This window comes from Mya arenaria, chromosome 17, assembly GCF_026914265.1.
Source record: "Mya arenaria isolate MELC-2E11 chromosome 17, ASM2691426v1".
NCBI lineage: Eukaryota > Metazoa > Mollusca > Bivalvia > Myida > Myidae > Mya > Mya arenaria.
The window spans coordinates 48,105,462-48,249,640 of NC_069138.1; the positions used below are offsets into that span (position 1 = coordinate 48,105,462).

At 34.8% G+C, this 144,179-nt stretch overlaps 6 protein-coding genes and 1 long non-coding RNA gene across 15 annotated transcripts; 5 read left to right on the forward strand and 2 right to left on the reverse strand.

Moving 5' to 3' along the window:
• The first annotated feature begins 13,284 nt into the window (after window positions 1-13,284).
• LOC128223563 (uncharacterized) lies at window positions 13,285-31,268 on the forward strand. The gene is made up of 19 exons (XM_052932840.1): window positions 13,285-13,381; window positions 13,742-13,924; window positions 14,410-14,533; window positions 15,069-16,233; window positions 19,959-20,187; window positions 20,316-21,296; window positions 21,404-22,173; window positions 23,286-23,796; window positions 23,974-24,090; window positions 24,461-24,768; window positions 24,895-25,002; window positions 25,269-25,425; window positions 25,530-25,713; window positions 25,839-27,340; window positions 27,379-27,477; window positions 27,630-28,567; window positions 28,866-29,208; window positions 29,378-29,923; window positions 30,662-31,268. Exons 1-19 carry the CDS (start codon window positions 13,285-13,287, stop codon window positions 30,943-30,945), a joined length of 8,646 nt encoding a protein of 2,881 aa, XP_052788800.1. The 3' UTR covers window positions 30,946-31,268.
• On the forward strand, window positions 17,070-18,849 carry LOC128224197 (uncharacterized). The gene is made up of 2 exons (XR_008259453.1): window positions 17,070-17,309; window positions 17,626-18,849. It is a non-coding gene; the product is annotated as an uncharacterized LOC128224197 (long non-coding RNA).
• A 7,791-nt stretch (window positions 31,269-39,059) lies between the features above and the next one.
• Window positions 39,060-96,660, reverse strand: LOC128224183 (uncharacterized protein C1orf112 homolog). 3 transcript variants are annotated; one of them, XM_052933935.1, is made up of 24 exons: window positions 96,494-96,660; window positions 90,209-90,324; window positions 89,722-89,761; window positions 89,408-89,496; window positions 88,277-88,366; window positions 87,502-87,639; window positions 62,386-62,472; window positions 61,265-61,340; window positions 60,068-60,174; window positions 57,693-57,809; window positions 57,327-57,478; window positions 53,706-53,854; window positions 52,761-52,835; window positions 49,833-49,922; window positions 49,456-49,580; window positions 49,048-49,130; window positions 47,983-48,133; window positions 47,357-47,539; window positions 46,663-46,869; window positions 46,180-46,290; window positions 45,440-45,628; window positions 43,727-43,909; window positions 43,375-43,419; window positions 39,060-39,756 (listed from the first exon to the last, which is right to left on the reverse strand). In XM_052933935.1, the coding sequence occupies exons 2-24, from the start codon at window positions 90,296-90,298 to the stop codon at window positions 39,595-39,597; spliced, it is 2,739 nt and encodes a 912-aa protein (XP_052789895.1). In that variant the 5' UTR covers window positions 90,299-90,324; window positions 96,494-96,660; the 3' UTR covers window positions 39,060-39,594. The 3 variants fall into 3 exon arrangements, 2 of the variants coding, with proteins under 2 accessions (XP_052789895.1, XP_052789894.1); XM_052933934.1 differs by having other exon boundaries at window positions 45,440-45,631; XR_008259451.1 differs by lacking the exons at window positions 39,060-39,756; window positions 43,375-43,419 and adding an exon at window positions 44,032-44,135 and having other exon boundaries at window positions 43,779-43,909; window positions 45,440-45,631.
• Window positions 58,884-76,227, forward strand: LOC128224190 (uncharacterized). Of its 3 annotated transcripts, none has more exons than XM_052933944.1 (6): window positions 58,884-58,939; window positions 73,098-73,240; window positions 73,630-73,722; window positions 74,223-74,418; window positions 74,639-74,757; window positions 75,189-76,227. In XM_052933944.1, exons 2-6 carry the CDS (start codon window positions 73,145-73,147, stop codon window positions 75,435-75,437), a joined length of 753 nt encoding a protein of 250 aa, XP_052789904.1. In that variant the 5' UTR covers window positions 58,884-58,939; window positions 73,098-73,144; the 3' UTR covers window positions 75,438-76,227. The 3 variants fall into 3 exon arrangements, with proteins under 3 accessions (XP_052789904.1, XP_052789901.1, XP_052789903.1); XM_052933941.1 differs by lacking the exon at window positions 58,884-58,939 and adding an exon at window positions 70,551-70,689; XM_052933943.1 differs by lacking the exon at window positions 58,884-58,939 and adding an exon at window positions 70,773-71,016.
• On the forward strand, window positions 80,347-88,510 carry LOC128224192 (uncharacterized). 2 transcript variants are annotated; one of them, XM_052933947.1, is made up of 5 exons: window positions 80,347-80,398; window positions 81,183-81,317; window positions 82,902-83,327; window positions 86,936-87,059; window positions 87,357-88,510. In XM_052933947.1, the coding sequence occupies exons 2-4, from the start codon at window positions 81,191-81,193 to the stop codon at window positions 87,049-87,051; spliced, it is 669 nt and encodes a 222-aa protein (XP_052789907.1). In that variant the 5' UTR covers window positions 80,347-80,398; window positions 81,183-81,190; the 3' UTR covers window positions 87,052-87,059; window positions 87,357-88,510. The 2 variants fall into 2 exon arrangements, with proteins under 2 accessions (XP_052789907.1, XP_052789906.1); XM_052933946.1 differs by lacking the exon at window positions 80,347-80,398 and adding an exon at window positions 80,772-80,826.
• On the reverse strand, window positions 83,347-84,682 carry LOC128224194 (VID27-like protein). Its single transcript, XM_052933949.1, has 2 exons — window positions 84,606-84,682; window positions 83,347-84,414 (listed from the first exon to the last, which is right to left on the reverse strand). Exons 1-2 carry the CDS (start codon window positions 84,672-84,674, stop codon window positions 84,064-84,066), a joined length of 420 nt encoding a protein of 139 aa, XP_052789909.1. The 5' UTR covers window positions 84,675-84,682; the 3' UTR covers window positions 83,347-84,063.
• A 4,073-nt stretch (window positions 96,661-100,733) lies between the features above and the next one.
• Window positions 100,734-136,281, forward strand: LOC128224181 (SUN domain-containing ossification factor-like). Of its 4 annotated transcripts, none has more exons than XM_052933928.1 (23): window positions 100,734-100,870; window positions 101,679-101,754; window positions 112,767-112,835; window positions 114,416-114,531; window positions 114,736-114,900; window positions 115,368-115,518; window positions 116,914-117,409; window positions 117,683-117,863; window positions 118,953-119,060; window positions 119,819-119,986; window positions 121,109-121,248; window positions 121,590-121,652; window positions 123,575-123,686; window positions 124,028-124,101; window positions 124,898-125,676; window positions 126,006-126,209; window positions 127,187-127,338; window positions 128,561-128,672; window positions 128,928-129,032; window positions 129,422-129,686; window positions 131,347-131,393; window positions 131,926-132,163; window positions 132,447-136,281. In XM_052933928.1, the coding sequence occupies exons 1-23, from the start codon at window positions 100,857-100,859 to the stop codon at window positions 133,190-133,192; spliced, it is 4,581 nt and encodes a 1,526-aa protein (XP_052789888.1). In that variant the 5' UTR covers window positions 100,734-100,856; the 3' UTR covers window positions 133,193-136,281. The 4 variants fall into 4 exon arrangements, with proteins under 4 accessions (XP_052789888.1, XP_052789892.1, XP_052789890.1 ...); XM_052933932.1 differs by having other exon boundaries at window positions 129,422-129,650; XM_052933930.1 differs by having other exon boundaries at window positions 117,686-117,863.
• The last annotated feature ends 7,898 nt before the right edge of the window (window positions 136,282-144,179 follow it).

A 144,179-nucleotide genomic window follows, 5' to 3' on the forward strand; every position in this document is an offset into this window, starting at 1 on the left:
ACGTGATAATACCAAGTTAGGTATATAGCTTAAATATTACAACTCTTCAAAGAAGCCTTCGTAGCACAGTGGATACAACAATGGACTGCAATTTAGGCGACACCGGTTCGAACCCGGTCTCCGACTCGATTTTTTGTATATTTTTGGTATATTTTTTACAATTATGATATCAAACAGTAAAACATTTTATTAAATAATTGTCCTGAGATTCAAGTCTCTGTAGGGAGTTTGATCACACATATTTGGTTTTACAATATCACACCATCCATCAAATACAAAATCCTTCTGCGTTCTAAACTTTTGTTCAATATTTTAAGTTAACCTGTCAACTTGCTCTAATGTTGCATGGTCAAGCATAAAGCCTGCTGGTATGGATTTTCTGATTACTTGTTTAAGCAGAAATTAAAACATTGAAGCTGATAAAACCTTTTCTTTTTCTCATTTTTATCTAACGTATATTTTATTTGCGAGTGTAAAAAGTACATTCATTCCCTTGTTTAAATTTTAACTATTTATTGTTTTATTTAGAAGATTTTCTCAGTTACTGTTCTATGTTATTTCAGATATTGCTGGTAAAAATACCATTTAATGATATATCCAAAAACATTTACATGCAAACACAACTATCGAGCACTTCTGTAAATCTTCGAGTAAATCTGATATGCGGTCATATATAAATATGAATTAAATTGACCACAGGGAATTAAGTGTAATAGTATTAATTTGCATTTTCCCTACCTACGTTCAGTCGGGTTGTTCGGTGACGCGATGTGTTTCTATTTATACAAACAAACATACCTTAAAGTATCTCATATTACTTTTAAAGAACTTCTAATAATATATTGTAAAAAAGATATATATTGTTATGTAGGCTTTAATGCAATGTCATGCATTTCAACTTTTCAAATTATTAATATTTACTAGAAGTAAAATAGTTTACATTTTTGTCTATATACACTAGAAGTTAAATACTTTACATTTTTGTCTATATACAATGAATAACAAACTCTACTTATTATATTTTGTGTTTGTTTGTTTTTTCTTAAATAATTTGAAGCCTGCGTATTTAAACCAGATATTGACTATCCACACGTAATCAGCTTGCTATGCTAGGTGTTACAACTCCTCGGACGCTTGCTTTTTCCATTCCAAACAAGGCAGTTTATTATAAATTCCATTCATATTTGGCAGCAGTGTATTGGATTTGAATCTCGTCTCTGTCAAAAACGAAGAATCTTGGCTAACATGACATAAATAAAGAATGGTTTCGCATTGAAATTTTCAAAACTGTTTACTTTAAGCCTTTTCAAGCAGCGGAAGTAACACAATAAACACTGTTGTTAAATTTCACCGTCATTTCTTTAGGCAATTTTCATTTACCACATCCATTCGGATCTTTTTTTAGTCAAAGCTTAGCAATTATTTCACCAACTGAAATTTGTTCATTTAGTCAATGAATAATCGAAACAGAAATGATAATGATGTGTTGTTTGGATTTTAACTATTGATTTATTTATAATATTAATGAGTGACATTTTTCTAATCAATAGGTAAAAGATAAATACATTAATGTCCTATATTACGCACAATCAGGTACATTTTTTGTAGGTCCACGGTAAAAAATGCATAGTGATGAGAAGTTTACAGATAAGGTATGCGTATTCTTCATGGCAAGCCATATTTGCAGAAATACAACAAACAATTCAAAACACATAGAGTTCTTTGATGGATTACCAACCAATGGAGATCTAGAATCGCGGGCTATAAATGGGACTCATCGGATGCCAGTGTAAGTTGATATCTTGTTAGGAGAGCACAAACACATCAGATGCTTTTATCATGAAATCGCTGTTGCTACATCGCGAAAAGGGTATAGTGCGGCCACACCCAGACGAAACCATCCACCAGTTTTCAATTTTATGGTGCATTGTCTGTATTGATACATATTTGTGTTGTGTTAGTTTGCTTTTGCAAATGATCGAAAATATTATGCTCCCGAGATATATTTTCGTACGTAACGAATTACAATAAATTTGGCATGAACAGTGTTCTCTCCTCCTCCTCGTGCTGTTTCCTCCTCCTCCATCATTTTTAAATGTATGGATGATGTTGAACAGTAAAACAATAGGAAGTGTCTGTTTGCGAACAATGTGTTCGCTACATATGACAAATGACAGGCGGGATAATGAAACGTTATAGTGTTACTGTCCTCCAATTGTGTAAGTGTGTTTGGTTCTTTCTCTCAATCTTTATCTTATTGTGTTTGCTTTATTAGTTTTTCATCCTTTCTTTTGTCTAAGACAGGCACTTGCAGTGTGACCCTTTTTCTTGCAATGTTTGCAAATACTATCCATATAAAACACTCACTTGGTAAAGGCACCTGTTTCGTCACATCTAAATCACTTATTCTTCTGCTGTTATTTTTTTGTTTTCGAGCTTATTGCCTATGCAAGATATTACTAGGCTAACCCACTCACACAATGCACTTTATTCTTCAAAACTACGATTTTATACCGTGCAAATTTCATCGATACCTTGTTTTTGACAATGAAAGGTAATTTTATTGTTTTCCGACTACAGATCGCCAGTTTTGAAGATAAATCGGCACATTTAAGCAAATGCTTACCGGTTCATACTGGGCATTTTCAGAAACGATGTTCATCTCGAATCTAGTAAATATATGGCACACGTAAATAGCGATTGATAGGCGTCAATTGTTTTTCTAAATGCATGTATGTGTACTATAACACATACAAGAAGGTTCACTTTAATAAGTACCTCAACTCTCTCTGCTAAAAGTAGGACTGTCATTATATTCTGGTGTTTATATAGTAAGTCGATACACGGTTAAGTCTTTAATTGAAATAGCGTTTACTTAAGTCTGGAAGAACTACATTTAAGACGTTAAATTATTGACTGTTTCCTGAACGTTTTTCCAATTTTTATTTTTTGATAATCAATTTTTAACATATTGCTTAAAGACATCCGCATATTCTGGACAGTAAACTATTTGTTCTTTTTATTGTTTTTTTTCAAAACAGGCAATTTTAAATAGTCCACGATGATACCAGTAGTAGTTGGAATTTAGTCTACATTAACTTGATTGATGAACACGTAGAGCAATAGAATACAATATACTGTATTTTAACAGTCCCAAAACACATTTCTCTTATTAAGTCTGAACTTATGACGGTATAATCTGTTTTAACTTAAGACACAAATATCAGCAAAATCATTAACTTTTCTTCTTGAACTCCCTGTTTTGATGTGGTGTCCGCTAGTTTTAAAGTAAAAATGACAAACGAAAATATGTACAATGCATTGCCTTTCTTCTAAATTAGCTGTGTTTGTTATTCACATTTTTAGTCTAAATGATTTAACTGCATTTTTTTGAAGCGCAGCATTATTAACACAATGGAGTTAAAATCAATTATTTGTGAGTGATTACATTCAAATCCCAAATTTGTGGGAATGAAAATTGAAATTTAGCTCCACCGATTTAACTAATGTAACTCTTACGACAAGTAGTTTTCCTTGATAGTTCTAGTAAGATTTAGTGTTATTAGTAATATAATAACAATGTATATTTGTGCGTAAAATGACATATTTTGGCTTGCTCCGTAGGATCTCTTATATCCCTTTTCAATTAGCTATGTTTTCGTTATTATTGTGAATATTTTAACATGATAATGCTTCGTCATTTTATTGACACAAAATATGCATCAAACATGGAAAATATTAAAAATAAGAGCAATGCATTAACAATTTATTACGAAAGTATTTTGTTGATCACCTAATAATTGCTTTTTGTTGTTAAACTGTGTAAAATGCTGTGATTGTCATTTAAAACTAACTCATATTTTACAAAAATGCTATAATTAACACAGGTACAGAACGTTTTCCATGAGCTAGAAATTTGTATGACAGCCTTATGTCAATTTTGCGTTTTTTGTGTATCTGGCAATCAGCCATATGAGAAAGGAAATACCTTAATATTGAACTTCTGAGGAAGATGATATAAATATATATGCAAAGAGCTACTGAAACATGCTCAGTAGCAAAAAGTTAAAACATAAACCCGGTTTAGTGGCAATGGGCAAACGCCAAAGACATAGAACACAAAATCACAAACAAGAAACATAGAACAGCACAAAACTCTACTTTCACCAAACACTCAATGCCCTAAGCAGTCCGTACAAACTTCTTTTGAAATGGATGTATATATATGTGTAAGCATTAAACATTTTTCCCGACATGAATACATAGCTTAACAGTGTTGTAAGTATTGACTTGTGGTATAGAATATATTGTTGTATTGTTGACATAAGCTCAAAATTCAGACTATCTCGAAAAGCGTTACACATATACACACATATTTTCCTCATTATACTTTTTTATAGAAATTAATTTTATATAAATGCAATCAGCAATAAATGCGCATTCGCCAATGTATTTCAAATTTACTAATTTGATTTACCCTACTTACAAACCGTTAAAATGAATATGCCATAAAAAAACATGACGTGTAGCATAAACATGCGACAAAAAAAGAAGAACAAAAAACGCCGTAAAAATAGCAACATTTTACCTGGAAGTTTTAAGTCTATTTTCTTGACGTACGTCAAAAGCCATAGTTTCGGTGATGAACATACAAATTGGTATTATTAATAAATAGAAAAGTATAATTGATGACGTTGAGTTTGAGTTTAGTGTTTTATTTTCGTTTGTCAAACCATTGGACCTCATAATTCTAATTGCTTTAGTGTAATTCCATTGTTCTTTTGATAAAGAAAATATGTTTTTCTAATAGATAAGCGGGTATAGTTTTCATTTCGATGTATAAGATTAACAGTTTTTTTTTAAATACCACTGGCAATCGTTGTGTTATCATTAAAGCAACTTTGTATGGTCTAGATAACCAGAATTATGGGTATCACACGCAAATGAAAACTATATGTCTAAAAATATACGTTTTTTTTATAAAAGCCACACGGCAAACATTAGAGGTTTGAAAACAAAAACATGAGAAATATATTTTATTTCATATGTGTTAAAAAGTCCAATAACGGATTGTCTCAAGTAACTTCGTCAAACTGTAATGCTCTATGTTGCCTCTATATTAAAACTCACAATAATCCTTTAGAATTATAAAATGTATTGCAGGTTCAACATTTCGCAAAAAAATGAACGTTAGCTTTAAAATTAATGCGCAAATTCCTGAGTATTTTCTTTATTAGCAAACTGAAGTATAGATTCGAACAACTTTTCAAATTTGCCATATATATTCAATTATTTTACTAATGTAACTTGTAAGTAATGGACATAAAGTGTATAATATAATTATAATATAAATAAATATAGTAATAAACAAACATAACTTTAATATTCTTTAATCTGTGTTAACGTCATAAGAGCTGTCGTAGGACAACACGCTCGACTTTACGCCGCTTTGTCTTATAAATGAACATGATGTAATGATGTAATATATGCCAGTCAAAAATAATGAAAATGGTCAAATAATAATTTAAATATGAAACACTGCAATGCAACGAACACAAATTTTCAATAATTGACAACTTCAGCCCTCGTTTCAGTTCGTTATGAGATTCAGTTTCAACTGTAATGTTTTTGTTATTTTAAAACCAACATACCCAGTTTGATTACAATATGTCAACACTATCTTATTTTATTCAGTACAAATTGTTTTTTTGTTTTATAGTGACAGTGACCTTGACCGTAGGGGCCCCAAACGCAATCTCATGAAAGGTCTCTATAAACTCTTCCTATATACCAAGTTCGGTCAAAATATGTCAAACCTAACAATAGTAATTTAGAACTTTCCATTTTGTCCATTTGTAGTAACAGTGACATTGACAATGACTTACGACCCCAAACACAATCCAATGAAATATCTCCATAAACTCTTCCTATATACCAAATGAGATCGTAATATGTCAACCCTAGCTCAAGTTTTTTAGAATCAACCATTTTAATTTTTGGTAAAAGTGTACTATGCCTTGACCTTTGGGGCCCCAAACGTAATCTAATAAAATATCTCGATAACCTCTTCATTGATACCAAGATTAGTCACTATATGTCAAACTTCATTTTTATTATTTAATATTATAGGTAAGTTTAACGCCGCCCTCTCCCCTGTCCGAACAATGATGTACGTTATTTTACCAAACCAGGCTTCACTTTGTAAATACATGGTTAAAATATAAAAATGTGCCTTTCAATAGCAAAGAAATAAAATAGTAAATCAAGGACCATACATTGTATTTAGGGTTGATAGAGAGTTATGCAGTCTAATTGTGTGATGGCCTTTGTGTAAAGTATGAAGGCCATTGAATGACCAGTATTTGAGATATAGTTGTTTTTTTATATCGAATAAGGGCCATACTCAGTATTTAGGATAATATGGAGTAAAGTTACCTAATTCGGTGGTGGCCGTTTACAACTGTATGAAGTAATAAGTGAATTGTATGAAGGGTATAGAAGTAATTAGTGAAAATCCAAAATTGCCCTTTAACCTGGCACAATGTGACCTTAAACTTTAACGTAAGTGCTTAAGTCAATCAGGGGCAATTATTTGTATTTACGATGGTATGGATTTATGTAAATTCATTGTGTGATAATCTTGAACAACTGTGTTAAAGTATTAAGTGCATTGAATGAAGGTTATTGGAGTTATATGTGAAAATGGCAGTTTTTACATTATGTCTTGCATTAGCTTCATATCCTTCTATCATTACGAATTCGTTCAGGATGTTTTTGAAATGTATTGCCAGATCGAGAATGAATATAATATACATATATTTAGAATTGCACTAAGTTCACGAAGTGATTTACTAAATCGAATAAAACCGTTTATATATGCTTCAGAATATTCATTTCTGTTCGTAACAAGTCATTTATATTTGCACATCGAGTTAAATAGCAATTTCATTATGGTGCACTTATTTTTTTAAAGCGAACATGTGGTAAAAGACATGTAATAAAAAAGCAGAAAAAAGTGTTTACCCTACCATTTAAACAGTAACGTTCAATGAACACAAAACACAATTTTTAACCATGTTTTAAACATATCAAGTCAGTGACGGGCATGTCTATGCATGTTTTCTAAAACGTCTACGAAATAAATATGAACACTCAAAGAATACTTAAGTTTTGAAGAAGATAAAGTGTATTTTTATTTAAGGATTCCCCTTTCAGTAGTTTTTAAATGATTTGTTTTAAAAAGTAGTTTACTCGAGTGGGTTTCAAGAGGCTATAATGTTTGTTCTAATAGGAAATTTTTATTAACGAAAGTAAGCTAAACATTCTTGTCACATGACTTGACAAGTACTCACTTAGATTATGTGCAAATATACTGGAGCCTCTTAAATGTTTTCCATTTCTGGTGTTAAATGTTTTTAAAGTGTCGCTTTTATCAATGTTATTAATAAACAGTCTCAATGAAATTTATTGCTGGCGTAGCACTTTATGTTTACATTTGCTAGAATGCATATGCAATGTGCACTGATATCATTCTAATAATACCTCAGTTTAGTTAAGTATATTGGCATCAATGTAATTTGGAGTGACGAACCAGATTACATTCGGTATTCTTACATTTGGTACTTCAATAGTAGCGCATTTTTTATAATAGCATGTCATTTAAAATAATAATCTTACACTCAAACAAACAATTCTCCTTTTAATATGTAACTAAAATTGTAACAAAAACCAATAATTTACACATTTTTAGGAAAACCGCCAATTTGTATGCACACTTGACGTCAATTTTGTTAAAATTGTGCCGAAGCCATATGTGATCTGACGTTTGGTTTGGAACCGAGAAATTAAAATTCCAAAACTGTTAAAGCTTTTAAAGGGATATTTTGACTTTTTTAAACAGTGAAACATCAAGTGAATTTAATATCAATTGTATTTCACTGATAAATCTCTATAAACCACCGGAAAAATATAATAAATTGATAAACACAGTATGACGAAATGAACAATAATTTACGATGTGAAGACAACAATTATAAACTAGACTCTGGTTACCATGGTAACTGTTTAAATAATGACATATGTTGGCATTGAAACTACAAATTTAACTGCACACTAGTTTTACTGTTGAACTATCAAAACAGAACACGGAACAACAATAATATGTTGCAATTTTTGTTTCAGTTTTTAACCAATACAGTTCAATTTCACTTAGTAAATACTATTGCATTTGAAAAATAGAATCAAACTGATTAAGTAATTACACATTGCATGAGGAGCCTTTCAAATCGAAAGCCCATTCTTGTAGGTAGTGATACAAGATATGACTGACATACATCTACGTATAAAAATATTTTGACATGTGCTTTTACACCCTGGACAGCCATGGAAAACGAGGAATGTTAAGCTGTCTAATGCCCAAGTGGTTTACATTGTTTGCTTGTTCTATATATATATATCATTCCTGCAACTGGTATAGACCTCTTGTTAATAAAAGCCTCAACATTTGATTTGGATACGTTTATTGATTACTTGCCCTGACTGACATGTCTGTGCTACCGTAGTTACGGTTCTCTTTTGTGACGAGTAGTAGATTTGTGTACACTAAAAAACAAAATGTTGACAATACTCGTCCCTGCCGAGTGTTTAAATGTGAAGCGATTCTGTGCCCAGAGTGTCCAAAGTGGTCGGGTATTTTCGCTTTCTGTTTCTTAAACACATTAAAGGTCACATTTAAGGTAACATTGTATTGCATTTTAACAATGTCCGAACTGATCGCTAGAACACTCGTCCCACGCAATGCATCCTTTATGTTTCATTTTTGAGTTTAATATATATCATAAAATGAAATACTAAGTGAAAGATGGCCTGACTTTGTTATTGCTTTCCTTTTAACTATGTTTAATGAGTTTACATGTCTTTGAATGTTTGCTTGAGTAATATATACTACAATAGAGAACTAGTTGGCTCGCATGTATAAGCAGTTTCCAGATTGCAGTGCAATAAATTGTTTGCACGGATTAAATGTGTAAGATTCTGTGAAATACTACCGATATGAGGAAACTGGCCATGTAAGTCCCCTGCGGGCAATATCACTTACAACTTGGTCAAAATGACAAATGAATAATTCTAAATAAACTGATTGGTAAACATCTAACATTTGTTCTAATGGTTACACGCTGGTAGGTGAGTGTACAGAATATTTACCAAAGCGATGAGTTTAAACACTTAACTACAGGACGTATGATTCTTTCACTTGAAGTATTCTCAAACAACCCGATACAGTTATATGATGAATAGTTTTGTACATAATTACTACGTCCGATTTGTCGCATTCTTTCTGTCCATATTGGCCCAAACCGTTTCCAATAGTAAGAAATTAACAATAGTCTTGACGTATAAACTCGAAAAAGGTCGCAGATCGTTGTAACAACTTATGCTTATTAATTTAACAAATACCAATATTTTGATTGTCCACGATTTCAGAACGGATAAGACGACGACATGATGCCACAACAATTCCAACATACTAAACTAAGCGTCACAAAAACTAGTTGCGAAATATTGCGCATAATGATCATTGGCAACATAATAAGTGCACAAATGTATCAGATTACTATATTAAAAACAGTTTTATAGCTCAGTATCGTTTCTTCTCACTACCCAAGTTGCTCGTGTATTTTTCAATTAATCGTAACTAGGGTCGTATTCACGAAAAGGTCCGACTACGCCTTCCTGATCGTGGTTTCTATAGGGTTTATACACCTTTTTGAGGTAAAATAAAATACACACCGTGAGAAACGTTTGTGTTTAAAAAAAGCTGTTAAATGTCACGAAAGTGCAAAAATAGTTAGTTCAAAATAACCTGCATAACAGGTGCTTATGTGACGTCATGAGTGATGTCATTGATTTTTTTTTACATTAAGCTCGATTAGGGCCGCAACATAACTCGACAGTTTTTTTTATTTCGACGTTATTTTTTGCGGTGTTCATTCGTTTGGAAAGTGTTGTTTTTTTGGAAATTGACTGGATTACTGGGATAATTTACACACAATACCTATTGGTTAATCGATTAATTACCGATATAGTCCTATTTTAACCATATTTGTTTTGACAACTAATTTAAGCCTGAATAAATTGTTAACATGTTCTTGATAAAATGTACAGCATCTTCAACATCAGATAAAATATTTGAAATTCTTTGTTCATTGCATACGACGTAACGGAATCATGTCCATATAAGTCGTGTGTTCTGAATAAAATCGACAAAAATAACTAATGTTCGGAAGAGTTGAACGTTTTAGAATTAATTTAGTGCTTTTAAAGCAAACAAATAGTCAAAAAAACTGCAGAAAGTACTATCTAGTAAACACACATCAGCTTGCCAGGAAAAGACAACTCTAATAGGTTTCTATTGCATCGTGTCTTCAAGCATTTTTTTTTCGGAAATACACTTATTTTCACATGCAGACCATCTGGACGCGTATGCGCATCATAGTTTCATTCGTCAAGCGGTTGGAAAGCGTTTTTCAGTTGACAACATATTCCTGCTTGAAACCAGCTTTTCCATAGCCGAGCTACCGGAAGCATGTTTTTTCTCGAGCTGCTGAATGCTCTTTTGTTTCGGCCATTGTAACGTCAGCGTAGAATTCGACTCACCATCCGGTTTGATTTAAACATATTTCATTCAGGATATACAAACTTAGTACACAGAATATGCGCACACACACAAGATGTCTATAATATTGAAATGAATTAGAACGAAAGCAAAGCTTATAGAGTTTCTCTCCCTTATAGAACTCTTCATCCGGTTTAGTAAGTGCGATAGTTTCAGGCATCCAACACTTCAAACAGTTCCGTTAATAACTTGGTGGTTGACTGCTAACTGTGCCATTTCCGGCTGAATTGTAGATGAGCACCGAGTCATTTGCTTGTTGTGGAGATATATTGTCAGTAATTCTTAATGGAAAAAAGAGAGAAAATAAACCGGGCTTAGTTAATATAATAATCGTTTGTCGACAAACAGTCTTTTGCGCATTTATTATCCAAGGTAGCATGTCAAGTGTTTCGGCGGTTCACAAGGTTTGTGGGCGGGCAATCCGGAAGTGTGCGTGCTCGATTCTCCAGTCTTTGTCGATATTCGGCAAACCTAAATAAGTCTTTTCCACAGAGCTATAATTTTAGTTAAATAGAAAATTTGCCAAGTTCCTATAATTAACAGCTCAATGACGTTAAATGCCGCTTGCCTCATTAGCAAAAAACATCTTCAAAAGACAGGTGAATGATGATAGTTTTAATAACCATTGTTTTAGAATTTAAATAAACCTTAAATGAACTTCAAAAGCCATATTATTTAAATATTATATATATTCATCATTACAGTTTCATTTGTGTTTTGTGGCTTTGTTGAGCATTTTATATTAATTAAAATATTTGAATACATAGCAGTATCATCCTTTTTTAACATAAAATATTAAAGGTTTATTTCATGCATATGGGTTAAAGAGTGGGGAATATTGGTGAATTTAACCTCAAGCTCGAGTAAATCGTATTTTTAAACTTGTTTGAGATCATTTCTTAACAAAAGGTGGTTGCAGTTTAAACTGATCATAACGATGTTGTATCTGCGTAAATGTTTTAAGTCATTTAATGATATTATGATTAAAAGCATTCAAATTTTTATACAGCGTTATTATTAAAGCTTATAGCCCTCTTTCATTCAGACAAAGCTCATACAATAAAATATAAGTTCTAAAATAGTACTTTACTTAAGGCAATATATTCTGCTGTCTAATGTTGTGTTAGATACAAACAGTCAAGATCAGACTGGTTCGAATCTGGCACTGGCCTGAAACAGGGCTGGTCGAATTCAAGTTTATTATTTCTATTCTTCCTGAATGACGTCATGTCTAATATAAACAGTAAACGCTAGGTATTTCTCCTTATGTTTGCGGATGACGCAGCTTTATTTTCACATAACCCAAACTCTCTACAATGCATGTTTAATGATCTCCAAGAATATTGCAACAGCTGGGGGTGAAAATTAATGCTAACAAAACGAAAGGTATGATTATTGAAAAGGGCCGTCACACAACCTACCAATTTTATCTTTACGACGCCGAAATAGAAAAAGTTACTTCCTTTAAATATCTTGGGGCACATTTATATAAGAACAATAACTGGAACAGAACACAAATGCTTAAAAATAAAACTCCCTTTAATGCTTAAAAGGTATCATGGTTTTGAAGGGCACTAATAAGGAAGATTAAGAAATTACTCAAATAGTCTAAGAGATAAACACTTACGCTTAAAGAAAACCATTAAGATTTGAAGATGATAAAGTTTTTCTTTATTTAAAGATTCCCCTTAAAAAAGTGTTCTTACAAATTGCTTGTTTTCGTTATTTCCTCAAATAGCTTTAAATAAACTATGGTGTTCGATCAAATCAGGAATTTTCTTACTGCGCATATCAGGAAAGTAGGTTTAGCATTCTTTGTTACATGACATGTCATGTACTTTAGATGAGGTTCAAATTCTTAAGCGCTTGTTAAATGTGGACCATTTATGGTGTTAGATAGTTTTTACAGTGTCGTTTTTACTAATGTTATAAATAAACGGCCTTTATCAAATTTACCGCTGGCGTTAATGTGCACTTTATGTACATGCAGTTTAGTAAATATGTATGAAAATCATGCAGATTGATGAACCATATTACAGCGAATGCTTCCACGTTTATAGTGTTGGGGCAGCGTCAATTATTTGATACTAACATGTCATTTGGATAATTTAAAGACTTCATTTGATCGCGTGGATACTAATTCATGACACTTAAATTTGAACGATGCGATCTGTAGTTTTGTAGTATCACCCATAACATCTTTATTTCCATTTGGTTAGTATTCATATCAAAATCTAATGTACATCTGATATCAATCACTATAAAAGATCTGAGACATAATATATATTTGTAACAATCATTTCTATCATACATCATTACTTCTTTATCTACATAAAGTAAATTAATTAATTAACTGTTTAAATGGTGAATCTTCCGTGGCGACATACCTTACGGGATTAGCAATTCATGTATCGACACAATATGTTGACATATTTCTGCCATGTTTTTTCTGGCATATTCGCGCCGAAACACCAATACGTTTGTCATAATGGCGTTTAAGCGGAGTACCAGCGAATAAAACAAACACTTAATTTATGGCATACCAGAACGACACAGCAAACGTTTGTTACTTATAACGGGTTTATTTTTAAGTATGTCCAACAATCACCATGTGTGAACAGAGACACTGCACATCAGCCTCCAACGTCTACTGCAAGAAATGCTACGACTTCTTCAAGCGATACAACGGCGCCAAAGAATGTCAGCGTAAGGATTTATCAATTGAAGTCAACATATGATGACAAAATAATTACTTATGTTCAGATATATATATAATGACGGAGACTGGCACTAAAGAACCACTCTCCTGAATTCAAAACATCAAAACACACATATGTTTATATCTATATTCTATAAAACATGAGAAATATACGAACTTATAAATCGGTAATGAATATATAACAATATATGTGTAACAGAAACCGTTTTCTTTCACAGATTGTATCGTATAAACAGGTAATAACCAAATAACTTGAGTTAAGAATCGAATGAGTCATATCTGTATCAGTATAATTTCAACATGTCGTTTAGGGATGTGTTCTTGGAACAACCATTATTGTTGGCCAGGGAGCTGCAGAGATGGTCTCACCAAGTACTGCTCGTGCGAAGCGGAGTTTATCAGAGTTTCAAGTTCTAGTGAAACGTCGTGTCAACCAACTAAGAAACCATCTATCACAACATGTGACACTGTGGCTTTTGGACCAAATGGTGAAAAGAAAAGAGCAAATTCCTCGAGCAGTTCAACTGAGTGTCGGTATTTACAAGATATGTATGGAAATTATCAGCCGACGATGGTGCAGTTTGACTTGAGCACTGACTACACAATTAGCATTCCCAGCTATTCCCGCCCTTCATTTATTCTTGAGCATAACTTTGGAATAACGGACGCAACAGTATATATGCAACGCCAAAGAGTATCGGGTATGGATCAAATTTCCATGTATGAATTTTAATATTTCCGTTCGGAAAATCTAATCAATATAAGTTTATTGTAGTGTATATTTGAAATGTGCGTAAATGATGTTACAGTAATTTCAACTGACTTACATTTGATACCATCAGGAAAAATTTTTAATCCCGGTATGCGAGGCAGAACAAAGTCAGACTGGTTTTACATGTACCATAACGGCTGGTTAACACAGAAATTACGTTTACAAAAATGTTTCAAATACGTCGTTAGCGTATGTAAGGACATACTCGTAGTTTATTATCAAATATGACTGTGTTTGTGACAGGTTCGCTTACTACTTTATCAACAAACAGACGACTTACAGATATTAATTCGAGCCAGGATGTTAGGAGGGTTTTTCATAATTCACATAAGCTTACGACTACATACACACTCGCAAATGGACAGGCGTAAGCTAATTTATGTTTTAATACACATTGATCTTTATTCACATCGAAAACAATTATTTTAAAAATGTCACAGTACGGATATTTAAAAAAACATATTCCCTGGTTTGTTATATAAATACAATTCTGTATTTAACATGGTATTTTAAATGACAGTTATATTCATTTTCTTGGATAAGACTATTACCCAGACAATAATTGGCGCTTTGACGTCATTAGAGTTTCCAAACTGCATTTTTAGACGGCATATTTTAAATTTTTCTAAGGTTTTTAACACTTGATCAGGTAAAAACAGTTTTGTTTTTTTGTTTCGATACACTTTTATTCAAGTATTAAAACAGTTATTTTATAGCTATGGATGTAACAGTACAAACTGCTGTCCTTTGGTGTAAGCGATGAAATTCTGAACTGTTCACCCGGCCTATCGGCCTAGGACAACAGTTCAGATGGCATTCTCTCCACCTCTGGACAAACATTTGACTGTTACATCAATAACCTTGAAAATAACTGTATAATATTATTTGATATTTGTGAACAGGTTGTGTTTGAAATACGAAGTTAAAGGTGGTGGTTACTTGAAAGCAATCGATACGAGAAAAAAAACCCGCAAAGTTGTCAAGGCTAAGCCTTACCACAAAACTGTAGAACAACAAACAGTTTGCTATCGATTTGACAGCCACCCACCTGAACACTGTTCAAAATTATCGAGATGTGGCATTGAACCTCTCCATCTCGACAAACAAATAACGCGATCATATCTCCACAACGTCCAGTTTCACGGTTGGGTGGATCCTGTTCCTCCTTGGGGAGCCTCGCGCACAGCTTCATCCATAGAGAGCTACGAAATTCGGGTAAATGAGGTTTTGCCTTCGAAAGGGACATTAATGGTAGGTTACTTAAAAACCATAAAACATTCAAAGGTTAAACACACAGTTAAAAACATGGATCTAAATCTTATTTCGGACAAACCTAGGCTCTATTGTTTTACATTGGAGGTTAAGGATGTTGCGGACAATGTTCAACAGTGTCGACGCTTTGTTCTATTTGATAACACTTCGTCCATTCAAATTTGGAAAGGAAAGCCATTTAGATTTACATCTGCCTCACCTGAAACGGATTACACATGGCAAACCCATCACAACGATATCTGCATAAGCTGGAAAGATTACTTTTACAACGATTTCTACATACATAATGAACTTCTGAATCCTATTGAGACTGCCCCGCATGGTCTCATTGCCGGCTCATACGAGCATTTAAATGGAGAAATATCTGTCTTTGGGACATCGAATGTGTATGGTATTATTTCATACCATATATCGTGGAGCCTGAATCATGGTCCATTCTCAGCAGATAAACCTGTCCCTTCATTAAAAAATCAATCCTTTTGCAAGGATTTGAATGTTGAAGACGGCGATACATACACACTGAACATAAAGGCTATTGATATAGCTGGAAATACCCTTAGCGATTACCGAACTGTATATATTGATCGCTCAACGCCACATCTTAATAACATTTGGCTTGAGAAAGATGGATACGAAATGCTTTATGTACATAATAGCACGGACCTGTCCAAAATGAAGATGATGTTTGATGCTCTTGATCCACATAGTGGGTTATCTAAAATACACTGGACATTTGGAATATCCGACGCAATGACCGAGCTTATAAGTGAGCACCTAGCTATTAGGACCATAAATGTAAGTATATGTATGAGTATATTATACAGGGGTTGTTCGAAACGTTCGCGGAAAAGTGCTCTCATTTAATTGTATTTCAAATCTCATTTTCATGAATATTGCTGTTATAATACATGAAACATTTCTAACATAAAATTGATAAAAAAAAACAATTAAACAAAAGATCGAATAATTTAAATTGTATAATAATGTGATTTTTAAAGACCCTTCGTCATTGACACGTCATGAACACAACAACATAGATTTTCAGTTGTTTACTTCTGTCGTTTTCAAAATACTCTCCACTGACCACGAGGCATTTATACACCGTTCAACTTATCCATAGTAACTATTTGTGTACGAGTCAGGCGAAGGGAAGATATCGCGGACTGAACTGAACTCGTCAATGGCATTGAATTGCTGTCCTCTCAGGAATCTTTAAGCACAGGAAAAGGGACGAAATCGCATGGTCCTAAATCAGGGTTGTACGAAGGGTGTTCTTTGACTTCCACGGAAGGCGAACATTTCCTGAGATGCCCATATGAAATCCCAATTAGGCCACACCAAATTAATAACTTGTTCATCGGATTTCCTGCACCTATTTCTTCAGAAAAAATAAATATTTTTATTGTTTTTATCACTTGCGCCCGCACCATCTAAAAAAATAGTTATTTTTTACGAGCGCTAATTTATTTAGTAGAATGTAGCCTTTTCCCTTATCACCGCGTTTTTCGATCGTAACAATTATCAATGCACCGGCTCAATCATGCAGCCGCTCTAATTAGAGTCTATGAACGATATAGACCCAGATACAAGCGTCTAGATGACCGAGACTAAAACACTTCCTGATTCTTGAAAATTACGTCAACAAATGACAATTCTACCACCATTTTAAGTTTGATTAAATTTTGGACAAATGTGTTTGTTTTAATTTGGCTCCCGCTAAAAGTAAACGTATATATACTGGGCAAGAGTTGCTGAATTTTATCGTGAATGACAGTGAATTTGGTTCGGACATGTTTGACGGAAATTCGGATGACCGTTACAGTGAAAAGACAGTTTCCAATCGGTCATCTATACCTACTACACCTGTCCAGGTAAATCTTCATGTGTGTATTTTAACTTCTTTGTTGTTTTGCTGTTAATATTGCAAATATGATGTATTTTTTGTATTATTTATTTCCTTCAAAAATATACATTTTATGATCTATGCATGTTTGTTTTTATTTGCTTCAGATCAGAGTATATTGTTTATTTAACTCATATGCAATGCATGTACATTAATAGAAAAATAAAGTTTGGCCAAGAAACGAGCACCACCTTTCTTGTGTTATCATCAAACTGTTTCAGTAATGCATACTACATTATACTACAATAAACATTTATGTATAATATTGCCTATTAAAATTTCAGATTCCTCCGACGCAGCGGATCATAAATTCCTGTCCCCATGAGGCAACGAGGGCATGCTTGGGGTGGAGGCCTTGGTCGCCGATGAGTCAATGTTCGTGGACAGTAGGATGACGCTAAAAATTAACCTGACTGACATTCATGTGTGCTTCATGCAATCCCATGAGTTTTACCATTCACACAAAAACATCAAACAAGCCGGATTGTGTATATTTTGTTAAAATTAGTCAAAAAGGATAAAAAAAGGTGTCAGACTGTGTGATTGGAAAAGGTATTAATCACACTTTGTGTTGCGAATAAATGTTTGTAGATTTTTTAGATGTTCATGTGTATATTTAAACTATATATGGAAATCATTCAAGTGTTAAATATTGCTGATTGTTTTTGTCTATGAAAAAATATTGCATATTCTTGTATTTTCTTCAAATATTGTTTGCTATATATATGGAAATTGACACAATCAGTATTTGCAGTACAACATAAGTAAAAGTGTCTATTGTATACATGTTTATGTTTTCTATTTTTGTCTAAATTTGAACAAGATCTAAAAAATAAGGAAAATTTGCAAGTTTAAAAAAGATAGGCGTTAGATTCTGAGAAAGCCTAAAATCAATCTGGGGCTGGCTGGTATTTTCTGCGACATATATTCAGCTGAAATGGATTACAATACGGTGTAGGTTTTTTGTAAATTCTTTTCTTCGAACTTAGATGGCTACCAATGCCAATCATGTAGTCAAAGCAAGAGTGATAGCTGTAGTTTATATTTGATTGCAAATGACTATAATAATTTTGTGAGTTATTTTTCAAGTCACCTTGTCTAGACTCATGGCATGAGATACGACAATGTATTTTAATTATTTTTAACCAAGTTTTCCTAAGGAAAAGTGGAAACCTAGTTTATAGATTTAGATATGCCATTGGGCAGGCAGGTGGCTGTGACCACTGACGCTTGTGTCCAGGCTTTAACTTAGCCATGCATAGGGTATTTTGAAAAAAAAAATCAAAAAGGTTTAAAAAACTGGAAAACTGTGGTTTGAGTTCTCTCATTTATGAAATAGTTTAAAGAAATACATTTGCTTGATCTCAAATAGCATTTGTTTGATCTCAAAACTAATATTTGTATATAATTATCTTTAAGTGTTATCATTCTTTCACTGGATGTTATCCTTGTACTGTTTGCAATATCTTTGTTTAGTTAATAAGTGAATAAAATGTGAGCAAAAGTGAGTTTAATGACTATATATATTTGTTCGCTCTTCGCTCGCTCCTCTTTTTTGCTAAATGCAAAACAAATATTTTTATTATTATTTCACTCGCTCGCCCCATTATTTTTTGGAAAAAATCCGATGAACAAGTTATCAATTTGGTGTGGCCTTAAGGACCAGTGAATAATTATTGTTTGTTTATTCTATATGTTTGTTTCTGACTCGTTAAGACTGAATCCCGTCAACGGCAACTATACGCCCGAAAAGCGCCTCTCATTCCCGCTTAAAATACTCGACTTTCGGTTCTTTTTCAATCTCCGAAAAACATGGGATCAGACTGAGCTTATTCTGTAGTTTTTCGCATAAATATTGCACTTAATCTTCTTATATTAAGTTCATCATGAATGATATTTAAAACAGTCCTAACACTACCGTTAACTCTGTCGATAATTTCTTCAATTGTGATACAGCGGACCTTTTAAAGCAGCTCCTTGATCTTTTCAATAGCACGTGACGTTTTCGACTTCAGGCAAATGTTCAATGGATGGTCGGTAAAATTGTCCTATCTGTCTTGATACTGTGCAAACCACTTGAACATTTTCGTTTTCTTCTTAGCGTTATTTCCATTGACCTTAATCGGCATATCCTTAAATTATGTTTTGGATTTTCTATTCAGCACACAACATTTAATGGTCGATCTTTGTTCAAGGCTTTTTTACGCACTGTTTAAACGAGTATGGCCGCCATGCAGTAAAATGACGTCATGAAAATCACGTAGGGTTATGGCGCCACAATGCAGCAAATTTGACACGGATAGCTTAGCAAACAACGCAGTTTTTCAAACGAAATTGCAGATAACACTTTGAACGTTGGGATGACTTTATTGCGTTGTAATAAAGACTGCTATTTTCTTATTAATACATGTTTAGATATACATTTTGTAAAATAAATTAAATATATATCAATTTACAAAATGGATAAGTGCCATTTCGTTCAGATTAAAAAAATGAGATCAGTTTCCTTATATTGAACTTTTTACCAGTACGGTATTTAACCTGTCACTAGTGTCTGAATGTGCGTAAATAAATTTATTTTACGATTTGTTGTAACGCACTGTGTCTCACGTTTCAGGATTCATGCACAACCACACAGTGCTACTGTCCGGACATTGGTGAATGTGCATTTTTCAACTACACAATACCACTCAACAAACTAAACGTTAAGGACTTACACATTGGCAATCACAATAGAAACTATTATTTCACCATAAAAGTAACAAACATGGCCGGGCTTTCAACAACGGAACACATTGATGTGCTTGTTGATGAGTCGCCTCCTTCAAAGGGTGTTGTTAACGAAGGTAATTAAAACAAACTTTTACGTAATAAACACGGTGTTTGTTTTTCTCAAACTACTAAAACTAAATTGATGTCAATAATGAGCAGTTATCGTATTATTATGGTAATACTATTCGAATGTGTTCATCAGGTCCAGAAGATTCTCCTGATATTGACTATACAAGTGGCGATTCCATTCTCGTGCACTGGCATGGTTTTATTGACCACGAAAGCGGCATCAAACTGTACAGAGTTGGATTGTCCGACAGATGTCTGAGTACACAAGACTTGTACAACTTAACAGAAGTACAAAGTACTAAGATTTTCAAGGAGCTTCCTTTCACGGAAAAGTCAGTCCGAGTACCAACGACTTTTACCGGAAAGCGATTTGTGACTGTGATTGCCCTAAATAATGCGATGGAACCCTCAAAACCTGCGTGTTCCGATGGAATAACCCGTGACCTTTCGCCGCCAGAATTTAGAAATATGACCTTAAAGCATGGTTCATTGCAAGAAAGCCTACTATGTTTACACGGCAAAGTATATTTAATGCAGGAAAACATGCACAGCGAAATACTGCACAACACATCCAATTGCCGTAGTATTTGTGCTGCCAATGTGGAATCGCATAAGGTTGCCGAAATATATCCGATACATGAAACTAAAGGAAAGGATGAAGATATGTCTTCGTTTCTTTGTGGACAAAAACCCATGTACACAAACGAAACAGTCATCTATCTTCCCAATGATAATATATATACCACTTGGGATATTGAGGAATACGAAAGCCAAATTGATGATTTCTTCGTTGGATTAGGATTGAGTTCTACTGAAACTCAGAGCCCGTCCATTGTAGATTATCAGTCTACACAAAGGAAAACTTTTTTCAAACGTAGACATGAAGGCATAAGTTCCGACGAGTTATTCTACATTTTCGTGAAAGTAATCAATAAAGCTGGTTTGGAGAGAATCGCAACAATAGGTCCGCTACTCATTGATCAAACTCCGCCTTTGAATGGAACCCTTCCTCAAGTTATTGTTGAATCTGAGCACATTGTATTTGGATGGGATAGCAAAACTTTCTATGATGAAGAGCAGACTGCACAAATCGATCAAATATATTTCCAAGTTGGTAGGTATAAAAGATATTCTACTTAGTCATTGATGTGTACAAATCAGCATCGTATTAAGTCGCATTTTTAGCAGATAATTAATCTTAACCCTGTTTCTGCTTTACAGCACATGACGCTATTGCTGTTACACCGTATCTGGAATGGCGTCTAGACACATCACCCCCGTGCCCTTCGTACTCTGGTGGATGCTTTAGATATTCCCTACGCCGTTTACAGTTACAAGATACGGACAATAACCTCGAGTTTTACATTAACATGCATGTGTACAACAATGCCGGTCATTATCTTTCTCTAGAAAGTCAACCCTTTCAGCTCCCATCAAGATATCCTCCCGGACAAACTGTTATATCTGATATAGATCCCTCAGTAAATAACAGTGATATGGACGTTGATGCTCATTTTACGACGAAAGTGTTATGTGCAAGATGGAAAGATTTTTTACATCACGAGAATTTAACTTTAGAAGTAGGAGTAGGACTATCAAATGCTATTGATGACGTGATAAACTTTCAACTCATAAGCAACAGCAACTCGTTTTGCATACACTCAATTGATATCCGATCAAATATCAAATACGTTTTTTTGCTAAGGTCATCCAGCACCGGAGGAATCTCGGTTTCTTTTTCTGATGGCATAATGGTTTTAGATAAAGATGAAATAACGCATTCACTGTCCGTCAGAATTGGGTATGACTGTTCCATTGAAGTTGCAAATACATACGATGTTACCTTAGCAAACAACCCAGCGCGTTTGACAATTCTAAAACCGCTGCTTGTCGGACAACGTTATATCATCAACATTCCAAACAAAGCAGTTGTAACTTCAGAAGATGGAATTGTTTCAACAGAGGGCAAGGACACTTTCATTAGACCATTTGTAAACAGACCGACTTTGTTTATAGAAGTTGAACATTCATTAATTGTGGGTGACATTTTAGGTTTCAAATTAACATTATGCCCAGTTAATCACGTTCTACTTCCAACTAAACAACTTGTCGTAAGCTGGAAGTTTGCCGATCAACATCTTGCTTCTCTCTACAAAAACGCTAAACTAGCATTCAGTGTTGGCGTCAGTGAAAACGAAGGTCAAAACAGGACGTATGTTGTACCTTTCCAAACACGTATCGATTGCAACTATTCAATTTTAGAAGAATATTACTTTCTAGCAAACAAGAAGTATGTTGCTGAAGTACAGGTATGTTCAAAACTGGAATGCATAAAACCGGTACATTCGAATGAATTCTCTATTGAGCGGCTGAAACCAGTTTTGCAGATAAACGAAGCATCTTTATTGCTTGGGGATACGTGTATCCGTATCAAATTACATTGGTCAATTGAGGACAAAGATATTAGTATGGCATTCTATCAATGGACTTTAGCTCAGGACGAAGAGGGTCGGAAAACACTTCTCACTTGGAGATCAATTGCTAATGACTCTATCGATTTAACGGTAATGAGGTGGTTTGGTTATATTCATAAACAGTTAAACCCTATCGTTGTATAATTCCTAAGCGCTGTTTTGGATGGTTATACATTTGGAGCACAACTTAAATAATCATTTCATTTATCCCGAACTTGTAAAAACTGGGTTTTAATTTTATATAATGTTTTTCTATCTTAGGTTGAGGACTGTGTTGTTCTGCCAGTCCATGGACTTATTTCTTCATATGCTTGTATAAAAGCATTCTCAGTCAGCGGACAATTATTGAGTAGATGCAAAAGGCTAGCAAAGTTGGACTTTGGAACTTACGATGCAAATGTTGTTTACGACTTTGATACAAGATCGGAATCCTGGACGAAAATTAAATCGGTAAAGCTGTTAATTTCTGAATGTTTAAAACACCCGTAATACTTAGGTGACGTTTCAACAATTTACAGTTAACTCAGTTATCTTCATATTTCTATTTTAAGAACATAGTGTCGTTTTAACAAGTTACATGAAACTCATTAATTTTCTTACTTGTATTTGGATTATTTTATCTTTATTAGATAATTCACAGTTCGGATGTTGGCGACATGTATACGTTCTTACATGACAACGAACTTGACTTTGGAACTCGTAAATTTAGGCCAGCCGCAGCAGTTATGCACGCGAATGAGCGTAACGTATCTTGGTATTTGATGACATCAAGACATGTACCCGATAGTTGCGACACAGATGTATCATGTTTAAAAGAAAAGGTCACATCGGATGGTTTTGCTATTTTCGAAGAAACCGATGTGTTTCTTGACGCAACATTCTATATGTGTGTTTCCTCGAACGCGACGGTTGTTGAAAGGGAGTGGTATACAGAATCACTTGACGAAATTAGGTCTTGCAGTGACGGATTTATTTTAGACAACACTGCCCCCATCCCTGGTAATATTGATATTCAAAACGTCAATAGGTATATAACTGACATTGAACATGCTGTTATCACATGGGATTCGTTTCATAAAGAAACAGGGGCCACTCTTCTAGGATATCCAGAGGACATACAACATTACTCCATCGGCGTCGGTACGTATACTTCTCGGATTTGTTGGACCCTCATATGAACAATCTTTCTACAGTTTGTTTTGAAATTGTATTTCTAAAATAAGTTTCATACACAAATTCTTTAACTATTTTTTTAACAAAATTACTTTTACTGTTAATGCAAACACTTCATAATACTCTCAATACTGTTTTGTACAGGCTCCAGTCCGAATCGAGACGATATTTTTTCGTTTCGTAACACAGGACGAGAAAGGGCTGTCATGTTATCTCTAACTGGCGTTGTTGATGGCACTGCTGTTTATTTTACTGTAAACGGTAATATTCAAGATTCAAGACAGTATAATAAAATAACGAAAACATTAAATTGTTTATCGATAAGTGATAAAACAGTCAAATATACATGTTCATACAATCAACAGTATTATCGAGTTTGCATGATACAGACTAAAATAATGATCCAAGCAAAGACGAATAAGTATTACTTTAAACTAATGTCATAAATTACAAATGACCATCATAATAGAAATTACGACTTTGTATTGAGCGGCGTTTCCTTAGAAAGTAAGAAATATGGTAACACACGGATCCCTTAAAAGCCATTTTAGCTAGTGTTTACATATTTCAAAATCATTTGGTAAGGTGAAGAATAAAAACAAAAGACAAGTTTATTTATTTTTTATTGCAGGATCTGACCATTTTGGACTTTCTTCAGTGGTTGTTTCCACAGAGTTGGTCACGGACACATCGCCACCAACGGAGGGAATTATTCACTTTGACCAACACCATGCATATTACACCAGTGACACAATAAGCATAAGACTTGTTGGGTTTCATGACGATCACAGCGGTATTAGTTATTACAACGTCGGAATCGGATCGAGCAGCATCATGGTCGATACCTTATCTATGACAAAGTATTATACAGATCATTTCAATATTGATCTTCATTATTCGAATATCCTAGAAGGCCATGAATACTTTATTTTGGTGCAGGTAAGCTGCTTTCAGCTTTTGGAAAGAAATGTAAAAGTATCAAATTGATCAAACGTGTAAATGATATATCGTAACAATGTATTCATGTGACAGTATAATTATTATAACTGAACTGAACTTTTACAGGCGATCAACAGGGCAGATATTCCGAGTGCAATCGTGTCAAAACGATTTGTCTTAGATAGAACACCACCTCATGGAGGACACGTTTTGGATGGAAACTGGGAAAGCAAGGTTGATGTTTTTCGATATTTAACTTCAACCAATGTTGATATGTTCACTCCTTAATTAGGTTGCAGTGAAAATCAAATCACGGTTGTTATTTCACTGATAAAACTCCTTATTTCATCGAAAAGCATGAAAAGAAGTGTAATAAACATGGACAGCATGTATATTTCCACATAATAACATTATAATAGCCAACGTATATAACTGTACACATACATAAGCACATACGATAAATTATACATAATGAAAAGTGTCCGCGCTTTGCATTTCAGATAGACCTTGACTATCAATCAGACATATACACGATCCATGCCAACTGGAAAGGTTTCTCAGACATTGTAAGCGACATAGACTATTTCAGTGCAGGACTTGGAACAACCCACTTCGCTACGGACGTGCGGTCGTTTACAAACGTTGGGTTGAAGCAAGGTATATTTAAATGTGTCTTTATAGTTTTATGCGTATTTTGTCAGCTGTTTGGGTTGTATATTGATAAGCATGCTTCGATTTGTATGTGTCTGTTTGGTTTTCAGATATTTTTTGGAATGGTCCGTTTATTCCGGGAGATAAATATTATACAACAGTAGAAAGCTGTAATAAAGCTGGCCTTTGTACACAAAGATCGTCAGATGGAATAATACTGGACAATTCCCCACCAATTATGGGCCGTGTACAAGCAGGGTCTGGTATCCATCACAGCAGATATGTGCCATTAAAGTCAGTATAAAACACAATGTTTACCACAGTTTGTATAACCGGTATCCATGCAATTCTACACACTATAAAAATTAAACAATACTTTTCAAAACGATCTTCTAATTATGATAGATTAATATTTACAGCACCTCACTGAGACTACAGTGGGCTGGATTTCAGGACCCTCAGTCAGATATCGATCATTTTGAAGTGTGTTTAGGACGACAGAAAAACATGTGTGACATTGTTCCGTCATCCAATGCCCTTCTACACTCTTATATGATAAAGTCTAGTATAGCTCTGCCCATAAATCAGCCATTTTTTGCAACTGTTTGGGCCTTCAATGGAGTCGGAATGAAGGTTTCAAGTGCATCCGATGCGATTTTCGTGGACATTACAGCTCCGTACAACAAAATAAAACCTTCGATATTGCTTGATTATAACACTGTAAAGGATAAAAGCGCTCAATGGGAAAAGTCAATTATTAGAGTTACTTGGGAATTTTTAGACGACGAAAGCCCGATACTTAACCACGAGTTATCACTCTTTACCCATCATGAAGGACACACACCAGTTGAAAAAATACATCTCGGGTCGGAAAAACACTTCACTATTAACTTAGATGGAAGGAAATGGCTGCATAATGGTGACACATATTTTGTTGTCATTACTAGTTGTAACGCAGCAGGGCTTTGCTCAACAGAGAGAACAAATGATATTCTTATCGACTCTACTCCACCTCACCAGGGTGGTCTGAAACCACAAATGCTTTGGGAAAATTATAGAGATACCAGTGGAATCCACTCCAAAATCTCATTGACTTGGTATGGTTTCTACGATCAGGAATCTGGTATTGATAGATATTTTATTACTGTTTCAAGATATTTCAGTAAGCAGGAACTCTCTGGTGGTGTCCTCATCCAAAAACATGATAAAACTTCTGATAAACAACATGGAAATTTCACACTTCAAGAAGCTTTAAAACCTGATAATCTTATAATTGTTTCTGTCTGGACTGCAAACGGTGTAGGATTAAACAGCTCGGTTGCACGTGTATCCCTATTTGCATTGTCAAGTGTGACATCGGCCGTTATTATTGAAAATCAGCGGGGAATACTCGAACTAGAGAAGCACTCTTGTGGCGTTCATTTTTGCAACAAGGACTGCACATGCGCTGTAGTTGGAAAGCCATGTATTGAAGTTGAAACAAATATGTCGTGCGTCGAGATTGATGCATTTAACACGACTGATAACGAAGTGGCACGGTTTGCAGTTTTTGGAGGCCTTCAGTTTCAGCCTTTGACTTTAACAGCATCATCAGCTTGTCTTGCCGGGCACTGGACTCAGATCGAACACTCGAGAAAGGATCCAGACATTCATAGATTTGAGTGGAGTATTGGAATTCACAATCAGCCGCATGGAGAAGGGATTTTCGATTTACAAAAGGAGTTTCCCTGGGTTGATATAGGTTTGCGACAAGAATTTGTTCACTGCTTGCCTATCAATAGATCTCTTATTCATGGCGAGCTCTATGACATATACGTTAAAACTTGGTATGGACCAAATAAATCCGCCATATTTACGTCGGAATCTATTAAAATTGATCAAACTCCCCCAAGTGTGCGTAGAGGACGATATATTATCGAAGGCATAGATGATTGTGCAACAGATCTTCAGACTTCATAGACTGGACGGATGAGATTTCGGCGTGTTGGTCCGGGGTCTTTAGTGAGCAACAGAGCCATATACAACATTACTCAGTTGCCTTAGGAACTTCACCAAACGGTACCTAAATAGAGAACCATGTTAAAAAGTTTTCGATTGAATTAATTAGTTATGGTAAACAATATAAGCTCCTGTTGTTATTTTTTGAATTTGATAGGTAACAAGATTTTGGTAATGATACTGTTATTGTTAAAAAGTTGTAATTGTTTCAGTTGATGATGTATTTGCATCAGCGAATATGGGATTGAAAACAAATATTTCCATCGGTAATCTGACTTTGGAGCACGCCGTTAGATACTATTTTACTGTCACTGCCGTGAATACTGCAGGGCTTCACACTTCGGTTTCGTCGGACGGATTTATAATCGATACGACCCCACCATCAGATGGCGTTGTTTATAATACAAATGCGTATAAAAACGTTGCATACCAATCATCCGTTACATCTCTAGGACTTTCGTGGCATGGGTTTCAGGACCATTGTTCAGGAATAAACAGTTACTATGTTGCTGTTGTGGAAAATCAAGTGCCTCCTTATTCTATTACGAATTTTACACAAGTTTATCTCATGACGAGTTTTACCATCAAGGATTTAGATATGATTCCTGGCAGCGTTTATTACGGTGTGGTCAAGGCCATTGATGCCGCGGAACATGAAAGTCATCTTATTGTATCACCAGGTGTCATCATCGATCCTTCTCCACCCAAAGGCTACTATTGTAACCAGTTTGAACTTACGGATGTCATTGAATTGTTGGACGATTCGAAGGTTAATGGGACGAAGACAATTGTTGCAAAATTAGACAAAGATACCGTATACAGAATTGAAGGGTCTATTAAAAATACTTTTGTAGACTCAGTTATTCTTCAAATCAATCGTTTCATGACCAGACTCCAAACTGCTCTGAATCATAAACAAATTGCTGAATTTTCATATACGTTTGAGTCAATGGAAAAGGGGGCCCAGAATATTACCATTAGTGTTGAAAAAAATAATAATAATTTCACTAACATCTTAGAAACAACTCATTTACAAAGATGTGCGTCTATTATTGAAAACAACGCAAAAGCTCTTCATGTTCGGCAAATAAGACATGATTCTGTAGCTGTTACTGCTATGATTCAGGATAAAGAAAGTGATCTGAAAATGGTATGCAATAGTTCTTATCTTATAGTTAGTTTGCATTACCTTTTCTGAAACACGTTTTACTTGATTTATAACACTAGTAAAAAAGGGTTAGTATTTAATGTTTCGTTTAGGTAGTATTGTATGTTTAAGTCGTATGTATGTATGTATACCTGTTTTGACTATATTGGAGGTTAATGCACAATGCATAGCTTTATATATGTGTAGTATAATTATGATATTTATCATTTAAAGTTCTTTTATATCTCATATACAAAAAAATAATGGTGATGATCTTCATGCCGTTATGGTTTAATTCCAGGTACAAATTGGTGCAGGTACCACACCTGGAGGGCTTCAAATTCAGCCATTAACACATATTCATGTTGATATAATGAGTGTGGTTATTAAAGGTCACCTTGTGCATGCGATGAAAGTATATACGACGATTATTGCTGAGAATCATGCAGGCCTGAGATCAGTTTTCCAGTCAACAGAACCAATTATTATTGACCATACTTCTCCGATTATCACTGATCTGGAGGCTTTAGCAACGGTAGTCTATGTCAATGAGTCGGGTGAAATAGATTCAAGAGTTCAGATCAATGCAACCTGGAATGCGCAAGACGATGAGAGCGATATTATACATTGTACTTGTTCTGTTGGTAAGTCTAAATCAAACGTTATACTTAGTATACATAGTTTTCAAGTTCGCTAGAGGGACTAGAATTCAGTTTATACTTCTACAAGAAAATCACTTACACAAAATATTACCAATTTGATTCATATAACACTACGTATGCTATTTATACTAGATGTTGCATTATGTTGCAGGAATGTTTCCAAACAAAGACGATGTACAAGACAAATGGTTTGCGGATACTCTGTCAGCGTGTGAGTCGAACCTTCTACAACTTAAACACGGCGATAAGGTGTACGTCAATATCAACTGTGTCAACAATGTTGAACTAGCAACGACGAAAACTGTAGCTTCTAATACCGTATCCATGGATTTCATTACTTCAAACCAAGTGACAGTTAACATATTACCAGTTAACGAAGGTCTGTTCAGCTCAATGCTGCTTACTGTAGGCCCGGTTAAATTACAATCAAACACATCCTTGGTGCAAATCAGTTGGTCAGGATTCGAAGATACATCCGGTATTGACTTTTACGAATATTGCATATCGGACGAAAGAAATGCCACTATTGTAGACTGGACAAATGTTCACTTGAAGACGGTGGCAAGTGCTCGCGGGCTAACATTACACAATACAGAAACATTGAACGTAAGCGTCAGGGCTACAAACACCGGACAGCATAGAAGTGAGGCCGTTCATGCTTCCATATCCATTATCAGTCAGCCTCCAGCTTTGTCAGGTAAGACCATATAGTACCCTACAACGACTTTAAAGATTATTTGGCGTGTAACTCACGTATTCATAGCGAAAAGAGTATTCTAAATTAACTTTAACATTGATAAAGCAATTTATAAGTTTTTAACACTGATAAAATTGAATTGTCATGCTCACAAAACGTAGCTTCGGAAATAGCATAAGTTTGTTCACACCGTTTGTCTGAAAGGTTCAAATTTTTGCGAAGAGATTTAAAATACAGCGAGTATTTTTCACAAACAATGTTCGTACACGATAAGTTCAAATACGACTGGTACACAGCGGTTCGGGCATATCAAGTGGTTAAATAGTGACACGGACAGAACAATATGTTTAAGTGACTGCGCTACATTTTATTGCACATTTAATCAACATAAATCCGATTTATCTACAGTGTGTCAATAACTACTTAGATAAACATATTAAGAAAAATTATACTGCTGAAACTCATGTCTGGTTAGTTTTAACTTTGGATATATCTATATAAAAATTGTGTCTATATGTTATTTTACACTTGTAAACATGTGAAATAGACATACATATAATTTTGAGGAAGCAGTTTTAAAGGCAGCATTCATCTTTAATGTAATTAATGTATCGATCTTTAAAATATAATATACAGATAAGAAATAGGATTTGTGTAAGATGTATTAGACTATATATCCATTGTTTGTCTAAATAATACTTTGACAACTTCAGAGGCAATCAATTACTATAATTTCAGGAAGCCCTATACTTGTAACTCGAAACGAGCATCTTATTCACATCGACTGGGAACAGGCCTTCGATACTCTTCCGGAAATTCCAGTTGTTTGCAGCCTCGTTGTGGGATCCGGAGAAGGATTCACCGACATTTTGGATATCAACTATTACACCGGACATACATATGATATTGTGGCTCCATCGTCTACGCTGATTTCCCCGAAGATAACAGAGTTGTTCTTTACTATAGCATGTACTTATCCAACAGGGATGTCCAGCGTGTACAGGACAATATTCACATTGTAATAATTTACTTGCTAGTTGCAACGCTTGGTTTTTGCAAAGCTAGTGTTTTTGTTATTACATTTCATAGTGTTGCTTTCAGTATATTTATATAAATGCCTTAATATTGTGTGGGGTCGTTACTCTTCTTCATTGTTATCTTAACCATTGTTGTTCGATGCAGGCGGAAAACCGTGGACTAGTTACTTTTACACTATTACGTCTAACTATATTGGTTTATAAAAATACGTTGTATTTGTACACGTTTGCCGTGATTTACTTTCAATCTTTACATGCTGTTCGGTATTTACATACTAAATTGAGTCGCGGTTTGTGTTGCTTCCGTTTCTATAGTTACAAATATATTTGAAAATATAAGCATTATGTCTGATGTATTCTGTTTTTCTACAATCTTAACCACAAACTCAATTTATTCGGTGTTTAAGTGTATTGACACAATACACTATGTTAATAAAATAAATTAAAACATAATACATTTGATCAAAATTCTGACCAAGTGCACACATATGGAGCAAAATTACATGCAGAAAAACATATCATTAGGCCATCTGCATAATGGTATTATTATGCTGGAGAAAATGAGATGTGATGAAAGCACTTGTTTACAAAATTATTTGCGAAGAGATTTAAAATAGAGCGAAATTTTCTCTCTACTTTGACGGTAAATATAGCGGTGGATGTATATTGGTTCATTAATGTAACATTTCTTGTCAAGTTGTATAGAGACCATCCCCTTTTCGATCGAATTTTGAAGACAAGAACGTCATTTTCTTAGCGTTGAAATTTACTTCTGTGTTTAGGAATCCATCGATGACAAACTGTTTGGAAAATACCTGAAACAAAATATTAAGTTTATTCGGGGAGTGGGGGGACTTCTTCAAATTTTAAATACTTTATAAATCCAACAGTTAGGTATTTCTATCTTATGAGATGATAGTAGATCACAGTAAATCTTTAAGCACTCACCAATCATTTAGATGTCGCGCAAGATCATGGCGTCAATTACGAAATACGTCGATCTTCACAGTTCCACCAACATTACAGATATATCGAGTGTGCACGAAATATTAATATACGATATCATAATAACGGTCTTGACATTTCCTGTCCGATGATACTATAAAGGTTTTCAAATAAATCAGCGTTTTTAAGTTTTTAATAGCAATATTTCATAGTGTCACCCTAAAAGAGGATGTCCCACGTTACACCTCATCTTCCATTCCTTCGGACTCCACACACTTTGACAAGCCCAATTGCGTTCATATTCCGATAATGACATCAATCCCGCAATTCATTCCTTAAATGTTTGACAGTGTTTGTGTAAACAATTCTGATAAAACAATCTTTCGCGAGAATATCATAAAGTTTCTGTCGCAGACGTCAAACGACGTCATATCCTGTTATTCATTAAAAATCATATTCAAAATGCATATGTAGAACTTTGCGTGTAGAATTTGCCCAGGTGCAGATTTGAGACTTAGTAGAAAGCAATACCTGTATTTGGCATATATTTGTGGGCCAATGACATTCGATGATTACCCATATACTGTAGTTCCATATCATGTAGAGCAGATATGACTGTGAATACAAACATGTATTTTCGTTGAGAGTATCGATCTACATGATTTGGTAAAGTCGTCTGTTTTTCATAGATCGCTCTGCCATCTGCGCATGCGCGAAGTAACAGATACATCTGCCGTTTTCTGGGGGCAGTTGAATACTACGTAATGATCCCGAATACCAATATGTCTACTAATCTTTTGTTGATCATTATGAATAAAACACTTAACGAGGTCATCCAAGTAAAGTTTTGTGCGTTGAAAAAATACCTATTTGGTAATTCTATGGCACTCATTTAATAAAACTATTACCTGGGCTGTTTAACGTTCGCTCCAAAACAACACGTGACTACACAAAGGGCGGAGCTAGTGGGTCAACTTTGTTCGAACACCAAATAAGTTAGAGTTGATTTTTGCCACTGGCACCGGATTTTCAAACTCAAACATTTTTTTAAAAAATCAAAAAAAAAATCTTTTTTTTCAAATATGCACTTTGTACTGTATAATATTATACAGTACAAAGTGCATATTTGAAAAAAAAAAAATTCAATATTTTTTTACATATTCGCTATTATAATTTTTAGTAAGCAATTATAAGATTTTTTTTTTATTTTTAAAAAAAATGTTTGAGTTTGAAAATCCGGTGCCAGTGATTTTGGCTATCTACAGAATATTTTACGAGCTTTCTCTGCCAGCGGTGTGGCTGCGTTCACTCAAGTTTCTGTAATTGCCAAAATGAACTCTAACATATACGTGAAATACAGTCAAACTATTCTAAATAAATTCGTGTGAGGATCTTAAGTTAAGAATATTTGCAAGGATCCTATTGAGATTAAAAAAAGCATATTGGCAAATTAAATTCAGCCTGATCGATCATAGTTCAATCGAGGTATAGTGGTTTCATGAATAAATGTATTGTAACCATTACCAACATGATATAATTATGTATCCACCGCATAATAGATTTCGTCCATGCCTTTTAAAACCCAGATCACGATATCACTTAGTTGTGTTGACTTACGCTCACCCATTACTTCTTATTTTTCAGAATAGTTAGGTGATTTAAGTGAGCTTTGTTTACCAACGGTCAATGGATACAATCATATGTTCACAGAAACGCCGCCAGCCGGTATAGCTCAGTGTACACCTGCAGTCTGTCTTCACACAAACATATTTGCAAAAGACGCATACATTTTCATGCAATGGTTATTATGGAATAATCATAGCATATACAGAAAGCGTAAAACATAGATTGGTGAAAGTTAACACACATGGATATGTTTGCTACATAAAAACTAGCACAAACAAATTCAATTTTCTCAAGCTACCACATTTGTTTACAACAGGGTTTAATTTACGAAACAATGTGATCAAATGTCTACTAAATACTGAAATATAGTGTAAAACCTCAATGAAATAGAGCTACAATGATAAATTGAGTAAACAAATCGTTAACATGAAAAAAGCTCAATTATGATTAAAACCCCACACTTGTTGTACTACTTCTATACGGTTCTAAATATACGGCAGGACATAAATACCAATTGTGTGGTGCGGAATCCGAAGACAACACAACACAATAGGGCCTAAATACTTCAACAAGTATAATACGCTTATATGCTTAGGATCACAACAAGTATAATACGCTTATATGCTTAGGATCACAACAAGTATAATACGCTTATATGCTTAGGATCACATGCGACTCTTTTCGGCTAGGGTTATTTTGTTTCTCTCGGTGGTTTTTATTTACCACAGCGCAGGTACTGGATATATTCACAAAATACCCTAATAGTAAATGTAATACCCAAGCAGATAAAACGATCGTTTGGTTTGGGTTACAGTATGCATTGTCTAAAATCTATGTAAACGTAACCTAATGCAATAACGAGCTAAATAATAATAATAAAAACGTCAGAAGATCGACATTTCTTTTCAACTCTAATAATCGAAACATTTAATACACACTTCGTCCGTGAGTCAGAAAACTATTGCGACTATGTGAATTAACACTAACATGTGAGAACTCGAGAGAAAACAAGAATTTAACACTTGTTGAACCTCCAGTCGTTAGGAATGCATCAAAGTAGAAGTATTTGATCGTCATCGACAATTTCCGGTTCTTCTTCAGGTAAATCCTGGTCCTGTAACGGAGAAGGTTGTTTCCCAGCCAATTCAAGTATTGATTTACAAAGAACGCTCCAGTCGGGTACCAACTTAGACTCGTCCCCATCCTTAATCAACGAAGCATGAACGAATGTCGCAAAGAACTGGTTGATAACTGGCGACATTTGATTCCTATCTACCTTTTCAAGCATGAGAAGTATGATCGGTTTGCCAGTGTTGAACGCGTGAAGTAATTCCCGTTCACACCAATGCCGTTGACAAAACGTCCTGGACACTGCTGCCACTACCACAGAACATTTGTTCAAGCACCTCTCTGTCTCCACCAATATCGGATATCCAGGGCGGAAATTAAAGTCTCCTTTGCAAGTGAACTCCTTATCAACACCAGTGATGTCCTCAAAATTCGAATTTAAGTGTGGATAAATATCTTGATCAATGAGTTCCATGTCATCACTAGCAAAACAAAGAAAAACCAAAAACTCGTTTCGAAACTCGCCTTTTCTTATTTGTTTAATAACTTTCAATATTGCCTCTCTTTTCATGCGGTGCCTACGAACCAATACCGCCGTAACCACGAATACAGCTACTAAGACAACCCCGGTTGGAATGGATACTGCAAGTGCAGTCTTTAACAGCCTTAAGGCACAGTCGTTTTCTATATCTTCTTTTGTGGAGTGTCGTACAATATCAAATCGCTTCCCGTCATAATCACAGTAGTAACCACTCTTTGCGTGCTGCTTTGCATGTATTCTTATCCAATCGACTAGTTTCGTATCTGTGTCTTTACAGCCACATTCCAATGGATTGTTACGAAGATCCACGAACAATGAACTTGAACTTTGAAACATAATAAATGTGTGAGCATCTATGCCGTGAAAGTCGTTGCCAGATAAGTTTAAAACTTTCAACATGTCCAAATTATTTATTTTAAAACTCACTACCCTTAATTTGTTGTAAGACAAATCTATACGCTTCAAATTCGGATTGCCAGAGAAAAAATCGGCAGGCAAGTCCTCTAATTGGTTCCTTGACATTCCTATCTCTTCCAAATGTTTAAGTGGTAGGAGTAATCGCTTAAATTGTCCTGGTAACCTATGATTCATTGTTTGTAGTTTGTTGTTAGAGATATTGAGTGAAAGTAAGTTCACAGATGGCGATAACAAGTCGGGAGAAAGGTACTCTATAACATTGTTTGACAAGTCCAGATAATGTATAGTCTTGGCAGTTGTAGGATGAAGAAGGACACTTACATTTAAGTACTTTAACTGATTGTAAGCGAAAACTATTCTTCTAAATTGAAAAGGGCATCCAGACAGGTTTGCCACAAACTGCAAATCTGTGTGACCAATGAGCATTTCAATCTTGAAAATATCGTTCAAGTTTAGCGTGTCTATAGTATAATAAAACACAAGATCGGTGCACTGAAATTCTGAAAGTAATGAAATATAGTTAAGAATTCCACTGGCAAATAACGATCCTTGCAACTCAAGCGTTTTGAGATTTGAGCACTGTTTACCAGGAATATAGCAATAACTGACGGATGAAATAACACTCGACTTCATAACGAGGCTCTCCAGTCCGTTGTCACAAAGTGGGTAAAAGTTCCGTATGTCTAACACGCCAAGATTTATATGTGATATATCGAGATGTTTCAACTGTCTACCATTTGCCAAGTCGGCGAAGAATTCCTCAGTCATGTCCACAGGTGTAAAGCTTTTCATTCCGATCCATGAAATATTTAGCGTCTTGAGGTTTTGAAGAACGCAGGTTCCATTAACTGTAAATGTAAGAGCCATACCAACTGACTCAAAGGACAAAGCGCCATTATTAGAAAGATCCAGAGTTTTTAATTCAACCAGGCCAGCGAAGGCAGACTTATGGATATATCTAAATTGATCTCCTTTGATTTTTAGATATGCTAGGTTATTTAAGTTCTCAAACATTCTCGAACGTATGTCCTTACTGGATGTTGATTCCAATGTCAAGCGATCTATGGCTGACCATTCCTGTGAGCGAGAATGTATGTGAAACGCCAAGTCCTCAAAATTCACATCCTGGAAGAAAATCTCTGTGATATTCCGCGGAATATGGCGTGGAATATTTGAGTCAGTGCACGTCATCGTATCACCATGACAAATGCAGTAATCTCCGCATGTGACATTTTGTGTTCCAGAAGTAAAACCAAGGTACACGTATAGGAAAAGTAACAAAATCATGACTTTCACGAAAACCGACAAGATTGCTTCTAAGTCGTCGTCGTTCACAGTATTAAAGGTTTTACGGGTAAAGCCCCTTTTATGTATACAGAAGTAATTTTAGATTTCAATTGCAACTACGGTGTAAGGATTAGAAATGAGGAAGTGCTAAAACACTTCGTATTTTTAAAGAGGAAGTAGCGTATCTAGTATAATAGGGAGGTTACTGCTCACTATTATCAATGTTAAGAGGTCTTTAAATTTAAATTCAATCGTTTTGATGTATTTATACACTGAAGTTTATTCAAGCACAAGGTCAAAGAAATAGGCATCATTTATTGTGAAGAAATATATATGGACAAAGCCCCATTATTAGAAAAATGAAGAGGTTTTTTTTATTTAACATGTTACAAGCCCAACTACACACAACTGTCTATTATGAACAAGTTTAAATTTGTGCTTAAATCACATGCAAAAACAACCTTTTGGGTCAGTGTTAATAAAAGTATTAAAGTATCTGACAATGAAATATAAATTATTCATTACCCCAAAAGTTTCGGAAGATTATTTAATAATTGTATCTAAAGGTCACCACGACCTTGACCTTCGACCTTATGACCTCGAAGACAATAGGGTTTAACCCGGATACAAACATGGATAAACTGTCACAAATATGGTTTCTAATAGAGTAGAGCTGATGAATAAATGATCCCCATTCTCGTTCACCAGGGTGATGATGCTATGCGTACCACGTTAGATTTATCACGATCGAACCTCTGATGAATGAGAATGATGACCTCAGGATTATTATCTGTTTCCATCTGCGCAATGGTTTAACTCAACTACATAACATTTTGCACTTTTTCATAAAACGCTACAGTTTTAGTTCATAGCGGTATATTTTCTTTTGTTAAAATAATTTCGGGTGATATAGTATTTTTAAAAGCTGCTATAGACAAGATTTGGATGAAGTTTATGTATTTTATTGTAAGTATGGTAGCATAAATGTTGTCCGGTTAGCGTAGTGGTTAAGCGCACTTGCTTCTCACCAAGGCGACCCGAGTTCGATTCCCGGCTTGAGCGCATGCATGTTGGTTAGTGGTCAACAAACCGGACAAGTGGGTTTTCTCCGGGTACTCATGTTTCCCCTACAACACAAGACCACACTCTCGCGCAACAACGAGAGTGACTTAGTATAAGCTATCATAGCTTTGTTCAAAATCGTTGTAAAATACATACTGGTTATTTCAAATTCGAGAATTTCAATTGCGGTTATGCATTACAAAATCTTCATTACATGTGCCGTTATGTAAATAATTTTGAGAGTTTAGTTTCTTTAAGTTGCACTCTCACAGATTGAACGTTTTGACTTTTTATTTTTTGTCTTGAAACAAGCCAGTTTTTGCGAAAATGCATTGGTTTGCAGATATTTACACAAAAAAGTTGTAAAACTGTGAGAGTGCAGCTTTAAAACACGTCGACAAACCTTTTCACAAAACTGCCACCTGATGGAGCACTGTCACAAAGTTATTTTGGAAACAGGTTTGTCGACGTGTTTGAGGACATTAATTACCAAATCAAACCCCGGTAATAAACCGAAGGCTGAGCGGTTTAAGCGGTATAGATTGCCCTTTATTTCGTTTCAAATGGTGAAGAAAAAGAAATGTTTGAAGTCTTCATTTGAGGCCAAATGTTGCCTTTCGTCGTAGCATTTATGACGTTATTTATCACGTGGTATACACACACTGATAAATTGGAACTGGGGTGGCAGGAGAGGCGGCCGCCACTTCCAATATTTCGAGTAGCGGCGATAAGATAGGTTTTTCATTTTATGTAAAACGTTACAATTTGACTGTTGCAGTCCTTGATAGAATAAATGTTCACCATTTACGGCCATATAACATAGTCTGGTGTAAGTCACCTTGGTAACAGAATACTGTACACCATCGATAATCCGTAACGCCGCCGGACAGTTCTCAAATTTATGACCAGACGTACAGACGTTCTTCATAACACATGCTCTTTAACACTTAACGATGCAATCTTACTCACAAATAAGATTTACCACATTAAATATTATTGTTTTATTATTCCAAAAAGGATGAATAAATGTCAAAAACGAATGTTCTTATGAAGGTTACCAATTTCAATTTGAAAGAAATAAGGATAAAACAAGGTATTTCTACCTCATGATACTATAGTAGACCACAGTAAATCTTTTAGCATTCACCAATCATTTAATATTGTTGCGCTTTCTGCTATTAAATACACGGTTACAATCTTGTTATCAGTAATTAATATTTTCCATCAATGTAATATTTAGTAAGTAGTTAAAGGTTTATCAGTCAAAATTGATGTTTGTTATACATGTGTATGTATTGATGTCACTTTAATATCTCCAAATACACATACAATACACCTAGAACTTGTTTGTGGGGTTGAAATACTAAGAATTTTAAACACAGAAAAACATACATGAAAAAAATTCAGTGATCATTTAAAAGTAAAATTGTGGGAGTCGGATATGTCGTCCATTTTCTAGTGCTGGGTGATAATGACACAGAATGACCCTGGACATAGTAATTTCCAAGTCTGCCATGCTTAGCATGCGACAAAACGCCCTTTTACATAGCAATCATTACTAAATGTTATAAATGAGCTTTTGACTCAAGGCCAAAATTTATTTTCATAATAACATGAAAATGCAAAATCACTGTATATGGAATAATGATACTTAAAAGTCAGTTATCCAATAAATATTACATTAATGACTATTCCCATTTTTCAATAACACCATTCAATCTACAATGAATATGTTTAAGTCTCTGTATGTATGTTTGTCTTGAATCACTGCTAGTAAATGTCTCATCCTGCACGAGTTTTTCAAGCACTTTAACTGCATTGTCAAGGCCATCAATAGCTGTAGTCGCTTCCTGTAATATATGGAACAATCCATTTTAGTTTTATGGAGAAACAAATTTATCTAAATGTTTATTTACAAAAGCAGCATATAAATGCCTTATATATATAGTTAAAGATATTATTGTAAAGTGTTCAACAAAATATGATATTATTCTCATCTTATATGATATTTCAAGAGCAACATTTAAGATGCACTCTTACTCCCACATAAGATTTACCACAATTAATACTATTGTTTTAATATTCCAAAAAGGATGAATAAATGTCGAAAGCAATGGTTGTTATGTAGGATACTGAGTTTAATTTGAAAGAAATGTGCATAAAACATGGCATTTCTACCTTATTAGACTATAGTAGATCACAGTAAATCTTTTAGCATTCACCAATCATTTAATATTTTTGTGTTTTCAGCTATTATATACACAGTTACAATCTTGTTATCAGTAATTAAGATTTTCCATAAATGCATTATTTAGTTAGTTTATCACTCAAAAATTATGTTTGTTATACATGTACATGTATGTATTGATTTTGAATAAGAGTGTGACTTTAACATTTCATATTGACTCTTGCAATATCCGTATATCGATCAGTTTCAATTGATAATTTATGTGCAAATACTCTTAAACAAGACATAATATTATATGTCTCATTAAAATATCCTCATGGATTTGCCATTTTAATTTTCAGTTTGTTTATAAGATAACAGTACAATGACAATTTAGGCATACTATAAATGGAACAAGGGGCAAGCGGAACTCGGCATTACGGCCTGATTTTTTATTTAAACATTTTATTTTTCAGTTTTTTGCAAGAATGTATGGTAAGCTGGCAGTTATTATACATTGCTTTTTTGTACCATTGATTGTTTGGTTGGGAGCCAAACTATAGGTAAAAAAATATGTCAGATTCAAATATTCCTACCAAGTTTTATAATAATTGGATTAAAGCTTTTGAATTTATGACAAGGAATTTGTTTTTGAACTATTACCACTAGTGATCTTGTTTTTGACCTGAGGTGACCCATATAAATAATAATTCCAAACAACATGCAGACAAGTATTCAGACCAAGTTTCATAACAATTGGATAAAAACTAATGAACTTCTGACAGGGATTTTTTCTCCCTCAGATCTCACCTAATTTTTCATCTGTGGTGACACATATTCATAATTATTTAATAAAACATACAGACAAGTATTCTGACTCAGTTTCATAACAATTGGATGAAAACTTTTAAATTCATGACATGAAATAAAATCTTTAACCCAGTCAATGACATACGCATGCAAAACAATGGTTCTTTTGAAGGATACTGAGTTTAATTTGAAAGAAAGGTGCAGAAAACACGGTATTGATAGTACATGTAGATCACAGTAAATCTTTTAGCATTCACCAATCATTTAGTATTTTTGCGTTTTCAGGTATTAAATACACGGTTACAATCTTGTTATCAGATATTAATATTTTCCATAAATGCAGTATTTAGTATGTAGTTAAAGGTTTATCACTCAAAATTTATGTTTGTTATACATGTGTATGTATTGATTTTGAATAAGAGTGTCACTTTAACATCGAAGTTTTGTCTTCTTATCATTACATCAAAATGATCATCAAAGAGATAACTGGATTTGCCCAATATGAGCTATTTATATTAACACATAGATCATGGTATAACATGCTCATTTGTGAATTCACATGATTTTTAACCTGCATTTGAGACACTCTTATAAAACAGATACTACGCTACCTGCCGTGTTCTCAATACACAGCACAGTCAGGGGTTTGGGTTTTAATCCTAAGATTATTATTGTAACCACGCCCCCCCCTCCCCCCAGCTCCAGGGAATAGTGAAGACTTTGACTTCAGGTACACCTTAGCCCGGCTAAAATCTCCGCCAAGCGGGGACAAACTGCTGGTAAAATCCCAGCCAAATGCCCCAGCACCCAAGGGACCCTAGGTAAGTCCCATTCCCCGCTATTTTTGGCGCGAAGACAAAACCACTGCATTCACCTGGCACTGGGGACCACCTGGAAGGTTACGTTTGACTGGTGCATAACCTTACATTTGAATAGATCCAAGATCTCATTCTCCATACACAGCCCAGTCAGGGGGTTATGGTTTTATTCCCAAGATATTAGTCAGAACCTAATATCAACTTCCTTGTTATTATAGACACTCAACACTTCATAACCTTACAATTGAAAAGGTAACAACCAAGATATCTAGCAAATATCATTTAGTTTTGACATTGAAATTAACATTGTCAAATAAAGATAACAATTGTACTTTGTAGTAACATGGGTTCTTATAGCCGAATACTGTCAATCCTCATTGTGGGAGGTCTGTTTGAGTTTGAGGATTCATGCCAAAAGCATGATAAAGGGGCTAAGACCCTTTTGAAATTGTTCCCAAAGTCATTTACATACATGCCATATTTCTGAGAGGCTTCCCAGGGGATTTTGGTCTGAATTCCAGGTGATTTTGATATTACACCAGGGGACTTTTACACGGCAAAATTTTGCGCAATATCAACATTTATAATAAAAGAATAAATATAGAAATACACACTAATTACAATAATTTTAGGTCTGTTTTTTAATTCCAGGGGATATGGATCCCCCGGCGGGGGACCAGGGGATTGGTCGGAATTCCGAGGGATTTCCCCCCCCCCCCCCCACCGGGGGATATGGCATGTATGCATTTATATTAACTTTAAGGTACTTCTATTGTTTTTGATGCAAATGTTCAAGCAAGCAAAAAGAACTATACAATAGTTGTTATATAAAATAGCGAGTTCTTAGCTTGCTTTCTTTTATAAAAGATGCAAATATTACTTTTATTTACCCGGTATATATATTGAAATTAACAAACCAATCTTCAGTGTTAGGTTATTTTGCTTATTTTTCAGTTAGAATAAACTTTTATTTCTATGGAAATGTGTATAATAGAAGACTTTTAAAATGATGGATGCATTTAATATTTTATTCAAAACATTTTTTTTGGTCACAAGAGTGACTAATACCCTAACACACCACCTGGACACAGGTATGATGTACTATTTCTTTGAAAAGTGGTCATAACTCCATGACACATTGGTTAATTGTCACCAAATCAGCCTTGATCTCTGTTTGATAGTGTTAAAGATTAGTACCAAAATTCATTTAAATCCATTTAACTGGTCATAAATTATTGCCCGGACACCAAATCTGAAAATTCTAAGTTATAACCGGATCATATAGTTCAATTAAAAGTTGGTAGTTTGCAAACAAAGTCTAACTTGACCTTTATTTCATGGTGTTAAACATGTGTACTAAAAGTCATATGAATCCCGTAAACCCTTCATGAGCTTTTGTCCACACACCATACTTTTTGGCAAATTCTAATTTGAAAAGGGGTCAATAACTCTGTCAAAAGTTAGTGGACTGTAACCAAAGTTGAACTAAAACTTTCAGCTATAGTTATTTAGAGAAACCCCCTTTACATAAGTTTTAATTTATTTAGTTTACATCTGTTTTAAACAAGGAATCAAAACATTATGTCAAGCAATCACAACTCAGGTTTATAATAAGTTTATAGTGAGAAGACGGTTAAAATATTTATATTAAGAAAAGGCAAAGGGCTTCTTACATCATCTACTGGTGTTTCCTCACACCGTTTCCGTTTAGAGGAAGGCTGCAAAACAAATACAGAATACGTAGTTGTGGTTTATATTAACAGGATATAATTAGATTGCTATATTTCTTTGTTTCTTTCATACAGCTTTTTTTTTCCCACTTGAAATTAATTAACGTTGTTTTTTAACCAAAAGAATCTTTTGATTCAAAGTCCATGTGCATTTTATCAGAGCACCTTGGTGGCGTTTCAATTACATGTGTATGTTGCAGTTATGGTTAAATTATACAGCAGGAATATTGCAAACTTATTGCATAATGCGTATTTATAGGTCACTTTAGTCATCTTATTTTCAAAGCCTTGTTACCTGTTCATTCAGAAGATTGCTTGAAATATCATCCAACATGTCACGGGTAGAACTTTGAACATTTTTCCTAGAAGCAACTTCGGTCTCCTCAATGGTGATAGATCTGTTACTTAGTTGGTCTAATGTATATTGTTGAAGTTGTAGAAAATCCCTTTCTGTGTATGATGATGGAATGTTGTTTGTCTGTAAAAGAAAAGGAGAATATTAGTGACATTCCAAATCAGTGGACATAATACTGTAAAATCATTTATATTCGTTGGCATGAAATTTCGTGGTTTGCCGAAAAAATACAATTTCGTTGGTACTTGAATTCGTGGTTTGAATATGCCATCGTCCCAGATCGTTTGCATAATCTCCACACGCTGGCCCGTGATTTCCGTCTTCTACGTCACACGGTGTATGACACTCGCTAAAGTGGTACGAGATGCCAATTAGTGCATATACCTCATTATCGATTTAATTGGGAATTAAGGTCATAAAAGAAGATGTATCCTGATAATAAATACAGATAGGGGAAGCCATTTAATACCAATTAAGAAATTTGCAAACTGTGAAAACACTGAAAAGGCGCATATATTTGAGTAAACAAGATCATTTAAATATTTATTCATATGTTTTTGTTTTATAAACATATTGAACTCATTGTTTTGTACTTTGTCACGTTGGGTGCTCAGTAACAAATGTAATCAATTAATTATTTCATTAAATAAAAAAAAATGAGTACCGATACTCATCACGCACAGGTAAACTTGGAGATTTTCATTAACAGCACACATTTAAACACGTGCTTCTGTCATTCGGTTCATAAAAACACATTAAATTGATTTGGTTTATTATTTGCTAAAGGCAGATAATATATTAACAAATTAATGATCATAGTAAAATATACAGTGAGACAGGTATAAACGCTGTATACTGCGACTTCTGTAACGAATAAATTAGTATGTACATAACATGGCAGTTAAAAAAGTGAATAAAGGGTCTATATTTTGTGGGATCTTAAATTCGTGGATCACCCTACCCACGAAAACCACGAACATTAATGCCCCACGAACATTAATGATTTCACAGTAATTAAGATCCAATCTCATAAAAATTCTATCCTCAGTAGAAATAGTCAAATAGAGGCCTACTTATGTAATTGAATCATTGAAAGTGAACCTAAATATTTATCCAATATTTAGCTGGGAAACATTTTGGAGATTAAGGATTAAATAGGTGGACCACTGAGCACAAGCTGAGCTCACAAGGACAACTAAAAATCTTACAAATATCATTGAAAAAAATATTTCGTCAGTCAGTGTTTGTACTTCTGTTAAATTGATAAAATGTGTAACATGGTTGCCAAATAGTTAATACAAGTTGTGAGTTTTATATAAATATCTTCAACATATTTTAAGTTATGGCCAATGCTGAAGTGTTTGCTTGCCAACAGCATAAAATTCTAAAGAAGTGTGCAGCAAATTACAGTGCGTGAAAATAAAGCTACATATTAATGAAATAAATGATATAAAACTGATAACTTAAACACACTCAAACCTGTTTTATTATCATGGAAGGATAGCAGAAAACAATGTCTCTTTCTTTACTGAATATTGTTCAGTAATAAATATTAATAAATAAAAAAATAATTAATAAATATATATATAAATATTGTTTCACTTCATAATAAGCAGAATATAAACACCACCAAGACCTAATTTAACCTCTCACCTTGCTAAGAAATGCCACAACGTTGTCCTGTAAGGCCTGTTCATCCGCCAAACATTCCGGTACCAGGCCTTCATGGGGAGTGGTCTCAGCAAACTGTGTAAAGGCTTGTAGGGCTAGATACTTGATGGCAGGGTCGTTATCAGTCAGCAGGGAGTGGAACAGGTTTGCCAGCAGGCTGAGTACTTGTGGCTGCTGAATAAATTTAACAAGAAGTTATTGAGTAAGACTTTTTATAAAGCGTATAAATAAATAACAATCATGGGAAATTAAAATAAGGCATGAGGAGCCAAGTGTCCGAGGGCAGAGAGTGAAACAGGGCTGGTAGGTGGCTGATAATCTGTGCCTTGAAGAATATTCAATAACCTTGTTGAGTATCTAAAAATGATTGCTGGCTTACCAATTTTGGCTGCTGAATATATACAAAATGTGTTGTTTAGTATTCATGCAGTTCATATACATTCAGAATTGATGACCCCTGACTGGAGGTAAAATAGAGCAAGGCACCCAGCAATCTGGATACAGTTTATGAATTGATAAGCTAATGGGTTGGGGTTGTTCAGTCTTCTTACACATTTTTTACACAGCAACACCAATCTTTTACACAGTAACACCAAACTGAACATATTCATATTTGCTGTAAATAAAGACTTTTGCATGTTTTGTTCATATGACTCACCAACATATTTTCAACAAGTTTTTGTCTATTGCAATAAATTCAAAACTTCACTTATAAATCTGACCTTAGAATCTGGTTCAAATGTTTTCTTCCTACATGACTGCAGAAATCTACATGTGTGGGCTTTCATTTTCACATGGCCTTCTTTGGTACATGCAGTCAGCAACTCTAGGATCTGAAGAAAAGAGAAAAATAGATAATGAACCAGGTAGGGCAGGTGTTATAACTTATATTAATAACTTTATAATAACTTAGTTTCAGGAATGAAGCATGAAATACATTCCTTTTCAGCATTTCTTTTAAAATGTTTTGTCTTTATGGTACTTAGATGTAATACTTTTAGAAGTTATCTGTTGAGTCTTTTTCACTTTTAAATATGTATACTGTTCAACTCTATGCCTTATAAATCACAAATTTGTTATAACTTATTCCATTCTATTGTTTTGCTAAAACAAGTCAAAGGGCGAAAATACCGTTGAGCAGACATTTAGAATGTATATATGAAGCGGGTAGTGCCTGATTCATATTCTTAAGAGACAAAACTCACCTTCAAAATAACACTGTTTTCTAGGATTACAACAACTGAAGCAGCTGACTCTGTCATCTTTATCAAACACTGAATGCAAACTGCCTCCTGTATCATTTCAGGTTCCCATGACAACCAGAGATGACTGACAGTTTCGATGGTGACTGGTAAATGCACCTTTTCATTGCAATGAGCAAGAAGTTTGGACAAGAGATTCAATTGAGTGTGCTGAAAAATAATTCACTTAAATTTGTTTTTGTTACATCTTGTGTAAAACTTATTTCAGATTTTTTTATTTTGAGTTTTGTATAAAACAATTTTAATGTTTACTATGTTAAGCTGACTTACCGATATTTTACTTATCTAATCATCTTGTTTTACATCAATCATTGATTGTTTAAACAAAAGGAACAATTAACTTGCTACACACAGTAGCCATGTTATAGTTACGGCCCAGGTGTATAATTTTAAACAAAAGGGTTGCGGGTGACAAAACTGTAATGTACCATGTTTCCATGGACAAAGTTCAGTAAAAAGCATGCGGTATAAGTGGATAGGGCTGTAAATTATATGCACGGCAGTTACAGAATGATTACGACCATTATAATTGTTACAATAGCGATATGGAAGTTAGATCTGAAACAAAACATGGTACAAACCTTTTAACAAACACCATTTTTGTGAAAGATGTGATAGGGCTTCATTGTTCACTTACCAGCAATAGAAGATCACTGTACGTGTTCTGGCCCTTGTCCAAAAAACCTGAGATCCCCTGGCAGGCTGAATGAATGGCAGAATCCAGCATATTTTTGTCAGCATGGTTGTGAAGAATGGGGATGAAAACATTGCACCACAATTGAGGAAATCCATCCATGGGAAATTGGCCAAGCAGCTTCGTCTGAAAGTATGAATATGCAATAAGAAACCTTTAACTATAATTTTGAGATTTGAACAATGTTGTTTCGTTGGAACAATTAACATTCAATAAACACAAGAATAAATACAAACATAAGTAAATTCAATACTAACCTGAATGGATAAAGGATAAATATACTCCAAAAATATATTTACTTAGACTGATATGAATGTAATGAAAATTGCAAGTGCAATGAATCATTGCATTAGCCTATGAAGAAAGGTTAGTTGATTTACATGCATATACTTATATTGTTAATAAGTAAAGAAATTTGACTAGTAGTCACAATAGGGTATTAAAAAGGAAGTTACCTGTTCAGGTAATAAGTTGTATAATTTAACATTTAATTCAAAATTAAGGATGTGTACAAAAATCCAAAAATTCAATCCTATGTCATACATTATAATAATAAAGTGATACTGTACCTGATGGTCTGGTGCGAGAAACTTAATAAGCCTCCTTGTAAGACTGACAACATTGCTCCAGTACTTTGAAAGATCTGCATGTTCTGGTACCGATGACAATAGATTCATCAAGAAAGTTGTGTGTTGATAGCATAGGTCTGCTGAGCCGTACCTGCAGTGGATATAATGAAGTGTGAGAAACTAACTCAATATACTGATATCATGAGTGTGGAACAAAACCACATTCCCCTCAAACAGTTTTTCAAAAGTTGGATTTTGAAATCATGCTGTTTCCTAGTAGTTTTTTTTAAATGTTGTAAAATGTACAAAAATGTGGTTTGTGGTAAATAACCTTTGAAAAGCACAGAACAGTTATACACATAAATATGAGATATGTCAGACTATGTGAAAATTGGAAAGAGTTTTGTCTTGTCTTGTCTCAAATTACCACATGACAAGCTAGAATACTAAGACAATAACAATTATTTACATGTAGCATATGGTATGTCTGTATATAAACAATGATTGTAAACCATAGGATACTAAGTCAAGTTCTCTAGAATAACTGCTTGTTTTTCACTAGATCCTTGTTCAATATAGAGTATAAAAACATTCTCTTTAACTCAATTACCGTAAATGACTGGGTATAAGACGATAGGGGGTATTAGACGCAGGCAAAAAATTCCGTGAAAAATCTGAGAAAAAACTTTTAATCTATGTTTTGGGCTAAAGGACAAATAGAAAATATGTCAAAATCATCTGCCAATCTTGGCCACCATGTTTGTTGACAGTGACGAAAAAAAATTACATGCTTTTAAGTGACCAATAACCAAAAACTATGAATAAAAAAATGAGGTTTAATTATTTTCAACAAGGAATTTAAAGGGGAAAAAGAAGGGATAGGAGCACTTTTTACTGTCCAAGAAGAAGTAGGAGCCATTATAAACTAGTAGGGAACCAAAGGCCCACTTGAAGGACTGCAATCTATAAAATAATTACATGTACAACTTTCAAGAATACCAACTTGGAACAAAGACAATATGAATATAAAGACAATATGAAGCTGAGAGGTCAAGTTTCACAGACCTAGCTAGGAAGCACCATACATCCACTGCAAGTCTTGCTATTTGAGGAAAGCCAGAAAATAGATGATCCAAAAGGCACTCCTCCTGAAAACGTATTGCTTCATGATAAAAGGGTTAGCATTCCCAATAACCTAGTTTCATATCCATATCCTACATCTTTAACATCTCAAGAGCTCAAACACTTAATAAAGCACACTAAAATATTGTTTTCTAGCATTGTCTACAACAAAGTTCACGATCAAATTCAATAAAGGGACAGAGCAGTTACATCTGTCAAACTACTCTTGCAAGTTCTCTACATAAGTCTGATAGGCTGAACGACTTTAAGTGACAAACATGCATAAGGCAGTTTATAAAATTGTCGGATATGTCCATTTTTTAAATTTGCATTAAAATGCATTAAGCTTACCAGAACTGGGAAAAACCTGGCAGGCAAACTTCCCACAAATCCACATACATGTGTACATATGAACTCGTACAGGGGCAAATCCCTATTGCCTGGTACGCTAAGCCCTGTACTCAGCTCAACATGGCCTGAAACACCAAACAAGCTTAGTTTAAACTTCAGTGGCAGAATGTAACGTCTAGCATGTCACTTTACATTCAAAATGAGATAAGCTATTCAAACACAAAACTAGGCTTCTTTGCCAATGTGATATATAGAAAATCACTTGTTTGTCTGGTGGGTGTGAAACCCACTTGAGGAATTGAGTCAGAAACACCTTGATGTACGCAATACACCGTGACACTCCCAAAGAACCATTTGTACTAATAATGTTTTCTCACATTTTTCCAATTCTGTGAATAAGACCTGGACAACATTGGTGGTCTCCTCCTTAACTGAATAAAGCTTCATCCAGCCACTGTATTCCCCATCTGAAAAAAAACAACACATCATTCCAACAGGTGAACAGATGACAAAAAACAATGGTCTGAAGTCATAATAATGAACAGACAAAGTCTGAGTTCAGACTCAGTGGCTTAATACAATGGTCTGGAGCCATGATTATGAACAGTCTGAAGTCTGAGTTCAGACTCAGTGGCAAAATACAATGGTCTGGGGCCATGATTATGAACAGTCTAAAGTCTGAGTTCAGACTCAGTGGCAAAATACAATGGTCTGGGGCCATGATTATGAACAGTCTGAAGTCTGAGTTCAGACTCAGTGGCAAAATACAATGGTCTGGGGCCATGATTATGAACTGTCTGAAGTCTGAGTTCAGACTCAGTGGCAAAATACAATGGTCTGGGGCCATGATTATGAATAGTCTGAAGTCTGAGTTCAGACTCAGTGGCAAAATACAATGGTCTGGGGCCATGATTATGAACTGTCTGAAGTCTGAGTTCACACTCAGTGGCAAAATACAATGGTCTGGGGCCATGATTATGAATAGTCTGAAGTCTGAGTTCAGACTCAGTGGCAAAATACAATGGTCTGGGGCCATGATTATGAACAGTCTGAAGTCTGAGTTCAGACTCAGTGGCAAAATACAATGGTCTGGACAATGATTATGCACAGTCTCAAGTCTGAGTTCAGACTCAGTGGTAAAATACAATGGTCTGGGGTCATGGTAATGAATAGTCTGAAGTCTGAGTTCAGACTCAGTGGCAAAATACAATGGTCTGGGGCCATGATTATGAACAGTCTCAAGTCTGAGTTCAGACTCAGTGGCATAATACAATGGTCTGGGGCCATGATTATGAACAGTCTGAAGTCTGAGTTCAGACTCAGTGGCAAAATACAATGGTCTGGACCATGATTATGAATAGTCTCAAGTCTGAGTTCAGACTCAGTGGCAAAATACAATGGTCTGGGGCCATGATTATGAACAGTCTGAAGTCTGAGTTCAGACTCAGTGGCAAAATACAATGGTCTGGGGCCATGATTATGAATAGTCTGAAGTCTGAGTTCAGACTCAGTGGCAAAATACAATGGTCTGGGGCCATGATTATGAACTGTCTGAAGTCTGAGTTCAGACTCAGTGGCAAAATACAATGGTCTGGGGCCATGATTATGAATAGTCTGAAGTCTGAGTTCAGACTCAGTGGCAAAATACAATGGTCTGGGACCATGATTATGCACAGTCTCAAGTCTGAGTTCAGACTCAGTTGCAAAATACAATGGTCTGGACCATGATTATGCACAGTCTCAAGTCTGAGTTCAGACTCAGTGGTAAAAAACAATGGTCTGGGGTCATGGTAATGAACAGTCTCAAGTGTGAGTTCAGACTCAGTGGCAAAATACAATGGTCTGGGGCCATGATTATGAACAGTCTCAAGTCTGAGTTCAGACTCAGTGGCAAAATACAATGGTCTGGGGCCATGATTATGAATAGTCTGAAGTCTGAGTTCAGACTCAGTGGCAAAATACAATGGTCTGGGGTCATGGTAATGAACAGTCTCAAGTGTGAGTTCAGACTCAGTGGCAAAATACAATGGTCTGGGGCCATGATTATGAACAGTCTCAAGTCTGAGTTCAGACTCAGTGGCAAAATACAATGGTCTGGGGCCATGATTATGAATATTCTGAAGTCTGAGTTCAGACTCAGTGGCAAAATGCAATGGTCTGGGGCCATGATTATGAACAGTCTCAAGTCTGAGTTCAGACTCAGTGGCAAAATACAATGGTCTGGACCATGATTATGAATAGTCTCAAGTCTGAGTTCAGACTCAGTGGCAAAATACAATGGTATGGGGCCATGATTATGAATAGTCTGAAGTCTGAGTTCAGACTCAGTGGCAAAATACAATGGTCTGGACCATGATTATGAATAGTCTCAAGTCTGAGTTCAGACTCAGTGGCAAAATACAATGGTCTGGGGCCATGATTATGAACAGTCTGAAGTCTGAGTTCAGACTCAGTGGCAAAATACAATGGTCTGGACCATGATTATGCACAGTCTCAAGTCTGAGTTCAGACTCAGTGGTAAAATACAATGGTCTGGGGTCATGGTAATGAACAGTCTCAAGTGTGAGTTCAGACTCAGTGGCAAAATACAATGGTCTGGGCCATGATTATAAACAGATTTAAGTCTAAGTTCAGACGCAGTAGTAAAAAACAATGGTCTGGACCATGGTTATGAACTTTCTTAAGTCTGAGTCAAGACTTATTGGCAAAATAGAATGGTGTGGGGCTATGATTATGAACAGTCTCAAGTGTGAGTTCACTCTCAAAACTGCAAATCTTCATTTCAGTTAAACTTCCTTCTAGATGAGTAATGATCATGAAATTTGCAGAAATGTATAACTTTTTGAAATTGTACATTACGACAATGATATACATTTGTTTTGTAAAACCAACGCAATAAAGATGATTCTTTGTAATTTAATGAAAAGTGCTTTTCTGAATCTGAGGGTACGCAGACTGTTCGTTATCATGGGTCCAAATTCCCTCAGATTATTTCAATGAAAGATGAATTATATGTTATATACCCCCCAATCCTACCTAATAGTATAAAACTGGTTATATCACTGGTTTGTTTAATGATAAATTGTTTATTGATTAGTAAATAATTTTTCCATTGATTAATATAAATCAATCACATCATTAAAAAACCATGTGCAAAGCAGCCTAAAGATAATCTCCGACTCACTGAATAACTTAGCAAAGTGTCAGACAATTGGACTCAGCCTACTTATTAACTTTTAAACTCAATTAACTGTCAGAAATCAAATGCTAAACGAAAGAACAAGTCAATGAATAAAAGAAGGTACCTCCATGTTTAGGCAAACTGTCAAGGACTTTCACCAACAGCAAAGTGTAAGGCATTGAATCATCCGTAACCGAATCTGAAAATAAGAAAAAAATAATAATTATACTTCGTCCGATTGCGGGTATTTTCTTTAAGATGATCATGAGTGCAATGATATCACAAAATTGTTTGATGTTCCACAATCCAGTCCATGCACCAATCTATGACAACCATGAAATTAAGACTGTCTGAAAACAAAGGTAACATATGAAGATTCCTCAATACATTCATTTCTTTTTAAGAAAATCAGGGGGCAAAACTTAAATAATTATTAATTATTCACTAGCTTCACATATATTTATATCATCACTGTTAACATGCAAAACAAGTTCAAAATGATGATATTTTCATTTGGTTACATGCATCATTTTCGTATATCCTATATTATTTAGCTTTTACTTTAACAAGCCTAAACTATGATGCCGAAACTAATAAAACAGTTGCCGAATTTTAATAAAATCCCTTTTAGAAGCACAAGACTAGGTCCTACACTAAATAAGAGACACACACTAAAGGGACAAGCTCAGTCGCAAAACATTTTACAAATTGCTTTTAAGAGCACAAGACTCAGGCACTTAACGAGATTCATATAATGTCACAAAGTAGCAAAGACAGACTAACATCCATCAAAATATCTGTATTTACCGTATATAAGTTTGGGTGACCACCTTGGAATGTGTCGCCAAAACAGGGGTTCTCTGGGCATTTGCAAGCCGATGGAAATACATGTACCTGAACATTACCTTTAAACCCAGATATTCTTTCCTTTTAATTTAAAGAATATCTGTGTTTAATGAAAATGTTAAGGTTTAAATCTTATGTTTCAATAAATGTAAGAGTGCCATGTCCTATCAAAGCAAACATTGGCAAAATTTAACACCATCTCTCCTATAACCTTCAAAAATACCTTCTTTCCATTTCAGCACACAGTTGACAAATGTCCTGTTGGTCACTAGTAGATTGACCAGAGGCTCTATTCCATTGACCAGGTGTCTCTTGAGGTCATCTTTACAGCCTTCCGATATGCTCAATGGATCAAGGGTTGGATGGAGGCCTCTAGATGAAAATTGAGTGAATAAATGTGAATTTTCGCACAAAAAATGCATTTAAACAGTTGAATAAAAACAATTCTGAGGACATAATAAGAAGCACAATTTTGGCACAAGTCAGTTAGTCAGAGGTGCTATTCAAATGTCACCTTTGGTCTCTCAGTCAGCCCTCTAAAGGTACCAACATGGACATACCCTTGAGTAGGTGTCAAATCAAGAACACTCTGAGCTAGTCTGATACAGTAAGATTTTGTTTGGATACTTTCAGAAACTTCAACAAAAATTTTCTATTAGATGCATGTTCATGTGAGAATTCTGGTTGTTATTGAAAGATTGGAAGCCAATCTGCATGTAGGCTACATGTTTTTGTTTCAATTTTTTGCTTCGGTACTTTTCTTGGCATGTTTTTCGTACCCAAAACTTTTCGATCAAACAGAAGTTTACCGGAACCGAAATCCGCGGAATTCCGCAGATTCACGGATAATTCTCATACCTGCTGTTTTATGCTAGATCGTTAGTTAGTATATCTGAAGAATTTTTTTTATTTTAGGTTAGATGTTAGAAAACATTTACAGGTCATATGACACCAGAGCATGAGTTCATTCCCATCAAACTACTGCAGATTTTGATTATGAACCTTGCTTTATATTACCTGCAGATGTTCATAATAAGCCTTACTTTGTATTGCCCGCGGATGTTTATAATAAGCCTCGCTTTGTATTACCTGCAGATGTTGATAATGAGCCTTCCTTTGTATTACCTGCAGATGTTGATAATGAGCCTTCCTTTGTATTACCTGCAGATGTTCATAATAAGCCTTGCTTTGTATTACCTGCAGATGTTGATAATGAGCCTTCCTTTGTATTACCTGCAGATGTTCATAATAAGCCTTGCTTTGTATTACCTGCAGATGTTCATAATAAGCCTTGCTTTGTATTACCTGCAGATGTTGATAATGAGCCTTCCTTTGTATTACCTGCAGATGTTCATAATAAGCCTTGCTTTGTATTACCTGCAGATGTTGATAATGAGCCTTCCTTTGTATTACCTGCAGATGTTGATAATGAGCCTTCCTTTGTATTACCTGCAGATGTTGATAATGAGCCTTCCTTTGTATTACCTGCAGATGTTCATAATAAGCCTTGCTTTGTACTACCTGAAGATGTTTATAATAAGCCTTGCTTTGTATTACCTGCAGATATTTATAATAAGCCTTGTAATACCTGCAGATGTTTATAATAAGCCTTACTTTGCATTACCTGCAGATGTTGATAATGAGCCTTACTTTGCATTATCTGCAGATGTTGATAATGAGCCTTACTTTGTATTACCTGCAGATGTTGATAATAAGCCTTGCTTTGCATTACCTGCAGATGTTGATAATAAGCCTTGCTTTTATTACCTGCAGATGTTCATAATAAGCCTTACTTTGCATTACCTGCAGATGTTTATAATAAGCCTTACTTTGTATAACCTGCAGATGTTGATAATAAGTCTTGCTTTGCATTACCTGCAGATGTTCATAATAAGCCTTACTTTACATTACCTGCAGATGTTGATAATAAGCCTTACTTTGGATAACCTGCAGATGTTGATAATAAGCCTTGCTTTTATTACCTGCAGATGTTGATAATAAGCCTTACTTTGTATTACCTGCAGATGTTGATAATAAGCCTTGCTTTTATTACCTGCAGATGTTCATAATAAGCTTTACTTTGTATTACCTGCAGATGTTTATAATAAGCCTTACTTTGTATAACCTGCAGATGTTGATAATAAGCCTTGCTTTGCATTACCTGCAGATGTTGATAATAAGCCTTGCTTTGCATTACCTGCAGATGTTCATAATAAGCCTTACTTTGCATAACCTGCAGATGTTCATAATAAGCCTTACTTTGCATAACCTGCAGATGTTGATAATAAGCCTTGCTTTGCATTACCTGCAGATGTTCATAATAAGCCTTGCTTTGCATTACCTGCAGATGTTCATAATAAGCCTTGCTTTGCATTACCGGCAGATGTTCATAATAAGCCTTGCTTTGTATTACCTGCAGATGTTGATAATAAGCCTTGCTTTGTATTACCTGCAGATGTTGATAATAAGCCTTGCTTTGTATTACCTGCAGATGTTCATAATAAGCCTTACTTTATATTACCTGCAGATGTTCATAATAAGCCTTACTTTGCATTACCTGCAGATGTTCATAATAAGCCTTGATTTGTATTACCTGCAGATGTTTATAATAAGCCTTACTTTATATTACCTGCAGATGTTCATAATAAGCCTTGCTTTGTATTACCTGCAGATGTTCATAATAAGCCTTGTTTTGTATTACCTGCAGATGTTCATAATAAGCCCTGCTATGTATTACCAGCAGGTGTTCATAGTGAGCCCTGCTTTGTATTACCTGCAGATGTTTATAATAAGCCTTGTTTTGTATTACCTGCAGATGTTCATAATAAGCCTTACTTTATATTACCTGCAGATGTTCATAATAAGCCTTGCTTTGTATTACCTGCAAATGTTCATAATAAGCCTTGTTTTGTATTACCTGCAGATGTTCATAATAAGCCCTGCTATGTATTACCAGCAGGTGTTCATAGTGAGCCCTGCTTTGTATTACCTGCAGATGTTTATAATAAGCCTTGTTTTGTATTGCCTGCAGATGTTTATAATAAGCCTTGTTTTGTATTACCTGCAGATGTTCATAATAAGCCTTGTTTTGTATTACCTGCAGATGTTCATAATAAGCCCTGGTATGTATTACCTGCAGGTGTTCATAGTGAGCCCTGCTTTGTATTACCTGCAGATGTTTATAATAAGCCTTGTTTTGTATTACCTGCAGATGTTGATAATGAGCCTTATTTTGTAATACCAGCAGATGTTGATAATAAGCCTTACTTTGTATTGCCTGCGGATGTTGATATTAAGCCTTACTTTGTATTGCCTGCGGATGTTGATATTAAGCCTTGCTTTGTATTACCTGCAGATGTTCATAATCAGCCCTGCTTTGTATTACATGCAGATGTTGAAAATCAGCCTTGCTTTGTATTACATGCAGATGTTGATAATCAGCCTTGCTTTGTATTACATGCAGATGTTGATAATCAGCCTTGCTTTGTATTACATGCAGATGTTGATAATGAGCCTTATTTTGTATTACCAGCAGGTGTTCATAATAAGCTTTACTTTGTATTACCTGCGGATGTTGATATTAAGCCTTTCTTTGTATTACATGCAGATGTTCATAATCAGCCCTGCTTTGTATTACATGCAGATGTTGAAAATCAGCCTTGCTTTGTATTACATGCAGATGTTGATAATCAGCCTTGCTTTGTATTACCTGCAGATGTTGATAGTGAGCCTTTCTTTGTATTACATGCAGATGTTGAAAATCAGCCTTGCTTTGTATTACCTGCAGATATTGATAATAATAGGTCCTGCTTTGTATTACCTGCAGATGTTGATAATGTTTTACCTGCAGATGTTGATTATGAGCCTAACTACATGGGGTACACAAGTGGACAGATGGTTAACATAGTTGTCCAGTAGGGAGATGACCACACGTAGATGATAGCCAACAACCTTCAACGACTTCTGAAATCCTGCACTGTCACACTGGCTTAGACTCTGTGGATACAAGATGAGTGTGAGCTATCTTCTTTGCAGAAATAAGGGTAGATTTATAGCTCTTGAAAACATATGATCAATAAAATCTACATCCGTCTTACTTTTCCTGTCAAGCATAAAGGTGTTTTTTTTTTAAATAAATGGCTTCTGCATTTATATATTGTATGAAAAATATGAAATAAATCTAAATTTTAAGTTTTAACGCCATTCATACCAGTGCCCCTCTGTTCTGAGCGGGTGGGGCTAGCTGAAGCATGTTGACGTGGCCTTTCCCAATCTCAACACAGAGATGTGTTACCATGACATCAACATCCAACCTGTCTCCAAGTACCTGTGGTCAAATGCAAATCAAGTATTTGCATTGTTATGTTAATGAAGTATCTGTATTTAAAAGTCAATCAAGTACCTGTATTGTTACGTTAATGAAGTACCTGTATTTAAAAGTCAATCAAGTATTTGCATTGTTATGTTAATGAAGTACCTGTTTTTAAAAGTCAATCAAGTACCTGCGTTATTATGTTAATGAAGTACCTGTATTGAAAAGTCAATCAAGTACCTGTATTGTTATGTTAATGAAGTACCTGTTTTTAAAAGTCAATCAAGTACCTGCGTTATTATGTTAATGAAGTACCTGTATTGAAAAGTCATTCAAGTACCTGTATTGTTATGTTAATGAAGTACCTGTTTTTAAAAGTCAATCAAGTACCTGCGTTATTATGTTAATGAAGTACCTGTATTGAAAAGTCAATCAAGTACCTGTATTGTTATGTTAATCAAGTCCCTACAATATGCAAATCAAGTATCTGCAGTGTGATGTAAATCAATAACCTACAAGTACCTGCATTGATGTGTAAGTACAAGCATGGATATGTAATTCAAGTACCTGTATATTTTGTTCATGTTAGAAAGAACTTGAAGCAAGCCATTTCAGCAGTAACCTAACATAAACTAATTGATCTATGGGAATAAAATTTTGACCAGCATTCACCTGTCCGTGTTTCCGTGACAATGAGACTGACATCCAGGCTGGTCAAAGCTAGGGGAAACTTCGACAGTCCACAGGACACTGATCAAGATTGGCCATTTTTTTTAACAATACCTACCTTTTATGATTCACAAACATTCCATAGACTGAACAGTAGCTTAAACAATTTTCAGTAATTTCAAACTCCTTAGAATAGCTCACAAGACTCCCAAGCTACTAAATCAAAAACTACTTTTCAAGTCTTATTGACAGCTTATCTTTCAAGTAACAGGCAGGCCAAATGGTGCATTACAATTGTACTACAATTAGGAAATCAAGTGCTCTTAAAACATAATACTTGGAGTAAAACAAACACTTAGCAGTTGTTCCTTCACCATTCAACGTTAGCCAGACATCTTTAAAATCTTACAGAAAAATAAAAAGCATTGTTCAGCAGACAACGGGAAAAATGTTTCCTTCACAGGACAGTGCAACAGGTAAACACTAAATTTTTACCTGTCACAATTTATCAACCAGTATTAGTAACATCAAACCTAAATCTTGATTTTAAGCCTCTTATTTAAATAAGTTTTGTGATTTTCCACTATATTACTACATATTACTATTACATATTACTACTGTTATAAATCAAACAATCAAGACAAAAAATTAAATATCTAAAAAAAAAATCAAAAATTCTTAGTCATCTTTTTTTCCTCCCTTGCCTACTAAAAAACTCTTACAAAAAGTCCTCTGCTGGTTTGTCCCACCCTGGAGCAGCTAGATCTAACTATTTTAATTCATCTTCAAGTTAAAGATATTGGTATAAAATATAATGAAAAGTTCTACAAGTCAAAATCAGACACAACATTTACACAAAACAAAAATGAAGTTCTAGTTATTGACAAGGTTAAACAGAGCAGAAAAAGTGTCAGCACGGTTTGTTTATAATCATATTTAAATTGACATAATTGCTGGGAACCACCATATGTATGGAATTTTGTAATTTCCGAACATTTCCCTAAAATTCCAATGAGAATAAGAAATGGAAATGGATCCTTATGTGTATTTTCTGCTTTATCAAGAACATCTGCAAAACGGGGTTTACAAATAGTGATACACAGATAAACACGCTGAATTGTCATGATATTATAGTTCAAAATATCCTCTTTACATTCATTAAAAAATATCAAATAGAAACTGAGTCAATTTTCCGAAATATAAAAGGGTGCCAACTGTAATTTTTCACTGGACATTGTGACTGGCCAAAAACAGAAGTTTCGTCCGTCAAAATGGAAATATGCCGGACAGTAATATTCAAAAACCTGTTCATCGAATGTTAAGGAGGAGAGCAATCTGCCAATGAAAACACTTGTTATATTCTCATTTGGTTATGAGGAAGTATATTCCCTGGCGCTTGAAGTATGTTTCAAGGATCATGGGGAGAGCATTTTTGGGGTCAATTTTCTCATTATTTTGATCTGAGTAAATCTCAGGAGCGGCCCTTGGTGCCTCAAAACAAGAAATATGGCTCAGGCCCTAAAGATGCCAGAACAGACCACTGACCCTGGTCACAAATTGTCAATAAAACAGTCAAGTCTGGACATACACTAACAAGCACTCACCTGTTTATGTTTCCCAGACAGCCTGGAGATGGACTTCCATAGGCTGACCACTAACTTAACATCCAGGCTGGTCACTACTTGACAAACTTCAAACAATCCACTGACCACTGTTGACAAAGAGGGAGAAAAACATGTATATGCAAACATAACTAAGGGATGATAAATCCCAATCCTGAAAATTGAGTCCGAGTATGAGCGATTATTAATAAGGCATTAACCGAAATAGGGTTAAGACCACTTCTTTAAAACCACTTTTATCCAATAAGGTATTTTCACGACTTCATACTGCAATGGCCATAAAAAAAACAACAGTTTTTACAAAAATGCCTGAAATTAAAGGCTCTCAATCCTGAGTTCAAGATAAATCCCCAAACTCTAAAAGTACCAAAGTCCCTTATAACAGGATTAAGCTAAGCTCATTATTTTTGTTTTTCTTTTGGGTAATATTTACTTCCTTTTGAAATGGTAACATCCCTGAAATGAGCTGTTAACGAACTACAACAATTTAAGTATGCAGAGAACACAGACATTCTCAATAAATTGGAACATGAGCTAAACAAATTAATATTGTCACTTGTGCAATCGTACATAATTACCTCAAGGCTGTTCCATAATTGCTTCAAGGCTGTTCCATAATTGTCTCAAGGCCATTCTGTTAGCAATGAGCAGCAACAAATGACGACCAACCCTCCCTTGCATATCAGGCTTAACATGCCTACCCCCTCATCAGTGTGGGACCAACATTTTCATTCTTTATCATTTATATTTAGATGAAAAAAAACAACAATAATTTATACTTATTGTCAACATAGCATATAATTCTGCTCCACTATTTAGATAAAGTGCATAAGGAAAAAAACAGATGAGACATGGCATATATGTTGGGATTCTTAAACATTTCCAATAAAAATTAACCCGTGCAGAAATTCCCTAGACATTCTTGAGAATTTCCTGGGAATTTCCTGAGAAAGAATCCTGAGAAAATCCCAGGAAATTCCTGGTTTCCTGGGACCTTGGTGCAGTATTGGAACAGGATTTTTTCAGGAACTCCAGGATTGAATAAATGAAACTACTGGGACCAGCCCAGTAGCTTAAAATAAGTAAGTTTGAAGAATGACAGTCACTAACAGTTACAAGTATAATTACTTGAGTGCTTTTAGGCATATGATAAAATAATAATTCAAGGATTGCCCATACCAAATGCCACATCCTGTACATCCTGTTCTGAGGAGCCACTGTCCACCACAACATTCTCCATCAGCCCAATAAACCCCTGAAAAAATAACAACGCTCATGGGTTACAAAACTCCAATTACACATTGCAGCCCAAACATCATATTGCTCATTGTGGGATACCCTTCATACACACTATGCTATCCTTTTTGTGTACTGTGAGCAATTTGGCTAGGAAAATCTCGTATTGATGAATAAATAGGCAATTTGTTCAGCAACGTACCAGATGCTTTACGGTTGAAAAATATTCTGGCAAACGCCAGAGTTAAACCGGGTCTGCCTTCTCAGTACAATAATATTTGGCAGTATTCAAGACCACACGACCACGGAGGCTACTTAGACACTAGTTATTGAACAATATTTGAGTGTAAATGCGAAATCATTGGAGAAGAGTTGTCTCTCCTGCCTCATGCATATTCATTAAAACGAGATTTTGACAGTCAATTGTCCCACGGTATGTATGAAGTGTAATGGAAGAAAGTAACATGGTTGCCGACGATGCATGTTACTCTTATACCCAAAACATTCAGGGTTTAAGCCAATAGTTGGAACTTTCTTCACTCATAACTCATGTAAAAACAATTATCATAGGCTACAAAATTGTCAAGTATATCATCTATCCAATTTAACCATTAACCGGCTCATGGAATGGTTCATTGAAATTCTAGTCTTTAAGGATGGTCCAGAACTGAGTATTTAAAATACAGTGAACATGTGCATTCTGTAAGGAAAGTGCAGTAACCAGCCCTAAATAGCAAACACATTTCCTTAAAGGCCTAGTTTATCCTCCCCCTCCCAAAAAAAAAAATAAAAAAAATAAACAAAAATGTGTATAGTACACAACCACTGTGTATTGATCTGAATCTAATTGCCTTGAATATTGTCTTATCAGATCTCTGATCTGAGTATCCTGCTGTGCAGTTTTGGAGGTTTTATTATAGAAATGGACCCTAAATGGCCCTGAGCCAATAAACAAATACACAGGAAATTGGCCCCTACTGTGACATCAAAATAAGGTTGGGCAATGGAAGCTGGCCTAATGTATGATATTTATAAACATTATTGAGCTGCATTTGACAATTCACCTGCTGCAAGTAGTGTGCTTTCTTAAACAAGGTTGACAATGGTTCTGTAACATTAGCCAGAATGTCTCCATAAATATCACTGCTATCCTGAAAATACACAAAGAAGAAAATATATTATCATCTTTTTCATGTTCATATATAATTATGAATGAATTATTTCCTGAAAAAAAAACAGAATAAAAAGCTTATGATATTGTCATTATTATAGAATTCATTAGGAATGAAATAATTTCTATATTATTATTTTAGTGTTTGTGCTGATGTCTCTGTCCATGGGATCGCCTGACAAATTTGGATTAAATTATTTTATCTTTAAAGCTGCTTCTGATGACAATGTCCGCCATGATTTTGTATTTGTAAATTGATTTCTTAAATGTCACTCCATTAAAACAACTCTTTTGTGGGTGTTTTAGAAATAATTTGATGTAGTTGAAAATTTGTTATCATAAATTTATGCCGTTTTTATAAAAAATGTTATTTAAACAACTCATGTTTTAAGAAAGCTCCCATCAGACATATTTCATGGACATTAATCAAGAAAACAACCAAATTTTATAACCAGAGAATTCAGCTAAGTAAACAATAAAATTTAAAAACATTTAAGATTAGATTTAAATTAATCAATGATAAACTGGAGATTGCTCAAGTTGTTTATCTGATTTTCGCTTAAACTGCCCCCTCCATGTTTTTGAACACAAATTCAATAACAGTTTAAGGTACATTCGCAAAAGCACAAACTTAAAATAATTATAAAGCTTGAGCGGGTTTTAAGTCAGCGGACATTTTCTCTCAACAACCTTTAAACCAATATTACAGAAAAACTGTGTGTGGCTCAGCTGGCATATAAACCTGGTGGTGTATACATTAACTTGATTTTAAATGCTGGGATTAAACAGTGTTACACTGTTTTCAATTTTAAGGGATAAAATTCTTGATTTGTATTTGTAAGATAAACTGTTAATTTGTGGACATAATATTATACATGATTACAACCTTAATTAAAACTGGAATATATGAAACGAAGATGCCAATTTCACAGTGTGATTTTAACATCAAAACACTGGAAGTGATTCAGAAATTGTTTATTTTGGTAAGTATCAAATTACTAAACTAATGTTTTGTTTTTAAAGGATTGGAAATGGCAATGCTAATTGCTTATGATGACTGGGATTAAATGAGTTCACTGCTCCTTGTTTTACGTGCTGGTGTCATATTCCCTCTGTTATCAATTGATTTTGTTTTGTATTGATTTCAAATGTAAGACTTTCTTTGACAAATAACAAATACCTATTGATTTTAGCTAGTGGTTTAATAGTCTTCAATGACTTGAAGTACACATATTGAGTGTTATTTATAAGCTATTAATTTACGAAGGTTGCATTTATATAAGGAAAAGGACTTAAGCATACGTAATCAGGTATTTACAATTAAGCTGAACTTAAATAAGTACTCAATTTCATACACCAAGTTTAAGCAAATAATAAAAAAAATCATAAAATGTGATAAGGATTGATTCAAAAATTAACTTGAACATTAAATCATCCAGCCCAGCTACAATGAGGAAGTGGGTAAAAATTGTTATAATGATTATCACATTACACATATCATTAATCCACTTCGCACAGAAGTGGTTCAAGGGTTTCTCCCATGCAAATTTGGAATGGTATAAATATATACATGCTTTTGGCATACATACTATTATTGTATGTCGTATACTTGATGGTCTTTAGCTAAAACTGGTGAGCATGACGACCCTATTATGGTAGGTATTATTTTTAGATAAATAGAATGATAGTAGTTTTCAAATTATTTAACATTTAATTTTCATCTTGATTCATGTTATATGTACTGTATTACTGGTTGAATCGCCAAAACGTTGGTCGTAATAAATATTGTAACCTTATAGCTTTATTATGATAATTAATAATAATAATAATAATAAATTTGTTTTAGAAAGATAACATTATTGAAGTTATTACATATTAAATATTACATAGATATTAAAGCTTCACTCTCACACATTTACCGTTTTGACAACTTTTTTATTTTTTGTCTTGAAATGAGCCATTTTTTTGCGTTAATATCTGCAAACCAGTAATATAAGACTGCTGACAAAAAATCAGATCGCAAATTTTCATATTTACGTTCAAAAATTAATGTTTTAATTATGGCTAAAAGCGTTACTAACAGTTAAAGAAAAATGCATAAAACATTAACTTTTGGACTATAAAGTATAGAAATCTGCAATCTGATTTTTTGTTCCCAGTCTTATATCACCGGTTTCCATGCATTGTCGCATAAATTGGATCATTCCAAGACAAAAAATAAAAAAGTTGTCAAAACATTGAAGAGTGCAGCTTTAAAGTTTAACATTTTATAGTACATCAGTATCTTGTTTACAATGTGGTCTTCAGATATGGCAAAGTATTGATAATAAAATGAACTTTATTCAACAATATCAAAATCATTAATCATCAATTATTTACATGTACATGCAACCAGTAAAACAAAAATGTAATCATAAAAAATTCGCCATTTTGCAACAGACATTAATAATTAAGAAACAAGCAATTAATCATGTTTCTCTCTAGTAATTTATTGGTCTTTCATAAGGTACGTTTTATACATATATATATTTTGCATAAAAGAGCACAAGAAAAACAAAACTGTCCTCAAGGTACCCTTATGAATCGACGTACAACAGAAAACGAGAAAAGTTGTTCAAAATACGCAAAAGACTGTCACGCCCTTCAAAATTTTATAAATAACGGAGACCCTAAATGTCTGTCTGATACGTTCACCAAAAACAAACTGTATACAAAGACCAGGGACACAACCGCAAAAGAAGCCAGCTTGACACTGATGCAAAATGAATTAGCGACAGTAATGACCAGAACAAGTCTCCTCACCCAAAAACTCTCTGAGCTTGAAACGAAAACCGCCTCTCAAGCAGACACTATATGCAAATTAAATACAGACTTAGCGGAAATGAAAAGCTATTGCGCTGATCTCGCGCAGGCGACCAATCGAACAGTGAATTATCATATGCACCTTATACAACATTTAAAGAGTGAAGTAGATACACTGAAGAAAAATGCGTCAGCTCAAAGCTCAGTAAGACAAACGAATATGAATGAACAAGAAAAAGTCCCGCAATTCGAACATAAACCGCCAAACAAGGTAACGCAAATAGAATCGCAAGAACAAACTCAAACTAGAATTGTGGATAAAACACAGGAATTGTTGTATGCTACTGCTCTGAAAAAGTCAGTGCCAGCTGAAAAAGCCACAGCCAAACAAATTAGCATGTTCGGGTCACACAACGTACCCCAAATCAAACCGCCGAACTACAACACAAAAGTGTAGAACCGAAATCTACGCAACAGGAAATACATAGAACATCATATGAAACAACTTTGTCCGAAAACACCAAGACAAAACACACTTCACGGCGTTCGGACAAAACTCATTACGAACAGAGTACAGATACTGAACCAGTTTTTGAAAGTGTACAATCGGGTCGCACAAGAAGGTATTATGTGGGAGGCATTTCTTCTAACTCCAATCGCTCCGTAGTGTTGAAGTTTTTTACGGACTGTGGGATTAAACCTACTGGTGTACGGTTAATTGACACTAAACGTGGCAGCCTCGCTGCTAAGGTAACCCTTTTCCAAAAAGACTGGCATAAGGTTGAAAGTAAACAGTTCTGGCCGCGTAAAATGTACTGTCGACGCTGGTACTCTGAAAATGAATGGGATTCTCTTTTCTACACCACGGCCGAAAGGGAATATGAACAAAAAGAGAAATTAGATTAATGTTGGCAGTTACAATGAAGTGTTTGATTCCTATCCTTATATTAACAATGTCAATTAATGAATCAAAATCAGCGGTATGTAACATTCTTAATTGGAACGTAAGAGGTGCTATGTCCTCGGCTGCTAGCCTAAGTTATCTTCTAGATAAATATTCGATCGACTTAGCAGTCGTTACAGAACATAAATTGATGGAAAAATCAAAAACATTTTTCAACTCAGTTCATAACGGCTACACAGCAGTGACAGTTTGCGAAAATGTTATGAACGCTCAAGCTAGAAGCGGAAAAGGCGGAGTTAGTATCTTGTATAAAAAGTCGCTCTCATTTGCATTAAAACAAATAATATTACCAGAATGTAGCAGAATTGTTGGATTGAAATTATTCTCAGAAAACAGATTACCTATATTTATATTTGCAGTGTATATGCCCTCTGTAAACTATGACATTCAAGACTATATAGATTGCCTAGACCATATGCAAGGTCTGTTTAACAGATACACAGCTGAAGGTGTCGTCATCTTCGCAGGTGACATGAATGCTGACGTCACAATAGGACCTCTTCATGAAAATTCACGTGCACGGGAACTTAAACGGTTTCTAAACAAAAACAACATGTCACGAGTATTATGCAAAGACAATTCTGCATACACCTTCAGACCAACGCTCCGAACCCTCGACTACTTCCTCACCGGGTCATGGCAGTTGGACCTATTTCAAACGTGTGACGTTCATCTGTGACGAATGTTGTAGCGTCTCCGACCACCTCCCATTACGGACAGTGTTAAAAATACCGGTGACACATTTCGAAATAAGTGATGTCAATCTGATTGCTTGGAACAAATGCTCAGATAGTCAGCTAACAAACTATTCAGATTTGCTTGACGCATACCTAAAATGTTTAGATGTAACGAATCTTATCGCCGATGAAAATAATATTGAAATAATATACAAACATATAGTTAAATCGATCGAACGCGCATCTCATGCATTACCACGAAGCAAGTTTAATAAACATGCGAAACCATATTGGAATAACGAAGTAAAAGAAGCACATTGCAATCAACGAAAAGCAAGGAAAGAACTTATATCGAATGGCAATATACGCACAAAAGGCAACGTGTATTTTGAACATTACAAAGACTCTAAACGCATGTTTCGACAAACACAGAAACGCGCAATCGCATCATGCAACGAAAAGTTTTACAATGAACTTAATAACGCGGCTTCTTGCGACATGCGGCTCTTCTGGCGAATGATACGCCTTAAGCAAAACAAGGAAAAAGAAACGATAAATGAAATAGCATCAGGAAACAAAACAGCACGTAACCCTATAGACATTTCCACGGCGTTTGGCAGCTACTTCGAGAACGTGTTTACTCCTAAAAGTTCTCAAACCTTTAACACAGACTTCCATGCAGATCTAGACAATAGAGTGCAGACCTTCTTATACTCAGCTGACCGTAGCACTGATAACATTCTAGATCGTGACGTCACCCATGATGAAATAAATACTCTTTTTCGAAATCTCAAAAAGCGTAAAGCGGGCGGCCATGACAGACTTGTCAATGAACATCTCATCTATGGAGGTCACACACTTTGTGTCTATGTGCAAAAGTTATTTACAATGATATTGACTGCATCCTTACGTTCCTATAGACTGCAAAATGGGGATCATTATTCCTATTCATAAGCAAAATAAGCCAAAGAATGAGTGCAAAAGTTACAGGCCTATAACTCTACTACCTGTCATTTACAAGGTATTTGAAAAACTTATACACGATCGACTCACGCGTTGGTCCAAAGTACATGGTAAAAAGTTTCCCAATCCACAACAGAACGCATATCAACGTGAACTGGGTTCGCTGACAGTGTCTTTTAGTCTACAAGAAACAATTGCATCAAATCAGGAATACGGCTCCCCGTCCCATGTGGCCATGCTTGACACTTCCGGTGCCTTCGACAACGTCCTTCACTCCGCACTATTTGTTAAGTTACACGAGTACGGAATACGCGGGCAGACACTACGCACGCTCATTAACTGCTACACTAACATTGAAAGCGTTGTTATTGCAAATGGCGTCCAGTCATCACCATTTCCGGTACTACAAGGTGTCCGCCAGGGTGGCGTACTGTCAACCTGGCTCTACCTCCTGTTTATCAACAAACTATTATGTGATCTGGAAGAATCTCCATATGGATCCTTTATTGGTGACATGAAAACGGGAAATCCAACCCTAGCTGACGACTTAACTCTAGTTTCTACAAATAAATCGTGTCTGCAATCCCAAATAAACATCGTTACATCGTATGCCAATGAATGGGGATACAAACTTAACGAATCAAAATGTGCATATATTATCTTTGGCGGACGCAGGAATTACATCGATTCTGTACTAATTAATGAAACTATTCTCAATTCGTCTGATAGCGCCACCCACGTCGGAATAGTTCTACATAAGTCAAACAAATGCAGTTATGCTGTTGACGCAAGAGTGCGAAAAGGGCGTGCATCCATATTTTCCCTGATGACCATCCGTGACGCAAATTATGATGTCAACCCACTTATCATGTCGGATTTGGTCCAGAAGATTACAGTCCCATCTCTGCTATACGGGTCCGAGCTATGGTCGACTCTTACTGTAAACGACATTCTAAATCTGGAACGTGTATTAAGACTGGCTGCAAAGATGTGCCAAAACGTTTCATCACGAACACGCACTGACATGGCTTTGGGACTTCTCGGGTGGTACCCAGTGATTGCAAATGTCGACAAACGAAAGCTGATGTTCTTTCACAAGCTTTGCTGCATGAACGCTAACTACACAGCTAAGAAAATCTTCGACTACAGATGGAGTTTATTCATGTTACGTAACACCACTGGTCAACGCGGTGTTATACCGGATTTATACAATGTACTGAGGAAGTATGATATGCTGAACTACCTGACTTCTTACAAAGAAACATTCTCGATGCCGAGCAAAACATCATGGAAACGCATTGTCAGCGCACGTGTTAGTGACTATCACAAGCAACAGTGGCTTATTCGTACCAGCGGAGACCCTGACTTTACTCGGTTTACAACGGTCCATCCACTTCCTAGAAGGGCGTCTATATGGGCCGCCGCCGACTCCCCGACTGAAGTACGCAACGCCACGGTCGTGATTCGTTTACTGACGGACACGCGGACAAACGCTCGATCGTTGTGCAGAAGATGCAATGTTGTTACAGACAATGTTTGTGATCACAGGATCAATTCGTGCAACTATTTCAACCAATCAAGGAACGAACTGATAAACAAACATCCCATAGTGTGCGCCGGGTCAGACGTTGATATTATATCACATATGTTTAGTGAACGAACGCTACATACACTTGACCACCATATGGAACAGACATATATAAATGATGTGTGCAAATACGTATCATCAGTAATCCGTGGAGAAATAGACTAAGATGTTACAATGTTACTATTGCAAACTGTATATTGACTAGATCACAGTCTAAAACTCTGAAAGACGTATCACCTTATAAATGCTTGTTTTTGCATTATGTTGATATGAAATATTCTTCACATTAAATACATGTTACATGTTTTACATGTTTGTTCGTAAATTTAACAAGTCATATTTAGCTGATCTCATTAGCAACTAAATATTGTGCTCTGTTTTTGTTTGCTCTATAATAATGTAAAGCAATCTGTTTGTCAGGAACATATTTCCTCTTTTATTATTTCTATTTCTAATTTGGTAATTACAAATATTTTAATATTACTAATTAAATCATTATGGGAACTTAAACCATTCTTCCATATCAACATCAAACCACTTTAATTAAAGTGAGACGTATCACAAATACTATTTTCTTTTTAAATTGTTTTCAACGTAGATGTTTAACACCGCACAACCTTCACTTGTATTTCGTTTCGACAAGTGCGGGTATTAGTGCCTAACTCATCTAATATTATTTCTACAGTTATCATCCCTTGCCAAATCATCACCAATTTAAGTTATTCGGCAAATCTACCTTATCAACAACACCATTATTAACCTAAACTTCTCTACTCTAGCCGTTGCCTTCTTACGATAAACGAGTACTCTTTTTCCTATATTTCCTTTGCATAAAGTTTAATATTATATAAATGTTCTTACTTTTTTGTCACCAAATACTAGTATGATTGTGTTTGAGAGTGTGTAATAATGTTATAATTTGTTCTTGGCATGTATGTGATATTGTATATAATTTATGATATTTCTATGACTGTTTATTATATGTAACACTTGTACTATTTATATAATTTGTATTATTTATATAATTAATCACTGTAATGGTGGAAATAAAGAGAATATATATATATATATATATATATATATATAATATTATACATGATTACAACCTTAATTAAAACTGGAATATATGAAACGAAGATGCCAATTTCACAGTGTGATTTTAACATCAAAACACTGGAAGTGATTCAGAAATTGTTTATTTTGGTAAGTATCAAATTACTAAACTAATGTTTTGTTTTTAAAGGATTGGAAATGGCAATGCTAATTGCTTATGATGACTGGGATTAAATGAGTTCACTGCTCCTTGTTTTACGTGCTGGTGTCATATTCCCTCTGTTATCAATTGATTTTGTTTTGTATTGATTTCAAATGTAAGACTTTCTTTGACAAATAACAAATACCTATTGATTTTAGCTAGTGGTTTAATAGTCTTCAATGACTTGAAGTACACATATTGAGTGTTATTTATAAGCTATTAATTTACGAAGGTTGCATTTATATAAGGAAAAGGACTTAAGCATACGTAATCAGGTATTTACAATTAAGCTGAACTTAAATAAGTACTCAATTTCATACACCAAGTTTAAGCAAATAATAAAAAAAATCATAAAATGTGATAAGGATTGATTCAAAAATTAACTTGAACATTAAATCATCCAGCCCAGCTACAATGAGGAAGTGGGTAAAAATTGTTATAATGATTATCACATTACACATATCATTAATCCACTTCGCACAGAAGTGGTTCAAGGGTTTCTCCCATGCAAATTTGGAATGGTATAAATATATACATGCTTTTGGCATACATACTATTATTGTATGTCGTATACTTGATGGTCTTTAGCTAAAACTGGTGAGCATGACGACCCTATTATGGTAGGTATTATTTTTAGATAAATAGAATGATAGTAGTTTTCAAATTATTTAACATTTAATTTTCATCTTGATTCATGTTATATGTACTGTATTACTGGTTGAATCGCCAAAACGTTGGTCGTAATAAATATTGTAACCTTATAGCTTTATTATGATAATTAATAATAATAATAATAATAAATTTGTTTTAGAAAGATAACATTATTGAAGTTATTACATATTAAATATTACATAGATATTAAAGCTTCACTCTCACACATTTACCGTTTTGACAACTTTTTTATTTTTTGTCTTGAAATGAGCCATTTTTTTGCGTTAATATCTGCAAACCAGTAATATAAGACTGCTGACAAAAAATCAGATCGCAAATTTTCATATTTACGTTCAAAAATTAATGTTTTAATTATGGCTAAAAGCGTTACTAACAGTTAAAGAAAAATGCATAAAACATTAACTTTTGGACTATAAAGTATAGAAATCTGCAATCTGATTTTTTGTTCCCAGTCTTATATCACCGGTTTCCATGCATTGTCGCATAAATTGGATCATTCCAAGACAAAAAATAAAAAAGTTGTCAAAACATTGAAGAGTGCAGCTTTAAAGTTTAACATTTTATAGTACATCAGTATCTTGTTTACAATGTGGTCTTCAGATATGGCAAAGTATTGATAATAAAATGAACTTTATTCAACAATATCAAAATCATTAATCATCAATTATTTACATGTACATGCAACCAGTAAAACAAAAATGTAATCATAAAAAATTCGCCATTTTGCAACAGACATTAATAATTAAGAAACAAGCAATTAATCATGTTTCTCTCTAGTAATTTATTGGTCTTTCATAAGGTACGTTTTATACATATATAGCTTTGTAAGTATTTTATGAAGTGCCATCTTGAATCAAGAGTGGAATAGAGTTCGAGCCATTAGTGCTTTGTTTGTTAATTTTATGGAATTACTTCATTCAAATAGTCTGGCATGATAGTTTGTCATGATTTTTGTATATGAGCAATGAGCTTTTTTTTGTTTTCTCCTCTTCTAAACCAACAGCTTTAATTAAATCATATATTATGCATTACACAGTATAATGTAGGAGGTACTGGGATTGATTTTCATGTGAAATTGACAAAAAAATGTAATTTAAATATTCCGGAGTAGTTTGTTGCAATTATTGTATTAATGAGTAATGAGTATCGTTCAACAGATAGCTTTAATTGATTACTATATATAATTATATGCATTATAGTATGGTTGGAATTACTGGGATGGATTTTGATGTGTAATTGACAAATTAATTAAGCACTATTTTCTACATTCATATTGCTGTATGTTTCTTATGCAAACATATGTTAAGGGATATATGCAAAAGATGAACGTTTTAGAAGTCAAAAAGGCAGGGCTTTGTCAGTAAAAAGCAAATTTGTTGAATTGATAACCCCCCCCCCCCCCTCCCCCATGGCATGGAAATCATGTGTTGGTGAAATAATCCAACCAAACATGCAATACAACTTCTGAGTGATGGACTCTAATATGAACATTGGATATGAGACACGAGTTTGTTTGCAACTGTTTCAGATAGGTTTAATATCTGAATTATCGACTACTGGGCTTTTCCCTGAAATTGTCATTGTATTAATTCTAATTTGTTTAAATAAATTAATTGATGAGCAAAACTGTTAACCAGTCAAAGTAAATGCAGTTTTCAGTATTTCTTTCTCTTTTATGCACCAGACCAGTAACTGCGTAAGGTGCCTGTAAAAGTTGACCTGCATATTTACATGATGTCCGATGACGATGGTTTTACGATCTACACACCATGGGGCTTCATCCATTCAGATGAGTTCACAACAGACATCATCATAGAAGAGGTTCAGGTAGGAAATGTTTTCATAAGTGAGAATGTAAACCATTGTAATAGTTAACTATAAATAATTTGGCTGCAATGTGGCCTGATTAATTTTAGAAATTTACTCTAATCAGTGAAAAAGGTTTTTCCCTTGCGGAGCTGACAAGAACAATTTAAAACTTCTGTTATGGGTTTGTGTAATGATTTATGTCATCTAAAACATTATATAACCTAAAAGAGAGAAAAAGGAACCTGAGCTTCTGAGTTAAACATTAGACTGGTGCAACAAGTAAAATTCCCAGAGGAAGGCTCAGAGCTCAAAAGTCTATATGGGATTCTTTGTGGTAGGATCCAATTACCAAGGCAATTTACTGCAGTGATTCATCCTCATAAATCATTTTGAACTTTTTATTTCAGGAAGTGTATTCCACTGGTCCTGCTATAGCAGAGGATGGTAGTGAAGTCACCCAACAGGAGGTTGGCGATGTGCAATATTACTCATACACTAAGGTAACAGCATTATGACCATGTCATACTTAACTGATGGCAAATACAAGCGAAGAGAACTCATCAATCAGTTAACAGAAGCACGATCCTAATGCCTTTTGCAACAAAGAGACAGTCAAATTGTACCACTCCAAAAGCAATTGCGATCAGTAATTTTTATAGCATTATTCAAAGAGCGTAATTTCAGGCTATGATTTTATTGGCTGGTTGATGTAAAACTAGACATGTTTAGATCCTACACAGGTATAAAAGAGTATGCTCGATCCCTGACTTTACCAGTCAGCTTTCTTGTGATGTTGCACTCCATTCGCAAGTCACTTGGTGTATTTAGGCAGAGCAAAAGCTATGATCATTCACATTCAAATGCTAATTTAATTTGCAAACAATACTTATATATAAGTCAAAGTGTCAACAACAATGTAAAGATAAATATCAATCCCTGAAAATATAAAATGTATATCAATGTTGTCGTACAGTAGTGTTAACAACTTTCTTTTCCTTAGGAGGATCAAGACCATCATAAACATGATCAAACCAAAACTACTGATGAAGATGAGGCGGACATAGCGGAAGACGACATTCACGAGGAGAAGTTTATTCTACGTTTCCTAGCAACCAACACCAGTAACGAGGATCGCTATCTGTGGGTCACTGACGATGGTGAAGTCAGAAGTGACGGGAGTTATACAAATATAGCAAGTAAGGATATAAAAGTTAAATGTGACATTTAAAGGGTAGTTAACTGTGAAAATGGGGTTCTCATAATCTGCAGTAAATCTGCAAATTGAAGATTTTCTCATTAATTTGTCAGTACTTTTTCATATTAGAATTATGCACTATGTAGATTACAGTTTTTGAAACCAATGCATTTAAATGAACATTATTTCTTTTTAAATAATGTTCGATTTCACTGTTTCAGCATTCTTTGAGGTAATACACTGGTGCAGTCCCCATCTGAACAACTACCAGCTGATCTGCTGGGGCGGGGCTTGCAAGGGACACATTCTTTATATGGATGGAACCTCCCTCAAATCTAGGGTACCTTTTTACTTAGGAAACTTTCAATCCCCACAATGCCGTCTCAGTCATCTTATGCACTAATACTTTTGTTATTGACTTAATTTTCTACAAAGTATTAATGTAAAATATTTGTCTGAAATTGTACAAAGAAATTAGCTGCTACTCAGTACACTTGTCTTTGCATTTCTAATATGTAAAAATTTCAATATATGAGTCAAGAAAAACTACAGATACAAAATAAAGGCTAAGGCCTAAAAAAAATACATTTAGGGATACCCAACCCTAACTACAAATAGGTGCCAACTTTATTTTTAGTCTGTGCTTTAATATGCAGTTTAAAATCTTTAATTTAAAGATTTTAAGGCAGGTCCTCATGTATATTTACTTTATATTGCATCAGTGTTTACAAGTTATTATTACATTATAACTTCTCTTTCTTCTGATTTCAGACATACCATGCCAGTACTGATGACAATGACATTACCACCAAGTTCCAAATGTCTCCTAGAGGGTCAGACATTACTGTACGAGCATTCATATCAAAGACCGGTGTTCCAATATACTTTGATTCAGAGGGCAATTATCGGCCGGAGGGTCCACCCAGACAATCTAACTCCAGTGTGGAATCTGAGGGGGAAATGCAACCATTGTACTTTATAACGGCAAATGTGAAACTTATGAAAGTGACTTCGGTGTGATTTATTGAGTGATTTCCAAATGTGTTTCTTTTTGTTCATAAATTGTTGTGTAAACAATGAAGAACTACAACTGAGTTGTAGTTTTCTTTCACTCATTTTAAAATAAAACATAAATATAAATTTAATTTCGTGCTATAATATTATTACTATTTGAACCATTATCTTGAAATGAAAGCACCACAAGGAAGCATAATGTGCCCATTCAATGATCAGCCATCACAAAAGTTCATTTCAAGGGCCGTTACTCCATAGTGTGTGATGATATTTGAATGTATAATGAATTTATCTAATTAGATCATGTCAATTCACAATCTTGTATTATTCCCCAAATGATTTAAGAATTGTTTAAAGATTTAGAGCAGCAGTTCTAACTTTGCAAAAAAATATTAAAAATAATAAGAGTTATAAGTCTTATTCATAATTCTACATAATATTACAACAAGTAATAATGGTTATAAATTTAAATTAACCTCGGCAGCTGCAAACTCTTAATAACTTCAATTTTCCTTGCAACCCCTGTCCAAGATATTATCAAAACTGAAGATTTTTTGCGTTCACAGGCAATTGTTTACAGACGCAGCATTTTTTTCACTGACAAGGACATAAAGTTCTGTTGTACAAATTACCCTCAGACAATCTCCTGCTGTTGCTGTTGCTGTTGCTGTTGCTGTTGCTGCAGCAATGAAATAAGTTTTGATTTTGTTTTTTGTATTTTCATACTATGTATGCATCACCATTAATTTTTCATAGTTTATTAATTCACTTGTCAATAAAGGAAGATGAAAAACTATGTTCAATTATTACATATGTTCATATTCAACCTCAACAAATAAGATGTCCCTAACTATCTTCGGAGATCGCGGTTGATTCAAAAAAAAAATTCTTAGTGCTTATTATAATTCATTTTTGACTTCTTTATTTCTTCTTCTTCTTTAAATATTTCTGCAAGAAAGCTTGCGTAAAAGCATGTGCATCCATCTATAATTGTACAGCATCGTTTTTACTCAGCAAACAATAATAAGAGGCCAATGAGGGCCTATGTGCTACTGGCAAGGCTCTTTTGGTCATTTTCAATCTACAGCATGCATATAATAGGCAACATGATAACAAATGTTCATAAAAGCAAGGGCCAAAAACATCTGCACACAGTCAGTACTGGGTGTCTCTTTTAAAACTAAACTTGTTCACCTCTTTAAGCAAGGCAAGGGAGTGAAAAAAACAACAAGAGCTGTCACAAAGACAGCGCGCTCGACTATTCCGCTTTTCAGTGTAAGGATTGAAAAGATTTGGGGAAACATGCATGGATCGCTGTCAGATTAGATTTCAATGCAATACATGATGTGGTGAGATATTAACATAAATGTGGTTACATGCAAAATTTTAACCAGAATGCTTAAGTCTAATAATAAAGGGCCATTATTTGCAAAATACAGTTATCTAACTTGGTTATTCAATTAGGTTGGGTGGTTGAATACCATTGTATAAAGTCTCAATGCAATACATCAAGAAGTTTCTGAGATGTTAACCTATGTGTGCTAACATGCAAGACCTTAACCAGAATTTTTAAGTCGCAAGCAGCAGAAATTATATAATATGAAAGATAGAGTTATCTTACTTGATTAAATAAGAAGGTTAATTGGTTGGGAGCCTGTTTGTAAAGTTTCAATGCAATACATCATGTATTCGCTGAGGTATTGACTTAAAAGTGGTTACATACATTAACCAGAATTTCTAAGTCAAATAATAAAGGCCTATTATTTGCATTAATTGCAAACTAGAGTTATCTAACTTGGTTAATTATGTAGGTTGGATGGTTGAGTACCATTGTATAAAGTCTCAATGCAATACCTCAAGTAGTTGCTGAGATATTAACATATATGTGTGCTTGCATGCAAAACCTTAAACAGAATTTCTAAGTCGAATAATAAAGGGCAATTATTTTGCATTAAATAAACATAAGTGTTATCTTACTTCATTAATTTAGTAGATTAGATAGTTGGGAATACATATCTGAAGTTTCAATGCAATACATGATGTATTTACTGAGATATTGACTTAAAGGTGCTTGCATGCAAAACCTTAACCAAGGTGTGATGCCAATGCCGACGCTTGGGTGAGTAGTATAGCTCTCCTTATTCTTTGAATAGTCTCCTTATTCTTCGAATAGTCAAGCTAAAGACTACAGCAACTGAATAGATTGTCTCACTTAGACATAAATGTTTGATAAATTCAAGGGTAATAATATGCATAAGCTGATCTGGCTGGTTTATCAAAATATCTGAGCTCTCATGAACATTTAACAACTGTATAAGTTTGAGTAAGATACTATCAAAACTGAAGATTTTTTCGTGTTCACAGGCAATTGTTTACAGACACAGCATTTTTTTTCACTAACAAAGACATAAAGTTCTGTCCTTCTAATTCTTCCAAAACCTGCATAACATATCAAAAGAAAAATTGTCTTAAAAAAATGCAATTTTAACATTAAACAAGAGAAGTTTGTCAAACATTATGCCCCCCCCCCCCCCCCCCCCCCCCCCGAGCGCCATGTTGTCAGGATTATTAGGACAATTGAATGAAATATGCATAGACCTCTACGTCAAGTTTTAGGGTCGTGGGTGCAGGCAGTGTCAAGTTATCACACAGACAAGCTTATTAAGTTCAAGGTCACTGTGACCTTGACCTTTGACATGATGACCTCTTAAATTAAAAGGGTTCATCTACAGGTCAGGCCCAACCACCTAGTCAAGTTTGATGATCATAGGTCCAGGCTTTTTGAGATATCCCTGGAAAAGCTTTGTTAACTTTTTTATGTTAAAGGTCACTGTGACCTTGACCTTTGACCCAAAATCAAGAGTCATCTATTGGTCAGGCCCAACCTTCATGTCAAGTTTGATGACCACAGGTCAAGTAATTGTCGAGTTTGCCTTCCAGGTCACTGTGACCTAAACCTTTGACCAGATGACCCCCTTAAAATAAATAGGGGTCATCAACTGGTCAGGCCCAACCCCCTTGTCAAGTTTGATGATCATAGGTCCAGGCTTTGTTGAGATATCCCTGGGAAAAGCTTTGTTAACTTTTTTATGTTGACCCAAAATCAAGAGAGGTCATCTATTGGTCAGGCCCAACCTTCATGTCAAGTTTGATGACCACAGGTAAAGTAATTGTCGAGTTTGCCTTCTAGGTCACTTTGACCTTGACCTTTGACCTAATGACCCCCCAAAATAAGTAGGGGTCATCAACTGGTCAGGCCCAACCCACAAGTTAAGTTTGCAGGCATTGTCGAGTTATCACTCGGACAACCTTTTATCAATGAAGGTCAATTTGACCTTGACCTTTGGCCTGATGAACCCCAAAATCGAAAGGGTCATCTACCAGTCAGGCCAAACCTCCAAGTCAAGTTTGAGAGCCATTGGTGAAGGCATTGTCGAGTTATCACTGGGACAACTTTTCATCATTCAAGGTCAATGTGACCTTGACCTTTGGCCCGATGAACCCCAAAATCGATAGGGGTCATCTACTGGTCAGACTGAACCTCCAAGTCAAGATTGAGGGCCATGGGTGTAGGCATTGTCAAATTACCAATCAGACAACCTTTTATCATTCAAGGTCACTGTGACCTTGACCTTTGACCAAATGATCCCTAAAATCAATAGGTGTCAGCTACTGGTCAAGTTTGGTCTATGCATTTTTGATTAATCACTTGGACAAGCTTTAAAATCATTTTACCATTTTAAGGTCACTGTGACCTTGACCTTTAACCCGATGACCCCTAAAATCAATAGGTGTCATCTACTGGTCAGGCCCTACCCTGGTATCTTTATGTCAAGTTTGATGACCATACCTCCAGGAATTGTTATCACTCAGACAAGCTTTGGTCTACCGACGGACCAACCGACTGACCGACCGACATGTGCAAAGCAATATACCCCTCTTCTTCGAAGGGGGCATAATTAGACATTAAGAAGATGGTTAAATATGTTGTAGAACAGATATATATCCAAATATATGTATGCATCCGAAATTATCTTTGACTGCTCTCTTCCACTGGCATATTTTTACTGGTAGACCTGACATTGATTTTCTGAAGCCAAACAAGGTCCATTCTTTAAACCTGGCCTCTTCCTAGGGAAGAAGAATATCTTGTTGTTGTACATTTTAACTGATCCCGAAAATAGCCAATTAATCAGATTTTTGTTTACTAATCAATAATCGGAAAAACCATTGATTAATTAGTTTAAAGCTGCTCTCTCACAGATTGAACGTTTCATGACAACTTTTTTTGTCTTGGAACGAGCCAATTTTTGCGAAGTTATATAAGACTGCTGACAAAAAAATAAATCACAGATTTTTATATTTAAGTTCAAAAATTGATGTCTTATGCATTTTTCTTAAACCATTTACTAAGGCTTTAAAACATTAATTTTCGCACGGAAATATGAAATCTGCAGTCTGATCTTTTATCAGCAATCTTTAATCATTGGTTTGCAGATATTTCCACAAAAAATTGTTCTTTCCTAGACAGAAAATAAAAAAGTAAAAATGCAATAACTGTGAGAGTGCAGCTTTAAGAATGACATGTCTATGAGTATATACATACATTATTTCTGATAATTCATTTCAGTTAATTTGATCCACCGTGAGTAAAAAAATAAATATGTATTTGAAATTTCTGTAAAAATTTGTTACTAAATATGGCAAAATGAAAGAATACATAATTAACCAAAAGAAAATATTTTATCCACTGTAAAATTTGGAACTGTTGACCAAACATCAAGCTATTGACTGGTCAAGTAGATATAGAAGAAAAACCGACCTCATAAAGTGATCCTTACTCTGCAGCACAGTTATTGTACTGTTTCAAAACTTGGTGGATTACAACCTTCCTTAAAATATCCCAGACTACCTTGACATTTTCATATGGAAACTCCTACTTTCTATTTGAACAGATTTTAATACTGGTATGTTTTGTTTTTCTTTATTTGCAGAAAAATAATGGTTTTAAGTTCAATAATTGTAGAAAATAGTAGTAGAAATAGTTAATAAATATAACAACGCTTAGATGAGAAGAATAGATAATTTATTTCAATAACATTTATCATTTCATATATTATATTTATACTGTGATTCTTTAAATAAATATTTATCAAGGGTATAAGATACAAATAATGCATTTTTCATTTACTTTAATTAAATTAACTTCTGTTCTCTTTTAAACTGATTAATATAATGAAGACCACCACATGTTAGTGGGTTAAGAAATGTAAAGAAAATTAAAAGCTCCGTTATGACCAGCAATGAGGCAAAATATAATGGCTAATTGTTTGTTCTTCTGTTTGGGTTTTAAAAATGTTTGTTACCGGTTTCATGCCCCTAAAAAATAGGGTAGGTAAGTTGGAAAATCTCTTTTAAATATTTTTAGAAGCATTTTTTTTTCTTGATATATTTCTGTTACCAAAAACTATGTGTTGTTTTTCTTGATATATTTCTGTTACCAAAAACTATGTGTTTAATGCTTTAGAATATTGATACACTAAGTATTAACATTGCTGGATTTATTAAAAGCCAAAAACAATCGGTTTTTAACTTTTATCAACTTTTAATATACTGAAAACAAACAAATAAAACAATTTGATTTCTAAGGGCCATAACTATGACTATGGTCAGGGCCAAAAAATAGGGTAGGTAGGGAAAACAGAAACAAATGTTATTTTTTTTACACCTTAAATATCATTTACTTTACAGTGACTAAAATGTCAGGACAAGGAAAGGGAGATAAGAAACAAGTGCCAGGGCCAGTCATCCAGGCTGAACATGGGCAAAGGCTCAATACAATTAGCACAGTATCTATTATATCTCCAGGTGCTGAGTCAGTTGAAGGTACAAAACTTTAACCAAAATTGTAACCAAAGAGCGCCTAATTCCTTAGTTTAGTTTAAACATATTTATTTTACAATGATTTGGAAACAAGTTATTACAATATTATTTTAATCACTCTCCTTGGCACGATTTTACGCAAGTGTGGTCTTGTGTTGTGGGGGAAAACAGGAGATCCTGGAGAAAACCCACTTGTCCGGCTTGGTGACCACATACCAAACTCTCATGCGCCCGAGCCGGGAATCGAACTTGGGTTGCCTAGGTGAGAAGCGAGTGCGCTAACCACTACGCTAACAGGACAACCAAGGTTGCCTTATTCCTTTAAATAATAAAAAAGTAACTTTGCTTCATTCTCAGGACAATTTCTGTACATTAAAGGCAGGCCACCACCTTAATGGTAACCCAGTAGCCCAAGGCTACCAGTTTTTCTGTAAGACACTCATTTCTTCCAGCTGGGTATTCCACCTTAATGGTAACCCAGTAGCCCAAGGCTACCAGTTTTTCAGTAGGACACTCATTTCTTCCAGCTGGGTATTTAACCACGCTACTTGATTTTTGCGAGTGTTAAATGAAAAACAAGAAGAATATTTGAACAAGAGGGCCAAGATGACCTATTATCGCTCTCCTGAGTAAAACATTAATTGTGTACATGACAATTCTTTAATTATTGGGCAGTTACTCGTATATACGGGCATATAAAAACATGAAAATTATGAATTTGTTTTAAAGTTACAAAGGATCAGAAATAAATTAAGTTGAGAGTTATATATAACTTGAAACAAAAGAGCAAATTGTTACTGGTACTTTAAGTTCATGAATTTGAATTTGATACCTTCAATGATTGTGAAACAATAAAATGATTACAGATTTCTTTTTTCAAATAAATAAAAACAAAAAAATATTTTCAAGTTTTCCATAAAGACATATATTGTGAAAACAAGACACACCCCACTTTATGAATCACAATTAGGGGTAAAGGAATTTGATATATAGGGTCACCTAAGGAACATTTCCATGAAAAAAATTGACAAGAAGATTTTCAAAGGTTTTCCTTAGAGTTTGCTACCAGAGGTCTGCCTGGAATTAAAACATTGAGATTAAATGACCTTTTGTTTGAATTCGAAAAAAATGTCATTTAATCGCAACGTTCTAAATTCCAAAATGGGGCTACCAAATATCTGGTCAGGCTACAAGATTTTTCAACTTAGTGGTGAAATGGGTAAAGGTCAAGGCTGGAAAGGGGAGATAACTTCACATAGTAAGCTTCCCATGAATTATAACACTTGCACTGTGCACTAAGCCATATTCACTTCTATCTAAAATCCAAGTGTCATTCAATTTCATCAAGTAATTCAGAAAACATCATTTGAAGAATACCGGTACTGCCCTTGAGTTGCAAATCTTGTACAGTGCAGTTATTGCCAATGTTCAATGTTAAAACGTTTTTTTTAATTATATATGAATGTATTTTACACAAGTAAAGAATATGTTTTATTATTATTATTAACTAATTTATTGCATGAATGCCAAAAAAACTAAAAAAATCTGTTAGTTTAGTTCCAACTGCTGTTTTGTGACCAATTTCAGGAAAAAATCGAAAAATTGCGTTTGTTATACATGCAACTGAAGACCAAAAGTATGCTGAGGCTGTCAGAAAAGACCTGGACACACATGGTTTCATATGCTTGACGTCAGTTAATGATTATCATCCACTGAATGAACATGAGAATAGCATTTATAATAGTATTTTGATGACCGACAAAGCACTGTTTATTGTTACTGCAAATTCAACACAGCAGTTCATCGAAACCATACAAAAACTGATATCAAAAGCTTCAAATTTGGAAGAGGATAAAGTTTCAATTTTGTTGAATTGTACGAAGGATTCCAAAGCAACTCAGTTTCAGAATAGAGAAGATGAATTGAGATTGTTTGGAACTTTGCAAATGAACATCTCAACAGTGGCTCAATGTCAATGTTTAAGAGTATTTCTAGAATTCCTCATTAACACTGGTAAGTAATAAAAAGTACTAAAAATAGTGATTTCATGTGATTCTTATTTCAAAAACATATTTGTAAATATTTGAAGTTATCCCAATGTGACATACATGTATAATATTAATATATCTTTTGGGTTTATACCTTAAGTTATGGAATATATTGCGTGAATGATGTCATTAATGGGGTATGCATGCAGTTGGGCTGGTTACAGTGTGTGGATACCGAAGGACTACTCTTTATGATCTCTAATACTGACATCTATCATGCAATTCATTACTTATATTTACTCCAATAGTTGATTATCTCTTTCAATAATTGTTAAAAACATGCTTTATTTCATTTAACAAAACCTTACAGTAATTCTTTCTCACTCATTCTGTACATAGAACTACCCCTACTTGAACAGGAAACAGTTCATCATATGAAGAGGAAAATAATACAGGAAAAAAATGATCACTCCGAAGTTGCTACTTTAAATAACTTTTTAACATAAAATTCAAAGGTTAATAACAATACATTTAACAAATCTTAATTCTTTAGTTATTCATGTCCTGCTAATACATTACTAATAATATATCAACAGTGTGCGAAATTAACATTTTGACAATGATAGCCAATGGGGCTACAGACTTTCAATGATTCATAGCCCAAGCTAAAGTTCTGTAGCCCTACCATAAATTGTGATAAATTTTAATCTTACACAAAATTAAAAATAGTAATTGAAAAAAGACTTGGAAATTATTCTATTTTATTCAGTATTACAGTTTGACAAAGTATTGCCACAAGCAAATCTCAAAATGTTCTTTTCATTCATTTCAAAGTCCTCATCAGAGTCGTATGCTGAATCGTTGTCAGAATCTTCAGCCATAGGGGTGCCTGATGGTCTAGCTGCATCTAGATCAACTCCCACTTCCTGCTTGTCTTCTCCCTCTGTCTGTTTCGCCTCTTTTTCCCCCACCTCCTTTTCTTCCTCCTCCTCTTCTTCCTCAACCTCATCAATAATTTCAACACCTACTGGCTTGTCTCCCCCTTCTGCCTGTGCTAATTTTATGCCCTTTCGTCTGGTAAATGTAGGCCTTCTTGGCCTGGTAGATGAACTCTGAGGAAAAAAAGCTTTGTTAAATGGCAACAGGTTGCATATTTTAATTGAAAATTCATAATATAATCTTATACTTTGCAACAATAATTGCTGGCAGTCAAAAGTGTATCGAATATGTTTGTATAATACATTGTACTAATTTAATGAGCAATAATTGGTGCAGTGCAAGTCCCATGACTTAAATGAATTACCGCCCACAGGTCAATGGCGGGTGATGGATCAAATTCCTCCACATCCTCGGTCTCAAGTTTTACTACCATGACATCAGTCATTGTTTCACTTTTCATGTGATTACGGCGAACTAAAATTATAACATACAATTTTATAAATCAGTATAAAATTATTTTTATGCAGAACTTCTAATTGGCTTAATTAAAATACTAGACATGTTAGTCCCTTTGGCTTACCAGTTTTCATAAGCTTCATTTGGGAGAATGACCTCTCATTGAAGACAGAAGTTGGTGGTAGGCTAAGCACGAAGTCTATGAGATTAAGGGCCGCTATACTGTACTGAATAACGGACACTTGCCAGTACTGTTTACTTCCCTTTGAATAGATAATCGAAGGGAGATCACTACGACAGAAAATATACAATACCGGAAGATAGCAAACGGTGTCATTGTTTATTATTCCATGTCGGTTTTTATGTTTCAACTTACGAGATTTTCATCGCCAATCGGACGATCGTTTGCGGTTTTCTCGTCACCCGGGCCATTATTCTATTGCCACGGGCGATAGGGCTGCCGTTAATTTCGCACACTGTATCAAGATATACAATTTTTAATTTATTTAAAACAATCATGTTGATCCGAACACAACCGAAGATGATGCGTTCAATGGAAAATATTTGCCGCAAGGCTGTTGACATTTAAGGAATGGAAGAAAAAAAGAGATGTAAATATAGTAGGATAAACTAACAAATAATGCATTTATATGTTGAACATTTCCCCATGGGATATTTTTACCCATGGGAACAAATATACCCACAACGGTAAATTTGCCTCAGTGGTATTTTTTGGACACGTTTTTATGGCATTTAAGAAAAATGAATATTTTTAATAAATGCTGATAGTTTGTCTTGAAAAGTATATTAGGCATAATAAATTAGCTAATATTACAAACATTATGTTTACTAATTTCAAGATAAGAAATACCGCAATCCAGGTTTTCAATGATTGACTGAAGAACTTCAGCCTTTATGAAATTCACTTTTAACTTCAATCTTTTTTTAAGAAACAGTGACAATTACCTTGACCTTGACCCAAATGCAAACACATGAAACTCCTCCAAAACTCTTCCTACATACACAGTTTCGTCACAATATGTCAACCCTAACTTAAGTTATTCAGTTTGAACGTTTTTTTTCTTTTTTAGTAACAGACTTACAGTGACTTTGATCTTGACCATAGGTTCTCCAAAAAACAATTCCATAAAAGTATCCATAAACCTTTCCTCTATACTATGTTTGGTCAAACCTAAAACTAAAATGATTCGATTCAAATAATGCAAAACCTTAACCAGACTTTCTGAGGTTGGATGGTTGTGAATACATATCTTAAGTTTCAATGCAATACATAATGACTTATAGATGCTTACAAGCAAAACCTTAATCAAGGTGTGATGCCAACATATCAAATATCAAAAGCAATACAAACAAAAAACAAGATATGTCAACCCTTACTGAAGTTATTCAGTTTCATAGGTGAGTTTAACGCCGCCTGGCCGCCCTGCCGCCCGCCCGCCCGCCCGAACAACAATGTTCTGCATTATAATAACCAGGTATCACTTTGTGATAACCTGGTTAATAAAAAAGTATGAATGCCATTGAATAAACAGAATTTGAGATCAGAGTTAAAACCCAAAGTTGCCACAACTTTAACCAAGCTTTTTCAGTTGATAAAGGGCCATAATTTTGTATTTAGAATTTTATGTAACCTAATCATGTGAGGGAGTAAACAACTGTATAAAGTATAAAGTCAATTGTAAACAGGGTATAGAAGTTATTAGTGAAAATCCCAACTTGCCCTAAATTTGCCCTAAACCTGACCCAATGTGCCCTAAAACTTTAATCTAAATTCCTAAGTCAATCAGGGGCCATACTTTGTATTAAGGGTAATATGGATTTATGCATCATTGTGTGATAGTCCTGATTAACTGTGTGAATTGAATGAAGGGTATTTATAAAAATTCCATTAGCCCTAAAACTTTAACCTGCCCTAAAAGTTTAGCCTAAGTTTCTTAATCAATCAGTGGCCATAATTTGTATTAAGGATACTATGGAGTCATCTTGCTTCATTGTGTGATGTTTCTGAACAACAGTGTGTGAAGATTTTACGAAAGTGATGACAGCGTTTTTTAGTAAAAAAAGAGTTATTGGTATAAAATGGAAGAAATACTGTGCATTCTTAGGCCCATTGGCATGGGGGTGTTCAACCTCTACGATTCATTGACCCCAAATAAATTACTAATGAGCCATATAGGTGAAGTTAAAACAACTGACTAGCTTCCACAATTTTTTCAGCTGGATCAAATGGAGGTGCAATCCTGTTGGACCTGCTGAGCGTACGCACAATTCAAGAAAGGATTACTCATCCTAAAGAACCCCTGCAACTTACAACAGGCATCAGGGAGTCATAATTGTGAAGGTTTGTCTCACATATATACTGGATGTATGGGTTTGAGTTTATTAAATATCTTTTCTTCACATATCTTTTTTAGCAGATACTTGGCTTGATTTTATTCCAACATTTCTTGTTTTTGTTTTTAAAAATATGTATACAGACTTTTATGAAATTACAGAGCTGATAACTTAATTAAGAGAGTCGGTGTCACCATTTACAGGGCGCTACACTAACACTAACCCGGTGACCCGAGACACCCAATTTTCTAAGGTGATAAAAACAATTCCACAAATTGTGTCAAAGTTCTGACTGTTTTTCTAGGAATGGACACTGTGACCATGGAGGTTGATCTACCGAACTCTCATCTACTTACCATCACCAATGTGCCTACAAAGTTTGGTGACTCTACAGCAACTATGGCGGCAATGCAATACATGAGCCAGAATAGCTAATAATATAAACTAACCTTGCAATGAGAGTAAGTGCCTTTAAGCAAGTGTACAGCTCCGTACGGCAGGGAATGAACGTCACCAACGCTGTTGGGGGTCTGATCAGTGGCATACCTCACACACATACAGAAACATTCCAGTAGTTCAGACCATGCCTGAAAAGGGAGAGAACTCATTTTAGATCAGTGGCAAATAACTGACTTGGATCAAATATCGTATTTTGCATTAAGTAATACTGTGAAATCATTAATATTCATTGGGCATTAATTTTCATGGATTTCAGCGGTAGGGTAATCCAAGAATTTAGGATCCCAATGAAAAACTTACCTCAAATTCTGTAATTAAACTGCCTATTTAAAAGGGTATAGATGTTTTCACATGAAATATACATGGTCCAGGTATACAAGGTAACAACTTGTAATTTCCTTAATCATTGTTTATATTACATTCAAAATGTTTTATAAATTAACTTCAACGACAATAAGTTAAAGACAGTTACATGCAATGTTTTTTGTAGAACATTGCAGGAACATTAAAACAAGATTACCTTTATTACTAATCTCCTGCTCCAGGAATATGAAAAACATACTGATTATTGAGCAAGTGATTTTGAAAGTCGGCACTTGACCTTGTTTCTTTCATCAAATATTAAAGCAATTATTATCGAGCTGCATCGTTACTGTGTTTTTAGAGTTGTCAAAAATGTCTTATTGACATTCATTGTCTTCACGATTTTAAAAACTTTTGTTATAAAACCAGACAATCTTATGGCTTAGATAACATTTCTCTAACCTCGAGCAGTTCCTGTATTTGTTGTTGGTACTCAGACTGCTTGGATACGCTCCCCAACTCTTCCCTAACTCTGTCCACAATTTCACAACTCTGAAAATACATACATGTACCATCTGAACTTAAAAATAACTGTTATAATGCTCTTATACTTTTTAAATTTCTATATAGGTTTGATATCGTATGTGTTTTTAATTTCGTGCTTGTCAAAATATACAATAAAAGCTCAAACATGTACGTAACATTTATTTTTGTAAACCATTTCCAAAAACAAGAACTACTGTTTGTCATTCTTGTTTTTGACAGTACAATAATTTGCGTTAACTATTTACAACTTCTTACCTGAAATCCTGAAAAATAGCCTGGTGTCTGTTTCAGTACATGTTATAATAATTCATGCCAAAAGCAGGTTGAATGGGCTTAAACCGTTTTTGAAAATGTTTCCAAAGTCATGTATATTTATTTCAAGGCAGTTTCTACTGTTTTTCATGCTAATGACCAAGCAAAAAAAACCAATCTTTACACCTGTAAAATAGTCTGAACTAGAAGGATACATTTTCATACATCGCTCCATCAAGGGATCGTTTTGCTCTCTCTTTTTTTTAAAGCATTGTACATAAACTAGCATTTGTTTTATTAAAGCACAGTACAGAGTGTATATATATATATATATATATATATATATATATATATATATATATATATATATATATATATATATATATATATATATATATATATATATATGTTGAAACTTGTAAAAAAAGTATACTGGAAAGGCAATCTAATTTCCCAATCACACAGCAATAAAAAAGGAGGGCCCAAAATAACATTCAAGAAGTGTAAAGCTCCCCCAGGTCTGGCTATCAGACCATTACAAAAGCCAAACATGCGATATTTTTCCCAAATGGACAAAAGAAAACCCAATCTGAATCACAGTTTGCCACAGAGATCATTTTGATCAAAAAAAATATTGTTTAAGTTCCAAATTTGTCTTCGGTATTTTTCCCAAAATGGATAGAAAAAGACCTGCTCTATAATTACCAAAGAACCTTAATGTTGACCTTAAGGTTCACAGGACCCCCAGCTAGAAAGTCCCAGGGAAAAACACTGCATTAAGTGTGCTATATATACCTTTGCTGCAATATGTGAAAATACAGCTCTCTCTGCGTTACCCACTTCAACCCAGGGAAGGAAGGAGAGACAGATGATCTTCAGAATTCCTGAATCAGAATGGGTATATGATTAACAGATATAAGTTTTGATGTAAGGAACAAAAATTAACATTTCAGTGACCATTTTCAAACATATGACAAAATAACTTATATTATCATGCCACTGATGTGTAACTGTAAACTTGTCAAATTAATTATACTGTATACCACCTTTCTTATATATTTATTTTAGGTCTACTTATTAGTATTCTTGGGATAAATATATAAATTCACCTAATTCTTCTTGAAGAGCAGAGGCTTCTTGCAGATGTGACTTAAACAATTAAAGGATATAATGGCTTAAATAAGAGCTGTATTTGTTACGGCTACAAGTATACGCTATTTGTAAACTTACTGGGATTTAGAATTGGAAAAATGCACAAAATCTGTGAAAGATGCTTGTGTCGTAAACGATGTGATACATCAGTAAGTATACAGATTCAATGTGTTGTACAAAAAGTTGGCAATTTTTTGTAAGTTTTTGACAATTGTTTTTGCATTATCATCTAGCCCCTTAAGTTTAAGTTGTTGTTTTTTCCATGAAGCTGATAGATTGGAAATAGTTTAACTGTCAGAGTGTTTTCCAGCCTACTAGAGAACTAGAGACCTGTCAAACTCTCTTTTAACTTATTCTGAACAATTTACTATTTTAAACACCCCCAAAATTCTTAAACTTCAGACACAAACAAAGGATCTATATGCATGATGTGTTAAAGGATACAATAAGCTTGGGGAGAGCTTCAGCCAGATTTTGTCGACACTGGGTCTCATTCCACGCCACCACAGCCTCCAGAAACGATGCCTGCGACATTACGCCTGTCTCTGATCTTGCTGTTTCTAGAAAAGAAAAAATATAAAACCTGTATCTTCCAGATAATTAAAAGAATTCATGGAAAATGAAAAGAAAAACCAGTTTTAGTCAACTATCTTTTCTTCAGGCTTATTTGCTTGACATCTCAATTTGAATGTTCCTAACAAAAGTTAAGCAATTGAACCTGTCTATTCCTATTGAATCACAAACTATTTACTGTACAATATTAAATTACTTTAAGCAATAGACTCCTCGATTGTGGCTCTTTGGCAGTCTGAACTCTGATACATGACTTTTTACAAAAACATTAGTCATTTTAGTAAAGAGCTGTCTCTTGGCTCTAGAAAAAGGAGAAGCACATAATTGGGAAAAACAATACTTGTTACTGTGTGTCTAAGATATTGTATCTATAGTTATACTGTCTCGCCTTTGAAATAGCTTTGTATTGACATAGATCGAAGTATCACATACATGAAAAATCACCCGGAATTCAGTCAATTCCCTAGCCTGAACCAAAATAAATTGTTTGATATATTGAAGTGCACTATCCATTTATTAGCTGTGAAAAACAAAAATTGAAGAAGCTACAGTCAAACCTGTATTAAGTGGCCACCTTTGGGAAAAGGTAAAAGTGGCTGCTTACTACAGGTGGCCACTTAGTCCATGTTGGACTTTTCTGACACTTTGGCTTTGTTCAAACAGGTCGATTATGTATCTTAACCACCACCTCACCCCACAATCAGTATCATCAGTACCATTAAAGAAGGTTGAATACAAATGTAGAAAGAACAACTTTATTGCAAAATTACAAATATAATGCAATATATTAAAGCTAATACATAGCATAAAAAAACACCCAAAATTAGTCCACACAACTACATTTTTCAGAACAATTTTTAAAGTAATCATTCATTTTGTTTGTTTAACTTCTGTCTCTAATTTAAAGTGCATTTTTATTGAGCTGACATTATCATGTCAAGCATGTCCGTCTGTGAGTCAAAATCCATGAATACACAAGTTCATTGAGTCCTCGTTTCCAGTAATTTTCCTCTGTCTTTTAGTGTTTGGATTTCAATTGTTAGCATAAGAGTCCGTCCACAGTCAGTTCTTCTTGCACTACAGCCGTTTTCTAATAATTTAATACACTTGACACGTTCTTTTAGAGTCAAACACTTCTGATTTATTTTATTGTCAGCCATAACCAAAATTAAAAAGAATATCACGAACAATGCAATGTAAGTATCCATTCGTAGAAGTATATAGCCGAGCACTTTGAAAATTAATACGGAAATGAATACACATCGTAACTCGTTTCACACCATCAAGTGACAGTGCAAACTGTAAATTCATAATTATCATATTCTTACCTTCGTCACTTTTAAAATATCTTCATTAAGTGTGTCAATTCTGATCGAAACATTCGCCAACGTGTTATAAACATGATCTCTCGATAAGTAAACACGCATGGTAATCGTGTGATGTTATAGGCATTTTCATTGGACGACGGAAATATCAGAGGCTGTCGTTCTTTTCTGTCAACTTCAGTATCAATTAACCCTTTAGCACATAGACAAGTGGCCAGATTACACCTCCCAGTCAATAGCCAACTCACTGATAAGCAGTCCTTATCTGTATAGGTACTTTTCTGGGTATTTGAAAATGAGAAAATGAATACAGCAGTATGACCTTAAAATCAATGTTACTCCAAATAACTGTGTCCAAATCTTTTTTATGTGAATACATTTTTTATAGATAATTAAATCATCTAATAAATGGTGTCAATGATGAAATATTAAATTATTTTATTTCAGCTGTGAATGTATTTTCAAGATGGAATTGTAACATTTCTTTGAAATGTCATAATTGCATTAAATCAAAGGGTAATAAAATGCTGGGATCGATCTAAATTTTATTACCCCTATCATAAAAAAGACCCATCTGGATTAAATAGACGACAATTTATGTTCTTGTGTATAATACACAGAAATATGTCAGGAATATCCGGTGTCATCCAGCTGAGAGATCCAGTCCAAGGTGTGTTTAACTTTATTACCCCCTCATAAAATTGTTTACAAAAAAGAAAGCCGATAAATGATTTTCCGGTATGAATAAAAAGATCTAGATCAAACAAAACGCTTGCACATGACCTATTTTACAGCCAAAACTATGATGGACATTATATCAGCTTCACAGAAAATTTACCCATCATTTTCTCATTTACTTATTGTTTCTTTTGTTTGTAAACAAAATATAGTAAATATAATCTCAATTGATTTTAATGGTAAACTGAACTGACGTAATATATTTAATGATTTACGCATCAACGAATTTGGGGGAAATTCCATACAGTACTCAGCTCGTGGTCTTATTACGTCACAATGGGATATCACACCTGCGATTGGGAGTATAAACACCTTCTCAATTTAGCAGACGATATTTTCAAGGGAAAATCAATACACAAAAGGTTAAAATTTAATTTTATAAACATCCGGGATATTGTTTACAAAAAGAAAGATGCAAAATTGAAATATTGAAATGACCCTATTGAAATATGCGGGCCATGCGTTTACATCCAGTAATGGATACGGTCGGCCAGATGTGCATACATCTGCTAATGAGCTATGTCGGCCTATCTCGTATACATGCGCTAAAGGGTTAAACATTACTTGTGAAAGTGTCAGTGACAAGGGATTAGTGCAGGGTTCGACACTAACGGTAGTCCGGTAGTCCGAGACTACCAGTTTTGTGCTCGGACTGCAAGAATTTTTAAGTCAATAGTCCGTCGGACTACTAGAAAAAGTAAATATGACATCAGGTAATTGAGCATAAAATATTTATTACGTTTAAACTTGCGTAAAAAGTGTTGCTAAAATTTAAAAAAAAGCCGAGTATCACCGGTAAATACTCATTCTAAAGTTTGCCGAAGATGGCCAAGCAGTTCCGGACAACCTGGACTGTTAAGCGAGTTTCGCGCGCAATTCGTATAGCCTTTCGATCAATATTTAAACCAGTCTGTAGAATGTCTTTATTTAGAAAGGGAAACACCATTTTGCACTGTATGGTGTGTTTAATCGTCAGACACGTGAAAGTCTGCCAGTGTCAGCGAGGTAGATTTGGGTTTAAAATGAGGTAGAATTTCTAGATCCCTTGCATTTTCAGTCAGAAACAATGATAGATACGATGTTAGCAAAAACTTGATGGTTGTTACTATTTTTAGATTTTCTGAAAATACGTCATGGTTATTTATTTATCGTTTAGAGTATTGTCAAATGTCGGTGTTTTGATAAAGCAGACAGAAGGAACATTATGTATGGCTTGTGAAATATTTTAACTGGCTTTTAGAAGAGCAGCTTAAAAAATAATCATACTGCTCAAAAATGTCTAATTCAGTGTAAGTGCAGACGACGGCAGAACTTGTGTGCGTTAATTTTCGCGCCAAAAGGTCGTAACATTTTATACATTGAAGTGAGGGCCAATAACAATTCTTATCTTTATATACTCCCAATTAATTAATAACATTTTGGGAATTAATTTCATTATATTTTTAAAGCATTATTGTATGTCATTTTAATAGATTAACAGACTTCTGAATAGTAGGATGCCAATATCAATTATCAAATAGTCATTTGTGCCGTAACTTAGCAACGATCTCGGTCGAGGTGTCAATTGATTTATTGCACCATTTTCCTGAAAGTGACAGATTATGGGGTATTTTAGCATGGTTTTTAGATTTTTATTCTGGGGTATTTTAGCATGGTTTTTAGATTTTTATTCTGGGGTATTTTAGCATGGTTTTTTTACTTTTTAAGGTTTTAAAATTGAAGGCCAAACATTGTTTTGAAGAATGTGGAAATCTTAAGATTGAGACAGATAAGAAACATGATCAATCAAAGGGTTATTCTGACGATGTTTTTATGGAGAAGTCTAACAAAACACTGAAGGAATCCGTTGCAGGCTTGCATTTTTTTTTGGACTATCAGAATTTTTGCTGGACTACCTGGATTTTAGATCCAGTAGTCCGAGGGACTACCTTGTGAAAAATGTTAGTGTCTAACCCTGTTAGTGGCCGCTAATTAGTGTTTTTATGGCTTCACGGGGACAAATATTAGTGGCCGTGGCGGCGTTAAGACAGTTGGCCACTTAATGCACATACTTTATATCGTAAAAACACATGGGGGGAATTTGGAGTGGACCGATAAGGCAGGTGACCCTTTAAAGCAGGTGACCGTTCAACCAGGTTTGACTGTATGTCCAATTCTCAAAATCAACCAAAATCCATCAAAATTCATGTTTTTTTACCAAAAAAAACAGGTGAGACTCAGCATCTTTAGGGTACAATGTGAAGAGGGTATTAGATGAACAAGTTCCCCAAGTTTCAAAGTGATAGCTTTGATTGTTTCCTTGTGAGTGACCTAAACTTAACCAACGCCTCCAACGACAACGATGACAATAAAGTGATGACAATAGCTCTTAATTTTTTTCAAAAAATGTATAAAACCTTTGTTTAAGAACATTTTCTCACTGGTTCTCCAACCCAAAGTATGAAACAATTATTTAAGGTATTGATTTATGGCGTGTATAATTAAGCCCTGCACAAACTTTCAGTCAGCTAGGCACATGTTTTGATTTTTACACAGTTTGCGTTGATAGTATGTTTGATCATTTTTAATGCAATAGAAGGGTCACTTTTAATTCCTATAGGTGTCACTAAATGGATTTTGATTCCCTTAGGGTGTGGATATTGATTTAACAATGAAGATGTTAACACGCGACAATTGGACAATTTTGAGAGGTGTGAAAATGTTTTTAATCCTGGACCTTTTATGATAATAATGAATTATTTTGAATTCATGAAACACAGTTGTTCACCCGACACTATGTAAGAGACAAAATCTAAGAAAAAGTACTTGGCAAAACATCAGCCAACATTGAAATCATATTTGCCATGGATAACATCAAGTCAAAAAGGATTAATTACACCATGATCCATCCATATAATGTATCTTGTCCAATGGACATGGTTGTTTGCTAGTCTAAAATAATAGACGTGTTATACGGGATTCTTCCAATCCCTAACGTCTAAACAGGAATGTGCAAAAAACGGGGGTGTTTTAAAAATATTGAAATTGTTTTAAGTGAAGTTTTTTATGGTTGAAATTGATCATAAAGAGTTATACTCATATTTCACCATGTAAGTGAAATGTTATTTTGCACTAAACAAGCATTTAATGCATAAAAACAAGTTGCTTACCTTTCCAATAAAACGAAAGTTGACTGACACAGACAACAATTATGCGAAGGGGAACAGCTCGATACAATCGTAATAGCTCGGCCTCCTCCGAGAAAGCTTCGAGATAGACCTCGTTATACAATCGTAAAAACTCGGCCATGGCCGAAATGTTCCGAGCGATTTAAAACTGTGCCCTAAAGCCTTGCAGGTGCCCTTCATGTATATATCGTTATGTCGAGAAGTCGTCAAACTCATAATTATAAGTTGGATATTTATTTTTTGTGTACGGAACTAACATAAAATAACATTATCTGGTAATATTTCTTGTTTTTATGATATTTTATAGATGCTATATGCTTTAACCCGGAATCCTGATCGGAACAACTACCCACTTTTGATACTAAACAATTTGTACGTGAAGGATTTGCCATATCAAAAATCTAAAAAAAATCTGTCAACGTACAATTATTTGGACTAGGTTGTTTGCCATTCATATTTGCCATGGATAACATCAAGTCAAAAAGAATTAATTACACCATGATCCATCCATATGAAATAATGTATCTTGTCAAATGGACATGGTTGTTGGCCATTCTGACGAATCAGACATAGTCAGTCAATCTAAATCTGAATTCCCTTTCAGTCATTGTCATTGCAGATTGACCTTTGTCTCCAAAATTCAAGGAAAAATTTCAAAATGGAGGGGGAATATGTAAGGGGGTATACGATAAGTATTTAGCGGCATTTATATCATCTCCCTATAAGACTGTATACATATTGTATACCAGGTTACAGCCCCCCCTCAAGACAAAGTCAGCAGACAACACTACTCCTGCAGAACTTTATTGTAGATGAAATTGATTTGCATTCTATTCCATTATTAATGTACATATCTTAAATTTTAAATTAATCGTTCAAAATAAAACTCACTTGTATTATCAAATTCCCGGCAGTTTTGGCATTACCTGAGTGTTCAATGATTATGACGTCAGTGCCTCAGTTTATCTCTTAGGTTTGCTGAGCATCAAAAGTAAAACGTACGACAACGTGGTGGTTCGAACATGTTTCTGAACGTTTTAATCTAAAGTCAAAACAGACGACAATAAATAATTGTTTACAAAAACTCCCGCCATCTTTGACATATTCGGAATATATTGAGTTGTGATAATTGCGTTATGATATAATCAAAACGTCCACCCAGTAAAACGGACTTACTTTATGCCTTCGGCGGTAGTAAGGTACGTTGACCGAAATAAGTTCATCAACTATAAATTCACTGTTTTTGTAATTTGAGCTCGTTTCAATTTTTGAGAAACTAACTTAAACACTCACAGTGCTGGGAAGAAATAAATAAAGTTATTTAGTTAAATTTGAAGCGGATTTCCAATCGATTGCTTGTTACATATTCCCGAATTCCCGACATAGCGCAGAAGTCAAAACACCTGGTATAATGAATCTATTGAACTCAACCCACACAAAGCAACCGGCCCTGACATGATACAAGCGAGACTACATGTACTGAAAGAGCTGGCTGTCAAGTTCGTCCCATTGCTTTGTGTTATTTTCAGAAAGTGCCTTACAAATGGTGGCATCCCAGAGGTCTTCAAGACTACCAATATATCCACCATCTTTGAAAGTGTGAACGTTTAAAGCCAGTTACTCTCACGTGCAGAGCAAGTAAGCAGTATAGTCTAATAGAAACCCAACAAGTGTTGAGGAGAAGACGAAATTGTAAGACACAGTTGATGACACTGGTTGACGAACAGATGTCAGCCCTCTATAAAGGGAAACAAGATGATCTAATCATTCTGGACTTTTCAAAAGCCGTCGACAGGGCCCCGCATGATCGTCTGCTAATAAAGTTGGATCATTATGGTGTTATAGACAAATCATAACTTTAATAAAGGCATTCTTGTCAACCAGGACCCAGATAGTTGTGATTGTCGGTGTCATCTCCGAGCAAAAATGCAGGGTTTTAGGCCCAATAAAGGTCATTACCTTAAGTAACTACATTCTTCTACACGACTGTTTGCAGGATATTTGTGTTGTGTACCGGCAGATCAACACAACTAGAATATTTCTTAAAAGGATAGTTCTCCGAAATGACTCCCAAAAACATACAGAATGAGAAAAGAAGCGGTGTATATTGTTTCATCCTGACATTACAGTGTTCTACGGTTAACAGGAAAATAAACCATTACCATTCAACTACATTCTGAAACATGTCTTAAAACCTTATACAGTCAAAAGCCTATAATATTTTACTACATCCTAAAACATATCTTAGAACCTTATTCAGTCACCAAGTACTAAGAAGTCAACACAGAACCGAACAGAACTTTGATTAGGCATAAACAATAAAGATTGTCATAGCAAAAAAACATACATGTATAAATTCACAATCACGACGGCAAAATAATAGTTTTGTAATGAGAAATGCATGATTACAGCATAAGATGTACACAATTGCATACTATTAACATGTATCCATTAAGCTATAAAAAAATACCCTTAAGGCGCTACATCGATATACCCTTCACAATTGCAACTTAATAAAGCTAATACATCCGATGTAAAAGCATCCTATTTAGATCTGCAACTCGAAGTAAAGGAACATATATTGAGTATCAATCTTTATGATAAACGTGATGAATTTTAAAACAATTAATTATCCTTCTTTAGATGGAGATGTTCCTAGTTCACCATCATATGGTGTTTTTATTGCACAGTTGATAAGATTTGCTAGAATATGTACAGATGTCAAAAAGTTCAGCTCTCGCAGTAAACTTATGACGGAAAAACATCTTTCAGATTTTATAAATTAAGGAAAACTTTCCAAAAATTTGTTAATGGTCATTATAATCTTATATCAAAGTACAATAGTAGTCTTAAATCGCTAATTACTAAAAGTATTGCTCATCCCGATTTTTAACCAGGTTTTCACATAGTGATACCTAGTTATTTGAATGACGAACGTCGTTGTTCGGGCGGGCGGCATGGCGGCCTGGTGGCGTCAAACTCACCTATGAAACTGAATAATTTCAGTAAGAGTTGACATATCTTGACCAAACTTGGTCAATAGGAAGAGTTTATGGATACCTTTCATGGGATTGTGTTTGTGGTCCCTAGAACAAGGTCAAGGTCACTGTTACTAAAAATGGAAAAAACGGTTAAAACTTAATAACTTTAGTTAGGGTTGAGTTATCTTGACCAAACTTTGTATAAAGGAAGAGTTTATGGAGACCTTTCAGAGAATTGCGTTTGGGGTCCCTTGGGTTAAGGTCAAGGTCACTGTTTCTAAAAATGGAAAAACGGTTGAAACTGAATAACTTTAGTTAGGGTTGACATATCTTGCCCCAACTTGGTATTAAGGAAGAGTTTATGGAGACCTTTAATGAGATTACGTTTGGGGTCACTAGGGTCAAGGTCAAGGTCACTGTTACTAAAAATAGAAAAACAGGTGAAACTTAATAACTTTAGTCAGGGTTCACATTTCTTGACCAAACTTGGTATAAAGGAAGAGTTTACGGAGACTTTTCATGAGATTGCGTTTGGGGTCCCTAGGGTCAAGGTCACTGTTACTAAAAATAGAAAAACAGACACAGACTGAAGTTCTTCTGTCAATCATTGAAAACCTGGTTTCGTCGCATTGCGGCGTTTCTTGTTATGGTGATGTTTTAAAGAAAATTCGTAAAATTAAAATGTTTCCAGCAGGTAGTTGGGCAGATAGACTCAATGAATTACTTGGATTTTATTTAAACCGTGGTTATAAAGGCAATGCTTTGAAGATTACTTGCCTTCTAGTTTTTGAAGATGAATTCCTGAAACAGAATGTAGGGTTGTATATGGCATCCTTTCATAACTAAGCTTTTAGTCCTTTGATTTTATGAAAATTTTGCAAATTCATGTTATCTTTAAAACCTTTTTTATCTGACTGAGTGTTTTTCCGTCTGCAGATAGAGTTGGGATCTCTAATGAAAGTACTTGGGGTTTACCTATAAGTTAATTATTATTTGTTTTATTATTAAGTTTCCTCAAGTTAATGCATACTTTGATAAGATTTACCTTTTACGTTTTTTCTTTATTTAGGATTGTTGGGACAAGAGTGAGGTTTGTGCACTTAAACTGGTTTAAACCCCCAGTAAATTTACATTTTACTGACCGTTCCAAGGCGGTACCTAACAATTCTTGATAAACATACCTAGGTTTTTTTATATAAAGTATGTATGCACTGTGCTGTTTGTGGAGTTTTGTGCTGTTCTTGTTTGTGATTTTTTTGTTTTTGTGTTCTATCTCTGTGGCGTTTACCCAGTGCCAATAAACCGGGTTTATGTTTTAACTTTTTTGCTACCGGGCTTGTTTCTGCAGTTTTTCACATAAGTATTGACCAAGCTCATTTTGGATATGGCTCGCTTGTCTGATTCTCTGTCTTTTATAATTATAACATTTACCGTTTACAAAATGGGTGGGGGCAGGTAATTCAGGCTTGGTCTATATGTAGCCAAAATCATGTTCACTGAAGAAACGCATTACGTATGCATGATACGATATTTTGATATGTTGTTAATGTTTGTACTAGTGTGAGGTTATGGCCACATAAAATACCCTTTACGTTGACTCGTGGTCCAGTGAACGCGTTCCAAATCGCGAATCCTATCAGTTATGTTTAGTTTAAACGTATTTTATTGTAAATAATAAACACACGTGGTATACATATTTTCGACAAACAATATTATTGTACAATTGGGTTCGGCCACAAGTTATGACAACATTAGAAAATGGCCCTCCCCGAGGTTATGGGTAAAGCTATTTTTTGTGTGAGTTTATATGTATGTGTCTTTAGTTTATGGTCGTGTTGGCTCTGATCTTGTGTCACAAAAAGTTTTTTTTTATGTTTTACTAATGGAATTGTCGCTGTTGTTTTCATTGTACTATTGTACATAGCGTTTTGTCTCATGATTGGTGTTTACAAGTTGGCCTAGTTCCGTGTGTGCCTCTTGGAAAGATGACGGTTTTCAATCCGGGAAACATACTCTAAATCTCGATGACATTCTTGTATATATATGCGAAAGTTTTCGTACGTTTTCAGCCAATAAAAAAAGATCACCGTGTACATATTTAGGAGATTTAATCTATGTCCCGTGGTTGAAGTCCGTTTGTGTTTGGCCCGTTTTGTCCATATCAAATTCATCAGAATCTTCACGAAGGAGGTAGATGTCAAAATCGATCTGGCCAAAATTGACAATTCAAAAACATGTCATATCCAACTAATAAACGTTTAAAAGTGAAAGAAAATAATAATAAATTATTACTGGTCAACTAACAACTATGTTCATAATAAGGTTAGTGTTTTCATTTTATTTCTTCTTCACCCAGACATTTTTTTGGGGGAAAATCGAATTATTTCAAGATGTGGGATGGGCATTTTTTTATTGTTATTTCACAAGACCTGCTTTATCTGTCGCTTTTGAAGGGACGACAACAATATTAAACACACTCTTTTTCAGTTTTATAATGAAAACATATCATTGAAGGGACTTCAAGATGAACAAGAATGCATTGTTACATTTTATAGACAATTAAGTGATTGACATCAAAATTTCAACAAGCCATGCAGATGTTATAAAATACAAAATCCTGAATTTGAGCAAACCCACAAGCATCAGTGCATGGCTCATTGTCTTGTGTTTATTTGTCATTTACTTTGTGAGCTCCAGCTGCCTAGATACGTACTAAATTTAGTCAGTTGAGTTCCATGCTAGTGAGGAACAAAAGATGTACTCAGGAACAAAAGATGTACTTAAGAACAAAAGTTGTACTCAGGGACATGAGTTGTACTCAAGAACAAGATCCAAGAGTTGTAATCACAAACCATAGTTGTACTCAAGAACAAGAGGTGTACTCTAACAAAGTCTGAACAAATCATAAAATGACTAACTTGGCCATATCTCAATAAAAGTCCAAGATAATCACATTCAACTTTATACACATAATACCTGTGACAATTGGCCACATGAAGCAAGGCAAACTCTTGTTTTGATAAATAAAATGAAATAGTGGTGCTTTGTTATCAATTCGTTGTAACTCTGGTAAAGATGTTGTTGGTATTAGATGTATGTCTTTTAAGCATTCACCTTGGGGTTTTTTCAGGCTGACATTGGTGCTTCTCTGTGTTGGTAGACTTTGTTGCCAACTTGTAGAGCCAGATAATAGAGGGCCAAGTGAGGTAGGTGTCCACATGCGTAACTTGCCTGCATATCATAACACTGAGATGATGTCGCGAGTTCCCGCAGGTTATTATTTGGCTAGTTTACACTTTGAAATAATTTGACTGGTTAGAATTAACAGTAAAACATTAGATAAAACTAAAATTACATTTGGGCATACCGTAAATGACTGGGTATAAGACGATAGGGGGTATTAGACGCAGGTAAAATAATCTGTAAAAAATCCGAGAAAAAAACTTTTAATCTATGTTTTTGGTTAAAAGACGCATAGAAAAAATGTCAAAATCGTCCGGCATTTTCAGCCACCATGTTTGTTGACAGTGACAAAAAAAAAAAATTCGTGAAAATGGCGATGGTTATCTTTAAAACCATACAACCATACTGTCGAGAATGAAAAGTTATGTTATGCAAAAAATATTTTGACAGTGCCCAACTTTGCTTTTTTATATGTAAGTTTGATTATTGTTTAATTCAATTTATTATTCAAAATAATATTGAATACCGTAATTCACAAGAGGTCAGACACCATAAATTAATTATTTTTTTCGCTCTCCGAATACATAGAAAATTATCATTTTTACATTTTATTTACATGTTTGTTTAACCTGCCTTTTTTCTTCATGTTTGCTTTTTACCACTTATTAATTTATCCGTAGTAATTAATGGTCATAAACTTATTTATTACGCCTATAAGTGTAAATCCTTCATGAAGTTAATTAAAACACCATTTTATACATGCACTGAACTGAATAAACACATTCTATCGGCTTCAGATCAAAGAGTCACACTGTGTGACGTCACATAACTTACAGTTATACCCACGAGGATCTCGTGGAGAGCATGGACATTGCTATGCAGGATTAATGTATAACTGTACGATTATTGCTTCATATAGTCTATAAGTGTGGTACAAGTTTGAAAGCTTATTGGCAGATCGTTTTACAAACATGCCATGTCGATGTTTTCTTAATCCCTTGATTGCCCTTGTTGTTTGTTTAATCCTCAAATAAATATATCACACTTCCTTTTCAACAGGCAATAAATCGTTTAGGATGGGTAGTAACTAATTAAATTGTCACAGTGGTGTATACGGTTAGGTAATCTAGCCAGGCAGTGTAAAGATAAAAATCAATAATCTTCGTCTGTGAAACTTGGTAACTATGAAAGTTATGATTGATGTCCTTTGGGTGTCCGAAAATTAGGTACGCAAAATAAATTATTTTGGGAAATAATTATGGGTGTCCAAATATTTAGAGTGTCCGAACTCTTAGGTGAATTACGGTAACTTTAATCGAAAAATATTTTTGTTGAAATTATAAACGTCTTACGATATACCGTATCCCGATCTTCAACTGCCGTTTTAACCCGTATATACTCGATCAATATGACGCGAGTAACATCCCTTTCTACATAAATCTAAACAAACTCTCGGCTTGAAATTGACCTCAGAAAAAAAGTTCAAAAAATTGTTACTGGGTATTATACGCAGGCATTTTTTTGCATCAAAATCTGAGGGAAAAAAGTGCGTCTAATACCCAGTCATTTACGGTATTCATAGGGACTCTTTCACACCTGATTCTGACATAGGATTTTTTCAAATTATTTTTAAATTGAACTATTGTATGCATGGATATACAAAATTCTAATTTATGGTTTAGAAAATAAACACAATAACTGTAACTTATACTTACAATTTTTATGCCCCCCGAAGGTGGGCATATTAAAATCGCACCGTCTGTCCGTCCGTCCGTCTGGCTCTGTAACTTCCCCTTGTATGGACAGATTTTAAAATAACTTGCCACATGTGTTCCACATACCAAGACGACGTGTGGCGTGCAAGACTCGTGTCCCTACCTCAAAGGTCAAGGTCACACTTAGTGTTTATTCACAATGGAGTGCTGCATATAAGGACATAGAATATAGGTTGTCGTGTCCGGGCTGTAACTTTCCCTTGTATGGACAGATTTTAAAATAACTTGCCACATGTGTTCCACATACCAAGACGACGTGTCGCGTGCAAGACCTATGTCCCTACCTCAAAGGTCAAGGTCACACTTAGTGTTTATTCACAATGGAGTGCTGCATATAATGACATAGAGTATAGGTTGTCGTGTCCGGGCTGTAACTTTCTCTTGTATGGACAGATTTTAAAATAACTTGCCACATGTGTACCACATACCAAGACGACGTGTCGCGTGCAAGATCCGTGTACCTACTTTAAAGGTCAAGGTCACACTTAGTGTTTATTCACAATGGAATGCTGCATATAAGGACATAGAATATAGGTTGTCGTGTCCGGGCTGTAACTTTCCCTTGTATGGACAGATTTTAAAATAACTTGCCACATGTGTTCCACATACCAAGACGACGTGTCGCGTTCAAGACCCGTGTCCCTACCTCAAAGGTCAAGGTCACACTTAGTGTTTATTCACAATGGAGTGCTGCATATAAGGACATAGAGTATAGGTTGTCGTGTCTGGGCTGTAACTTTCTCTTGTATGGACAGATTTTAAAATAACTTGCCACATGTGTTCCACATACTAAGACGACGTGTCGCGTGCAAGACCTATGTCCCTGCCTCAAAGGTCAAGGTCACACATAGTGTTTATTCACAATGGAGTGCTGCATATAAGGACATAGAGTATAGGTTGTCGTGTCCGGGCTGTAACTTTCCCTTGTATGGACAGATTTTAAAATAACTTGCCACATGTGTTCCACATACCAAGACGACGTGTCGCGTGCAAGACCCGTGTACCTACCTCAAAGGTCAAGGTCACACTTAGTGTTTATTCACAGTGGAGTGCTGCATATAAGGACATAGAGTATAGGTTGTTGTGTCAGGGCTGTTACTTTCCCTTGTATGGACAGATTTTATAATCACTTGCTACATGTGTTCCACATACGAAGACGACGTGTCGTGTGCAAGACCCATGTCCATACCTCTAAGGTGAAAGATACACTTAGTGTTTATTCACAATGGAATGCTGAATATAAGGACATAACAGTGTAGGTTGTCAAGTATGGGTGGTATTTTTTTATGTTCAGAGGCAATTTAAAATAACTTGCCATATGTATTTGACACGTAAAGGCAAGATCAACTATTCATGTACTGACCTTGTTCGTAGGTCAATGTCACATTCGGGGGCATTTGTCACATACTGTGACAGCTCTCGTTTTAAATTATTTTTAAATTGAACTATTGTATGCATGGATATACAAAATTCTAATTAATGGTTTAGAAAATAAACAATAACTGTAACTTATACTTACAATTTTTTTTTTGATTATCTTCTAGCATATGGTTGATATGACTTAAGATATAGTTATGCTGAATATTTTTACATGTACATTTAAATTGGTTTAAGCAACATTTATTTTAATATGACAATTACAGAAGCATAATCAAGGGATTAACTATGGCTAAAATAGATATAAATTGGTACCCTATATAAATGCATAAAACAAATAAAAACAGTGAGATAGAAAAAAGAAACTTTGAAGCTTATACTGGGTCAGGCTTACCTCTTAACACGATCATATAGAGAAGCAAGCTTAGAAGCTGATGCTATGTCTCTTTTATCTCTATACAAGAGCGTATAGAGAAGCAAGCTTTAAAGCTTATACTATGTCTCGCTTACCTCTAAACACAACCAAATAGAAAAGATAGCTTTGAAACTCATACCATATCTCACTTACCCTCTTGACACGACCATGTAGATAAGCAAGATTTGAAGCTTATACTTTGTCTCGCCCACATGTACCTCTAAACACAACCAAATATAGAAGAAAACTTTGAAGCATATACTATGTTTTGCTAACCTGTTGACACGACCAAAAAGAGAAACAAGCTTATACCATGTTTCGCTTAGCTCTCAATTATATAATCACTTAAATTTAAAATCAGTTGCCATACAGGTAACTTCAGATTTGTATGTGTTTATTTGAATTTATGCTCTTTATGTAGAGTTTAAGCCAGGTTTTTAAAAGGACAGGGTGATGCATAAAAAAGACTGAGGGTGATAAGGGAGGAAAGGGCATAGTTTTTCTGGGTGTAAAGAACTTACATGTTATAAAGGTGACAAAGAAATGTTAGAAATGGGTTAAATTGAAGTAATTTTAGCTTTCAAATGCCAAATTAATTAAGTTTGTAGATATTTCGAAGAATAGGTGGGCTATACTACTCGCGTCGGTGTCGGCGTCCGGTTAAAGTTTTAGGGCAAGTTGGGATTTTCAATTATAAGTCCAATACCCTACATTCAATTGACTTAATACTTCACACAGTTGTTCAGGGTCATCACATGATGAGGTTAGATAACTCCATATTATTCTTTACACAGACTATGGCCCCTGATTGACTATGGAACTTGGGTTAAAGTTTTAGGGCAAGTTGGAATATTTATTAATAACTTCTATATCCTTTGTTCAATTGACTTAGTACTTCACACAGTTGTTCAGGACCATCCCACAATGAGGTTACATAACTCCATATTATCCTAAATACAAGTTATGGCCCCTGATTGACATAGGTTAAAGTTTTAGAGCAGGTTAAAGTTTTAGGGCAAGTTGGGATTTTCACTTAAAACTCCAATACCATTCATTCAATTGACTTAATACTTCACATAGATGTTCAGAGCCATCACATAATGAGGTTAGATAACTCCATATTATCTTTTATACAAATAATGTCCCCTGATTGACTATGGAACTTAGGTTAAAGTTTTAGGGCAGGTTGGGATATTGTTTAATAACTTCTATACCCTTCATTCAATTGACTTAATACTTCACATAATTGTTCAGGACCATCACCCAATGAGGTTACATAACTCCATATCCTTAATACAAGTTATGGCCCCTGATTGACTTAGGTTTTAGGCAAGTAAAAGTTAAGGGCAAGTTGGGATTTAAATAAAAAAAAACTTCTAAACCGTTCATTAAATGCACTTAATAAAAATCAAAATTATTTACTACCATCTAACAACAAGAAGCATAACTCCGTTTTAAGCCTAAATACAAGTTATGGCCCTTGAATTTTTTTATTATTATTTTTTCTTTTTTTTCTCTTTAATTTCCTTTGAAAGGCATATTTGTATATTCTTAACCACATTTTCATAATGGGAAATCAAGTTATTTGAATGACTTGCGTCATTGTTCGGGCGGGCTGGTGGGAGGGCAGCATCAAAGTCACCTTATGTATCAAATCATTTTAGTTAGGTTTGACATAAAGAGACCAAACTTGGTATTATTACATCGTTATTGTATTCAAAGTCAAAGCGGCGTAGTCGAGCACGCTGTCTTACGATTGCTCTTGTTTATCATCTTATAAGCTTTTAAACAAAACATAAAAACTAATTTAATATCTAGAGCATTCAATTCTAAGAATGTGGTGCACCTGCTGGTCTCCATATAATTAGGCCAGAGGGGAGCTACCACCCTCCTAAAACCCTATCTCTATTATTATGCACCAGTCAATTGTAACCACGGCCGCCCCAGGTCCGGGGGTATACTGGGGATCGCCGGTGAAATGGGCCATGTTTTTACCTTTCAGGTGTCCCCGCAGTGCCGGGTGAATGTGGTGGTTTTGGCTTCGCGCAAAATATGAAAAATGGGCCTTACCTAGGGTCCCTGGGGTTTTGGGGCATTTGGTGGGGATTTTACCAACAGTTCGTTACTGCAGGGCGGGGATTTTACCCGGGGTTGGCTGGACTGAAAGTCAAAGTCCCCGCTATTCCCTGGACCTGGGGGGGGGGGCGTGTTTACAATTGACTGGTGCATTACTTACATGTAAAATATACCTGGTTATTTTTTTGTAATTTGTAACCAGAGAAACATCTTATATTACTAGTAATCTAGCCTAGTGCTATATGTAAAACTGTTCAAATGTAAATGTTATGTATGATATGTTAACCAGTGCTTATGTACTGAATACTATTTGAAACATATTTGTGGCTTGCAAATGTTTATGTTTGATAGGTAATGCATGTAGTTACTGCAACTACAGTCTGAGTTATTGAAATAATACATGGACACAGCAGGGAGAGTATATAATTTTAAGCATGACAGTTGTGAGTGACATGGCTGTTTAATTCTATGTCTTTAAGGTCAGCATTCAATATGACAAGCATGTAGTATATTTAAAAAACTCTGCCTGCTTGTGTGCGTGCATGAATGTGTGTGTGTGTTTTTTAAATGTGAGTTAATATATATCAACAAAAACGATACAATCTCAAATATGGTACAATGTGCAACTATTAAATTTAAGTGTGTTTCTAATCATTCAATTTTATATTTACAATATCTAGCTAACATTCAAAGAAGAAAATATATCAAAGCATCAATATTGGTCGAAATAATATTTTGTCCAATGAGATTGCAGTATTTTTCAATGCATCTTTATCAGCAGTCAGCTGTTTTCGATTTTAATCAGGTGAGATTTAAACAGGCTGGGCTAGTAGACAAATATAATATTGACAACTAAGCTAGTAAAAGGGTTATTATAAGTATAGAAATACTAAAATAAGTTGGCTATGCAACATGCTTCACATTAAACCTATTTTTTGTAAATACATTCTCTTACAACCTTTAACCATTATAAAGATTTCACAAGGATGTATTATGAACAGAGCTTTCACTGAGTTACATAAGTGTAGTAAATTACATCGAAGTCAGACATGTTATCTTGTAAGGACACGTCTCTTTAACCATTCAGCCAGTTTTATGAATGGCTTATTTAAACATATGTCAATTCACCGAGTTTTAAAACTGGGGTAACAATACAGATAGATATCGTCGCTGTATTTACATTGGTGACCACCTACACTGTCATTCTAATTTTCAAATATTTCGTTTTTGTCAAGTTTGTGAATTTATATAATTGCTTTCCTTTATACTGAACTTATACACGACCAAGTTTAAATACTTAGTGGACTTTTCTTTTCACAGCCTGTATATGCCCAAGCCCAGAACATTATTAGTAGTAGATTATCTTAGAAACTTTATATTTGAAATGCTTTATCTGCTGATGTTGTTGTTTTTATCTTCAAATTAAGTTCAATGTGTTCTGCTTGCCTTTAAGTCAGGGTTTGAAAAGGGCAGTCAGTGCTGCTGAAGAGGGACAGAGTGTTTTTAAGGTAGAGAGCTTAAATATTATGAGTTTGATTGCAAATGTAAGAGATTGTGTTTAACTGAAGTAATATTATATAATGTTTCATACATGCCATATCCCCCGGCGTGGGTAAAAATCCCCCCGGAATTTCGATCCATCCCCGGGTCTCCCGGCGGGAGATAAAAATCCCCCGGATTTTTTGTTAGATATTTTACATCAGGCAATAAATTAATGACAAAAAAATTGAAGTGAAACCACAGTATGTGAGTGAAACTGAATGTAAAGAAACAATTCCACAAGGGTGAAATGACTGTTTAAAAAAGGTTCGATAAATTAACAACAAGTTAATAATTTTCATTCCATTCTCTTAGTGTCTGAACGTCATCATAGCTAATAGTATTAAGCAGATTTTTTTAAAAGACTTTGGAGGAAGTTAGATTTAATTTACAGTATTACAGTATGACATGACAGTGTATCATAAGAATATGATAAATCATGTCATAAAATAATTCCGTATAATGAAAAAGTTAGAGGTTTTCATAGCACAATATATATGTGAATACATTTTTTCATACTTGGATCTAAAAATACTTTGAAATTTCCCCAACTTAAACCTGCTAAAAAAATCCCCCTGAATACTACCAAAATCCCCCTGAATTTTCAGCCTTTCTGAACAAATCCTCCTGAATGGTGTCTAAACAATGGTATGGTATTAAATGCTTCAAAAACAAAAGTAATATTGATAACGACACCCCAGAAGCGGACAAAATTAGTTAATCAACCTCTAAATTTGAAATATAAAGACTTAAATCTGGAAATCACAACAGGTGATAAAATTCTTGGCATATATATAAATGAAAACCTTAAATGGGATACGCATATAAAATTTCTTAGGAAGAAAATATCTAGTAATTTGTGGCTATTATCAAGAATTAAAGTATTTATTCCTGTTAATTATAGAATAATGTTTTACAAAGCCTATGTCCAACCACATCTTGACTATTGTAGTATCATTTGGGGTAGTACAAAACAATCAAATATCCAGGTTTTAGTGCGATTACAACGAAGAGCATGTCGTATCATTCTAGGTGAACAATATACCACTTTAAGCGAGGCTTTGAATATAATTAATTCTCTTAATATTGAACAGAGGGTTTCACTTCATAAAGCCAAATTTATGTACAGGGTATCGCAAAATGCAGTCCCGTCATATATTCAAAATATGTTCAATTACAATGTCAGGCGTCCAAATCATTTACGTTCTTCAAATAAATCGGATTTTTTAATACCTAAACCAAATATAGAACTTTTTAAAGGGAGTATGTCGTACTCTGGGGTAAAAGTATGGAATAACATTCCAAATGAAATAAGACAGAGCGAAAGTATTAAAAGTTTTACAGTAAATTATACTAAGTGGATAAATTCGAATCAACAGTCATAAAGCTAAAATTGTAAATATGGCCATATGTAAGTCTGTAAGTTAAACCTCTGCCACCATATGTATGTATTATGTTGTTGTGTAACATTGTTATCATGTTGATCATGTTTATGAATAATGCTAACTTTGAATTTGTTATGCTGATTGTTATATTGCTATATAATTATGTATTTGTATGTATGTAAATATTGCTTTAGAGGGCCCCAAGGAAGATTAGTTTACACTAATTGGGTTACCCTCTGTAAATAAAGACTTTCATTCATTCATTCATTCATTCATTCATTCATTCATTCATTCATTCATTCATTCATTCATTCAATGGTTTCCAGAAAATAATTGGCATGTATGATGTTTCAACTGCCAAATATGTTAGTTTGTATGCATTTAAAATCAAATCAAAACAAAAAAAATATTTCACAGGCTTATACTTATATATCAAGCATTTTTTCCCTGTAGGCAGAAGGGTGCCCATGCCGGTACCAATAAGGGCTGACAATTAAGGAATGGATGCAGCAAACTTCCATAATTCTTGAGCTAATTTAAAAACCTTATAAATCTTTCTGATAATGTTTTCATATGATTTTAAGGTCATGTTATCTTCTGTTGAAATACATAAGGAAATGCATTAACTTCCACAAAGAGATTGAATGTTTTGTATAACTGTTTAAATTAGTTAAACTGCTTGAATTGAAGTTAGAAATTAATGATATTTGGTTTCCATATGAAGGTTTAATTTAAAGTACACTCACAGATTGCGTACATTGATGCCAAAAAAGCTACATTGAATGAAACAGCCATGGTTTAATTCATTGATAAACATTGACATTTTAAACAGGTTTTTCCAATTTTGAACTTTTCTTGTTTAGAGAGGTTCTTAAATTAAATACCATAAAAATGATAAACTATTAGTGTAGTACATTTGAAAGGATTTAGAATTTGAAATAAAATGGCAATTCAACAATGGTTTCAGTTTATGGAACAAGGATAGGTTTTATAAATAGGCTGATGTGGCCTTTATTGCTCAAAGTTGAGATAAACTTGACAAAGTTTTGGTGACAAAACTTAAAATATTGTTTGATATTCCAGTGTGTTTTATTTGTATTGGATATATTACACAAGTTTTGTTGAATTTTCAAAGTGACTGTGTTATTAGAACATAATTATTCTTTATGGAAATGGAATATTTTTATTAATGGAATTCATTTCATGTTTAAATAAAATTATTTGTTTATATTACTCAGCCTGTTGTAAGGCCAGACACATTCTCATTTTACCTCAACTGCTCAACATAACTGCAACTCTAAATTCTGATATTCTATCTTTAAAATTTATCATTTTAAAGGAAGTCTCAAGCAGGAAGAAAAAAGAATGTTGCAGTAAATAAAAGGGTTTCTTGTGCTAGACAGTGTAGACATTTTGTTATTGTCTAGAATAGATCGTTCTTCTAAAAAGAAAGATAAAATGTAATATATAAGCCTGCCTTTTGCAGAATTTTTGCTTCCTCATCAACTGGCTTGGTGCTGAAGTGGCATTTCATCAATACTGAAGATATAAGGCTGCATTTTCAGTGTTTTATACACTCTACTAGGAATCTTTCTTGGCACCCAGAATATTTGTTACATTTATATATAACTGTTTTATTCTGTATGGGGAAAAATGACTTAGAGAAACAGAAACATGATCATGATAACATTGCTATACATGTACATGGTGTTGCTGGAATAATCCATGGCAAACGACTTTGCCATCGGCAACTTGTAGCAGATATTTTACTAGAAATATGAAAATGGATGTTTAATTGAGAGTGTTAATTTCATTCCATAAGCTACATGAGACATCAGATAGAAGGATATTAAAATGTGATCTACACAGTGATCAATGGGAAATAGTTTAAAATGCAGAAACTCTGGGATTATGAAGCTCTCAATATGGGTATTAGTGGGTTTCTTGATTGCTGTTAAAATCAAGGTACAGTTTATTGTATAAGGAATTCTATTTATATAAAATATAAGCCATTTATATGGAAAACAGCTAAATGAAACATTTATTTCATATTTAGTAATTCTTTTTTTTTGATGCAAGTTATTTTATAGTAAGATGTAAGTTGTGATAGTTGTTGTTTTTGATGATGAAGCTGCTGATGCTGATGCTGCTGCTGATGCTGATGATGCTGCTGCTGCTGCTGCTGCTGCTGATGATGATGATGATGATGATGATGATGATGATGATGATGCTGATGCTGATGATGATGATGATGCTGATGCTGCTGCTGATGCTGCTGATGCTGCTGCTGCTGCTGCTGCTGCTGCTGCTGCTGCTGATGATGATGATGATGATGATGATGATGCTGATGATGATTATGGATGATGATGTCAATAATGATGATGATAATGATGATGATGACAACGATGATGATGATGTCAATTATGATTATGATTTTTTTTGATGATTTTTTATTTTTCTGCTTCCAGGTGACCAACGTAGATGAGGTTTCCGGCACTGAAGAACACAGCTCTGTATTAACTTCATCCCACGCTAAGGTTTGTTAGAAATTCTCATGAAATTATATACTATAGCTTGTAAATCAATTTAATAGTCTAAGGTTTTAAAGCATTGAAAGATCATATTGCATTCAACCAGTAGATTACCCCTATTGTTTTGGAGGACAATATGTTGAATTTCAAGGTCACAGTCAACAGTCTTATGACTTACAGTATGACCTAGGAGCTTGAAGTTTCAGGTTTGCATTGCTCATGACATATTGATTACCCACATTATTTTAGAGGTCAGCTGTCTGGGTTAACAGTCTTTATGGAAACATTTACCACACTTAAAAGTTTAAAATGTTTGTCTTCACTGTCATAAAAACTTCATGCAACCATGAATAATCAAAGCATTTTTCGGACATAACAGCTCATAGGGGGCATAATATTGACATTGATGGTTGTAAACTCCTCAGGAAATGTATCTGTTGAAATCCTTCTAATTTATTCAATTTATTATGCATTTTGCCTATTATGGCTCCCATCAAAATGTTCAACAATGAATACACTTTAATCAGTTTTTTTTAGCCGCAGTCATAACATGTTCCATATTTACATGATTTGATTGTATATTTGATTGATCGCTTGTGTAATAATATCATCACTTGCAAATGAAAAGAAAATGTACTTAGCAGTGAGTTTTTAACCTGTTCTGAAAAATGTTATATATTAATTTGTTGTTTATATATTAATATCTATTAAATATTTTGTAAATGGAATGCTCAAAGTTAATATATGAAATCTGTGTGTAATATACAAGCATTATCATGTTATCTTATGCATGTTTTTATCTGAATAGAATGGATTTTAACCACATGGTGTCATTAGCTGCATGTCACATTTCTGGTCTATACATAAGTTTGCTGTAAAAAATGAATTTCTTATTGATATAATCCAAATTCATTTTTCATTTAGTGTAAATGCTAAAGCTTGAAGTCATTTATGCTGTATTTTTAAAGAGCAATAAAATACTGGCCTATAGCTGATGTTAAGTCATTTAACATGTTATACAGAATTGAGGTCAAAATGTTGGAAGTATTTATGCAATATAAAAAAGGTGGAGTTAAACATTTTCTGCCATCAAAAGTGAATTACTCTTATTAATGAGAATTATTTTATGAGTACAAGAGAGTTGAGATGACCTGGGTGTTTGCCTAATTAAATAAGCAATTTAAATCAAAAATGAATATATTTTAAAAAAAATGGCCAGTTACAAAACTCATAAACAGTATAATAAGCAAAAAAATGGACATGTTATCGAAAATAAAATTGAAAACTAAATACTCAATTACAATAGATATATATATTTTCTGTACCCCTTGTATAGGATGGAATTACAAAAAAATAAAAAATAATAATCATTGAAGCTTTTTAATCTTGGTAAATATTATTCAATTCGTATTTTAAGGTACTGAAATTGAAACCTGATATAAAACACAAATTACAATTGATGTTTATCTTCAATGTTGAAAGTTCAAACCAACACCATGGATTAAGAAAGTAAGAGCCTTAGCTAATTTTCATTTTTGTATAAAAAGCCAAAAGCCTCATCTATGTTAAACTTGTTCTTATTTTAGGATGATGCCATCCATCCAACAAGCGCCTCTACAAGTCACATATTGCAAACCAGTCAACATGGAAAAGAAACCAGTCAAGGCAGTGACCAATCGAAAACTTCCACAGAAACCTTTAGGTAGTAATCCTATACATTCTGAAATTGTAAAATTCTGAGGATTTGATGCAGAAATTCATCCTTTATGTTCATTCTGTAACAGAGGAGAAAATATCTCTCTTAACATTCATTTAACATTACAAGGGCTATTCAAAAGAAGATATTTTCACATAATTCATGATTTGTGCTTATGATCTTTCAGAGGGAATTCTCTTATAATTTCAGAAACATTCAACAAAGCCACATAGAGCCCAGCTTTCTTCCAGTGTCTGAAACCAGTCACGTAACAGTGGAAACTGACCATGTGACCCAGTCTACAACTGTTATCCAATCACAATCTGTTTTACAAACATCACAGGTTTCCAAGGATGTACTGCATTCGGGCCCTAGGTAAAAATGATGAATTATCTTTTGGACACACAAATAAAACAAAGTATGAAAGTAATAGTGTTGGTTTGATATAGACTGTTCATTGACATGCATTGCAAGAGCAAAACTTTCAACAAAATGTTTAGAAAAACAGGGCTGTGCATGCAGGTTTTTATTTGCTGTGTCTGCATTTTTACTGTAATCTCCAGTTGATATGCAGAGAGTTGAGTATATTATTTGATTTGGAAGTTTAACATTTAAATTTTGTTTAAACTTAACTACCCCTGAAATCTAGCTAAGGATCATGTTTGACATGCTATTTAAACATTCATTGTTGATGTTTTGTATGTACGTTATGTACAATTAATGGAAAGTTTGTATTAAATCTTCTAACATGACCTTGCAAAATCATTTAAATTCAAGAGAATTAGGATAACTCATACAAACCTGCGATATTTGCATATCCAACTTCATGATATTATTTTCAGTGATGCTACAAGACAGTCTGAAGTTTCCTTAACTCAACAAGTTCATCCAAAAGCTACAGATGATGTAAGGTCAGAGGTCAAGGACAGCCAGTCCGAGTCTGAAAGCCAAGGTCAAGATGAGGTCATTCAGGACACAAACACACAGCACCAGGTTTGATAATACATAAACATATAGATAAGCCTGTATGTCTTAAGTAATTGTGAATGACTGTCAGCTTTTATTTGGCTATGACCGATTTTCCATATTATTTAGTCATAAGTTGTCTGTGAAAGTGACATTCATAAGACCAGTCTCAGTAACATTTTGCCAGACTTCTGAGACCATGTAATGTTCTTGGTATGCATTTGTCAATATTCAAAAGATAGAAAAAACATTGTCAATCCTTTAATACACTACCAACCAACGTACAATCACCTCTGCTCTTCTTAAAGCTGCACTCTCACAGATTGAACGTTTTGACAACTTTTTTTATTTTTTGTCATGGAACAAGCCAATTTTGCGAAAATGTATGGAAACCATTTATATCAGACTGCTGAGAAAAAATTAGAACAAAAATTTATATTTAAGTTCAAAAATTGATGTTTTATGCATTTTTTTTTCCGTAACCGTTAGTAACGGTTTAAGCCATAAAACATTAGTTTTCAAAAGGAAATATGAAATTCTGCGATCTGATCTTTTGTCAGCAATCTTTTATCATTGGTTTGCAGATGTTTACGCAAAAATTTGCTCTTTCCAAGACAGAAAATAAAAAAAGTTGCAAAAACAGTATATCTGTGAGAGTGCAGCTTTAAAAAGACGGATGCAAAATGAACAGAGCTTCTTTTGCAAACTCTTCCTAAACAGTTTACAATTTACAATTTTCGGTTTTGTACCCACGAAGCCTGTTAAAATACCTGCATGTCGCAGTAAGCTGCATCGCAGCGATATGCAGCATGCGTGTTTTCGGAAGTCACATGCATTAGAAGCAGATGAATGTGGTGATATGCGTACCAATGTGTTGGCTACCATGGAACATGTACCCGCTACTTTCTCTGATGATGCAATTTCTCCCTCAATAGCAACACGTCTTTTGCAAAAAACGCTTGGTTGGTAGTGTACATGTATGTCATACTGGGCATCATCAAAGACAGTTTGGAAGTATATTACTCCCTGACCTTCCAATACTGAGTCCTTGGAGCTATAGAAACTTGTCTGAATTTGGGTAAAACCCCCAAAGATAAAGAAAAATATTACAAAAAGTTTCAAATATTTTTATCTTTGTAGTAAGTCATTTAATAAGGAAGAAATTCTTACCGTACATTAGACTAAAACTTCCATTTTTCACAAAAAGCTTCAAAATAAAAGTCAAGGAAAGTGGAAACTTACATTTTGAATTCCTTATGGAAGCCCTGGTCATTACATTGATTGAATATTTTTTTTATTTTTTGGGGGTCCTTCAATTAGCATGCACATAAAAACTTATTTTAAGCCATTACATTATTTGCAAGAATTAAATTTAATGCTGTAAATGCTGCTATTGTTGATAAGACAACAGTTTCTTTTCAGGACATCTTATTAACAAATGGAGCTGATCCTGTCAAATCAGATGAACATGTTGAAACAAAGCAAGAACTGAAAGAAGACACCCCAGTACAAGCTGATTTACCTGACCTTTCAGAAGATAAGTCTAAAGTTGCTGAATTGGAAGGAAATGTACATACAGATCATGATGAGGTTGCATTAAAGAAAGCTCATTTGGAAGAACCAGATAAAAAGTTACTAGAAGAAGAACCAAGCACAGAACAAGCAGAAACCAAAGAGGATGATTTCGCTGATAAAGTAAAAGACAATGAGGCTGAAGAAGTTAAAGAAGCTAAACTAGAAGAAGTTAAAACAACAACTCATACTCCAGAAACACCTGAAGAAGCTGAACTAAGAGGGATAGGTGGACGAGAGATTAAAGAAGAAGATTCTGGGGAAGAGAAGGGGGAGGAAGTGGGACTGACGTTTAATGAGTGGACACAGAAAATCCTGGCAGAGGCGGAGAAAGGAAAACAAGAAGGTGAGATTTTGTGATTGTGACATCCCCTTTCTACTATATGATCAAATTAGCAACCAGAAATAAAATTAATGTCAGTGATGTCATTTTCTCATCATAGTGTTTAAGGGTGTAATAAATGAAGTATGATGGAAAAGTAGTGTTTAGGTAGCTAAATATTCAAAGCATTCAATAAATCACCTATAGACTAACGCTGCTGGGTTTTTTTGGTCCATACAATAGTATTTATGCCTCATCATCATTTAATAACTAATTAATAGCAATTGCGTGTTTTAGCAGAAGAAGATGCAGACGCTGTACCCCACCCACCAGCAAAACAAAGGAAGAAGAAGAACTTTTCCTCACAGGATTGTGGGGCTAAAATCCTTGCCCATAATCCAGAGGCTTCCAACGTGAAAAGTGTGCTCAACAGTAACAAGGATGATTATATGAACACCCCCTGCAAATTCAAGAAATGGTAAGCTAAATTGACATTTTTTTCTTAAATTTCAGCATAGGAGAAGCAGAAAACTAATTGAAATTCAGTTTAAGATATACACTTTTCTCTGGTGATCACGTGTAGCTGTGTGTGATGACCCCTATTGAGTAGGACACAAGGTCAAGGTGACCTTGAGGTGAAAAAATGCTTTCTCGTTCAATCACTTAAGAACAATTGCACTCAGGAACATAATACTTGGTATACAAGATTGGTCATGACAAGTTAATAACCCCTATTTGTTTTAGGATCACTAGGTCAATGGTCAAGGACTTAAGAAACCAGAAACTTCATACTTGATATGCCAATTGGTCATGACTAGTAGATTACCCCTGATTATGACTAGTGGATGATCCCTATCGATTTAGGGATCAGTAGGTCAAAGGTCAAGGTTGCGATATAGGTTGCAGTGACAGGTATAAAAGTGGTTTCTGCTCAATATTGAAAGAACGCTTGCACCCAGGAACTTCATACTTGGTATGCCAGATGGTCATGCCTAGTAAATTAACCTTATTCATTTTCAGGCCAGTAGGTCAAAGGTCAAGATGACCTTGAGGTTAAATAACGGTTTCCACTGAAAAACTAAAAAGCTTGGGCCAAGGAACTTAATACCTGGTTTGCTAGTTGGTTTTGATTAGTAGATGACCCTTTTTTGACTTTGAGGTCAGTAGGTCTAGGTGACAGTGACCTTTAGGTGAAAAACAACTTGTTGGTCACCAGTCAGTACGTCACACATCTTTATGCTTAATTACTAAAGAATGCTTGAACCCAGGAAGTTAACACTTGGACCCAGGAACTTCATACTTGGTATGCAAGTTGTTCATGACCAGAAGATGACCCCTATATTTGTGTGTCACCAGTCCAAATGTACAAATTTCAAATCCATCATTGATTATTTCTCACCTATGACCACACAATTTTTAGTTTTAATTGCCTTTCGTTTCCCACTCGTCAATGTGAAATTTGCTTTGCTTGAAATAAAGAAATCTGCAATGTTTAACTGATGATTAAAGGAGTTGAATACAGATCTTGTTAGTACATTAAGTAGTTAAATTGTTCCTTTCCCTGCAGGTTTGTGTTGGAGCTATGTGAGCCCATACAAGCCCACTCCGTCGAGGTTGCCAGTTTGGAACTGTTCTCATCCCAACCCAAGAAAGTCAAAGTGTTGCTCAGTGACAGGTAAATGTTCACTTAGTTGTTGTACTGTTGTATTCTGTATGAAATTTTAGCTCTGTGTTTGCCTTAGTACACATCTTCATAATGGCAACAGACATCATAACATGTGAAGGTGTAGCAAGTATGAACAATTCTAGCTAAAATATTCGATTAAATTATACTTTTTAAAAAACAACCAGCTATGGCACCATGGTGTTGCTTTTGTGACCCCAAGTGGTGGCACCATTGTGGTGCCTTTGTATAAAAGCTGTGGCACCATTGTGGTGCCTTCATACTACAAGCTGTGGCACCATGGCGGTGTCTTTGTTACCACCAGCGATAACACCATGGTGATGCCTTTGTATAAAGCGGTGGCACCATGGTAGTGCCTTTGTATAAATCGGTGGCACCATGGTGGTGGCTTTTTTACTGCAAGCAGTGGCACCATGGTGTTGGCTTTTTTACTGCAAGCAGTGGCACCATGATGTTCGTTTGTTACCACATACATTGGCACCATGGTGGTACTTTTGTAACAACAAGTTGTGGCACCATTGTGGTGCCTTTGTTACCACATACATTGGCACCATGGTGGTACTTTTGTAACAACAAGTTGTGGCACCATTGTGGTGCCTTTGTTACCACATACAGTGACACCATTGTGATGTGATTGCTACAAAAAGCAATGGCACCATAGTGGTGCCTAAACAATACTTCAAATTCAGCATATTTTGATGCACATTTATATTATCTGTATTCTAGAGTTCATTTTTTGTGTTATTCAGATATCCCACAAAAGACTGGCAGTCAGCTGGTGAATTTGAAACACGGGATGAGCGAGCTGTGCAGAACTTCACCATTAATAAACTACAGGACTACTATGCCAAATATGTCAGAGTTGAGATCACAGAACACTTTGGTCACGAGCATTTTTGTCCCCTTACAATATTCAGGTAAAGATCCCTTCTCTGTGCTTGGTCAGTGATTTAGTACTGGCCAAAATTTCTAGAAACATCTTAGCACAATCGTAACAGGAATAGGCTGAGCTCACTGTCTTCATTTGTTATATGTTGTGTAATGTTATATGTTGTGTAATGTTATATGTTGTTGTTATATGTTGTGTAATGTTATATGTTGTGTAATGTTATATGTTGTGTAATGTTATATGTTGTGTAATGTTATATGTTGTGTAATGTTTACATTCACAATAGTTTTTAGGCTTTAAATGGAAATTATTTTGATTATCATGATAAACTTATATTTAGCTCAACTGGCCAAAGGCCAGAAGAGCATAGTGTGATGGCATTAAAACTTTATACTTTCAAAGATTGCAGGCACTTAATTAATCAAGTAAGGTTACTCTTTTTGCACATAATGCGAAGTATGGCCCTTTATTTTTGTATTTAGAAATTCTGGTAAAGGTTTTACATGTAACTGCATTTAAGTCAATAGATCAGCAAATATTTATTTAGATAGGCAGTTTCAACAATCCAAGCCTTTTATTTAATTAAGTAAGATTACTATTTTTTCCATATAATGTTAATGTTTTAAATTTTACTTAGAAATTCTGATTTATGTTTTGCATGTAAGTGTGCATATGTCAGCAACTACTTGGAAGTAATGCATTGAAACTTATACAAGGGCTTTGGACCTACTTAATTATTCAAGTAAGATAACTCAGTCTTGCATATTTTATAAATTTTGCCCCTTCATTATTCACGTGAGTCTCCAAATTTTTGCAATCCTTAGACATAAAAGTGGCTAGATAGTAATCACGCTGTCTCTTTGAAGGCCTTGTTTGCATGGACATGGTCATAACAAACAGTTGAAAGTACCTTGAAATTAATATAAATAAGTTTGGAAAGAAATTTCAAAAGGGTTAAAAATCCTTTATTCTTCTTTTTGCATTAATCCCTCGTACTCAAACAGACCCGCGCTATTTTTCAGGATTGACAATTTTCAGCTATTAGACCCAGTATGTATATCATGTTATTTGTTTCTTACTGCAGAATATAATATATGTTAACTTTACATACATGTAATTAAGACTACAATTGAGCAAACTTTTACCCCAGGGTGCTTGGTGTTTCCGTTGATTATGATGATGAGGTTCTTCACCATGGCAACACAGATGACGATGACAATGATGACGATCCTGATGAATCTGAGGGTCAGAACGGGGGTGAAACCAAGAACCTCTTTGAAAGTGCTAAAGGTTAAGACAGGGGCTTATATTTCTTTGTTATGTTCTGGTATTAAATTGATGTTAGATAGTGAGAATTTGATATTCATGTAATGACAAAAGTAAGGACAGGGGTCATGTACTGTTATCTGATATCAAAGGTACGCAATAGATTTGATCATATTTTATGCTTCACTAAGCATTGTTAACTCTGTCTGAAAACAGCATAAGAGTGGAGTTTGGTGTTTTTATCTCTCTATTTTGAAAAATCTTGTATGTTCAATACACATCGTACAGAAAAATGCAGCGAAACTACACTCTATGGAAATATCGAATTGATGAATGCTACATTGGAAAGTTGTTGTTCTTTTTAGACACTGTGTTGGGTATTGTCAAGAAAGTTCTGAATGTGGAGCAACATGAAGAGGATTCCAAAAGTAAGTGGAAAAAGCTTATTGAAAGATAGAAGTAAAATTGTCCATGTGTTTTCCTGCGAATCTTATTGGCTGATAGAAGTAAATAATACCATACATGTGTTTTCCTGCGAAGCTTATTGACTGATAGAAGTAAAAAATACCATACATGTGTTTTCCTGCGAAGCTTATTGACTGATAGAAGTAAATAATACCATACATGTGTTTTCCTGCGAAGCTTATTGACTGATAGAAGTAAATAATACCATACATGTGTTTTCCTGCGAAAGCTTATTGACTGATAGAAGTAAATAATACCATACATGTGTTTTCCTGCGAAGCTTATTGACTGATAGAAGTAAATAATACCATACATGTGTTTTCCTGCGAATCTTATTGACTGATAGAAGTAAATAATACCATACATGTGTTTTCCTGCGAAGCTTATTGACTGATAGAAGTAAATAATACCATACATGTGTTTTCCTGCGACAGCTTATTGGCTGATAGAAGTAAATAATACCATACATGTGTTTTCCTGCGAAGCTTATTGACTGATAGAAGTAAAAAATACCATACATGTGTTTTCCTGCGAAGCTTATTGACTGATAGAAGTAAATAATACCATACATGTGTTTTCCTGCGAAGCTTATTGACTGATAGAAGTAAATAATACCATACATGTGTTTTCCTGCGAATCTTATTGACTGATAGAAGTAAATAATACCATACATGTGTTTTCCTGCGAAAGCTTATTGACTGATAGAAGTAAATAATACCATACATGTGTTTTCCTGCGAAAGCTTATTGACTGATAGAAGTAAATAATACCATACATGTGTTTTCCTGCGAAGCTTATTGACTGATAGAAGTAAATAATACCATACATGTGTTTTCCTGCGAAAGCTTATTGACTGATAGAAGTAAATAATACCATACATGTGTTTTCCTGCGAAGCTTATTGACTGATAGAAGTAAATAATACCATACATGTGTTTTCCTGCGAATCTTATTGACTGATAGAAGTAAATAATACCATACATGTGTTTTCCTGCGAATCTTATTGACTGATAGAAGTAAATAATACCATACATGTGTTTTCCTGCGAAAGCTTATTGACTGATAGAAGTAAATAATACCATACATGTGTTTTCCTGCGAAAGCTTATTGACTGATAGAAGTAAATAATACCATACATGTGTTTTCCTGCGAAGCCTATTGACTGATAGAAGTAAATAATACCATACATGTGTTTTCCTGCGAAAGCTTATTGACTGATAGAAGTAAATAATACCATACATGTGTTTTCCTGCGAAGCTTATTGACTGATAGAAGTAAATAATACCATACATGTGTTTTCCTGCGAATCTTATTGACTGATAGAAGTAAATAATACCATACATGTGTTTTCCTGCGAAAGCTTATTGACTGATAGAAGTAAATAATACCATACATGTGTTTTCCTGCGAAGCTTATTGACTGATAGAAGTAAAAAATACCATACATGTGTTTTCCTGCGAAAGCTTATTGATTGATAGAAGTAAATAATACCATACATGTGTTTTCCTGCGAAAGCTTATTGACTGATAGAAGTAAATAATACCATACATGTGTTTTCCTGCGAAGCTTATTGACTGATAGAAGTAAAAAATACCATACATGTGTTTTCCTGCGAAAGCTTATTGACTGATAGAAGTAAATAATACCATACATGTGTTTTCCTGCGAAAGCTTATTGACTGATAGAAGTAAATAATACCATACATGTGTTTTCCTGCGAAACTTATTAAATAATACCATACATGTGTTTTCCTGCGACAGCTTATTGACTGATAGAAGTAAATAATACCATACATGTGTTTTCCTGCGAAAGCTTATTGACTGATAGAAGTTCATTATTAATATATGATTAAAGATATCATATATTTCTTAATTTCTCCATTTAAGATGTGACTGGGACTAACTTGGCAGACCCATTGTCAGGTGGTCAGCAGAATATATCTACTTCAACGCCTCCTGCGGAAACTACAACACTGCCCTGCCCTCCTGATGCTAAAATGTAATTTTTTTTTTCTAGAAAAATAATATTTTTTATAGGGAATGATTATAACTACCTAAAAATGGGTTTTTTATGTCAAAAACTATGAAAGAAATCATTCAGTTGCATACATTCAATTATTATCCTAGGTATTCACCTAAAAAAAATGATGTCAAACTATTAAATTTTTGAAAATTTTGTGTGATTTTTTTTGTTTGAATTTTAAATTCCATAAACTTGTTTATTTTTTGATCATGCTATTTAACACAGTTGATCAGAAAAAACGCAAAATAAAGCAGCTTCAAGACTTGTTTAAAAATGAATGTAATGTGGTATGTTGTATAAATGTTGTATAATTTCAGTCCTGGTGAATTGCCTGTAACTCCACCCACTCCAGGAGACTTGGAAACACAACTCCCACAACCCCCTGAACCAGGTAAGGAACCGATGCAATTTGTCAGTCATACACCATGTAAGAGAAAAAGGAATGCACAGTTGTTTCATCTTATGTTTATTTTGCATTTACATCCTGTGTTTTCCCAACCTGACTCAAATGTAAACCTGGTAGGTAATGTGCACCTGATGCAGGGCTTGATGCCAAGAAGCCCCAAACACAGCACTCTACTAACTTAGCTAACTGGGCAGCTGGCTCTAAATCCATGCACACTTAAATGAAAGTACCGATTTATTGATAGAATATCAGACTATATATCCATATGTAGTCTACAATCACCAAGTCATATAGTGATCAGATCTATATTTAACATGCAAGAACTATAAAAGGCATTCCACAAACATTGCCGGGCCAGTATTCATAAAATATCTTAAGTCTTTCCTAACTGAAGTCATTTTCAGTATCTCGCTCATTCTATGATATCATAACTTAATAATATCTGACCTATTTCATTTACATTGATGTTATTTGAAACACATATTAATGTTAAAAACTTCTCTATTTTTATTTTATTGGACTATGAACATTTAAGGAAATTGACTTAAGTTAAGAAGCTACTTAAGATGTTTTGTGAATGCAACCTTACAGATTTCCACACCAGTCACAGTTTCTACTCAAATGCAATATATGAAATATCCTTAAATTTCACCTTTGAATTAAAAAAGAATAGTTCTAAACTAATTTCATACTTTTTTCATCATTTAATCTTTTTAATACCTTATACTCAGACTGTTTAAAATTTCTATCACCAAAGTGCTATTTGCTTTGTTTTATGCAGGCAAGGCAAACTTGGTTCGAAAACTTGATGAAGATGAGCAGATTGAGACCTCCACATTAATCCCGCTGGACACGTTACCAGGGAAACCTCTTAAACATCATCTTCAAAAGTGTATGGAAACCAGTGACAAGTTTGCTACAAAGTTATCCACTACTTCCTCATTTTTTAATTCTAGTCTGTGTCGTTTTGCTTTCATAGTGTTCCAGACTAGTCCAGCCATCAAAGATGAGGAAAATATCAAAGTAAAGCCATTGAATATGAGTTCTAGTCAGTGTGAAAATGGAAGTCCAAAAACAGAGACAAAGAAACAGTCATCTTTGTCGGAAACTACGAAAATATCCAGTTCACAATCAACTGTAATATCTGTATCTTCTAAGGTGAAAGATATTAGAGAAACAGAATCCGTGCCAACAGCAACATCAATGGAATCATCAAAAAGTGAAACAAAAGAAACAACACAATCAAAAGTGGTTGAAATTGAACCAACGAAGATTTCAGACAATTTACCTCAGTCTGGGACTACAAAACTCTCTTCTTCTACAAGTACAACTGATAAAAATGGCCATATTGATCAGACAGGAAGTAGCTCTGAACAGGTTCATATTGACCCCAGTCCGACCTCTGTTGCCATAGAAACAGGGAGTAGAGTGGACCAGTCTATTGGTGCCACTCCTTCTCTACCTCCAAGCTGGGCACCAGAGACAAAGGATGTTGGTAAAGAGACGGTGTCAACTGATGGGAACCAACCACATGTTGATACATCAGCTACAGGAAACTCTGTAAGCTTTATTTTTGAGTTATTAACAATGTTGCAATGGACAATTTAAGAAAAGTGATTGCATGCTTACCGCGGTATCTTTTTTTGTTGTTGTTTTGAATGTGAGTTTACCAACTGTTATTAAAAAATCTTGTTTGTTAATTGCACCATAAATAACACATTAATGTGTATATTGAAGTATTATCATTTGAATTTTCTTTAAATTTTAAAAGTACGGTTGTTTGAATCTAAACACTGATACTTCTGCAGGTTAACGATTGTTTAGATTCTTTAGGTAAATTCTGATTAATTTAAATGACAAGTGTTTGTTTATAAATGCTTTTTTTACAGTACCAGCCTGACACAATGACTGTGGGTATAGACGTCCAGGAAGCATTGACTGACATCAAAGCTTCTACTGTTGTCATGACAACCAGTGACATCACCAAGCCAGCTGAGGTTGCCGTGGAAAATGGGGACATGGATGACATCGTAGATGATATCCGGCATGAGGAGACTAGCCAGCAACCCAACACTATTGTTATTGATGATAAGGTATATTGGCGTTTAACTAATACGTGCAGTCAAATACCTTTTATATATGTTTGATTTTCTGGACTTTAAATAGGGAAAGGTATAAATGACCTTGAAAATTATTTTTGAATGAAGCTGTCAACGTGTTCTGAAAAACAGCGGAAACAATAAAAAAAATTACAGCTTAATGCGATAATAATGGTAATTTCCAATCAAGTTTTTGATGTTATAATGTTATCAATTTGTCTTTAATTCATTTCAAACTTTAAAGCATGCATCTGCTTCAGAATCATTTGTCAAATTATCAAAACTTTTTTAGATTGATGTATCTTCTTAGAAAAAAACAATGTACTTGAAGTGTTCGATTTTTGTGCCCTCCATAGCATAAATTGACGAATGATTTACTGTCCATAAAATGAACGATTTTCGGCCTAAAATTGATAAGATCATGAATTTGTACTTTGACAGATGTTATCACATTAACCAAATATGTTTCATACGATATTTTAACTTACTAAAACAAAAACTCTCCAAGATAATAGTAAACAGCCTTACAGGCGTTCTGATTTGTGACCTTAGCCAGTAGGCTTTCCAAATTAAACTTAAATAACCTGAGAAGACAAGGACTGGAAATTGTTGAGGCTACCATTTGTAATCACCACATCATTTTCAATACTTATTAATCTACAATTATGACATTGTTTTAATGGTTGTGCTAGACAAGGGTAAACGCCTTAGCCTGGTTGACAATGTGGATATTGTAATCCTTCTTCTATTCTCCAGCAGCAGGCAGGAGTGAGCCATTATGCGGCTATCACCAACATATTATTCATAAATCTTAAATATCATTGTGAAAACTAATAAAACTTTATATTAAGAGTTGTTATAGACTGGGGTATGCATCCAGGACATGGCAATATTGACCTTGTGAGTCGTTCTCATGGCCAGTAGCAAAAAAGAGAATCCCCAGTCTACGAATAACTTCTTTTATATTTCAGGTTGTTATAGACAAGGGTACGCGCCCAAGCCGCGGTGACAATCTTGACATTGTGAGGGTACCCATAGTGTCCAGCAGTAAGCGGGAGTCGGCCATTATGAGGCTGAGTAACCGCATCAAGGTCCTTGAGCAGAACGTTTCACTAAGCAGCAGGTAAGAGTGTCTTTGGGATGCATCCTAATTTTAAGTTTCTTTGTTCCTGTCAAAAGTTATTTGAAGGTATTGTTACAGTCATGTTTTGTTATCTGTGTGTCATTGTGTGTCATAACTTAAAACCATAACAAGAAACTTGTTCACTCATGTTCACAGAGACCATCTGCATGTGTGGGGCAAATTATATACCTCTGGCTTATATAAGTTATACTCCTTCATCAACTTGAACAAAATACTAGATGAGAGTTGATTGTTTTGGACACTATCATTCATCTGGACTATGTCAACCTTTCGACTGAAGGAAGTTATATACCTTGACTTAGGGGCCAATCATTATGCCTCAACCCCCTTCTGCCCCCACCACCCTCCCAATCTTTGAGTGAGGGCATAAACATAGCCCACAAAGCATGAAATCTAGTGTTGTTAGTATGTCCTAAAATATATCAGCCAGAGTGATAAAATGTTGGCAGCATGTGAAGTTTTGAACAAGGGGCTTGCCTCACCAAATGAGTGCAGAGTTAAGACTCTTGACATCATTAAAAGAAGCCTATAGCGCATGTATCATATCTTGTGTGTATGTTAAAAGCATATAAGTCAGAGTCAAAATACTTTACAGGAATATAAACCAGCATGTGAAGATGTGAAATATTTTGTGTGTCTTCGCCCAATAAGTGCAGAGTTACGGCCCTAAATTTGTGAAAATAAGATAGATAGTGCAGCAATTTTGTGTTACGCAAATCTCAAAAAGTAAGAGATTCAGAGTAATGGAACTTTACATGAGTTTTAACCAGCATGTGATGTTGTGCACTTGTGGTATAGCGTGTGGCTGCCTCTGGTAAAAGTAGAGTTTTGGCCCCTGACTTAGCTGACAATTGCATATGAAGCATGCCATTTTGTGTCGCGCTTTTTTCAATAAGTATATGAGTCAGAGTCAAGAAACTTGAGAGGAATGTTAACCAGGATGTAAAGTTGTGCATGTGGGGTTTAGTTTGTGGCTGTGCCCAGCATCTGAGTATGGCCCTTTCATAATTCGATAATGGGGAAATATCAGTTTTCAAATGAAAACAATACTTCTTAAAAGTTTTTAAAATACCTTCTATAACATTTTTTGAAGCTCATCTTAGCAATGTAACATGCACAAACACTTGAAACAATTAATGTTATAAAAACATTTCACAATCTGGTCAATAACTGATAAATATCGTTGTGTTTCATTTATAAGATTTCTGGAGGAGTTGAGTCGGAGATACAAGAAGCAATCAGAAGACATGATGAAGATGTTGAACAAAACCATGGCCCGACTCACCAACTTGACCATAGAAAACGATGTCAAGGTAGGAATGTTTGATAGGATTTTAACTTTAAGAATTGTGGAATGGAGCTTCACCCAGTTTTTTTGGTACATGAATGTAGCAGCCTTCTTCCCTCATGTCCTTTGCCTTTCAAAGAATAAAATACTTAACACTGTGAAATCTTTCTTGTACATGTATATTGTATTGTTTAAAATGATAAGAAATTATTTATCGATAGATATGTTTAAACTGCACTTGAAGACACAAAATTACTTCATTATCTGTTTACACTTTCAGAATAAAATACATGAGGATGAAATGTTGGTGATGGAGAGAAGACTGGAAAACCTGACAGGGGTTATCACCAGTCTGAATCAGAACTTTGACAGGCTTAACAAACAGGTAAATATTTTAATTTGTTTAATAAGATATGTCAGTCATTTTAAACCTTGTGGTTCTAAAGAGTGCTCTGGGAGTTACCCGTAAAGTAACGAGCAGAGTATATACGATAAATGTTCTATCGATATTTTAATTGAAGCACGGTTAAAGCCAAAACAGGGTTACACCTAGAAATTTACAATCTTGTACCTTATGATCTTCATTATAACGCGTCCAAGGCCTCAAAATTTCTTTAAACAATCGTATTTCTCTAATCTGACTTGTTTTAGCTCAAATTTTCTAGTACCTGAATGTGTTTTGCTATTTTGATTGAATCTGAGTAATTTTACCAGAAAATGAAGTCCTATTCTTAACATCTATAGTGTTACAAGGTTTCAAAATCTGTTTTACAGGTTACTGACAGGCAGATGATTTGGACAACAATAGAAATCATGGTCATCGTCTCCATGCTGATATTTTTCCATCTAAGACGTCAACAACCAGCTTCCCTTCCACCAGAAGTGAAATCCCTCATAGAAAACATGCCTTCCAAGCCTGGTGCTAACCCTTTAGTGAGAAGGAACTCAATATCAGGGCCTGTAACCCCATCAAAGAAGATTGTAGATACTCTTCAGACAGGAGGTGCTTTGCAGAGGTTTTGCAGTGAAACAGCTTTAGGTGTGCATGATTTGTCTCCCTTTGTCAGTCTTTGTTATCTCATCTGTGTTTCAAAATTCAGGTATTGTAAATGCCTTGGTGTCATCATCCTTGTGAAAATCATGCAAAATTTTTGGCATTGGCCATAACTTTAGCAAAGCTAATAACTTTGACCCTTATGTTATGCCCCCTTTTCCCCTTGAAAAAACAATTGGCCCGTCTTACACAAAATTGAAAAAGGATTAGGTATTGTTAAAGCCATATGGTGCTGTTGCCAACAGTGATGTTGGAGTTAAATAATTGTGGGGATCTTGCAAACACTTAGTCTCTGTCATTAGTAAAAAAAAAATATGACCATAGACAAGTTAAAGTGACACCTTTATTCAAAATCAACACATACACATGTAAAACAAACATACATTTTGAATGATACATCCCCAACTACCTACTAAAAATGCATTTATGGAAAATATTCATTATTATTAACAATATTATAATTGTGTATTTAATAGCTGAAAACGCAAATTTTTTAAATGATAAGTGAATGTTTAAAGATTAACTGTGATCTACTATGGTCTCATAAGGTAGCTATACCGTGTTTTCTGCACATTTCTCTTGAATTAAATCGGAATTCTTCATAAACATCATTGTTTTCAACATTGGTTTATCTTTTTGGTGTATTAAAACAATTGTATTAAATGTGTTAATTCTTTTTCGGGAGTAATAGTGCATCTTTAAGCATGTCCCGTCACCATTGGTAAAAAAGTCTTGAATTATAGCCCCTGACCAACAAAGAAAAAGCTTGATAAGAGTTAGCATTCAGTTGTTTTGGAAACTAAGACCTTGTCTATTTCTCCTGTAATGGAATGTCTGGTGCCATGAATATATGTCTGATGTTCACTGTATGCATATTAACTTGTGCAAAAAGTCTTCCTGATCTTGTCTTGCCATCTGAAGTGTGGGCTGACAGCGCATGTGAATGTCTGTATGAATGGTGAACATCTACTCAAATTGTTTTTTGCTATTAAGTTGAAGTGAACTGTGATCTAAACAAATGCAATGTATATGGTTCTTATTTGGAACTAAATCTTTACATTTTGTCCAGGGCTAGCACACACGACTGTACAAACAAGACCATTAGGTTGTTAAGGTCATCATTGTTTTTGTTCTGCTTTGAAAGTGTAATGAATACACGTTTGATCCGCAATATTTCAAACAACATTGTTTGTACAGCATGGCGCGTGGGAAAACTTAAAGTAAAGTCTGTTTCTTTCCTCTAGATTTGCTCAATGATTTTGAAACATTTTGCAATGCAGCTTTCTGAAGACATTTTTAAAACAAAACTGAATTTAATCCTAAGAAACCAATTTATTAAGAAATTCAAAGTAATGTTAAATGAGACTGTTAAGGTATTGCTATTTCTAAGCAAAATTAATTAAATGGACATCATTCATTACTCAACATAATATGATAAACATACATTTGTATAGTCTGCCCAATATTACATGAATCTTGGGAAAAAGGGTTGCTTAATGATAGGATAAATAAGTCTGTAGTACGCTTCTTATGTTTTCATCATAAGAGTCTCCCCATTTGCAGTCATAGACTAAACTGATTAGTGTTTTGTAAACACTGGGTGCAATGTAGCACGTTACAATATTTGTTTTTGTTTTGTTTTCAGCTTCATCATACGATACAAATGATGGCATAGGAGTAAACCCAAAACAGGTTAGAACATACAATTTAAAATTGTCCCATAGATAAGTGTTGTATTTTATGTCTGCCTCTCACCCAATTGTAAGACTTACCCTAAGATTATGTGTTACACCATTCTTGGCATTACTGCGTTTCAATGATAATATCGTCAGGACATTTATCACATAGATTTTGCCCGTAACGTTACGGGTGTACCAGAGCACTCTCAAGCAGCGTAAGGTTTACGACAAAGTTATTGAAATGGGGCCCTGGACCACATTCACATAATGGACACTAGGGTCTATATTCAATAGCTTTAGAGGGGCAGCAGTGATTCTTTTGTGGATTTTACAGTCTAGTCAGAACACTCAACTTCTGATCTGAAAATTAAGTTTAATCTAAGGTGGTTATGGAATACACCCTAAGGTCTTCACTACAGAGAAAACAAATGAAAAGTAATTTTTATCAGATTTATCTGTCGTCGCACTTTGATTAAAAAAAGCTATTATTGATCATTCGATTTTGTTAAATTAGATTCTATGTTAGTTTTTGCATAATATTACAGGTTGTAGATGGATTTAAAAAGAAGAAGAAAAAGAAGCACAAAGGATCAGACCCTAAGTTGTTCTACAGTTACGGAGGACAACCACCAGGGGAATTGATTCCAGAATCTACACCAGAAATGGTTCAAACCAAATCTGAACCGGGTAGAACCAGTTCTTTTGCATCTATATTTAGAAACTGGGGGTCAAGTGGCACCAGCAAACCCAGGAGTGGGTCATTAGGAACGGATGACCGAATAGGTTTGTGGAGTTATGATACACATAGATATTAACTTGTATGATATGAGAAAAAAAGAAGACTTTAGTAACAATTTTTTTCTAACTGTTTGAAAAAATGTGTCCAGCATTTGTAAACCTACTTGATTGTGGAACTGTTTTACACTTTCTCCTAATATGTGTGGTAGAGAACCACATTACTTTTTTAATAAATGTGAGGACAAAAATCACACTGCAATAATTGTAATAAGATGTAAGCAAACTCCTTTACCTTATGCTATCTTTTAATTTCACTTAACTCTTGCAGGCTGTAATACTGATCGACTGAGGAGTGCATCAGCAATTGAACCCAAAGAAAATAAAGGGACCAAAAGTAAAAATCCACAATTAAATGTTGGACTTAAAGGTAGTGCAAGTTCATCATGTAGATTAGGCAATAGGAATGACAATGAGTTTGTGATTGATGATAGAAAACCGCCCAAAGGACATAGACGGCAGAAGTCCTTACCAAAACAGCATTACTCAAGCATCATCGAGACCGTGGGGAATCAAACATTCGCTCCAATTTCAAATGGTTCTCAGAGTGTGTCTTCAGAATGCAATCCTGTAAGTAAGAAGGCACCAAAGAAGGGTGATTTAAAAAAGTCTGCAAGCATGCCGTCTGAATCGGCTAAAAGTAGAAAAGAACCGAGTAAAAGTGCTTCTGGTCAGATGGTGAATGGTTACCACCACAATGGATTTGAGGAATTTGATAATAACATACAAAATAGTCACACTCGAACGGCTTTTGGGAAAAGTCATTCCTATACATCTTGTGTTGATAGAGGACATTTGAAGGACTTCGGTGTCAGAGAAAATGATTCAGTTTGTACACCAACTAAATATAGTGTGGATGGATTTGTTAATGGTTACCATGGTGATGATTATGATGGCGATGTGTTTAAATCGTCCGGTTCATTCGAAAGTTGCTCTCCAAGAGTTGATTTGATCAAAGGTGACAGCGACAGTCCTTCAGAGAATAAGAGATCCTGGAAGAACATGTTCCTGTTCTGATAATGATCAAGTGAAAATGATAATATAAAACATTAAATGTCAGACAGCCAGTAGGTTTTTGCCAGTATCTACAAATTTAAGCATTAGCGTGCTTTCGATTTACATGTACATATGTACAAATGTGCTTTATGATTATATCTTTATTTCTATTTCAAATTGTGCTATTTTACATGATTGACAAATACCAGTTTAGGCTGAAAGGTATCCATCTGTATTATATAGTGCTGGGGCATATATAGGCATTATGTTCTTTTAGTCAACAGGTGCATTTAAGCTTAGCACACTTACCTGTACTTGTTTTGTCCTACCTTTCTGTCATCACATAGTTCCATATATGTATTTGTGTTCTGTTTATTTCAAACTTGAGCAGCATAGAGCGGTGCAATATGTTTTTTGGGGGATTTATCTATCTGTAAACATGTATCCTGTATCAGCATATCACTAGTTAATATTATTTAATCCACAATAATTGTGTTGTGTAAATATGGGAATATTTTCCACAGATTTGAAGTTAAATGTATGTATTTCATGGAATTCAAACACCGTTTTTCATTGTTTAACGTCGTAGGATAGATTCAGAATATTTTTTTCATTTCATAGTTTTTAAGAAAAAAATTATTGGTGAATATAAAAAGTAATAAAAACTCATTTTAATAGCATTTAAATGGTTTTGAATTCCTTTTTGTGATATATGTAATGAATTCCCTTCGCTGTACAATAATTATCATTGATATCTTTAACCATAGAACTCTTATTGTAAGACTTAACACAGAATATGTGTCAGAAAATGAATATAAGTTTTGTTAAATTTTACTACTGTTTGCAAATAAAGTTAGCAAAGCGTACTGCTCATTAATTAAGGCATGATCATAATTCCTTTTTGTAACGAAGAGACGGTCAATTTGTGCTGCCCCAAAAGCGATTTTGGATAATAAGTTTCCGGAACTGCTGATGATGTCAGTCAGTTTTTTGATGTATGAAGTCAGTTGACAATGTTGCACTTTTTTTTCGAAATTCGCTCAGTGTATTTAAATGGAGCAAAAGCCATGATCATTCAGTGTTCCAAAACCTTGAAATGCTAGGGTAAGCTAACTTTGTTTGCATACTGTAGTAATTCTCTTAAAAAAAGTTCTTGATATAAATGTTTCAGTGTTGCGTTTTGTTTATGGTTGTTTATGTGTTCTTTTTTAATGTTTGGTTTAACAAATGAAATTTAAAAAATCAGTTCTTTGACATTGTTTTGCGCTGTAAACTATTTGATTTTTTTTCTTATGAGATTATATTGAAACTGTCCTTAGCTTGTTTTGATGTTCTAATGGCTTCCCTTAGTCAGTTCATTTCTATTGTTTGTTAGTTTCGTGTTATCATGAATGACATGAAATATGTGCTAATGTTATGATACAGGCCGTTCTTTATAAAACATCTCAAGTCATTTCCTAACTTAAGTCATTTTCTTAAGTTGAGTACATTTAGCTAAATTATCATATGATAAAATTGCTTCATAAGATGAGAAATACTTAATTTCACTTTGATTGAAACTAAATACTTCAATATAAAAAAGACACTTATACTTTTATTTTAATTTGACTACGAAAATATTACTAAATTGAACTAAGTGACTAAAGATGATTTACGACTACTGGCCGAAGTTGATATTTTTTATTTCAATTCAACGTCAGCCAGTTTTGAAGATGGGCATTGACCATGCACTTTCCACAAAGTTTTTTTTTTCCTCAAGATTTTGTACAACGAAATGTATCTTGCCATCTTGATGGGGTGGGAACGGAACAGGAGGAGATTGGGGAAAAGCAGTTTTTTATGGCTCTATTGTTAATTGATTTTTTTATTTGTTTATAAGACATTTTACAGTGAGATTCGTGATGTAGAATATTTGTGTATGGTTATAAAAAAATCCTTCTTTAATTTCAATTTTTGCCTTCATATAAGAACATGTTTACTGTTCTCATAAAGTACATCTCAACACATACACGCACTTCATGTGTATGCTGGCTCTATATTTCTGTCATTTCTATATACTCTTACCGGTGTATATTTATTTTTTGTCTTTTTATTTCATGAAAGTCCAATTACTATGACCTGAAAATGGTGTTATTTCATTATATGGCGATTAAATTAATTGCTAGATTTTCATCCTCGTTCGCCCCATTTTTTTTGCAGCCCCTTAAATTTTATTGACTCCAGTAAAAATTACCAACTAGGGTCTGTTTTTGTGTAGCAGTTCGATACTGTTTGGGAACAGCATTTATTCATACTGGTGTCAATGTATAATATTCACATGTAAAAAAGGAGAATTGTTATGATCATGTTTCCGGTTCATCTAGAAACATATGGTCCCTTATACAATAAGAAAATAGCATGAACACATATTCAATGGAGGGACTGTCACATAAGAAAAATAAAATGTCTCCCAATCCCACATTTAAAAAGACAAATTGGATGAAAATCTAGCAATGAATTCATATTGGCCTACTGGCCATGCCGTTATGGTGGTTTTCCTTATTAAGGTGCTGTTCGCTATGTTTTCCTCATATTCTGTTTATGATCTTTTCATATTTTCATTACAGTGCAATTCCTTTCTACAGGTCACACTGTACATCAACATTTTCTTTGTGCTTTGTAATTTAATATAAGGTGATAATTATCTACAGTATTTTAGGTCATATTGACCTGCAGCAATTCTAAAAGTAATCTTAAGTAAGTTTAATATTATGTGCACATGTCTTTAAAACCATACAAGTGTATTTTTACATGTACATGAATATATAAGCATAGATGTAAGATACATGTGTATCAATATGGTTGAATAGGGTCACATGTTATTACTATTTCCAGTGTTGTATTTACCAAAAGACAATGTTAAAAGCTTAGGTACCAAAATTATTCATCATTTTGATTATTTGATTTTTTTTGGCTTTTGCTTTGATTTCCAATACCATCCTCGCCTTTACTAATTTGGGTTGTTGTTATCTGTGTACAAAGGCTAAGGTAAATTGCTTACTTGAACGTAATGAGATGTATTTATTTGAAGTAATTGTTACCTGTTAAATAAATAAGCAAATAAGTATTAACACTTGTGTTCTTAATCCTCGACCTGTTATTGGGATACATAATAAAGTGTGCCACGTTGACACAGGCCTGCTGTAACCGGACATTCTACAAATATAACTGGTACAGCGGCCTTATTCAAGCCAGAAGACATTACCAAGGTCTATTTTAATGGCACTTATACGCTACCCTAATCAATTGCAATGGTTCTTAGACCCCACCCAAGTCCGGTCGAATATTCTAAGATCCTACCAAAGTCAGGTTTAAAGACGTTACCCAGGTTATGTTGAATGGTTCAAAGACACTACCCAAGTCTGGTTGAATGGTTCAAAGACACTAACCAGGTGATGTTGAATGGTTCAAAGATACTAACCAGGTTATGTTGAATGGTTCAAAGACACTACCCAAGTCTGGTTGAATGGTTCAAAGACACTAACCAGGTGATGTTGAATGGTTCAAAGACACTAACCAGGTGATGTTGAATGGTTCAAAGACACTACCCAGGTCATGCTGAATGGTTCAAAGACGCTACCCAGGTCATCTTGAATGGTTCAAAGACACTAACCAGGTGATGTTAAATGGTTCAAAGACACTACCCAGGTCATGTTGAATGGTTCAAAGACACTAACCAGGTCATGTTGAATGGTTCAAAGACGCTACCCAGGTCATGCTGAATGGTTAAAAGACACTACCCAGGTCATCTTGAATGGTTCAAAGACACTAACCAGGTGATGTTGAATGGTTCAAAGACACTACCCGGGTCATGTTGAATGGTTCAAAGACTACCCAGGTCATCTTGAATGGTTCAAAGACACTACCCAGGTCATGTTGAATGGTTCAAAGACACTAACCAGGTGATGTTGAATGGTTCAAAGATACTAACCAGGTCATGTTGAATGGTTTAAAGACACTACCCAGGTCATGTTGAATGGTTCAAAGACACTACCCAGGTCATGTTGAATGGTTCAAAGACGCTACCCAGGTCATGTTGAATGGTTCAAAGACACTACCCAGGTCATGTTGAATGGTTCAAAGACACTACTACCCAAGTCAGGTTGAATGGTTCAAAGACACTACCCAGGTCATGTTGAATGGTTCAAAGACGCTACCCAAGTCAAGTTAAATGGTTCAAAGACACTATTACCCAAGTCAGGTTGAATGGTTGAAAGATGTTACCCACGTCCTATTTGAATAGTTTAAAGGCGATACCCAAGTCCGGTGAAATGGTACTTAGACGCTACCCAAGTCAGGTTAAATGGTTCAAAGACACTACCCAGGTCAGGTTAAATGGTTCAAAGACACTACCCAGGTCATGTTGAATGGTTCAAAGACACTACCCAAGTCATGTTGAATGGTTCAAAGACACTACCCAGGTCATGTTGAATGGTTCAAAGACGCTACCCAGGTCATGTTGAATGGTTCAAAGACACTAACCAGGTCAGGTTGAATGGTTCAAAGACACTACCCAGGTCATGTTGAATGGTTCAAAGACACTACCCAGGTCATGTTGAATGGTTCAAAGTCACTACCCAGGTCAGGTTGAATGGTTGAAAGACACTACCCAGGTCATGTTGAATGGTTCAAAGACGCTACCCAGGTCATGTTGAATGGTTGAAAGGCGGTACCTAAGTAAGGTTGAATGGTTTAAAGACACTAACCAGGTCAGGTTGAATGGTTGAAAGACACTACCCAGGTCATGTTGAATGGTTGAAAGACACTACCCAGGTCATGTTGAATGGTTCAAAGACACTACCCAGGTCATGTTGAATGGTTCAAAGACACTACCCAGGTCATGTTGAATGGTTCAAAGACACTACCCAGGTCATGTTGAATGGTTCAAAGACACTACCCAGGTCATGTTGAATGGTTCAAAGACACTACCCAGGTCATGTTGAATGGTTCAAAGACACTACCCAGGTCAGGTTAAATGGTTCAAAGACACAAACCAGGTCATGTTGAATGGTTCAAAGACACTAACCAGGTCAGGTTGAATGGTTGAAAGACGGTACCCAAGTCAGGTTGAATGGTTTAAAGATGTTACCCACGTCCTATTTCAATGGTTTAAAGGCGATACCCAAGTCCGGTGAAATGGTTCTTAGACGCTACCCAAGTCAGGTTAAATGGTTCAAAGGCCTACCCAAGTCAGGTTGAATGGTTGAACGGCGGTACCCAAGTCCGGTTGAATGGTTTAAGGGCGCTACCCAAGTTAGGTTGAATGGTTTAAGGGCGCTACCCAAGTCAAGTTAAATGGTTGAAAGACGCGACCCAAGTCAGGTTGAATGGTTGAAAAACGCTACCCAAGTCAGGTTGAATGGTTTAAAGACGCTACTGAAGTCAGGTTAAATGGTTGAAAGACGCTACCCAAGTCAGGTTAAATGGTTGAAAGACGCTACCCAAGTCAGGTTGAATGGTGTAAAGAAGCTACCCAAGTCAGGTTGAATGGTTTAAGGGCGCTACCCAAGTCAAGTTAAATGGTTGAAAGACGCGACCCAAGTCAGGTTGAATGGTTGAAAGACGCTACCCAAGTCAGGTTAAATGGTTGAAAGACGCTACCCAAGTCAGGTTAAATGGTTGAAAGACGCTACCCAAGTCAGGTTGAATGGTTTAAGGGCGCTACCCAAGTCAGGTTAAATGGTGTAAAGAAGCTACCCAAGTCAGGTTGAATGGTTTTATTTTTGAAGACGCTACCCAAGTCAGGTTGAATGATTGAAAGACGCTACCCAAGTCAGGTTGAAAGGTTTAAAGCCGCTACCCAAGTCAGGTTGAATGGTGTAAAGAAGCTACCCAAGTCAGGTTGAATGGTTTAAAAAAGCTACCCAAGTCAGGTTGAATGGTTTAAAGCCGCTACCGAAGTCAGGTTGAATGGTTTAAAGCCGCTACCGAAGTCAGGTTGAACGGTTTAAAGAAGCTACCCTAGTCAGGTTGAAAGACGCTACCCAAGTCAGGTTGAATGGTTGAAAGACTGCACCCAAGTCAGGTTGAATGGTTCAAAGACGCTACCCACGCCCAGTTAAATGGTTTAAAGACGCTACCCACGTCCAGTTGAATGGTTTAAAGACGCTACCCAAGTCAAGTCAAATTGAGTGGTACAAAGTCTTCATTCAAGGCAAGTTATAAGGTACTCGAGTCAAGTTTAGGGGTACGAAAACGCTACTCATGTCATATATGATAAAAAAAAATAAAAGATGACACTAACGTAGGCGCGCTTACTTGATCTTACCAATACAGATAAGTATTAATTACCTAAAGAATGTATCAACATCCGAACAGAATAACACGAACATTTATTAAGCATTTTCACATTACAAATACATATGTATAGCTTTTACTAGAATGATACATAAAATCAATATATTAAGTAGTTTTCTTTGCAAATATAATACTTTAAAGTTATAATAGAACATGTTCTTTATACGTTTGTTACGCCAATGCGCATATGTTACGTTACTGTGTATATGGTATGCCAAGTGCTGTGTATATGGTATTTCACTGTGTATATGCAATGTCACTGTGTATATATATGCAATGTCACAACATATGTGGTATGCCACTGTGTATATGTTTAGTCACTGTGTATATGGTATGCCACTGTGTATATGGTATGTCACTACATACATGTATGTGGTATGCCACTGTGTATATGTTATGACACTGTGTTTATGATATGCCACGTTGTATACCGGTATGTTATGTCACTGTGTATACATTATGTCACTGTGTATATAATATGTCACTTTATATATGGTTTGTCACTACGTATATCCTATGTCCCTGTTTATATGGTATGCTAATGTGTATATATCATGCCACTGTGTATATGGTATGCCACTGTGCATATCATGCCACTGTGTATATGGCATGCCACTGTGCATATATCATGCCACTGTGTATATGGCATGCCACTGTGCATATATCATGTCACAGTGTATATAGCATGTCACAGTGTATATGTCATGTCACTGTGTATATGGTATGCCACTGTGTATATGTCATGTCACTGTGTATATGGTATGCCACTCTGTATATATTATGCCAATGTGTATATTTTATGCCACTGTGTATACTGTTTTTATGTTATGCCACTGTGTATTTGTTGTGCCACTGTATATATATGTTATGCCACTGTGTTTATGTTATGCCATCGTGTATATGATATGTCACTATGTATATGTTATGCCACTGTGCAACATCATCACTACACCGAGTTTCTCTTCTCAAGTACAACAGAATGGTCGACATCATACGTACACCCTTCTTCTTCAAGCTCATGCGGAAACGCGGGGTTCTGGAAATAGCCATACCCGCCCCTGGCTTTGGCAAGCTCTATGGCCTGTGCTCTCTGTTTTTGACGTTCTGTTTCAATCACTCTCCAGTGACAGGGCTGGCAGGGTTTTATTTCAATGTCAGCAGAGTTCTGTGAGAATTGTCTCATAATTTTAAAGGCTTGTTTCATGTCCTCTTGTTTCTGAAACATGTCATCGGTATATGCCAATAAAGACTGAATATCCGAGAGCAGAGCGTCTTTGTAGAACATGTTTTAGATGTACGTTATACTTTTAGTTGGTAAAGCATATATAGAAGTAATTCAATTAAGTGTACTATCTGGACATAAACTGGACGCTGTAGAGTACATTTTAAACAGCATTAAAGCTTTAACGGCAGTACATAATTATCTCCCTTATACCGTTTAGCATATTATGAAGAAAACACTTGTTGCTTCCCCTGTTTTGTTTTTTGCCATGCCTGTTTACTAAAGTTGTTGCAGTTATTAAAAAGGTTAATCTACTATTTGCCTCGTGTGGTTCCTTACTGGCACAAAGTGACACTCTTATTCAAAAACAAACATACACATGAATAACAAACATCAATTTTGACAGATAGACCTTAACAATATTGTAACCGTGTATTTAGTAGAAGAAAAAGCAAACATATTAAATGATTGGTGAATGCTAAAAGATTTATTGTGATCTATTATAGTCTCATAAGGTATAATTAACGTGCTTTATGCCAATTTTATTCAAATCAAACTCGATATCCTTCATATGAACCATTGTTTTCGACACTTATTAATCCTTTTGGAATATTAAAACAATATTATTAATTGTGGTAAATCTTATTTGGGATTGGGGGGGGGGGGAGAGAGTGAATCTTTAAAGAGATTTGAATAATTCCACAATTTTATGAGGCTATGTATCGACACTTGAATAGAGAAACAAATAAGTTTTGAAGCTAGGACCAACAATCAAGAGCATAATGATTGTGCACAAAGGCGAAGGCTCATTTGACTTTAATGGCATGAATAACTTAAATAACCCTGACGAAGATTTTTGGTGAATATAATTCTGTAAACAAAAATACGTTGAAATGTGTTTACCTTCTTTGTTTTCATTGGTCTTAACCGTCTACGACGAAAGAGCAGGGCACAGCCTACTCCGACAATGGTCAGTAGGAAAATACTGGACACGAGGGCCACTATCACTTCGGACTGGAACTGCAAAACAGAAAAACAACGCGCTTTATGTCGTATCAGGCACTGCCTGGAAATATGCCAGGTCACATAAATAATCGATGAAAAGTGTGTTCGATATGTTTTGGGTTCACCGAGTTACCAGCACAATTTATATGTGTTTGGATTGTCTTTATCTCTTTCTGGACACCAGACGGAACATTAACGGATTAAAATGCGAAACAATAAAGGCAGAAATAAGAGCTAGTAATTGAGTACTCTCACTCTGTTGGAACACACGACATTGAATTGAATCCAGGCGCTTACCGCACACTCGTCCGAATCGTCTCCGCAGTTATCATAATCGTTGCACTTGAGCGAGGCGGACACACATCGCCCGTTGTTACAGCGTAACTCGTCCACGAAACAAGATTCCGCTGGAATACAATACATGCATTTAGGAATATGAAGTTGACAGCTGCATTGTTGGTATGAACGTAAGTTTAATATATAGAAATCCGGTTCAACACCTTGAGTATTTCTTCAACCGACGTCTTGTGGTGCTATGTGTGTGACTTTCGATTTGTTACAGTAACACTTAAGTAATCAGTGTCTATTGTCTTGTGGTGTTGTATATCTCGAGTTGTTACAGTAACACTTAAGTAATCAGTGTGTATTGTCTTGTGGTGTTGTATATCTCGAGTTGTTACAGTTTTATGTTTAAAGAAAGGTCAACAGGCAAGTATACCTTCCCGAAACGACGTGAAAATAATTTCAAAGCCATTGTCACGTGAGTGGACATCACTTTTGAAAAAGACTGTCACGTGATTTCCAGTGCTGGCATAGGTCATATCTGGCGGCTTGTCCCCGCACATCCGGGCATGAGATCCTGTAATTAACAACATGCAGATTCGAATAAGAGTTAGATTATTTGGCAATCACTGAATTGTTCTGAAACTAGTTTATCTACATGGTATAAGATGGTATACAAATCTGCCGCGTTTCTAAATCAATTGTTGCATAATGCAAAGAAGGACAAATTAGACAAATTTGGACAATTTGTTTTTGCACCTGACTCTAGTTTTTATTGCGGCGAAAAAATGCGAGCAGAAATTTTTTGTCTAAATTTTATTTTTGTCCTCCTTCTGGGATGACTTCCGGTATTTTTTTGCACGGGAAATACGCGTTTATGTACCAAGGTCAAATTGGCATTATGATGTGATTTACCTGGCAGGTAGGGTGCAGCTGTGTCAGGGCCGTCATGGAGTCCTACATAATCGTCGCCACAGTTCGACTCCCACTCTATCTCCATCTCCCTGTTATAATATATTGTCAATAGTGGTTGTGAAATGATTTGTTAACTTAATGTTCAAAATCATTCAGAATAAGTCATACTTAGTAATGATTTGGTATGATAAGTTCTAAATGAATATATATATTCCAAGAGGCGGGAATCAAATTGTGACGTCATATCGAACTGCAATTCCTAACGAATGTCATCTGGTATCTATTGAAGGTCGATATGCGATTTCGTCTTTATAATAATAAAAATCAAAGGTAAAAGAGTTTTTATTATTATTTTCTTATCTTCCAATCGATATTTAAAGACACAGGATAACTTAAGCGAACATACATCTTGGTCTGCTTGATGGACATCCGTTTACTAATAAAAAAGCCGACCTTCCTGACCACCTGAGCCGTAGTTCAAACATTATATATTTTACAACGATTGTGAAGAATGTGTGGTCTGGTGTTGTTGGGCAAACGGAAGTACCCGGAGAAAACCCACATGTCCGGCTCGTGACCACTTACTAAACTCACCAAATGGTGAGCCTTGTGGCGAGTATACGCTAATTTATTTTCAAATGTCGAGTAGGAACGGCGAACTAAAAAGTTAGACCTAGTCCCAATATGCCGAAAATACTAAAGTCATCTCAACGCAAATCACCACATAACGGCAAAAAGGTTATTCAATGACGCTTATGGAAGAAGTTCTCTTCTAATTGTTGCAAAGGAAAATGATTTAAAGGAAAAATTGTTTTTAATCCAAATTTTATTATGTTTCACTGAAATACATGTTTTGCTCTAGATTTACTTAAAAATACTGACCAGTTAGGCCTATCAGCACGATGCACACTACAACTATAATTACCTGAAGATGATGGCGATTTTCCTGTTTGGTGGAGCCGTAATGGTGACTGCACAAGACAGCGCATTCCGGTACCGGGCGCGGCGAGTGACCAGCAGGCGGCCCGCGGGGATAGCCGCGGACTCCATGTCTATCTGACCAGCACAGTCATCTTCCATGTAGACTGAAGTATTAGTTAGATAAGGTGAAACGTGGGATTTATGCAAATTAAAAAGCTATGATTATTATAAACTGTTGTTTTATAATAATGGGTGAATTTCTACATCATATATATCCTAAACATTTATGAAATACTACACGATCGTTTAAATTTCTATATGATATAT

Excerpts from the sequence above, each read along its gene's own strand:
- LOC128224190 (XM_052933944.1), top strand. The coding sequence starts at position 73,145 with ATGATGTCCGATGACGATGGTTTTACGATCTACACACCATGGGGCTTC. Across the intron at positions 73,241-73,629 it reads TCATCATAGAAGAGGTTCAG|GAAGTGTATTCCACTGGTCC; the intron begins GTAGGAAATGTT and ends TTTTTATTTCAG. Across the intron at positions 74,419-74,638 it reads GAGTTATACAAATATAGCAA|CATTCTTTGAGGTAATACAC; the intron begins GTAAGGATATAA and ends TCACTGTTTCAG.
- LOC128223563 (XM_052932840.1), top strand. The coding sequence starts at position 13,285 with ATGTGTGAACAGAGACACTGCACATCAGCCTCCAACGTCTACTGCAAG. Across the intron at positions 13,382-13,741 it reads CGGCGCCAAAGAATGTCAGC|GGAGCTGCAGAGATGGTCTC; the intron begins GTAAGGATTTAT and ends ATTGTTGGCCAG. Across the intron at positions 22,174-23,285 it reads ACACTTTCATTAGACCATTT|ATAATTCACAGTTCGGATGT; the intron begins GTAAACAGACCG and ends TATCTTTATTAG.
- LOC128224181 (XM_052933928.1), top strand. Across the intron at positions 127,339-128,560 it reads AACGTTTCACTAAGCAGCAG|ATTTCTGGAGGAGTTGAGTC; the intron begins GTAAGAGTGTCT and ends TTCATTTATAAG. Across the intron at positions 129,687-131,346 it reads TTGCAGTGAAACAGCTTTAG|CTTCATCATACGATACAAAT; the intron begins GTGTGCATGATT and ends TTTTGTTTTCAG.
- LOC128224194 (XM_052933949.1), bottom strand. The coding sequence starts at position 84,674 with ATGGTAGTAAAACTTGAGACCGAGGATGTGGAGGAATTTGATCCATCA. Across the intron at positions 84,415-84,605 it reads CCGCCATTGACCTGTGGGCG|AGTTCATCTACCAGGCCAAG; the intron begins GTAATTCATTTA and ends TTTTTTCCTCAG.
- LOC128224192 (XM_052933946.1), top strand. The coding sequence starts at position 80,787 with ATGTTTGTTACCGGTTTCATGCCCCTAAAAAATAGGGTAG. Across the intron at positions 80,827-81,182 it reads GCCCCTAAAAAATAGGGTAG|TGACTAAAATGTCAGGACAA; the intron begins GTAAGTTGGAAA and ends TTTACTTTACAG. Across the intron at positions 81,318-82,901 it reads AGGTGCTGAGTCAGTTGAAG|GAAAAAATCGAAAAATTGCG; the intron begins GTACAAAACTTT and ends GACCAATTTCAG.
- LOC128224183 (XM_052933934.1), bottom strand. The coding sequence starts at position 90,298 with ATGTCGCAGGCATCGTTTCTGGAGGCTGTGGTGGCGTGGAATGAGACC. Across the intron at positions 53,855-57,326 it reads CTCATAATCAACATCTGCAG|AGGCCTCCATCCAACCCTTG; the intron begins GTAAAACATTAT and ends ATTTTCATCTAG. Across the intron at positions 48,134-49,047 it reads GTATGGTGCTTCCTAGCTAG|GTACGGCTCAGCAGACCTAT; the intron begins GTCTGTGAAACT and ends TATCCACTGCAG.